The sequence below is a fragment of the Trachypithecus francoisi genome, unplaced genomic scaffold, assembly GCF_009764315.1.
Source record: "Trachypithecus francoisi isolate TF-2019V2 unplaced genomic scaffold, Tfra_2.0 Lachesis_group6, whole genome shotgun sequence".
In the NCBI taxonomy this organism is placed as follows: domain Eukaryota; kingdom Metazoa; phylum Chordata; class Mammalia; order Primates; family Cercopithecidae; genus Trachypithecus; species Trachypithecus francoisi.
The window spans coordinates 33,576,422-33,720,600 of NW_022681471.1; the positions used below are offsets into that span (position 1 = coordinate 33,576,422).

Below are 144,179 nucleotides of genomic sequence, written 5' to 3' on the forward strand. Positions count from 1 at the left end.
AAGATTGCTTGAGGCCAGGAGCTCAAGACCAGCCTGGACACCATCACGAGACCTTGTCTCTACAAAACATTTAAAAAAGAAAATTAGCTGGATGTGGTAGCGTGCACCTGTAGTCCTAGCTACTCTGGAGGCTGAAGTGGGAGGATCGCTTCAACCCAGGAGGTTGAGGCTGCAGTGAGCTAAGGTCGCACCACTACACTGTAGCCTGGGAAACAGAGCAAGACCTTGTTTCTAAAATAGATAGATAGATAGATCACACGTTCCCACTTATTTGTGGGATCTAAAAATCAAAATGAAGTCAGGGACATGGAGAGTAGAAGGATTGTTACCAGATGCTGGGAAGAGTACTGAGGAGCTGGGGGAGAGGAGGGGATGGTTAATGGATACCAACAAAATAGAAAGAATGAATAAGACCTAGTATTCGATAGCACAACAGGGCGACCATAGTCAATAATAACTTAATTGACATTTAAAAATAACAAGAATGTAATTGGATTGTTAGTAACACAAAGGATAAATGCTTGAGGAATGGATACCTCATTCTCCATGATGTGATGGTATTGCCTGCCTGTATCTATATATATATATACAAAATATGTCATGTACCCCATGAATATATACACCTACTATGTACCCCCAAGACTTAAAAATAAAAAATTAAATGTAAAATAACCATTTTAAAGACTTATGAAAAAATGAAAATGCAAAATGTCTCATTAAAAAGTTTTATTTTAATCACAAAAAAGTAAAAAGTAAAAATAAATAAATAAATAAAAGTAAGAGTGGGCCGGGCGTGGTGGCTCACGCCAGTAATCCCAGCACTTTGGGAGGCCGAGACGGGCGGCTCACGAGGTCAGGATATCGAGACCATCCTGGCGAACACGGTGAAACCCCCCGTCTACTAAAAAATACAAAAAATTAGCCGGGCGTGGTGGCAGGCACCTGTAGTCCCAGTTACTCGGGAGGCTGAGGCAGGAGAATGGCGTAAACCCGGGAGGCGGAGCTTGTAGTGAGCTGAGATCTGGCCACTGCACTCCAGCCTGGGCGGCAGAGAGCGAGACTCCGTCTCAAAATAAAATAAAATAAAATAAGTAGGAGTGAAGGAACGCCCAAGACATTTTTCAACTGGGACTCTCCATTCAGAACTCCTTTGCAGTTGTTTTCATTCCCCCGTGCCACACCCTACCGTGACTTTTAAAAATTACTTTTTTCTATGATGACAAAAGTAGAATATATACTCATTGTGGGAAAAAACGATCTGGTTCAGAAGTACATTAATTTAAAAAGGAAAGATCCCGCCCACCCCGAATTCTCATTCCAGAGGTAACCACTGTTGAGAGAAACCATATAGCTCCCTATAGGCCCTATAGGAAGTCATTTAGGAGTGAGTCCTCCTCCTGCGTCTTGCCCAAAAGGTCAGAAAAAAAATATGCAAGAGATTTCAGATTTGGCAGAAGTTCTGCTCCCCCACTCCCTTGGGATATGGTTGCCATTTCATTTCTTTAGTTGCTTTGAAGTCAGATTCAAGTTTCTGAAGAAAGACTGCCTGCTTCCTTCCCATACCCCTTTATCAAAGCACCCATTAGTCTCAGTGCCCTGCAGGGCAGAAGCAAGGCCCAGAGCTTTGGGCGAACTGTCAGTTTTTGAGCCTCAGCAGGCTGTGGGCACATAGCTGCTATGTGTGCTCTTGGGCTCTGTTTTCACCTTGGATATCGGGAGGTTTGACATTCTTTTCAAGAATTTTCAAGGAAATATATCTCCCATCTGGATGGAGACTGGCTGAAAAGAACTCAGCTGTGCCTCATTGGTGAATGGTTAAGCACACTGTGATACATCCATACCATGGACATTCAATGACAAAATAAGAATGAAGTATTGATACATAGAATGATGTGGATTAATCTCCAGAGAATTATGTTAAGCGAAAAAAAGCCAATCCAAAAAGTTTACATATTACATGACTCCATTATAAAACATGTCAAATGAAAATGAAAAACATTACAGAAATGAAGATTAGTCACTTCCAGGGGTTAAGGAAAAGGAAGGAGGGAAACAGGTGTGGCTATAAAAGGGCGGCATGAGGGATCCCTGTAGTGATGGAACGTTCTGCATCTTGACTGCACTGATGTTAATATTCTGGTTTTAATATTATACCAAGTTTCATATTAATGATATGTTACCATTGGGAGAAACTGGGTAAAGGGTATGTGGGATCTCTCTTACAACTTGTGATAACTTACAACTTACATGTGAACTAACTGCTTGTGAACCTACCTCAAAATAGAAAGTTTAATTTGAAAAGAAAAGCCCTTTCTGTTCCTCTGTTTATCCCCTTTTCTTCGGTCCCTTGTGTAGGTGAACATTGAAGTACAAATGCTAAGTCATCTTGAGGATGGCAGTAATTCAGCAGGGCAGTTCAGTTCTGTAGTTGAGTAGGTGGCATATTAGGAGGTGGCCTGAAAATCTACACCTTCCTTTCCCCCACCCCACTTCAACTCAAATAGCCTCTGCACTGTACTCAGCATGATACTCGAACCTCCTGCCATTAACACCTCTTTTGGGGACCCTCTCCGCAGGCCTACGCTCTTTGTGTTTGGAAACAAGTAATGCATTGATTACTATTACCAGCTGTTGTCACCAGGCACACAGCAAGGCTCTGAGATGCTAAGGAAAAAGGACAGAGACTTTGGGACTGAGTATAAGAGAGAAGTCAGTGTATCTGTTCTCAAATTTTCCTTCCCAAGGATCATTCAAGAGCCTGCAGTTATCAAAGTATGAAGAACACCTTGGCCTGTGAGGAAGAGATTGCTAAGATAGCAAAGAAATATATATATAAATAAATATATATATATAGTGATAACATATATATACACACACACAGTTAACATATATATACATTTACATGCACACACATGTATATGTATGTACATACATACATATATACATATGTGTGTGTGTATATATGTACATATAGGTATACACACACACATGGCTCTTTTGTTTCCTTGAAGGAAACCAGAGGTAGATAGGGACATGGTGGTGGTGAAGGTAAAGATGGGCTTTCATGTTTCATCATTTTATACCTTGTCTACATTAGAATTTTCCAGCCATTTTTTTCTTTGTCTTTTGGGGAAGTTTTTGGAGGCCAGCTACCCTGGCTACATGCCTCTGCTTGTCCCACTGACCAGTCACTCAGCTCAGGATGTCAGCAGCCCAGGAGGAAGCACTGAAAACTCCTTCTCCAGGATATTAAGGAGGAAGGAAAGAAAATGACAGCAGGAGGCTGTTTGGGTAGGCCTGTGTGAATCACTGATTCCAGACCCAGGGGGTTGCTTTCCTCTTAGCTGCCTGGCCAAGGAAGCCACAACAATTCTCTGCCCGGCCAGGTGGTAAAAATGCCATTTACTATGCCAAACGAGTGTCCCTCCTCCAGTGGGGGTGACATCCCTGGCTGGGCCCTTGCTCCCCGGGCTGATGGTTGTGGAGAGGGGACGCATGCAGGTTTTGGATAAGGCTGCCTGTGGGGGCAGTGCCTCACCCCTCCAAGCTCTGGGCTAAGTGAAGTGTGAGTGATAAATGTGTGTGTTTTCTCCCTGCTGGGGATTTTCAGGTTGGAGACTATGACTTTGGCTATGGCTGGAGGTGAGGAAAAAATTGGATTCTTCCTCCTTCCTGAGCACTGTTCCAATCTCAGGCTCCTGAGGACCAGAGAGCTGGAGGGAGTGGAGGGAATTATTTTAGAATTTCGTGCAGCCAGGAGAAAGGAGATGAAGGCATCCAGCAAGAAACTGGCAAGGGCCTTCCACATCCTTGCACCTTTACTCATAGCATCATTGACCCCATCTGAGTTCCAGTTTCCACTCCTGAATGGGACAATCTGAAATACAGGCAAACAAGCAGCCAGGTGGATGGACAGGTGTGTGTTTAGAGACATTGCGCAATGTCTAGTTACAAACTCCACTCATCTCTGCTCAGTCAGGCAGATCCCCTAGGACCACACCTAGAGCCAAGTTTGTGTTATGTTATTGGATATATAGCCCGAAAGTAATAAAACTGCACTGTAGACATTCTATACTATACAGACTTCCTCTAAATCTCCTCCACTACAAGAACGAGCCAGGAGTGTGGTGAATGATGGCAACTTTTCCTCCCCCGCTACTCCAACCCCAGCCAAGAGATTTCCAATGATTCTGAATACTGCCTGATGGGAGAGGAGGAGGAATGGGAAGAGGGGGAGGAAGAAGTAGTCAGGACTGATAACTGCCATTAGCAAATGTCTATATAAGCATCATTATGTAAGCATTCCTCCCTAGGAGGCATCCTTTCCTCCCCCTAACCCACCATAGTATCTTGCTGGCTCTCCCCCACCCCATTCCAACTTTTTGCCCATAATGTGAATTTATATCAGATTTGGTCTGTTTACAAATGTTGGAGGAGGGTTGGGGAAGGTCCCTGCCCTACCAAGTGTACTTTCTTCCAGTCTAGCTCCCTTAAGGACAACTCTGGATCTGGTGGTCCCACTTGCCCTCAGCCTCCCTAGAGCGTTGTGAGGGCAGATATTCTCAAGGCACTCTGAGAAGCCTGGTGAAATAGCTCCATAGAAGCCATAACTCAGATCTCTAGCTCATCCTCCTGGACTTCGTGAGATGTCACTCCATTTGAGATGTTCTAATCAGCAGGGTCACATGGATGTAGACACTAAACCGCTTTGTTGCTCTCATTTCTCACCCTTAAACCCACCCACATCTTTGCCAGCCTTTAGTAGGAGCTCATTCAGTGAGCCTCAGGAGGTGGGCTGAGGGGATTGGGAAAGAGAAAGCAGGGAGACATGAGCCAAAGGAAGGGGAGGAGAGACAGAGAGTGAGAGGGACCTTCTGGAATGGTTTGCACCTGTTCAGAAGTAAGGACGTTTCACTATTCTCCATTTCTGGATCTACTGATTATAGAGATTTTTCTTTTCTTTTCCTTTTTTTCCAGACAGAGTCTTGCTCTGTCACCCAGGCTAGAGTGCAGGGGTGCAATCTCTGCTCACTGCAACCTCTGCCTCCCAGGTTCAAGCGATTCTCGTGCCTCAGCCTCCCAAGTACCTGGGACTACAGGTGCCAGCCACCATGCCTGGCTAATTTTTTGTACTTTTAGTAGAGACGGTGTTTCACCATGTTGGCCAGTCTGGTCTCGAACTCCTGACCTCATGTGATCCACCCGCCTCAGCCTCCCAAAGTGCTGGGGTTACAGGCATGAGTTGCTGCACCCGGCCGATTATAGAGATTTTGCTAGAACCGCATGTTTAAAAAGCCTGGTCAGTCCTGAAGGTTTGAGTCAGTCCTGAAGGTTTCAGTTAAATTTGTCCTGCATGTTTTAGACTCACTGGAATCATTGGTTAGAGCCAGGAAGACCAGATTCCCCCCAAAGCAATGGAGGCATTTATCTAGGAACTGGGATTTGAGGGGAGTCACCATGGTGTTTGTACTTTATCTTTTGCTGGAAGCAAGTGACTGAGCTATGTGGCACCTGGAAATCTACGTTATTGGCCCGGCGTCTTAAGAATGTGCCCACTTTCTTAGTAGAGGTTATTCCCATCCGGAATGCCAAGTAATGGAATGTATGCTCTCTTGGGATTTACAAAGGATGAACACTTTCCAAAATCCAGAGCTAAAAAAAAAAAATCTATTCCCCAAATAGTTGTTTTTGTAGTCCTATCTTCTTATCCAGCCTTATCCAGCTCCTACCATGTTATTCTAACATTTTCTACTGGTCTGTTCTAATGATTGGCTTTTGGGCATGTGGTCATTTTCAAGTCAATGCTATGATCACAGATCCCACAGAATAGTAACCACAAAGTCCCTCAACAAGGTGTTTTATTCACTACCTATGATTCACTCAGCACTGTACCATGGCAAATATAAGAAAAAAATGTGCAGTTTGGGAGGCCGAGGCAGGTGCATCACTTGAGGCCAGGAGTTCAAGACCAGCATGGTCAACATGGTGAAACTCCATCCCTACAAAAAATACAAAAATTAGCCAGGTGTGGTGGTGTACACTGTAATCCCAGTTACTCGGGAGGCTGAGGCACAAGAATCACTTGAACCCTGGAGGCAGAGGTTGCAGTGAGTGGAGATCACACCACTGCACTCCAGTCTGGGTGACAGAGCGAAATTCCATCTCAAAAAAAAAAAAAAAAAAAAAAAAAAAGAAAGGAAGAAAGAAAAGAAAAAAAGAAAATGTAAGAATTTTTTTTTTTCCTCTGGAGACTTTTAATCTAAGTTAAGGAGAAAAGTTATATGCATTTGAAACACCAGGAGGACAACAAAAGACCGTATATAATAAAATGTGGAATGGAAATGGTATGGTAATAGCAATTCCTATCAGTTATTGAGGTCTTCCTAAGGGCCAGGCACCATGCTAAAGGCATCACGCTTATTATCTCATTTTAATCCTCATAACAAAACAACCCTTTGAGATGGGTTCTGTTAATATCTCCACTTTTGAGCCAAGGGAACTCAGGTTTACAAAAAGTAAATAATTTGCTGTAAGGCAGTTGGTAAAGGCAGGCAGAGCAAACATCTCATTCCTAACTTTTTATTTTGAAAACACTTCAAAATTACAGATAAGTTGAAGAATACTGTAATGAAGACCCATATATGCCTCACCTACATTCAGCAACTATTAACATTTTACCACACTTGCTTTATCATTCTCTCTCTCTTTCACCATACACACACACACACACACACACACACACAATCCTATGCATTTTTTCTGACCTAATTGAGCATAAATTGTAGATATCATTACACTTCCTTTCTAAATACTTCAGCATGTATTTCCTAAGGACAAAGACATTTTCCTACACAATCACAATGCAGTTACCACACCTCAGAAACTTAACCAGTGTCAGAATTTGAACACAACTCTGAAACCAGAGACTTGACCACAGGTGCTATCAGATTTCAGTAGAAGGAGCTATCAATGCAGTTTGGGGATTATAAGATGGATTTTCTGTGGACTCTCTACTTCTGATTATTTGAAGTAATGGAAGGAAGGAGTTACACAGACAATCACAAAGCATGCATTATCCAGACGCTAAAGCTCATCGTTTTCAGAGTGTGTTCTATTTGGGTGGGAAGGGAATGATACAGATTTGCCTTTCTAATTAGCTTCTTTTCTGGCCAATATTAAAATTGGTCTTTCTTAACTGCCTGCTGACATTACAACTGGGGTAGGTATTCCAGAAGTTATTCTTTGATTAAAAACACAATTATAGGAAATGTACTAAGTGGGTAAGCAACAGCCACATATGAATAATGGGGAACTAACCACAAATTTGAGTTAGAAAGGAATTCTAGCTAGAAATTCTAGCCACAGGTCAGAATTTAGCATCTACAACATAAATCTAGTACTTGTTCAGTTATGTGTCTTTTCCCTAAAGTTAACAAGAGAGGGTCGCATGTACCGCCCTGTCCAGAGACCCCAGCCTACCCACCCAGTGAAATTCCAGAAGCAGGGTGTTGCCTATTTCAGGCTGAAAGGAAGAACAGGCCTCTGCTACCAGATGTGCCAAGACCCCCTGAAGGGACCCCAGCCTAAATTTCTTCTTTCTTCTTATTCTTATTTGGGCAAACCCAATTTGGAAAGCCTGTCAGATTAGGCCCAGCTGGGCAGTGTTTAATGCCCCTCATGAATACATGTACAGGAGAAATCATGACCTTTTGAAACTCTTGATTCCTCTAAGTCATTTTAAAAAGCCAAAAACCTGCATCTGCATTTGTTTCGCGTGTCGCACTCCCACTAGGCACTTTTAAAAAATCAAAATATTGCAGATCTGTGCATCTCAGAGGCCAAGGTAGGGACACACGCCTCTTTATGGGACTGAGACTGGGAAAAGTGCCCTATTGGGTCTTCCAGGCAGTCAACGTTAGGTCACACTTTTGCTCGCTGTCTCTCTCTCTCTCTCCAGTTCTTTTGGTTTTCTGTGGACACAATCTGATCTTCAACATCTCTGAATCCATGTAGTGTAAGCCATGTTATAACTGGGGTTCCCCGTGTACACACAACCTTTGGTAGGGACCTTTATCTCAAGAGCAGAAAATATTTCACAATTTTATGGAAATTCTTGCTTTTTTGGTTCACGGCCCCAGACTGGCTAAGGGAATAAATAGTTTTCCTTAGGACTGAACAAGAACAGCTTAGAACACCTCAAAAACAGTGCTCACATCTAGATGGGAATGCTTGCAGCCTTGCTACTTAATTTTCTTTCTTCCCTGTCTTCTCTCTTCTCCCCTCTGCTCCCTTCTCCCTCCAGCCTGCACCATCTAAAATGCCAGAAAGCAACTTATTTACATCTCCTTCCCAAAGCCCTTGAGTGTCCTTTACTGCTCGGATAAAAACCTCTACTCTTTCCTTAGAGTTTCATCTCCAAATTACTTCTCACACTCAGCCCTGCAGGGATACAGAGAGGCTAAGAAAGAGCATCTGGTATTTTGCACTAAGGATGCAGTAGTGGCGGGAAGATGGAGACAGAGGAAAAAGGGGAGTTAACAGTTCCCAGCCATGTAAGGAACAAGCCCAGCCCTTTTTGGAACGAGATCAGAAGACAGCGAGAGGCCTTGGAGAAGAAATTTTATCTGGCTGGTTATTGCTTCGGCCTGCGGGTCTGGGGCTGCGTGCGTGTGGGCGCTTGAAGTGCCGAGCTGCCCCCACGTGGCAGCCTCTAAGGACATGCCCACAGCGCGGGCTCCCATGCACCCCAGCAGGCAAGGCACGTAACCGGCCAGCGGCTCCCTCAGCAGCACCATGGCTAGCTTTCATGCTTGCCTCAAGATTTCAGAGTAAGTGGCGGGCTCAGCCGACCTACTCCCCCTAGACACCACGGAGTGGAGGGTGGCAGAACGCCAGCCGGCCTTGCAGGGGCTCCTACCCGCCCAAGTGGTGCACTCGCCGCCTTGCAGGGGCTCCTACCCGCCCAAGTGGTGCGCTCGCCGCAAAGACGGGCGGCGAGGAATGACCCGGGGGCGGGCGGCGGGCAGTGAGACATCTCTGGGCTCGAACTTGCAACATCATTCCCCTGTGCAGCCCGCCGGTTGGGGGCGGTGTCCTCCTGGGAGAGCTCGCGCAGGTGTGCGTGTGCGTGGGAAAGCTCAGCAGCGGGAGAGCCCTCCACCCAGCTTCCGGGACTCAGCAGGTCGGGGGACACAGAGACAGGTCAACTCTACGTGGGGAAATGAGGGCCGGCTGGAGGCCTTGAGGCTTCTCTGCGTTTCACGCTTCCTCTCTTTCCTGCCCAGCACCCCTACCTTGCTCACCTGAGCCCCAGGGACCGAGGGGCCAGGACAGGAAGTCGAATGTATTCCCAAGGCTGTTGCAGTTGTGGTTGGTTGACTTGCAAAGGCAAGAAGGAGGGAAGCACCAAAGGGGAACTTGGCCCAGCTGCAGTGACTGACCTGGAAATACCTAGTTATTTCCGGGGTTTCCTGTCCTGCACACCGCAATTCCCTACTTCTTGGTGCAGGGGTACTTTGTGGCACTCCTACAGCCTTGGCTTTCCCAGAGTTTGTAAGAAATGGCTCAAGTATGAGAAGGGAGAGATGCACAAGGGTGATATTTATATAACAGACAGACCAGGGAGAGAGACTGGACAAAGCTATAGATTCTCTATGTGTCAAGAAACCTAGCCCACATCATCTCAAAGTAAAGCACCCCACAAACCTGGATTTTACAAGGCTCATTTCATTGATTAGTAACACCATTCAAGTAACTGACGGCAATAATTCTGTCAAATAATGTGGCTCAATTACATCGGAACATGATGTTTTGGCACTAGTAAGCAGCCAGCAAGCAGCTAGCATGACTGACAATAAATGATCTTGTAGGGAGATAAGGGAGATGCGGGACTGGGGCCAAGAATGGAAGAGAGAAGAGAGGAAGGCAAAGAGAGGGGTGGAAAGAGAGAGGGAAACACGGATGAGTAGAGAGGAATCACCTTAAATTTTCTGAGTTGTCTTAATTTTCTAAATTTGTTCCAAGCTGTACAATATGCAGTCTCCCAGTTGCTTGATGGGGTATTATCTCCAAGCAGTATATTCTTATTATGTGTCCACAGTGTTGTTTTTGGATGTTGTGTGTGCATATGTTTACATATTGCAAGCAATTCCAAAAGGAAGAAGATATTAACCAAAATGGATTTAGTCATATGGTTAATTAGTGGGTATGTGATTGTACATGATTATTGCCAATTTTCAATCATGGAGTGAACACTCTTCTTTTCCCTTAACTATTCCAACTTGGAATCACAGCCAGAAACCCATTTCACTCATTGCAAGTCTCCAGTCATTGGGAGTTGCATGGGTTCATCTGGCCCTGCAATTCTCTCCCTACATGGAAACACACTGTATGAACAAGAACTGGCAGCCTCTAGCCTGCAGGCCCAAAGTAGAATTCCATGTGATTTCTAATGGTGCTCCACCTGGAATGCTAAAGTGAAGTGGTTCAGGTATGGACGTGTGGGTAGATTGGCTGCCCATTTCTGCTTCTTCCCCAAGATCAGTACCATAACATGCTCCCATTTTTCTGCTGGTGAGTGGGCCTGGACTCTTGAAATGCTGCTGATCCCCCATAAAAAAGTGTCCTTGACAACTATTGTAAAACCCTGTCTCCAGGGCTATCATCTCACTGTTGTGCCCTCAATCTATGGCCTTGAATGGATGCTGTGGATGTTATAAGGCTTTCTCTGTGTAATTCATGGTAGCACCAGATGACAGAGACATTGTCAGTGAGTGCTTTGGGAGGGCCAAGGGAGATGATAACAGCAAGCACTTTACTCCCAGGTGAGCTTCCAAGCCCTTTCTCCCTGGGGCTCAGTGCTAGCTTATGTTAGATTTTCCTACTTGCAAATGAGCAAGGGGCCTTTCTTGGGGCCCCTTCACCCTAACGTCTACTTTCTGTGGAGGGAATTTGGAGCAACCTGAGGTCTTTAGGTTGGAAGAGGAAACTCAGTGGACAAAATGGCTTGCTCTTATGGCCTCTGGTGAAGAAGTCTCAGTCCGAGCTCATGTTTATTGAATCTGGGCTGAAGGTACAGGAGAAATGATAAGAGGGCATTTGAGATTAAGGAGCCAGGGCCTTTACAAATAAGTGGCATAGAGTGTTTCACAGGACCTAAAAGGGAAAGGAAACTTGGTATACATTTAAAAACAGTGTGTACCTACACTGTAGCTAGCTTCGTGCTGAGCCCTCTGGGAGAAACTTTTCCTTTCCCCTCCCGGAGCCAAGCAAGCACAGTGCCTGGCACAAGTATTTGTTGAAGGAATCTTGTTGACTGAACCAAGATGCACTTAAGGAGCTTGCCTTCTAGGGGGTGACCAGGCCAGTAAACAACAGTTTGCAAGAGGTGGAGGGTGGGGACATAAGCTCAGTAGGAGAGAATGTAAAGGAGAGTAGGAGCACTTGGAAGCCAGCACATGGAGGAACTCTCGGGTCCTCTTCTTTGGGCTTTTTCCGAGGCTCCACGTGTTGTGGGAGAGGAAGACTGGGAGGGAAATGGTGCTGGCTCAAACATTCACTGCTCCCCCTGTAAACCTTGGACACTCTCGCACTCTCCATCCCCCTAACACTCCCACCTCCCTGCAACACAAGGAGGTTTCCTAGGATCACAAATTGGCCAAATCAGCAGGGTTGCACTTTCTCAAGGAAGCCCAATAGGCCTTGAAATTCAAATTTGGGCAGAAACACAGGATTGGTTCACAGTCTCCTCCCCCGCATACAGTCGCAGTCCAGATTTTATATATAAATATATACATTTATCATAGTGGAGAAGTTTGAAATGTCTGGCCGGTGGTGGAATGGATATGTTCAGAGCAGCCATCCATATTCTTATGGGTCTTGACTCCATGCCAAGAGCCTCAGTGGCACTTTGCTCTAATCAAATGAGTCTGTAGTTTAAAAACCCAATTTGGGTTTTTAAATTCCTAACCAGTTACTGTAGATATAGATCTTGCTCAAGATAACTAGTTATTAAGTTCTGTTACTATTTTCATACAGATGGAAGGACAGCAGGTTACAGGAGAATTATCAAGAGTGGTGAATACGCTTATTGGAAGAAGGGAGAAAAGAGCAGCAGACTTGAATTATGTGACACCATATTGCACAAGTATAAAAGGAGATGAAGGCAAAGCAAAATAACTTTTTAAATCTGACAAGACCCTGTAATGGTGGGATGGGTGACAATGTCTTCACTTTAAGGGTAAACAAAGTGGGCCCCAGAGGTTTTAAGGTATTCTCTTTGGGTCATACAGTCAGTGGCAATACCAAGATTAGGCTCCTGAGTACCCTGACTCCCAGCATAGAGCTGTCTAGCTTGGATAGATGAAAGATCATCATCTGAGTAGTAAACCAAAATCATACATTGTGGGATACTGTGGCCTCTCTCTGGGACTGCTGCAGAGGTCAATTCAGCCTAAGGCAAAATGGTGAGCTCAGGCAACTTTTTGTTGTTGTTTTTGAACAGGGTCTCTTACTCTGTCACCCAGGCTGGAGTGCAGTGGAACAATCATAGCTCCCTGCAGCCTTGAACTCCTGGGCTCAAGTAAAACTCCCGCCTCAGCCTCCCAAGTAGATGGGACTACAGGTGTCTACCACCATGTCTGGTTAATTTTTAAAAAATCTTTTTATAGAGACAGGGTCTTGCTATGTTGCCCAGGCTGGTCTCAAACTCCTGGGCTCAAGTGATCCTCTCACCTCGGCCTGGGATTACAGGCATGAACCACTGTGCCTAGCCAAGGCAACCTTGTTTTTAGCAAACCCAGTCTCTCCTGTTACAACCCATTTCCGATTTCCGTACGCCTTCCACTCCACGTGTTCTGGGCCTGAACTTTGCCCTTCTCTTCAAGCCTGTCTTCTCCAGGCCTTTGGCCTTCTAGGCCGTGGATTTCCTCTTGGCCAACACATTGCCATCTTGTGGCCCAGGGGCTAGCTCTTAGCCAACTGACCTGTGATGACAGGTTAGTAGACATTAATGATTAACTCCTGATAATGTGTATTTCAACAGGACCTGGATGCTTTTGTGTCACTCCAGTGATTGCTGGTAATCTTGGGGATCTAGCCAGGATAGTGAGCTCCTCACATCATGCTAGTCAGCTTCTCCTACTCCAAGAACAGGATTCAGGAAAGCGAGGCTGAGAGCTTCTGCAACAGGTACTTGACACCTGACCAGGGAATTACTATTGTAAATTATGTGTCAGCCTGCTCCCCTTGGCTGCAAAACTTCCCTGATGCCCCTGGAAGCAGTGTGGCTTGCAATTTGAGATTAGAAGCCATAAATATTGACTTGTAATGAGGTCCAGTTGCTGGTATTCTGGGGATCCATGCATTCTCTTTTGGCCTTGAGTAGCCCCCTGGAATTCACTTGCTAGAAGACAGCCAATCCTGAAGTGCCCTCTACTGACCTGGGCCCATCTCCCCATAGCATCTGCAACCAGTTCTCTGGAACCCGAGACCTTGTGGCATACCTAGCTGCACAGAGAGAACAATGATGAACATGAAATTTGACTCTATGTGACATTCCAGTTGGGGAAGGCAAATTTAGGCCCTTTGAAAGCACCAAAAATGTGTAGCTGCAGCTTAGCCTGCCAGATCAGACCCAACTTCCACTCCTCACTATAATTAGGAGTGTTTAATGTGGTCATTAGAGATCTCTGTGGCACTTCACTTCCTTCTCTCCCTCCCTTCTTTCCTGTTTTTTTTTTTTTCCCCCTAGTTTTAGAAGAAAGATTGTTAACTCCCCTGGCAAGGGGCTCAGTCTGGGCGTCGCATTTTGCTAGCTTGCATTCACTCAGTTGCATTTTTCATTCATGAGAGCAATAGGAGGACTAATAGGTGCCATTGGAGTGGCAGGTACCAGTGTAGGGGTCGGAGGGAGGAGGTACTGTCCCAGGCCCCTGGCCTCACCCTCTGTAGGGAGTTAGGGGGAACTGGCTCTTGGGTAATTTCTTGAATATATTATTTGCCATATTTACCAGTTTACCTAAAGTTTTTTCTTTCAGTTATTTAGAACATAAAGTATTTAAGTCTTTGCAAAAATTCATTTAGAAGAAAATGATTTTAAAAGCTTTTGGAGATTTCTCTAAATATGTAGTCAATAGGTTTCATTTGGTCTTTAGCAGCATTCTAAGGGCTGTTCCATTTGTTATAGGGAGGTTTGGTTTCCTTGGGAATATATGAAAATGCGGAAACGTATCTTATTTCATCAGGAGCCAAAATTTCAGCATATTATATGGGAATGCTTACATTTGTTTCTTTTAAAAAATTTATGTATTTTCTCGATTGACAATGGAATATTTGTGTATATTTATGGTGTACAACCTGATGTTTTGATATATGTATACATTGTGGAAGGATTAAATCAAGGCAACTAACATATCCATCACCTCATATACTTTTTTTGTGCACTAGCTTCTTTTGAATCCTTTGAAAGTGCATTTTCAGTTGTGTCAACTTTAGCATTTTTAGAATTCTTTCCTCAGTTTCTCATATAGCACAATTTTTTGTTGTGTGTTATTTCTGGAAATTAGTAACCAAAATGTAAAATGCGATGTGATTGCCCCTGTCATTTCCTAATCGATTTTCTATTTTAGCATTCTTTTAGCTTTTTAAACCAATCTGCTTCTTATCCTTCCTTCACAGTTTCATAGTTACGGTCAATGGAGAGCAAATTTGAGCAATGAATCCTACAATGTATTATAGTAATCCTTTCTTGGCATCGTTACTCTCCTTCTACTGCTTTACTCTTTCATGAAATCTTCAATAGCTATTAAAATCTCCCATTCAATTCAAATTGCTATAACCTTTATAATTCGCTAGAAGAAATTAGTTTTAGTGAATTGGATTGCTTTCAGAAGGCCAAGTTAAGTTAGTGAAGGCTTGCCATTTGATTACTTCAAATACATATATAGTACTTACCTTGACCCAGTACCTCAGGGTCAAGGTAGGTACTTGTTCTCCTACCAGCTGGATGAGCTCACCTCACCTGCCACTCACCTCCTGCTGTGTGGCCCGGTTCCTAACAGGCTACACACCAGTAGTGGTCTGTGACTTGGGGGTTGCGGGCCCCTGTTGTATGCTATTACTTCAAATGCATGTATAGTACTTACCCTCAACTGGAGGGTGACAGGGGCATGTGGGGGATAATTTTGCTCCCCAGGGGACATTTGGCAATGTCTGGAGACATTTTTGGGGCCAAGGTATGCTACTGACATCTAGTGGTTAGAGACCCAGGGATGCTGCTAAACATCCAAGGATGAGCAGGAAGAGCCATCCCCTACCTCCCACCGAAGAATTTTGCAGCCCCAAATGTCAATCATCCCTAGATTATGAGATTCTACCTTAAAATAATAACAGTTTCCCAGAGTGGAAGTCTGAGGAGGACCCACCTTAAGAGCATTTAGACCAGCACTGTCCACTCGAAGTTTCTGTGATAATGGAAATGACCTCTATCTCTGCTGTCCAATAAGATAGTCACTGGCCACGTGTGGCTACTGAACCCTTGCAGGGTGGTTAGTATAACTGAGAAACTGAGTATTTAATTTTATTTTATTTCAAGTAATTTAAAATTAAACAACCACATGTGGCTAGTGGCTTTCATATTGGATTCAGTGTTAGAGGCATTATGATCTAGTGGAGCATAGTCCTTGGTTCATGTCCACAGTCTACCACTTTCTAGCTTTATGGTCTTGAGTATGTCATCTAGGCCTTCTGAGCCTCAGTTTTCTCATCTGCAAAACAAGAAGTAACAATGGTACTTACTTTTCAGGATGGTGAGTATCAAATTAAATTATGCATGAGAAATAAAACATGTAGCAGTATCCAGCACAGTAAGAACTTGAGAGATGTTAGTAATTATTGCTAGAGATTTGTGATAAGTATAGTAATTGTCATCATGTAAGTGATGCTTGTGCAGGGCTTAAAAACAAGACCTCCCCTGGAACGTTATTAAAGGTCACTTCAGAGGCAGAGCTCCAACTCTCTGCCCTCACAGGATTCCTCTAGGCATGTTCCCATGCCTCTTTGGCCACATCCGCAAAGTGGGAACATAAAATGCTTCTCCCCTAGCTGTCTATGCTACAGCATTGTTGGGATGTGCTCTGAAGAGTACAAAGCCCTCTGGAAGTATAAGATTTGTGCCATAAGTTTGCACATTACTGCTGTGCTTTCACCCAGATTCAGTACAAAATTCCTGCCTTGGTAAAACTGTCTTAAATTTGGAATGTAAGTGTCTGAATTGGGAAGGTTGTACCGGAGAGCAGCAGGAAACCAGGAGTTCCTCATGATGTTAGGCCCTGCTTTGTTGGTCACCTGACCAGGGTATGGCAGGACATCCCAGACACCTTATGTTGACATTACCTGTATTGGGGCTGGGAAGCCAGAGCACTATATGGGCAAACTTGTCTCCCAGGCTCCTAATGAAGGAGCAAGGCATCTGGTTCAACAGGAAAGAAGAGCAGCGTATAGTGTGCCATCAAAGGCCATACTGCCCAAGGGTTCAGCCACTTAGGCAGAGTGTCTGGACTGACAGATACATGTGTACACATGTGGAAAATATTTTGGTACCATATAGTAGAAAGTGCATGGGGCTTTGGAGTCCAATATGGGTTTGAATCCTCACAATGCTACTTACTAGCCATGTGGCCATAGGTGAATGCCTTAACCTTTCTGAGCCTTAATTTTCTCATCTGTAAAATGAAGATGATTCCTACCTCACGGTGTTGTCACAAAGATTAAATCAGGTAGGGCACACGTAGGTTGCCCTTAGTAAATATGAGTTCCCTTGTCACCTTATGTTGACAAACAAAGAGCGACCATTAACCAATTAGCTAGTCATGATTCCATTTCTGTTCCTTTGGGATAGCCAAAGGAAATGAAAGTTTCTGCTGTTGGTATAGGAAAGCCATTTAGTCCTTTCTGGAGAAGAGGAAAGGGGAAGGATTTTCCTTGCTGTGCCACTGCAGTGTCCAAAAGAGCAGTCTGAACTGTTTAAGAACAGACTCGGGTGAAAGATTAAAAGCACAGGGCCTGGGTGGTCAAAAATACAGTTAATGAGGAGCCTGAGCATCCTCACCTGGGCTTGATACTTGCCCCAAAGAAGTCACTCCATTCTGTGAACCCAGAGAGAGGCTTTCTGGGGACAACCAGTTTCCCAGGAGTCTGGGATTGAAACTCAAGCCATATCTGTGGCCTATTGATCCAATGGGGGCTAATGGGCCAAGGGCACAGATTGGATCCAGTTGGCTTTGCCTTCACACATCCATGGGCCCTAACCCCCAATACAGGTAACCATTGGACAAACCTACTGGTTACTGGGGGGCTGATGGAGAGAGTATGGGTAACTGCAGAAAGTCTCATCCCCTATTTTCGGGAAACTGATGAAGAGCAGGGAACACAGGTCATTAACACCATGGGGAGGAAAGCCTTCTGGTGGAGAAGAGAGAGTAATACCAATAATAGTGAACATGTATTGAGTGCTTACTGTGTGTTATGCCTCATGCCAAGAGCTTTATATGAGTGATATAGTTTAGATACTTGTCCCCTCCAAGTCCCATGTCAAAACCTGATCCCCAATGTTGGAGGTGAAGCCTAGTGGGAGGTGTGTGGGTCATGGGAATGGATCCCGCATGAATGGCTTGGTGCCCTACCAGTGGTAATGAGTGAGTTCTCACTCTATTACTTCACATGAGATCTGATTGTTGAAAAGAGCCTGGAACTTCTTCCCCTCTCTTTTCTCTTTCTTTTCTTTTCTTTTTTTCTTTATTTTTATTTTTATTTTTTTTGAGATGGAGTCTCACTTTGCTGCCCAGGCTGGAGTGCAGTGGCATGATCTCGGCTCACTGCAACCTCCGCCTCCTAGGTTCAAGTGATTCTCCTGCCTCAGCTTCCTGTAGCTGGGATTACAGGCATGCGCCACCATGCCCAGCTATTTTTGTATTTTTAGTAGAGATGGGGTTTCATCATGTTGGCCAGGCTGGTCTTGAACTCCTGACCTCAGGTGATTCACCCACCTCGGCCTCCCAAAGTGCTGGGATTACAGGCGTGAGGCACTGTGCCCACCTCCTTCCTTTCTTTCACCATGTAATCTTCACAAACCAGCTCCACTTCTGCCATGATTAGAAGCTTCCTGAAGCCCTCACCAGAAGCAGATGCTGGCAGTCTTATGTAGGTTGCAGAACGATGAGCCAAATCAAAGTATTTTCTTTATATATTACCCAGCCTCAGGTATTCCTTTAGAGCAATGCAAAATGGACTAATGTAGTGAGTTACTTCACCAAACTGTCTGTGAGAGCAGGGCCCTTCTCTTTATTGAGCACTGCTCTGGGCTCTTCTTAGCACACACTAGGAGCTCAATGAACAATTATTAAATGAATGAATCTTCACAGTTAGCCTATGATGAAAGTACTACATTTAGCCCCACTTATCAGCTAAGGAAATTTAGGTTTTGAGCAGTTCAGTGTCTTGCCCAAGATCACACACCTAGTAATTGACAAGAACTGGGATTCAAACCTAGATTTGTTCAGCTTCATAGCCTAAGCCTTTCACAATTATATTATGCTTCCTCCTCAGAAGGTCAAAGTGCCAGATTTCTCTTTCTGTGACAAAAGCACATCTGCTTAGAAACTACTGGATCAGAGAGTCAAGAGCATTACACAAAGACTTATTATGATGTTCATACTTCTTTCATTCTACCTATTCCCTTCATCTCCTAAATTTTGTCCCCATACCCTTCTATTATCATGTTCATTCTGTAAATCAGGAAACTGAGGCATGAAGGGATTATATGACTTACCTTAGGCCACACAGCTTGTCAAGATCTGCATTAGTCTGAGGTTCTGGTCCTCAAAAATTTCCCAGCCTGATAGGAAGAGGGAGAGTTTCATCTAATGAGGCCAAGGCCCCAGGAGAAAAAATAACAAAGGGCCCTATATTGTTAAATCAACTTGCTTGAACTTTTAAAAGTAGAAAAAAATACTTTACCCATCTAACTTGAACATTTTGAACCATATTTCTTGCTACAAACACAAAAACTTAGAACAATATAATTCAGTTATCTACTATAACATATAAGGGAGATGTTCAAAATGAGAAATAGAAACAAAAGAACAAGAAAAGAAGAGATTTGGACCTGGGAAAGTCCAGATATGAATAAGAAAAGAGCAACAGCACAGGAGGCAGTGTATTTCAGAAAAATATTGCTACAGAAGGTTGATAAAGTCATGTTGCATTTTTACATTAACGAGGTCTTTATTTTATTTCCTGGCCTGTGAACTTCATGAGCTAAGGACTAACTAGCCCATCCTATGAACTAAGGATCGTGATACTTCTTCTTTACTGCATTTAGATCTTCCCTTTCCATAAGCCCAACCGTCCTGGGAAAATGGAGAGGAAAGTAAGTCAAAGGGAGAGCCTTCTGAGCCAATGGGAGAAAGGAAAGGGTCCTGGGAGCACAGGCACATCTGCCTCCTCAGATTTGCAACAGAACCCAGTAGATCAGGCAGGGAAGTTTCCTCTCTAGAGTTTGCCATCAAGCATATGAACAGAGGTTTCTGCATTAGTTCACTGTTCATTTATGATAGTTGGAGGGGTATCCAGAAACCTGTTAAGGGAAAGAGAAGGGGGAAAATCCTCACTAAACCTCCAAAACCTTTTTTTTTAAATGGGGTCTTGCTGTGTTGCCCAAGCTGGCCTCGAACTCCCGGGCTCAAGCAATCCTTTTGCCTTAGCCTCTCCAGTAGCTGGGACTACAGGCATGTGCCACCATGCCCAGCCATGCCCTATTTTTGAAGGACATAATTTTAACTTCACATGTGAAGAATGTTTGTTCCTTTTGTCCTTGTGGCTCCAGAAGCCAAACATCAATGATCCTGAGACTTATTTTATACAGAAATGGCTTATGTTTGCTTCTTCAGAGTTAGAGGAAGGAGGAAACTCTTTGGGATGAGGTAGTTCTCTTTAGAAGTGGAGGAAATAATGAGTGGGGAATTTTTAGTTAAATCTGCAACCTGTGCTTTTTTTTTTTTTTTTTTTTGGAAAGAGTCTTACTCTGTCGCCCAGGCTGGAGTGCAGTGGCACAATCTCAGCTCACTGCAATCTCTGCCTCCCAGGTTCAAACAAGTCTCCTGCCTCAGCCTCCTGAATAGCTGGGATTACTGGCGCATGCCACCAAGCCCGGCTAATTTTTGTATTTTTAGTAGAGATGGGGTTTTACCATGTTGGCCAGGCTGATCTCAAACTCCTGACCTCAGTTAATCCACCCGCCTCGGCCTCCCAAGGTGCTGGGATTACAGGTGTGAGCCACCACACCCAGCCTGTGCATTTTTTAATGAGAAATATAGCTTAGGTTTCTAAACAATCTGAAAGTAAGACAGTGTTCTGCAATATTGAAAGTCTTCTAAAAGGCTTGCTGTGAAGGCTGGGCCTCCATTGGCCAACTCAGGGAGGGCTTATAGTGAGCCTTTGCAAAATCTGGCTACTCTAGGATGAACTGGGAACTTTGAAAGATCATCTCAGGAAATAATGGAATCCAAGAATGCCTGGGCTAAAAAGAACCCTAGACTTCAAGTCTAGTTCAACCCCTTAGTCCTTAGGGGAGTAAACGGAGGCTCCAAGAAAGGACTCCATGTGCCCCAGGCCTCACAGCTAGTTAATCGCAGAGCTGGGGTTTGAACTGTCCAAAAATTGCTGGAGGCCTCATTGGAGGCTCACATCTTAGAAGTGTTTATTAGAAGAAAAATACCTCCATCTGTGGTCACGATTCTCTCTAGATATCATTCAAATTGCTTTTTCTTCACCACGCTTGCCCTACCATCCATTTCTTTTTATTATTTATTATTCTAGATGTAGATGTAGGAGGTACAAGTGCAGTTGCATTACACAGACATATTGCGGGTAACTGCAGAACGTCTCATCCCCTACTTTAGGGAAACTGATGAAGAGCAGGGAACACAGGTCATTAACACCATGGGGAGGACAGCCTCCTTGTGCAGAAGGGAGAGTAATATCAATAACAGTGAACATGTATCGAGTGCTTACTGTGTGTTATGCTTCTTGTCAAGAGCTTTATATGAGTGATACAGTGTGGATACTTGGTGAAGTTTAGGTTTCTAGTGCACCCAACACTCTAGTAGTATACATTGTACCCAACAGGTAATTTCTCACCATCCACTCCCCTCCCACCTTCCCACTTTCCTGAGGCTCCAATGTCTATGAATCCACACTCTAGCTGCCATCCATTTCTTTTTTTTGTTTTGTTTTGTTTTTGTTTGTTTGTTTGTTTGTTTGTTTGTTTTGAGACGGAGTCTCGCTCTGTCGCCCGGGCTGGAGTGCAGTGGCCGCATCTCAGCTCACTGCAAGCTCCGCCTCCCGGTTTTACGCCATTCTCTCGCCTCAGCCTCCCGAGTAGCTGGGACTACAGGCGCCCGCCACCTCGCCCGGCTAGTTTTTTGTATTTTTTTTTTTTTTAGTAGAGATGGGGTTTCACCATGTTAGCCAGGATGGTGTCGATCTCCTGACCTCGTGATCCGCCCGTCTCGGCCTCCCAAAGTGCTGGGATTACAGGCTTGAGCCACCGCACCCGGCCCATCCATTTCTTATGGCTTCCCAATTCAGGTTTTCTGTTTCAGCCATGACCTGTACCCAAGGTGATTTACAGCAGAGTTTCCTTAAAGCGAGGTATTTGGAGCCCTCACCTCCCAGGAATCACTTGGAAGGTTCTGGGCTGGCAGATTCCTGGGCCCCACTCCAACTGAAGAAGCAGCATCCCTGCAAGTGAGTGCCAAGGAATCAGTGATTGTTACACATGCTCTTGACTTACAGCCTTCCTCCTCGAACCTTATACTCACAGTTTGCCTTTATCTGTCATGGGAGTTTTGAAAATCCCACTATTTATTGAGCACTTTCTTTGTGCCAAGCACTGTGCTACTTTCTATGCATCTCATTTATTCCTCACATGCTGGTGTATGCTTTTCTCTCATGCTCAAGTGGACAACAGGGCAGTGTCCAGCTGGGTCAGGGGCCAGCCACCTGCCACCCCCATTTAGGAGCTTCTCCCGGTCACTGTGAGGACAGATACTACTCCCAGTTCGGCTTTTTCTTTTTCCTAGGTCATTCTGACTAGGGATTCTTGTGCCTGAAGTTTAGAGAAGCCCAACAGATTTCTGCTCTCCTGGGGTTCACTGCCACTTTTCTTTTCCTTCCAGGTAGCATACTGTAGGAGGAAGAGCTTGGGCACATTATTCACTCCTTCCTGGTCACTAGGGTTTGTGGATGTCACCTGCTCTCTCTGTCCTCATCCGTAACTCATCTGTGCTGACTCTCAGTGCCTCAGTGCTCAAGCTGTCAGCAAACCTTTCTGCCTAGCACCTGGAGCATCTTAAGTTCTGCCTTCTTGGCCGGGTGCGGTGGCTCATGGCTGTAATCCCAGCACTTTTGGAGGCCAAGGCGGGCAGATCACCTGAGGTCAGGAGTTTGAGACCAGCCTGGCCAACATGGTGAAACCCCGTCTCTACTAAAAATACAAAAATTAGCCAGGTGTGGTGGCACATGTCTGTAATCTCAGCTACTCAGGAAGCTGAGGCATGAGAATTGCTTGAACCCGGGAGGCAGAGGTTGCAGTGAGCCAAGATTGCACCATTGCACTCCGGCCTGGGTGACAGAGCGAGACACCGTCTCAAAACAACAACAACAACAACAACAACAAAAACTTCTGCCTTCTCTATTGAGCCTTTCATGGTGACTTCAGCCTGCATTGAGAGGTCCCTTTTAGTCCTTTCTGCTGTAGATGGAGCCACCCGTACAAGCACCTTCTGGTCGCTTCTGTAGCTTGACGCTTGACGGCCTCCTATGTTGTTCCCCTTCAGTCTCACCTTCTCTTGTTCTTTGACCTCATTTACATCTAAATCTCAGCATACTAGCCTTGCTTTGCTGTTCCTTGCCATTCTCAGCTTTTCCATGTGTTATGGACACCCTTTTCTGGCTTGATCTTACCCCTCTGCCTCATTTCTGGCATCTAGCCCCCTATACCACACATGTAAGTAAAGTACACTCCAGCTTTTTGTTCCACAACTCTTGGGGCCTACAGACTCCTCCTATATGTAGCCAGTGCCCTAGAGCAGGAGCGGCCAATATTTTGGCTTCCCTGGGCCATATTGGAAGAATAATTGTCTTGGGCCACACATAAAATACACTAATTATAGCTGATGAGCTAAAAAAAAAAAAAATCGCAAAAAAAAAAAATATCATGATGTTTTAGGGAAGTTGGTGAATTTGCGTTGGGCCGCATTCAAAGCCATCCTGGGCCTCATGCAGCACAGGAGCCGTGGGTTGGACAAGCTTGCCCTAGAGTTTAACCCTGAGAATCCTTGTCCTAACACATGATAATTTTGCCTCATCTTATTTTACAAATGTGAGAGTTGAGGTCCAAAGAGTGCCTCTGACTCGGGCAAGGCTGCAAAGACAACTTTTTGGAACAGCAGATTTCGGGACACAGGCTTTCTGATTCCCAATGTAGTTCTATTCTCAATTGTTTCATGTCTATTCTTTCTCTTTGTCATCAGCGAATCGGTCATTTTCTGTAGCACTTATTGGCTCTGGAGTCAAATTGCCTAGATTCAAATCCTACCTTCAGAATTCGAAGTTGTCATGTGCCCTAGGCAGTTACTTAGCCTTACTGTTTCCTCATCTACAAAATGGGGGAGAAGTGAAGATAACTAGTACCTACCTCATAGGATTTCTCTGGGGTTTAAATGAGATGATGCATCCAAAGCACTTCGAACAGCATTTGCACATATTCATTGTCAAGTAAATGTTAACGATTTTATTTTGTCATTGCCAACATAGCGCCTGAAACAGGTCTGAGCACATAGTAGCTGTGCATAAAGACCTTGGGGTTACTAATGAGACAGGCTCTGGGAAATAACGTTCTGACTTTGTTGTCTGATTCAAGGGGAATGATTCTGATGGTGGATATTTTAGGCCAGGTAGAAAGAGAGGGTGGTGCCATGGCTGGGGTAAAAGGAAATATTTGGGGCTGGAGAACCTTCGGATAACTCTTCCCACAACTCTAGGTAGGGAGCTGCCTTTGCCAAGCTGCAGGGCTGTCCGTGGGATTAGAGTTAAAGAAATCTAAGGTCCTAAAGGCTCAGATGTCACCTTGACTGAGAATGTCCAGTGATCTCAGATTCTTGGAGGCATTTTTACTTCTTTTCTAAAGTCTTAGAAATTTTATTTGTAAAAATGGGGTCTTGCTATGTTGCCCAGGCTACTCTTGAACTCCTGGGCTCAAGTGATCCTCTGGCCTCGGCCTCCCAAAGTGCTGGGATTGCAGGCATGAGGCACTGCACCTGGCTGTGGCATTTTTATTTCTGTGGGTATGCGCCCTCTGGGTACAAGACATCAGCATCACCCCTCCTTATGCCCATTCCCTTCCTGCTAAGATGAAATTCACTCAGAGACTTCTATATCCCTCCAGAATTGGGAGACCAAAGGCTATTTCTCATAACCATGGGGTGATGCTGAGATTGCTTTCCCCAACCTCCACCCCATGGGCCAAAAGGCTGCAAGATGAAACCAGAAAGTTACAATGTGCCTGCACAAAGAACACAGATAGCTCATCTTGGGTTGGGGACACATTCCAGAGGACTGGTTGTTCTTTCTCCCTTATCTCCCCTTCCTCCCCTGGCCAGAGAATGACTCCTGGTGTCTCCACTCCTTGATGGCTTTTGAATTCTAAGGGCAGGAAATATCTATATCAAATCCCACATAATCCAATGAGCTATGTAAAATTCACATCCTCCACTAGCAACCCCCTTTTCTTCTACTTTTTTTTTTTTTTTTTTGAGATGGAATCTCGCTCTGTTGCCAGGCTGGAGTGCAGTGGCATGATCTCGGCTCACTGCAACCTCTGTCTCCCAGGTTCAAGCGATTCTCCTGTCTCAGCCTCCCGAGTAGCTGGGACTACAGGCATCCGCCCCCACACCCAGTTAATTTTTGTATTTTTAGTAGAGATGGGGTTTCACCATGTTGTCCAGGATGGTTTCAATCTGTTGACCTCAGGTGATCCGCCCACCTTGGCCTCCCAAAGTGCTGGGATTACAAACGTGAGCCACTGCACCTGGCCTTCTTCTACTTTTACTTTTTTTCCTCTCCCTCAACTGGTGTATTATTGACGATTAGAAGCAGTAATAACAGCTACTGCAGTAACTCAACAATAAGATCAAAAGCCTTAGACACATTCTGCTGGGATGGGCTTGAGAACTGGCAGAGCATTTGGGGGCAGAGCTCTTGGCACCCAGCACATGCTCAAAGCTGTGAAGTCCATCCTTAGGGCCCCTCAATTCTGACTTTTCTCTTGAGTCTCCTAGTGTTCTCATGCTTTCCTGTCCCCCCTCCCCAGTGCTGGAACAGCACTTCAGCCTGACCACCCAAGGGTCCCCATGCCGCAGACCTATCTCCTTTAAGATCCCTCATCACAATATACCTATCTAGTGGGTCATTTTTGGCAGGACTCTGTGCACTGTTAAAACGTCAACAAATATCTGCAAAGGTGTTAGGGGCTGCTAATGGCCTGGTGAGTTATTCTATTTTCGGGTCATATAATAGACCAGTAAGGAAGATTCTTTAGGGCAGCAGTGAGTGGGCATTTCAAATTGGCCAGATTTTGCCAAGTGAGGAAGGAGAAGAGTATAGTGGTCGAATCATGGGCTTTAAAATCCAGAACTGGGTTTGAGTCCTAACTCTATTACTCACAACATGTATGACCTTGCACAGACTGCCTAATTTCAGCAAGACTCAGTTTCCTCATCTGGGAAATGGGGGTGAAAAGAATAAAAGCAAAATAACCATGCCTACTACATAGGACTCTTGTGAGGACTCAATTAGATAATGCACATAAAATAATTTTTTACAGTGCCTGCCTGGCACAGACTGAGGACTCAGAAATTTCATTAGTTGGATTAGTTGTATAATATTAATTGCCCCTCACTGCACAAGAACAGAGCCTTTGATCATAGCATTTGTGGATTGAAAGACGGAAGAGGACTCCCTGTCTGCTAGGCTTTGAGGCCGCTAGAGAGATCTCAGAAGGGACCTTTTAGCCAAGTTCTTTGCATGTTTGCTGGATGACAATCAGGGTGCTCAGACGTATTTCTGAAATGGGCTTCCTCGTGATGACGAGGTGGAGACGGTAGATTCCATTATTCTCTGGCCTCCTAGTGTGTAAGAAAGGCCTCAGTGACAATTGCTCTGCAGCAAGTATCTGAGGCAGGCATCCCCTAGAGCCTATTTGGGCATCTGTTTGATGATCCAGATGTTCAAATACCCACAGTTGAGGGTGTGGGATGTAGAGGGGTGACCTTCTCTCCCTGGTATGTCTTGCTACTGACATCCATGGACATTTGGAGGGTTGACTTTGCAGAATTTGCTGAAGATGTCATTTTAAGCAGTGTGCCATCGCAGTAGTGAAGATATGGAATCAATCTAACTGTCCATCAATACATGAATGGATAAAGGAAATGCAGTATATATATACAATGGAGTACTACTTGGCTATGTAAAAGAATTAAATCCTGTCATTCACAGCAACGTGAATAAGCCTGGAGGACATTATGTTAAGCGAAATAAGACAGACACAGAAAGGCAAATAACGCATGTTCTCATTCATATGTGGAAGGTGAAAAAGTTGATCTCATGGCAGTAGAGAGTAGAATGATAGTTACCAGAGACTGGGAAGGGTGTATGGGTGGCAGGGATGAATGAAGAGAGGTTGGTTAATACAAACATACAGTTAGATAGAAGGAATCAGTTCTAATGTTCCATAGCAGAGTAGAATGACTATAATTAATAATATATTGTATATTTCAAAAGCCAGAAAAGAGGTCTTGAAATGTTCCCAACACAAATGATAAATATTTGAGGTGATGAATATCTACTAAATACCCTGACTCAATGATTATACATTCTATGCATGTAACAAAATATGACATGTACCCCATAAATATGTACAAATATAATGCATCGATAACAAAATTTCCAAATTAAAAAATATAATAATGTGCCACCAAAGCCATGCATCAGTTTCTGCTTTGGGTATATATCTACCCAGAGCTCTCAGAGCCAGCATAAATGGCCATCAAGATTGTTCTCTGCCACTACACTCCAGCCTGGCGACTGAGACACAATCTAAAAAAAAAAAAAAAAAAAAAAAAAAAGATTGTTCTCCTCTTCTACCCAGGTTCCCATGAGGGTGCTCACACCTGCTCCTAGAAGCACAAACAAACAGAAGTTCAAGGCTAGCTAGCTGGCCCTGGGCTTGCTGAGAACTGCTGCTGCTCTTGGCCCCTGCTGGGCAAATGCCAATCATTTCGTCTACATCCCACAGCCCTGATTTGTGCATGGATGTAGTTGTATCCTGGGTGGAACTTGGTATCAAACCCCTACCCCACCAAATGAACTCTGCCAATCAGTGGGGTGACTTTCCACAGTGGAACCACGACTACCGGTGGACTCGTGGAGTAGGACTTCTGGGGCTCATTGTGTAATCAGAAGGGCAGCCATCTTCATTATGGAGTGTCCAAGGGCTGCATTTCAGGAGCTGGCTGGACCTCTGGTGCTCTCCTGCCAACCTCCTGCAAGAAAAGAGGAAGCTGTGGGATGATTATAGCCTCCTTTCCCCTGGAGGATACTTTATTTTTCAATTAAGGGTATAAGGGCCCTTTCTGATACTTTCATTTAAGGTGGTTCCTGGTTCCTCGATGAGTTGGCATCCTGGCATCAGACACTCCCTCTAGAAAAGTCCAATCACCACCATTCTCTCCTCTTACCACGCCTCAGAATGTTCAACTCCAGGGCTCTTTAGCCACTGCTTGGTGGATGCACACATTCTTGATTGAGGGCACAAAGTATAGCAATAGTTTGAAAGGGTGGGTGCAGTGGCTCATGCCTGTAATCCCAGCACTTTGGGAGGCAGAGGCAAGAGGACTGCTTGAGCCCAGTAGTTTGAGACCAGCCTGGCCAACATAGCAAGACCCCCCTCCACGACAAGAAAAGTTTTTTTAAAAATTAGCTGGGTATAGTGGCACATGCCTGTAAGTCCTAGCTATTCAAGAGGCTCAGGCAGGAGGCTTGCTTGAGCTCAGTTCAAGGTTACAGTGAACTACGATTATGCCATTCCACTCTAGCCTGGGCAACAGAGTGAAACCCTGTCTCAAATAAAATATTTTGAAAGGGGTTAAAGACATTGTCCTGGGGGTAGGGAAAGCCATCTCAAACAAGCTGAGTCTTTAAAGGGATTTTGCATGTTCTAACATTTTGGCAGGGTCTAATCGGTCCAGCTGACAATTCGCTGAGAGAGTAGCAACTTAAGTTCTTTGTAAAGAAGTGTTTGCAGTGGGGTGTACTGGGGGAAGGGAGCATATAATCCCCTTGGGTGCTTCTATACCAGGTCTGTGTTGCAGTTTACGTGGCTCCAAACCTACCCTGGTTTTGGTTTCAACTGCAATTAGAGCTAGAGCCTCTAGGACTCTATTAGTCTTCTATTGTTGTGTTACAAATGACAAAAAAATACTGTCTTACGACAACACAAATTTACTATCTCTCGGTTTCTATGAGTCAAGACTCCAGACTGGGCTTAGCTGAGTCCTCTGCTCAGGGTCTCCCAAGGCTCAATCACTGTTAGGGCTGAGGTCTCCTCTGAGGTACAGGGTTATCTTTTAAACTGAATGGTTGTTGGCAGAATTCAGTTTTTTGAGGCTATAGGGCTGAGGTTCCTGGTTTCCTTTTGTTCCCCCTCTGAGACAGGGTCTCACTCTGTCACCCAGGCTGGAGTGGAGCAATCACAGCTCACTGCAGCCTCGACCTCGTGGGATCAATCAATCCTCCCACCTCAGCCTTAACTGGGACTACAGGCATGCGCCACCATGCCTGGCTACGTTTTGTATCTTTAGTAGAGACGGGTCTTCCTGTGTTGCCCAGGCTGGTGTCAAACTCCTGAGCTCAAGTGATCCTTTGCCTCGGCCTCCCAAAGTGCTGGGATTATAGGCGTGAGCCACTGTGCCCTGCCTGAGGTCCCTGGTTTCTTGATGACTGTTAGCTAAGGGGTTCTCTCAGCTACTAGAAGCCACATGTCATGCCCTGCCATGTGGCCTTTGACAACATGGCAGTCGGTTACTTCAAGGCCAACAGGACAGCATCTGCTGCAGCTTTGACTGTCTCTGGCTTCTATTATCTGATCGCTAAACCCTCCTTTTTTTTTTTTTTACTTATGTTCAAGTTTGTGTTTTGTTTATTTTTTCAACTTTTACTTTAGGTTCGGGGGTACTTGGGCAGGTTTGTTACATGGGGAATTGCATGTTACTGAGGTTTGGGGTATGGTTGATCCTATCACCCAGGAAATGAGCATAGTACCCTATAGGTAGTTTTTCAACTCTGCTCCCTCCCACCCTCTCCCCTCTAGTAGTCCCCAGTGCCCAGTATCTGTCGTTCGCATCTTTATGTCCATGCACACGCAATGTTTAGCTCCCATGTATAAGTGAGAGCATGTGGTGTTTGTAAACCCTCTGTTTTAGAGGCCCACCTGATTAGGTTAGGTCCACCCACGCTGAAGGAGAGGGGATTTACAGGACATGCATACCAGGGGGTGGGAATCTTGTAGGTCATCTTAGAATTCTGTTTACCACAGACTCCATGAAATACATTCCATCCTATTACATTGTTTAAAGAAAACCAACAACATGAGGCCAGCTGCTTCCCATTAGCATTATCCATTCTGGGAGGGCAACAGAGCTGTCAGGAAAAGTCTTCTGAATCCCTGAAGCTGAATCAGGCTGTGGTTTAAAAATTCAACAACCTTGGAAGAAGGGCCTTTTTCCCTTTTTTTCCCCCTCTTTTTCCCCCAGAGCCCTTGTTCAATCCTCCAATGAGTCAGTTTGAGAAGGAAAAGGCAGCTCTGGGGCCTAAGCATCTGGGGTCGGCCTAGAGAAGCAAACAAAGCACTTTAATAATGACTTGATAATGAGACTCCATACCTCTGCTCTGCCAGGTTTCCTGATAACCATTATTACATGACTATGTTTGGTCCTTGGAAGTGGTTCTGAAAGCCTGTCATAATTTACTGGATAAAAACATATAGTTCCTCTTCCCTTATTCAGTTTGCCAGCTTTTTCAAGGGACTTCATGCAGAAGGGTCTTTTACTGAGAGTGTGTCTCAGTGTGTCCCCATATGTTTAAAAAAGACCAGTTTTTCCACTGACTTCTGTTTGCCACTGCAAGACCCTCTCCACCCCCTGCATTATCCATCCATAAACATATACAGTGAGCACCTCCTGCGTACCTGGTATTGCGTTAGGTGCTGGTAATACTCAGATAATCAAAACAAGGTCCCTGTTCTCAAGGTGATATCAGCTATGACAAGAGGTATGTGCAAAAGGCTGAGAGCATGGGGCATGGGTGGCCAGTACGTTTGAGTTGGGTCTTGAAGCATATGTGTAATTTCAAGGATGTAGGAATTACAGGGATGATGTTCCAAGCCAAGTGCACAACCTGTGCGGAACACAGAGAAAACAAAAGAACATGGTGATTCTGGGAGGTCAGAGCATGGGGGTGTGAGTCGGGGTGGGCTGCTGGGAGATTGGACCCCCTCCAGCGGGCAGAGAACACCAGATTGCAGAGGGCCTTGAGTGTTAAGAACTTGGCTTTTATCTTGCAGGCAGCAGGAAGCTGGTGGACAAGTTTAAGCAGGGGAGGCTCATGGTTATATTTCAGAGAGAACACTATGCCTTTTTTGAGATTGTGAGGTGATTGTAGCTTTTTCTAAATATCATAAATAAAAGTATAGCTCAGAGAAGGCAGCCCCAAGGTCACTACCAATGAATCATGGTATGATTAAGGAACAAATTTATTTTAAATTGATATTAGCCATAATGAGGCACATGAAAGAAATACACAGTGATGCCTCTAAAAGGAGATACTTGGGAAGGAAAGCTTTGTTTAATAAGATCAGCTTGTGGGGGCAAAAGGACAGAAAAGGTGGTGGCTGGAAAGCAGGAAGAGGCAGCGTTTCTTTTACTGAAATCTCTTTCTCCGTGAGGGTCCAGACCCAGCCCAGCTGAATGGGGCTCCACATTCAGGGTTCACCTGGCTAGGATATCTAGGAATGGGCTCTATATATCAAGGGAAAGAGGGGTCCAAGAGTGCTTGGTTCTGTACAGGTGAATAATCCAGGGCTGGGAGGGAAGACAGGTCTTGCTAAACTGGAAAACAAGGGGGTTCTTCTTCTAAGACAAGTCTTCCTCTGCCCCCATAGCATGCCTCTGTGTCTGAAGAAATTTCTGACCACAAAGGTGGTTCTTTTATAGGAACCACTTTTATTTTAATAATATATTTTACTTAACCCAATATAGTCACCATATTATGATTACTTCAACATATAATCACTATAAAAATAATATCAATGGTATATTTTACGTTCTTTTTGTTCACAGTAAGCTGCCATATCAGCTGCATCAGCCTCCTGCTCCAAAGCCCTGAGTGACTTGCCATCAAGCTCAGAGTAAAATCCACAAAAGTGGATTTTATTGAATTTTTCAATAAAAAATTGAAGAATTTTTCTCTTTTATTGAATTTATGCATTAATTCAACAAACGTTTATTGAGTGCCTGCTGTTCCCCTGACACACCACATCTGATTCAACAGTGAATCCTTTGCCTCTTTCATTCTAGGTACCATTCTGGGTCCTGGGAGATTCAATGATGACCAAAATAGACAAGGACCCTTACCTTATGGAATTTACATTCAAGTTGAGAAGACAGACAAGAAACTAGTAATTAACATAGAATATAATTTTAGGCAGCAGTGAGGGCTATGAAGATGTTAATAAAGAATAATTGGCCTGGCGCAGTGGCTCACGCTGGTAACCTAGCACTTTGGGAGGCCAAGGTGGGCGGATCACCTGAGGTCGGGAGTTTGAGACCAGCCTGACCAACATGAAGAAGCCCCATCTCTACTAAAAATACACAATTAGCCGAGCATGGTGGCTGATGCCTGTAATCCCAGTTACTCAGGAGGCTGCAGGAGAGTCACTTGAACCCGGGAGGCGGAGGTTTCAGTGAGCCAAGATCGCGCCATTGTACTCCAGCCTGGGCACAAAGAGGGGAACTCTGTCTCAAAAAGTAAATAAAAAATAAATTAAAAAAAGAATAATGAGATGGAGAGAGAGTGGGAACATTTTAACTAGGATGATCATGGACGTGCTCTCTGGGGGAAGTAACATTGGATGCTTGAATGCTGCAAGAAAGCCAGTCATGCAACTATCTGGGGAAAGAGTCCTCCAAGCAGAGAAAGCAGCAAATGCAAAGATCCTGAGATTGAAAGGGGGCATTACCAGGAGGGCCAGTGAGGCTAGGTGAAGGGATGAAGTAGGGGGGTAGCGGGTTTGGTGATCAGTGGAGCATGGGGGTGGGCTTGCATCACATAAGGCCCATGGTAAGGGGCTGGGATTTTACTCTGCGCTTAATGGCAAGCCACTAAGGGGTTTGGAGCAGGAGGCTGATGCAGCTGATGTGGCAGCTTACTGTGAACAAAAATAATGTAAAATATACCATTAATATTATTTTTATAGTGACTATATGTTGAAATAATCATAATATGGTGGTTATATTGGGTTACATAAAATATATTATTAAAAGCAGTCTCACCTGTTTCTTTTTTCTTGTTGAAAATGTAGCTACTAGAAAATTGAAAATACGTGGCTTGCAATTCTGCTCACGTTAACATTTCTATTTAATGGTGAGGGTCTAGGAAGTGACTGTAGACAAAGAAGAGAGCCAAGGACAGAGCCCTGCAGTGCTACATTTCAAAATCAGGGAGAGGAGAGAGATCCAGCAAGGGCGACCCAGAGGGAACAGCCAATAAGGTAGGAGGAAAATTAAGGGAGTGTGGTGTTCCAGAAGACAAGTGATAAAATTATTCAAAAAGAAGGGTGTGGCCAATCACATCACATGCTGCTGAAAGTTAAAGGAACTGGTGGATTCAGCAAGCGCAGTGTTGGTGGACTGGCTTGGAAGCAGTTGTTTGGAAGCCTGATTACAGAGCTCATGAGAATAGAAAGTGAGCACATAAAGGCAGTAAGTATAGATAACTCTTTAAAGAGTTTTACTTTAAAGAGATGCAGAGGAATGGGATGGTAACAGCAAGAGAATTTGAACTCAAGGGGAGATTTGTGTTTTGCTGTAGTTGCTGGGTTGTTTAGGAGGGGAGACAGTTTCATATGTCCAGTTGGATTGGTTGATGGTGGCGTTGTCAACAGAGTGCCTGCTAAAAGCCTCAGGGCTTTTAAGATTTGGTTGGGGGAAATAAGGCAAGTATGCTACAAAGAATTTCAGACAGGACAGTCTAAGCTCAAGGTTAAATGCAATGATTCTATTAGTGCTCTAAAAGTTCAGATGCAGCCAAGATGCCCTCTTTCTTTGTTCTCCCTCAACTTTCATATTTTTCTCTTTAGTGTTTTTTTTTTTTCCCTTTCTATCTTCTACACTTGACAGTGGTAGGTCAATGACAATGTTAGCCTACCATGGCCTCACATTTTGGTTAACGGGCTTTTTTTTCCCACAGGCTTCTCTAAGATAGTTTATTTCCCCAATGTCTAAAAAGGCTTCTATAGCGGCAGGGGTGGGGGTACTGCTGTGTTTATTAAGATGGCCAGGAACTTACCAGTGACACAAATTCCTCCTGTTCTCCCTCTGAATTTCCTAAGAGCTTTTGAATTATTATTATTTTTTTTTTTTCGAGACAGGTTTCACCCTGTCACCCTGGCTGGAGTGCAGTGGCGTGATCATGGCTCACTGTAGCCTCGACCTCCCAGGCTCAAGTGATCCTCCCACCTCAGCTTCCTGAGTAGCTGGGACTACAGGCATGCACCCCCACGTTCGGCTAATTTGTTTTGTATTTTTTCTAGAGATGGGGTTTTGCCATGTTTCCCGGGCTGATCTCAAAGCCCTGGGCTCAAGCAATCCACCCACCTTGGCCTTCCAAAGTGTTGGGATTGCAGGTGTGAGCCACTGTGTCCAGTCAGATGTTGAATTTTCCTTCCTCTTTGCTCCTGCCAGATCTCCAGATCTTGGAAAACTAGCAGAGACAGTAATGCCAAGGGTAAAGTTATTCTTTCTAGGACAATGCGTTGGTGTGTAAATCCATTGATGTGGGCTCTCTTGAAGGTCTGCATATGATAAGAAAGGCGCTGTGGTTATGGAGTAGAGGGGGTGTGTGTGTGCATGTGTCCCCATGTGTGTTGAGGGGGGTAATTATTGATCACTGTGAGGGCCTGGGACTCAGTCATCTTTAGGCAGAATTGTAATATTAACTCATAAAAGTTGAGTGACTTAAAGTATCAATACCTTTCAGCCAGGAATGTACCTGTCATTGAACAAATTGGATTTATTACTTGTGGCAGTGAGGGGGAATTGTGGGGAACCACAGGGCATCTCGGTAAGTGGGTCTGAAGCAATCTTGACACCACAGCCCTGTCAGTTCTCATGGTGACTTGGAACCTTTTGTTCTCTAAGGCTTCAGTCACTCTGGCTATGTGAACTCTCAAGTTCTCCTTAGCCTTACAGCCTGTGGCCACCACTCCCGCCCTCCCACCCCCCAACTCTGGAGATGCATCCGGGATTTACAGCTAGAAAGCAGGACAGGGTGGGCCTGAAGCCCACCCATGAAACAGCAATGGCAGCATAGCTGTCTGGGAACAGAGCAGATCTGGAGTGGCAAGGGGATTCTAGAATCTACTTAACTCCACTTTAGAATAGTTCATTCAGTTACAGCAATACCTCAAGGAGAGTTATCATAGGGCAAAGTCTCTGCTTGCCTTTCTACGGCCTTCTGGCGCGGATGAATATAGCACCCTTTCTCTGTGTTATGGTGCTTGTCAGATCCCCCACCCCTCACACACACGTACAAACTTTCTTTCTTTCTTTTTTTTTTTTAGTTTTACAATTTTTTTTATTATACTTTATGTTCTAGGGTACATGTGCACAACGTGGTTTGTTACATATGTATACATGTGCCATGTTGGTGTGCTGCATCCATTAACTCGTCATTTACATTAGGTATATCTCCTAATGCTATCACTCGCTCTTGTCCCCACCCCACAACAGGCCCCGGTGTGTAATGTTCCCCTTCCTGTGTCCAAGTGATCTCATTGTTCAATTCCCACCTATGAGTGAGAACATGCGGTGTTTGGTTTTCTGTTCTTGCAATAGTTTGCTGAGAATGATGGTTTCCAGCTGCATCCATGTCCCTACAAAGGACAGGAACTCATCCTTTTTTTTTGGCTGCATAGTATTCCATGGTGTATATGTGCCACATTTTCTTAATCCAGTCTGTCATTGGTGGACATTTGAGATGGTTCCAAGTCTTTGCTATTGTGAATAGTGCCGCAATAAACATATGTGTGCATGTGTCTTTATAGCAGCATGATTTATAATCCTTTGGGTATATACCCAGTAATGGGATGGCTGGGTCAAATGGTATTTCTAGTTCTAGATCCTTGAGGAATCGCCACACTGTCTTCCACAATGGTTGACCTAGTTTACAGTCCCACCAACAGTGTAAAAGTGTTTCTACTTCTCCACATCTTCTCCAGCACCTGTTGTTTCCTGACTTTTTAATGATTGCCATTCTAACTGGTGTGAGATGGTATCTGGTATCTCATTGTGGTTTTGATTTGCATTTCTCTGATGGCTAGTGATGCTGAGCATTTTTTCATATGTCTGTTGGCTGCATAAAAGTCTTCTTTTGAGAAGTGTCTGTTCATATCCTTTGCCCACTTTTATGACAGGCACAGTGGCTCATGCTTGTAATCCCAGCACTCTGGGAGGCCAAGGCAGGGGAATCACTTGAGTTCAAGACTAGGCTGGGCACATAGTGAAACCCCGTTTCTCCATAAAATAAAATAAAATAAAATAAGCTGGGCATGGAGGAGCATGCCTGTAGTCCCAGCTGCTATGAAGGCTGAGGTGGGAGGACCTCTTCAGCTGAGGAGGTTGAGGATGCAGTGAGCTATGATTGCACCACTGCACTCCATCCTGGGCAACAGAGCAAGGCCCTGTCTCTAAATATAATGTCAACATTGATTTCTAAAAGTTTGATTATCAACTAGCATGCTTCCTTAGAAGCATGACGTAGAGTCATGGGAGAATTATCCTTTTCATGATCTCTTTGGTTGTTTCCCGTTTTTAACTATTTGAAACAATGCTGTGACACACATTTTTGTTTGTATATTGTTGTGTGCAAGTGTGACTATTTATCTATAAGGTAATGTTCGAGAAGTGATGTTTCTGGATCAAAAGGTATGTGCATTTTAAATTTTGATAGATATTGCCAAATTGCCCTTTAGAGAGTTAGAACTATTTACTACAGAGTGTATGAGAGTCCCTATTTTTTCCCACCTTCGTCAGCAATACAATATCATCCAAATTAAGGATTTTGACAATCTGATAGATGACAATACTCATTTGATGTGTTGATTTCTATCTCTTTCGTTATTAGTAGGACGGAGCCTCTTCATATGTGATTATTTGTATTTCTTTTTCTGCTAACTGCTTTGTATTCTTTGTCCCTTTTAGACCAAGTTGTTTGTCTTTTATTGATTTATATGAGTTCTTTATAAATTAAGAAATTTGGCCCCTGTATCTGTCATATTGTTGCTAGTATTGTTTTCCAGTTTGTCATTCTTTTATTGACTTATTTTTTTCCATAAGTTTTACTTTTTTTTTTTTTTTGAGGCAGGGTCTTGCTCTGTCACTCAGGCTGGAGTGCAGTGGCATGATCATGGCTGACTACAGCCTCAATCTCCTGGGTTTAAGTCATCCTCCCACCTCAGCTTCCGTAGTAGCTGGAACTACAGGTAAATGCCACAATGGCCAGCTATTTTAAAAAAAATTTTGTACAGATGAGGTCTTGCTATGTTGCCCAGCCTCAACTCAAACTCCTGGGCTCAAATGATCCTCCTGCCTTTGCCTCCCAAAGTGCTGGGATTACAGGAAAGAGTCACTGTACCCGGCCTGAAATTTTCATGTAGCCGGATGTTTCAGTCTTTTCTTTGTGGCTCTGCTATTTATCAAAACAATTTTGTCTCCCTGGGCACACCATGAATAGTAATAGGCATCCAAAGTTAATGGGCCCCAACTCACAAAACAATAGATCAGGTTTTTGTATTTGTCTTTTTTTGGTAACAGCTTTATTGAGCTATAATTCACATACCATACAAGTCACCTATTTAAATTATACAATTCAAGGCTTCTTAATACAGTCACAGATTTTTGCAACCATCACCACAATCAATTTTAGAACATTTTCATCATCTCCAAAAGAAACCCTATCCGGGCACAGTGGCTCATGCCTGTAATCCCAGGACTTTGGGATGCCAAGGCAGGAGAATTGCTTGAGCTCAGGAGTTCTAGTTCAACATAGCAAGACCCTGTCCATACTAAAAATTCAAAAATTAGTTGGGTGTGGTGGCATGTGCCTGTAGTCCCAACTACTTGGGGGACTGAGGTGGCAGTTTTGCCTGAGCCTGGGAGGTCAAGGCTACAGTAAGCTGTGATCGCACCACTGCACTACAGCCTGAGTAACAGAGCAAGATACTGTCAAAAAAAAAAAAGGGAAAGAAAAGAAAAAGAAAAAAAAAGAAATCTTGTACTCTTTACCAACCGCCCCAGGCCCCCCAACCAAAAAAAAAAAAAAAACCCTCCCAGCCCTAAGCAAGACATTCTCTGTGTCTATGTATTTGCTTATTCTGGACATTTTATGTAAATGGAATCATTCGGAATCATTGTTTTTTTTAAAGGAAGGATAATTCTCTGTAATGGCAATTCCATTTGTATATGTTTTCTAGGCTATTTTAAGAATATAACTGAAGGATAAGGGGTAGGGTGAAAGGATTGCATTACGCCCTGAATATCAAAGGATGATCTTTTGCTTTTTATTTTGTTTTAGTCATCCTACAATGGCTGAATCACTAAGTGAAATTTGTGACAGTCTGGAAGTTCTGGAGGCCAGTGATGAGGGTAAGTAACCCAATAAAACTTTGATAACCAGAATTAGATTTGTTTACTGTGTTTATTTAGCTCCTAGGACAAAGAAGCAAGGCACAAGAAAATAAGCTCAGATCATTAGACTAAGTCACGACGTTTACTTTTCAGTTTTCTAATTTCTTCTTTGTCACCTCCAACTCTGATGGTCAAAGATTTGCCTGAGGTCCTGCAATCTTCTTTGAAAATGGTTACTAGATTTTACTTACTAAGGCTTTTTCTGCTTCATCAGAAAAAAAGCAATCAGAACAGACCATGATCTGACAAATTCAACTGAGGTTTTACTGTAGATAGTAATTCAGATCTAAGCAAGAGATTAATTTCTTGAGGAGTAAAAGGAGGTAGAAACAAAAGATGCCTCCACAGGCTTCTGTTAAATAGGATTCAATTGACAAAAATTCTCTTTGGCAAAACTTACTTGTGTATCCCTTGCCTAAATTGTGGCGCAATCTGTGAGTGATAGGTGATCATGCATGGAACAATTAGAAAGGGAGGCAAATGTCATTAAACAATGATAAGCTTTACACACACACACACAAAAAAAATAAAAAAGAAATCATAAGATGTAATGTGAGACATTGAGTGTAAAGACAGAATTGAATTTAACAATTTATTGGGTTGTTCTTCCATTCTTTTGCCGAGTTTTCTTTAGTGGTGTATGGTACAGAAAACTTTGTCTGGAAGAACAGAGGGGAATCTCCTTGTGGTTTCCTGGGGACCTGGCTTCACACGTGATGTGGGGCAGGGGATGCTGAGAGCCTGATCACGGATTCTTAATGGCAGTGCTTGAGTCTTCTTCATCTCTCTGTTATCACTGTTTAGTATTGTGTCAGAGAGAGACAGAGAGAGAGAGAGAGAGAGAGAGCGAGAGCAAGAGAGAGAGAGAGAAATTAGGTGCTCCAAAATATTAAATAAATGAATGAATGAATAAATGAGAGAAAGGCCTTCTCACCAAAGCAGACCCAACTACCAAACCAACTGACCTATCTTTTTGTATATGAACTAAACAGATGCCTACAAAAGAAGATGGCAGCACAGTACATCTTGATGAAGAGTGGTAGTAAGGAAATGCCTTTTCTCTGTTCTCAAGCTTTTTTTTTTTGTAAGACCAAATATTTGAGTACGATTTTAGAAGTTTTAGAACTAGTCAGGGCTAACCAGAGAATAAGGTGGCTGTTGGGAGATAAAGGGAGGAAGCTTAGTTAGAAATGTTTTCTTTCCAGCTAGGCACGGTGGCTCACGCCTGTAGTATCAGCACTTTGGGAGGCCGAGGTGGGTGGATCACTTGAGGTCAGGAGTTCAAGACCAGCCTGGCCAACATGGAGAAACCCTGTCTCTACTAAAAATATTTTTAAAAATTAGCTGGGTGTGGTTGCAGGACTCTGTAGTTCCAGCTACTTGGGAGGCTGGTTCCAGCTACTTGGGAGGCTGAGGCAAAAGAATCACTTGAACCTGGGAGGTGGAGGTGGCAGCAAGCCAAGATCATGCCACTGTACTCCAGCCTGGGCGAAAGAGCAAGACTCCATCTCAAAAAAAAAAAAAAAAAAAAAAAAAAATTGCTGGGCGTGGTGGCTCACGCCTGTAATCCCAGCACTTGGGGAGCATGAGGCGGGCAGATCACGAGGTCAGGAGATCGAGACCATCCTGTCTAACACGGTGAAACCCCATCTCTACTAAAAATACAAAAAATTAGCCGGGCATGGTGGCAGGCACCTGTAGTCCCAGCTTCTTGGGAGGCTGAGACAGGAGAATGGCGTGAACCTGGGAGGCAGAGGTTGCAGTGAGCCGAGATTGCGCCACTGCACTCCAGCCTGGATGACAGTGCGAGACTCCTTCTCAAAAAAAAAAAAAAAAGTTTTATTTCCAAGCAGCAATGCAAGAGAACAAGGTCATCATTATGCGATGCATTTTAAAAGCTCATTGAGTTCAATTCACATGGGTTGTATGCATGATGGATAAGCAAATATACAATTTAGAGGCAACCATTTCTCATTCGATTTAGCTGTGTTTTCTTCCCTGAAGAGAAAACAGTCTTCAATGAGCTGTTTTCTGGCATGTGACACACTGCAGACCCTGACTGGATGAGTATATTGAAAGCTACTTGCTGTTTGGGAATGCACAGTCTTTGGGCTTGGACAGGGAAATCAATGGCTTTGTTATAGAAGTCCAGACAGCTGTCACCTCTCAGCTGTCAGCTCACTGACTGCAACTGCTGTACCCTGTGATGACATAAGTTACCCAGTGTATAGGTGATCTATATAAACGTTGCTGGTTACAAATGTGAGTTTTTACCCATACCTGCTGTCTAGATTTCTCTACCCTTTGTGCTTTTCGTAGATTTTGAAAAACAGCCTGTGGAGGGCTCAGCTGCTGGTGATTTAAAGGTGCTCCCACCACACTTTAAAAAATAAAGCTTCAAAGACCAAATTTATAGACTTGAATATATGGCAACAATCTCAGATTCCATTAGAGTTTCAAAAGCAGCATAGCACGTAGACAGTATCCAGCTTTGTATCTCACTCCCAGGACTGAGACCAGGGCTTGTCTCCATACATGGGATAGCGGGGGTGGGGGGTGTTGGATACAGTTAGGGGTAGGGCGGTTTCCTAATGGAAAGTAGGCTAAAGACATAGACCCTTGCTGCTGACATTGTATGTCTGGCAGTGGGTTGTCACAAAGGCCATATCCAGCTTTCAAGTCACTGACCTAGAGCAACAGCAGCCAACTTACCATGTATGGCAGTTACCATCTCTCTGTGTCTCCCCAGCTCCCTGCTAACAAAGCTATACCACCACTACACTCAGAGCCACACTACAGGATGGAATGGAAACATTCTTTTCCCTCTGGGGTCCATAGTTAAAAGAGACACCCATTGCTTTAGCTGTTGTTGAATCTTTGCGGGAAAATAAGTTATTGTTTCTGCCCAGAAAAGAATGGAAAATTGGGGGGAAATTGGACTATATGCATGTCCGGAGCCATGAGGCCCGGAATTAGCCGACCTCTGTTGCTTGATCTCCGCAAAGCGGAGACAAGACGGCACATTTCCGGGTTCTTTATTGCGGACCCTTCCCGCGCGCGCCCAAAGCTTTTCCCGCGCGCGCCTAAGTTTTTCCCGCGCGCGCCTAAACTGTTCCCGCGCGCGCCAACCTTTCCCGCGCGCAAGCAAACATTTTCCCGCCCAGGAAGATATGCAGCCTAGGGCGCAGGCGCGATCCCGCGCCCGGGAACAGTACAAACCCACGGCGCATGCGCGATTGTAATTTGAGCCGACCCGGCCCCCCGTCACCGCCCTGGCCCAACCTCTTCCCCTGCCAGCCTATATAAGGCATGACCCTGCATTCAATAAACGAGACTTGATCAGGCTATTTGTCTTGTCTCCATTTCTCGTGTTTTCTTGTCTCCTCCATTCCCACTTCCCCTTCCAGGGTATGTTCGACTGTCCTGCAGGTCGGGACATATGCATACTTAACTTTTAGCACTTGTCACAGTTCCAAAGTCACTAGTCATTTTGTTAATTTAGGAACATAAAAATGTGTTAATGTATAATTTTGTCCGCTCATACAATGATTATGTTTGTTGAATTCATTATTACAGCCTAAATAGTTTATTAGACATGTTTTTATCCAGTTATTCAGTGTTTATAGATTGTGTCACAAATGGAGCTACTAGCTGCTGACTCTCTTCTCCTGTCTTTGCTGGATTATTAGAAGCAGGTTTGCAACTCAATTCCCTAGCTTTGCTTTCCTCTCTTCCACTATGGGATTTTGAAGCAAGAGGGGCAACAATTGCTGTGTTTCTAAATCTTCTGAGCATAAAGTTGTTCCCCTTTCAGAAGGCCAGAATGAGATCCACCTGTCAAGAATCAGTAAATCGTCTGGGCACAGTAGCTCATACCTGTAATCCAGGCACCGTGGGAGGCAGAGGCAGAAGGATCTCACTTTGTTGCCCAGGAGAGAGTACAGTGGCATTGTCATAGCTCACTGCAGCTTCAACCTCCTGGGCTTGAGCAATCCCCCTGTTTCAGCCTCCTGAGTAGCTGGGCGTACAGGCACTAACCACCACCCCCAGATCATCTTTTTAATTTTCAATAGAGATGAGGTGTGGCTATGTTGATCAGACTGGTCTTGAGCTCCTGAGCTCAAGCAATCCTCCTGCCTTGGCTTCCCAAAGTGTGGGATTACAGGCGTGAGCCACCGTGCCCAGTCTTAAATATATTATTATTGTAGAAATTAACTTTTTTCTGAAAACATTTTTAAAAGGGATCTTGGAGAAAATATACATTTCCTATTTCATTTTCATTTTTTATTCTTTCTCTCTTTAGGTAGAATTGCGAAGTTTTCCCAACCATGCCCCTATATAGGCACATTCTAGTAGATAAGAAATTGCGGAAGTCATCCAAAACAGAAATTACTTAAGCAGCAATTATCAAGCAAACAGTCCTATAATCTTTCGTTGCTCTATTCCATGCTGGCTTCTGCCTCCAATTTTGCATATTGTACAGTTCACTATTCAGTTATAGATATGGGTTTGCTTCTAATGAACACAGAATTGAATCCAGCCCTGATAAACAAGTAATTACTGAGTCCCTAACACTAGCTCACATTTATTGAGCACTTACTACATGCCAGATCATGTGCTAAGCTCTTTACCTATGTCATTTATAATTTGCATCAACTCCTATAAGTGCCAGTGTTTAAATTATAGTATGCTGAAAGATGACTCTGTTCAGTGGTCTCAAGTCAAGGGAAGTGATAAACTGTGTTGGTATTCTGCGCCCCCACGTGGACACAGCTGTTACTGCATGCCTTGCACTGTGCTGGATGCTAAGGAGGGCTTGCCCACAGCCTTGATGTGGGGGTAGTAGCTAAGACATAGGGAACTATAACTATTTCTTTCTCACGGATACCCAGAACATGATAAGTACTTGACCTTAATAAATATTTGTTGAATAGATGAATGAACGAATGAATGAATGAGTAGGCTAAGAACATTCAGATGCAAAACTTGTGATGCTAACAGCCAAGTTTTAGGTGTTCAGAGGACAGAGAGAAGCATGAGTTTCACTGATTGGTGGGAAACTGGACTTAAGGCAGGCCTTGAAGTTTAGGAACCTTTACCCTGGCAGGCTCAGGAGCAATCGGTGCACAAATAGGTCATAGCGTTTCAGAGCTAAAGGAACTTTAGTTCAGCATTTCTCAAAGTGTGTTTTGCCAGACATTCTGCTTACACACATTGGGAGATAGTATTGTTGCCTGATTTCTTGGAACTTCACCATATACATAACCGTTTTGAAGTTTCAGAAAAGTTTTATTGAAAAGAAGACTACTGGACTTTGTCTAATCCAGAATTTTCCAGATTGACTGGACTACGGATCCCTTTCTCAGGCAACAAACCTTATGAGCATCCCTCTGAACACACTTTGGGAGATGCTGATCAGGTGCAATCCTTTAATTTTCCTTCTGAGTCCCAGAGAGGTTGAGTGACCTACTCAAGGTCACAAAGCTAATTGATAGTGAATTCAAGCCTAGGATTCCAGAATTTTCTGACACTTTGATGGTGCTTTCCATTACACCATTAAGCCTTTCATGATGGCTGCTGCATTGGCAACTCCCTTGTCTGGACTCTTCGTTGCCAGCACAGAATTGCTGTGCTGATGAGACCTTCTGGAGACCAGACAGTTGGGACTTGGAATGAGACAATTTAGTTGGCACTTTTTGCATGTGAAATCAATAAGAGCTAATTCCTTCCCTCTGAAGAATGCAGCATGAGCCCTCTCCCCCTTCTCCCCTTTAGTTTCTTAATAAACACAATAAAAACAAATGCTTATTAAGAAACCAAAGAGGCCCAGCGTGGTGGCTCATGCCTGTAATCGTAGCACTTTGGGAGGCCAAGGCGGGTGGATCACTTGAATCCAAGAGTTCAAGTTTGAGACTAGCCTGGGCAACATGGTGAAGTGTCATCTGTACAAAAAATACAATACAGGTGTGATGGTTTGTGCCTATAGCCCCAGCTACTGGGGATGCTGAGGTGCAAGGATCGCTTGAGTCCAGGAGGTGGAAGTTGCAGTGGGCCGTGATCACGCCATCACGCTCCAGCCTGGGTGATAGAGTAAGGCTCTGTCTCAAAAATAAATAAATAAATAAATAAATAAAGCCCAACAGACAGAACCTTAAGAGCATTTAAAGCTCACATTCCTCACTGCTGCCCTGGTAATTATTATAGACAGAGCAAACTCTCATTTATCTGCATGTGCAAAGGGCAGCAGCCCTGTAGATAATCCAAACCAATTGGCAAGAGTTGAAGAACACACACAATGATCATCACACACACACACACACACACACACTCCTTGAAAAACTCTTTGGTATCTGATTTTGACATGCCTTTTACACAGGCAGCTTCTTCGCCTGGGCAGCTCTTTCTTCTTTCTGATTCCCAGCCATCTCCCTTGCTCATAAATTCCTTCCTCAAGGAAGTGTTCCTGGACTGCACTAACCAACCGCACTCACTCTTTGGGTCTGCATCCTTTGAGCACGCAGGCTGGGAAGTATCAACTCCCACTTAGACTTGGATTTCTAAGGGTTCTGAAGTGTTTTTCACATGTGGGAGCTTGGCTCTCCTATTGGATTGCAATGACTCCAGCCATTGGGGTAGAGTCAGGGGAGTACCAAGTGCTTTCATTGGCTCAATCATTGCTTCACATGAATGAACTTCTTAGGACAAAGAAAGAGGTGTGTATGTTAATAGCTGAAATTGAGAGGCAAGTGAATTCCTAGTGAGTTTGGCCTGAATAGAGGCTGCCCAGAGATCACAAGCTGTGGCCTGGGCTTCTCCTTTCACCAGTAACTCAGACACTTTGTTACTGAGTTATTAATGAATGTTGAAGGGTGCTGTCAGCATTGGGGTTGAGTACAAGCTCTGCAGGCCACCTGGGTGGGATCACGGTCCTCGTTCCTGTCATGAAGGCCCTATTTCCTCTCCTTTCTTCCCTTCTACCATCACACTCTGTCTCATTTTCATTTTTCACTTCCAGGAAAGAAGAAATGCAAATTAAAGCCCTTAAGAGCTTTTTTGGTAAGAAGAAGAAAAAAGAAGCTGAAGATACCCAGGAAGAAGAAATGCTAGAACTGAGCTCATCCAGCAGCAACATTAACATCTCTTCTCTGGAGCCTGTTCGGGAAAATCAACCAACTAAGGCCAGGTAAGCTCAGATGGGGTGGAGAGTGATGGGGACAGGAGAAGAGGCAGACAGTTGGATCTAGGTCACCGTTCGGCAGCCAAATCACCAGGGACACCAAGAGTCCCCACCTGTGGGGGCCAGGCTTGCAGCCATTGCCAATGCAGTCATGTCTGGGGTAGGAAGTGGTGCTTTTCTCTCTGTGCATATGCATGTTTGTTGTCTGAGCTGCACAGCTCAGTGGGTTGGAGCATTGCAAATGCATACCCCACTTCCCAAGAGCACTGAGTAAGAGGGTGCAGATATTCGGGGAAGCCCTGCCTGTCACAACAAAAATAACTTGAGATGTGGGGCCTGCAGCCAATGAGGACCTGAAGGCCTGTTTGATTTGGTAAGGAGGGCCTGCATCATTCAGGAGGCTTGGTCTGGTTTGTTTGCCTGGCTCTCAGACTACAGATCTGGTGAAGATCTCATAACGAGTGATGAAAGCCTCATATAGTAAAGCTATCTAGCTGTGAGTGGGGTGGGTCATGAGCATGAAATCACTGTGTTGCTGTAAAAACACACACGCAAGCAAACAACCCAGATCCCTTTCTCCTTCCATCCCAGGAGACTAGGGGAAATGCTATAGTCACAGAGGGCATGAGGAAGACTGTTTCCAGCTACCACTGCCACCGCTATTCAGATATTCATTTGCAGCGCCCAAATTTCCACATCCTGTTGTGCGATCTGGACACCTAGGATCCCCAGCTGTCTCCCGATCAATCAAATCTCCCTCTATGAAGTTCTACTTAGGACTGTTCTCCTGGACTTAAATACCAGACTTACCTGGACTCCCCACAGAGCTCACCGGTCCTGCTGCCCATTCCAACCAGGCAAAGCCTTCAGGGAATGAGGCAGTTAGCTGACATGTTATACTGCCCCCAATACCTCCCCCAATACATTCCATAACATAATGGCCTCATAGTTATCATATACGGTTCCTTAAGAACAACCTTCATAAGTGCCTCCAGTGTGAGGAATTTCAGATAGTCTTGCTGGAAGTAGGGGAGACGGTTTTGAAAGAGGGGCTTATGTAGTACCTCACAAGTAACACTATTATAGTCCATCGCCTTGCAGTGTTCAGTAAGACTAAGACTAGCCCTGCTAAAACCTGGAGGTCGGTCAGGGAGGGGCATTCAGGTTTACTATCTCTGCTAAAGTGCTACATTTCTCCCTCTTACTTGTTCCTTCTTTTCCAGAAGTGTGTGTACACGTGAACAAGAGGGAGAGAGAGAGAGAGAGACAGAGAGAGAGAGAGACAGAGACAGAGAGAACGTGGGGATTTAACTTAGGGGGTCTGAAGATCACCCCTGATCTCAGTCTTTTGCTTAATGTGCTAGGGGAAGAAACCCTGGAAAATGTCACTCTGGAGAAGGGATATCAGCTTTCTTCATTCACTGAAGCAATCAATCATAACAAAACTTATGACCAGCCTTCCCCTGGCCTGTACCATAGGGCCAGCATCTATTTCCAAGACTGTATTAAGCTGTATCTGATGGAATGGACAAATCCCGTTCCTTCAATTGATTTCTTAATGAGTGATGTTATAATAATATACTTCACTGCCCTTAAAGGCTGAGATTTTATTTGCGATTTTTATTGATTTTTTCTTTTCGCCTCCAGGGAACAGATCAATGAACACTAGATATGTTAAGTGGACAAGAGTTTTCATTTCTGACAAACTTGGCCACAATTGGTGCTAATTTAATCTTTTGATCAGGGAGGGCTTGGCACGATAGAGCTAATTCAACAGCTTCACTCTGGTTAATGCACAGCATGGAAATGAGAGACATTTCTAAGCCCACTCACAGCCCAAGATTTCCTCTCAGTTTTTCTGCACAAAGCAGAGGAGGCAAGGTAGTCACAGATGCTACACTGGTTCTGAACCTGATCTGAGCCAGTAGATCATAGAGCAGCGGTGAATGAAAGCGTGTCATGTGTGCATACTGAGGATATGCGTGTATATAGAGATGTCTGGAAACATTACTCTCTCAATGCTGAGTCAATCATATATATGCCCATTAAGTGTTTATCTAGAGAGTCACAGTAATTTTCTGCTGGACTGCTGTTTTATAAAGCAGACTACGTTGCTTCCAACACCAGGGCCACCCGAATAGCAGAGTTTTATAGGGAAAAGGTAAATAGGAGTTTAGTAAAAAGTAGCAGACATCTCTCTCCTCTCCTCTCTTGTTGGCGCACAAGCCATCTTAGAGTGGGTTCTGTTTTGATCCCCATAACATGAGATTGTCCTTATAGTGTGTCATTATCAAATATATCCATATGAAGGCCCCACTGGCTCATAAAGACAGGGCAGGTGCTAGCTCCACAATGCCCAAGCTGCTACTCTAGTTACCTTTTAAATATTTTTTTTAAGTGCCAACATATATGTATTGTTTTGTAATAAAGACAATAAGTACAAAAAGGGCATTTAACATTTTAAAGTTTATTTTATCTGTTTTTTAACATTGCTATCCCCCCTAAAAGAAACCCTGTACCAATGAACAGTTTTCCCCCTAAATAACCACTAGTCTAATTTCTGTCTCTATAAATTTGTTTATTCTGGATATTTTATGTAAGTAGAATCGTACAAAGATTGTTTCACTTAGCATGTTTTAACTTAGCATATTTTCAAGAGTCATTCCTGTTGTAGCATGTATCAGCTTACTTGCTTTTTTTCTTCTTTTCTTCTTTTATTTTTTCGTGTCTAATCTCATCTTTTATATACATATACACATTTTTTCCTACCTAACAGGAATAACTTTATTATTTAAAATTTTTATGTTTCTATATAACAGCTTTCTTGAAATGTCATTCACATACTACAAAGTTCTACATTTTAGCGTGTGCAGCTATCACTATTACCCAATTTTAGGACATTTCATCACCCTAAAAAGAAACTCTGCACCCAGTAGCAGTCATTTTCCATTCCCCTCTCCTCTTTCAAACCACTGATCTGCTTTCTGACTCTATGGATTTGCCTATTGTGAACATTTCACATGAATGGAATTATACAATATGTGGCTATTTTTGACTGGCTTCTCTTCACTTAGTATGTTTTCAAAGGTCATTCATTTAAAATCATGCATCAAGAACTTGATTTCTTTTTTGGTAGCAGTTTTATTGAGATATAATTCAGATATTATACAATTAAACCACTTAAATGGTAAAATTCAACATTTTTTTGTAAATCCGCAGAGTTGTACAATCATCATCATAATAAATTTTAGAACTTTTCCATCACCTCAAAAATAAACTCCTGTACCCATTGACCAGTCCTCCCTATTCAACCTTCCCCCAACACCCGCCAGGCCCTAGAAATCATTAATCTGCTTTCTGTCTCTGTGGAGTTACCTATTCTGGACATTTCACATGAATGGAATGTGGTCTTTTCTTACTGACTTCTTGTACTCAGTGTAATGTTTTCAAGGTTCATTCATGTTGTAGCATGTATCAGAATTTCATCCTTTTTGCTACTGAATAGTAGTCAGTTGCATGACTATACCACATTTTATCCATTCATCAGTTAATGGATATTTGGGTTGTTCTACCTTTTGGCTATTGTGAATAATACTGCTATGAACATTTGTGTACAAGTTTTGGGGCAGATATGTGTTTTTATTTCTCTGGGGTATATGCCTAGGAGTGGAATTGTTGAGTCAAATGGTCATAATATATTTAACCTTTTGAGGCACTGCTAGACTGTTTTCCAAAGTGGCTGGGCCATTTTAACGCCAGCAATGTATGGGGGCACCACCAGCACTGTATGGGTGTTCCAATTTCTCCACAGCCTTGCCAATGCTTGTTATTATCTGAACTGAATTTTCGATTCTAGCCATTCTACTGGGTGTGAAATGGCATCTCATTATGGTGTTGATTTGTTTTTCCCTGCCAGCTGGTGATGTTGAAGATCTTTTCATGTACTTGTTGGCCATTTGTATATCTTTGGAAAAGATATTTGTGTATCTTTCTTGTTTGGAGAAATGTCTATTCACATCATTTTTTTCATTTTCTAATTGGGTTATTTAAATTTTTATTATTGAATTCCTTAAGAATTCAATAAAAAGAATTCCTATTAGTAAGAAAGAGTTCTTTATATGTTTCAGATCCAAGACTCTTATCAGATACATAATTTGCAAATATATTCTTCCATTATGTGGGTCATCTTTTCATTTTCTTGCTAGTAACCTTTGATACACGAACATTTTTAATTTTGATGAAATCCATTTGTATTAGTCCATTCTCACTGCTATAAAGAACTACTTGAGACTGGGTAATTTATAAAGAAAAGAGGTTTAATTGACTCACAGTTCAATCATGGCAGAGGGTAAAGGGGAAGCAAGGCACATCTTACATGGTGGCAGTAGAGACAGAGTGCAAGCAGGGAACTGCTACACACTTTTAAGCCATCAGCTCTCATGATAACTCACTCACTATCACGAGAACAGCATGGGGGGAAACTGCCCCCATGATACAATCACCTTCCACCAAGTCCCTCCCTCGGCATGTGGGGATTACAATTTGACATGAAATTTGGGTGGGGACGCAGAGCCAAACCATGTCACTATTTATCTATTTTTTTTTCTTTTGCTACTTGAGCTTTTGGTGTCATGTCTAAAAATCCATTGCCAAATCCAAGATCACAAAGATTTAATCCTATGTTTTTTCTAAGAATGTTATAGTTTTAGCTCTCATATTTAGGCCTTTAATCCATTTTGAGTTAATTTTTAAAATTACACTTTAAGTTCTGGGATACATGTGCAGAACGTGCAGGTTTGTTACATAGGTATACATGTGCCATGGTAGTTTGCTGTATACATCAACCCATCATCTACATTAGGTATTTCTCCTAATGCTATCCCTCCCATAGCCCCCCAACCCCCAACAGGCCCCAGTGTATGATGTACCCCTCCCTGTGTCCATGTGTTCTCATTGTTCAGCTCCCACTCATGAGTGATAACATGCGGTGTTTAGTTTTCTATTCCTGTGTTAGTCTGCTGAGAATGATGGTTTCCAGCTTCATCCATGTCCCTGCAAAGGACATGAGCTCATCCTTTTTTATGACTGCATAGTATTCCATGGTGTATATGTGCCACATTTTCTCTATCCAGTCTATCATTGATAAGCACTTGGGTTGGTTCCAAGTCTTTGCTATTGTGAATAGTGCTGCAATAAACATACATGTGCATGTGTCTTTATCGTATTTTTATATATGGTGTGAGATAAAGGTCCAACTTAATTCTTTTGCATATGGATACCCAGTTGCTCCAGCACCATATGTTGAAGAGACTATTATTTTTTCATTGAATAGTCTTGGTACCCTTGCTGAAAATCAACCATAAATGTATAGGTTCATTTCTGAACTCTCAACTCTATTCCACTGATCTATATGTCTATCTTTATGCTAGTGCTACACTGTCTTGATTACTGTAGTTTTACAGTAAGCTTTGAAATTGAAGTAGAAGTTATCCAACTTTGTTCCTCTTGTTCAAGATTATTTTGGCTATTTGTGGTCCCTTGCATTTCACTATGAATTTGAAGATCAATTTTCCGGAAAAAAAAAGCCAGCAGGAATTTCAATAGGAATTGCACTGAATCTGTAGATCACTTTGTGAAGTACTGCCATCTTAACAAGTTTAAGTCTTCCAATGAATGAACTTGGGATTTCCTTTAATTTATTCAGGCCTTTGGCATTTTTCTCATCAGTGACAGTTTTCAGATTATGAGTTTTGCACATCTTTTGTTAAATTTACTTTCATGTTTTTATTCTTTTTTTTCTTTTTTTTAATTAATTTATTTTTTATTATACTTTAAGTTCTAGGGTACATGTGCATAACGTGCAGGTTTGTTACATATGTATACTTGTGCCATGTTGGTGTGCTGCACCCATCAACTCGTCAGCACCCATCAATTCATCATTTATATCATGTATAACTCCCAATGCAATCCCTCCCCCCACCCCCCTCCCCATGATAGGTCCCAGTGTGTGATGTTCCCCTTCCCGAGTCGAAGTGATCTCATTGTTCAGTTCCCACCTATGAGTGAGAACATGCGGTGTTTGGTTTTCTCTTCTTGTGATAGTTTGCTGAGAAAGATGGTTTCCAGCTGCATCCATGTGCCTACAAAGGACACAAACTCATCCTTTTTTATGGCTGCATAGTATTCCATGGTGTATATGTGCCACATTTTCTTAATCCAGTCTGTCACAGATGGACATTTGGGTTGATTCCAAGTCTTTGCTATTGTGAATAGTGCTGCAATAAACATACGTGTGCATGTGTCTTTATAGCAGCATGATTTATAACCCTTTGGGTATATATCCAGTAGTGGGATGGCTGGGTCATATGGTACATCTAGTTCCAGATCCTTGAGGAATCACCATAGGAATCGCCATACTGTTTTCCATAATGGTTGAACTAGTTTACAATCCCACCAACAGTGTAAAAGTGTTCCTATTTCTCCACATCCTCTCCAACACCTGTTGTTTCCTGACTTCTTAATGATTGCCATTCTAACTGGTGTGAGATGGTATCTCATTGTGGTTTTGATTTGCATTTCTCTGATGGCGAGTGATGATGAGCATTTTTTCATGTGTCTGTTGGCTGTATGAATGTCTTCTTTTGAGAAATGTCTGTTCATATCCTTTGCCCACTTTTTGATGGGGTTGTTTGTTTTTTTCTTGTATATTTGTTTGAGTTCTTTGTAGATTCTGGATATTAGCCCTTTCTCAGATGAGTAGATTGCAAAAATTTTCTCCCATTCTGTAGGTTGCCTGTTCACTCTGATGGTAGTTTCTTTTGCTGTGCAGAAGCTCTTTAGTTTAATTAGATCCCATTTGTCAATTTTGGCTTTTGCTGCCGTTGCTTTTGGTGTTTTAGACATGAAGTCCTTGCCCATGCCTATGTCCTGAATGGTACTACCTAGGTTTTCTTCTAGGGTTTTTATGGTATTAGGTCTAACATTTAAGTCTCTAATCCATCTTGAATTAATCTTCGTATAAGGAGTAAGGAAAGGATCCAGTTTCAGCTTTCTACTTATGGCTAGCCAATTTTCCCAGCACCATTTATTAAATAGGGAATCCTTTCCCCATTTCTTGTTTCTCTCAGGTTTGTCAAAGATCAGATGGCTGTAGATGTGTGGTATTATTTCTGAGGACTCTGTTCTGTTCCATTGGTCTATATCTCTGTTTTGGTACCAGTACCATGCTGTTTTGGTTACTGTAGCCTTGTAGTATAGTTTGAAGTCAGGTAGCGTGACGCCTCCAGCTTTGTCCTTTTGACTTAGGATTGTCTTGGCAATGCGGGCTCTTTTTTGGTTCCATATGAACTTTAAAGCCGTTTTTTCCAATTCTGTGAAGAAAGTCATTGGTAGCTTGATGGGGATGGCATTGAATCTATAAATAACCTTGGGCAGTATGGCCATTTTCACGATATTGATTCTTCCTATCCATGAGCATGGTATGTTCTTCCATTTGTTTGTGTCCTCTTTGATTTCACTGAGCAGTGGTTTGTAGTTCTCCTTGAAGAGGTCCTTTACATCCCTTGTAAGTTGGATTCCTAGGTATTTTATTCTCTTTGAAGCAATTGTGAATGGAAGTTCATTCATGATTTGGCTCTCTGTTTGTCTGTTACTGGTGTATAAGAATGCTTGTGATTTTTGCACATTGATTTTGTATCCTGAGACTTTGCTGAAGTTGCTTATCAGCTTAAGGAGATTTTGGGCTGAGACAATGGGGTTTTCTAAATATACAATCATGTCATCTGCAAACAGGGACAATTTGACTTCTTCTTTTCCTAACTGAATACCCTTGATTTCTTTCTCTTGCCTGATTGCCCTAGCCAGAACTTCCAACACTATGTTGAATAGGAGTGGTGAGAGAGGGCATCCCTGTCTTGTGCCAGTTTTCAAAGGGAATTTTTCCAGTTTTTGCCCATTCAGTATGATATTAGCTGTGGGTTTGTCATAAATAGCTCTTATTATTTTGAGGTACGTTCCATCAATACCGAATTTATTGAGTGTTTTTAGCATGAAGGGCTGTTGAATTTTGTCAAAAGCCTTTTCTGCATCTATTGAGATAATCATGTGGTTCTTGTCTTTGGTTCTGTTTATATGCTGGATTACGTTTATTGATTTGCGAATGTTGAACCAGCCTTGCATCCCAGGGATGAAGCCCACTTGATCATGGTGGATAAGCTTTTTGATGTGCTGCTGGATTCGGTTTGCCAGTATTTTATTGAGGATTTTTGCATTGATGTTCATCAGGGATATTGGTCTAAAATTCTCTTTTTTTGTTGTGTCTCTGCCAGGCTTTGGTATCAGGATGATGTTGGCCTCATAAAATGAGTTAGGGAGGATTCCCTCTTTTTCTATTGATTGGAATAGTTTCAGAAGGAATGGTACCAGCTCCTCCTTGTACCTCTGGTAGAATTCAGCTGTGAATCTGTCTGGTCCTGGACTTTTTTTGGTTGGTAGGCTATTAATTATTGCCTCAATTTCAGAGCCTGCTATTGGTCTATTCAGGGATTCAACTTCTTCCTGGTTTAGTCTTGGAGAGTGTAAGTGTCCAGGAAATTATCCATTTCTTCTAGATTTTCTAGTTTATTTGTGTAGAGGTGTTTATAGTATTCTCTGATGGTAGTTTGTATTTCTGTGGGGTCGGTGGTGATATCCCCTTTATCATTTTTTATTGTGTCTATTTGATTCTCTCTCTTTTCTTCTTTATTAGTCTTGCTAGCGGTCTGTCAATTTTGTTGATCTTTTCAAAAAACCAACTCCTGGATTCATTGATTTTTTGGAGGGTTTTTTGTGTCTCTATCTCCTTCAGTTCTGCTCTGATCTTAGTTATTTCTTGCCTTCTGCTAGCTTTTGAATGTGTTTGCTCTTGCCTCTCTAGTTCTTTTAATTGTGATGTTAGAGTGTCAATTTTAGATCTTTCCTGCTTTCTCTTGTGGGCATTTAGTGCTATAAATTTCCCTCTACACACTGCTTTAAATGTGTCCCAGAGATTCTGGTATGTTGTATCTTTGTTCTCATTGGTTTCAAAGAACATCTTTATTTCTGCCTTCATTTCGTTATGTACCCAGTAGTCATTCAGGAGCAGGTTGTTCAGTTTCCATGTAGTTGAGCGGTTTTGATTGAGTTTCTTAGTCCTGAGTTCTAGTTTGATTGCACTGTGGTCTGAGAGACAGTTTGTTATAATTTCTGTTCTTTTACATTTGCTGAGGAGTGCTTTACTTCCAATTATGTGGTCAATTTTGAAATAAGTGCGATGTGGTGCTGAGAAGAATGTATATTCCTTTGATTTGGGGTGGAGAGTTCTGTAGATGTCTATTAGGTCCACTTGGTGCAGAGATGAGTTCAATTCCTGGATATCCTTGTTAACTTTCTGTCTCGTTGATCTGTCTAATGTTGACAGTGGAGTGTTGAAGTCTCCCATTATTATCGTATGGGAGTCTAAGTCTCTTTGTAAGTCTCTAAGGACTTGCTTTATGAATCTGGGTGCTCCTGTATTGGGTGCATATATATTTAGGATAGTTAGCTCTTCCTGTTGAATTGATCCCTTTACCATTATGTAATGGCCTTCTTTGTCTCTTTTGATCTTTGATGGTTTAAAGTCTGTTTTATCAGAGACTAGGATTGCAACCCCTGCTTTTTTTTGTTCTCCATTTGCTTGGTAGATCTTCCTCCATCCCTTTATTTTGAGCCTATGTATGTCTCTGCATGTGAGATGGGTCTCCTGAATACAGCAGACTGATGGGTCTTGACTCTTTATCCAGTTTGCCAGTCTGTGTCTTTTAATTGGAGCATTTAGTCCATTTACATTTAAGGTTAATATTGTTATGTGTGAACTTGATCCTGCCATTATGATATTAACTGGTTATTTTGCTCGTTAGTTGATGCAGTTTCTTCCTAGCCTCGATGGTCTTTACATTTTGGCATGTTTTTGCAATGGCTGGTACCGGTTGTTCCTTTCCATGTTTAGGGCTTCCTTCAGGGTCTCTTGTAAGGCAGGCCTGGTGGTGACAAAATCTCTAAGCATTTGCTTATCTGTAAAGGATTTTATTTCTCCTTCACTTATGAAACTTAGTTTGGCTGGATATGAAATTCTGGGTTGAAAATTCTTTTCTTTAAGAACGTTGAATATTGGCCCCCACTCTCTTCTGGCTTGTAGAGTTTCTGCCGAGAGATCTGCTGTTAGTCTGATGGGCTTCCCTTTGTGGGTAACCCGACCTTTCTCTCTGGCTGCCCTTAAGATTTTTTCCTTCATTTCAACTTTGGTGAATCTGGCAATTATGTGTCTTGGAGTTGCTCTTCTGGAGGAGTATCTTTGTGGCGTTCTCTGTCTGTATTTCCTGAATTTGAATGTTGGCCTGCCCTACTAGGTTGGGGAAGTTCTCCTGGATGATATCCTGAAGAATGTTTTCCAACTTGGTTCCATTTTCCCCCTCACTTTCAGGCACCCCAATCAGACGTAGATTTGGTCTTTTTACATAATCCCATACTTCTTGCAGGCTTTGTTCATTTCTTTTTCTTCTTTTTTCTTTTGGTTTCTCTTCTCGCTTCATTTCATTCATTTGATCCTCAATCGCTGATACTCTTTCTTCCAGTTGATCGAGTCGGTTACTGAAGCTTGTGCATTTGTCACGTATTTCTCGTGTCATGGTTTTCATCTCTGTCATTTCGTTTATGACCTTCTCTGCATTAATTAGTCTAGCTGTCAATTCTTCCACTCTTTTTTCAAGATTTTTAGTTTCTTTGCGCTGGGTACGTAATTCCTCCTTTAGCTCTGAGAAGTTGATGGACTGAAGCCTTCTTCTCTCATCTCGTCAAAGTCATTCTCTGACCAGCTTTGATCCGTTGCTGGCGATGAGCTGCGCTCCTTTGCAGGGGGAGATGCGCTCTTATTTTTTGAATTTCCAGCTTTTCTGCCCTGCTTTTTCCCCATCTTTGTGGTTTTATCTGTCTCTGGTCTTTGATGATGGTGACGTACTGATGGGGTTTTGGTATAGGTGTCCTTCCTGTTTGATAGTTTTCCTTCTGACAGTCAGGACCCTCAGCTGTAGGTCTGTTGGAGATTGCTTGAGGTCCACTCCAGACCCTGTTTGCCTGGGTATCAGCAGCAGAGGTTGCAGAAGATAGAATATTGCTGAACAGCGAGTGTACCTGTCTGATTCTTCCTTTGGAAGCTTCCTCTCAGGGGTGTACTCCACCCTGTGAGGTGTGGGGTGTCAGACTGCCCCTAGTGGGGGATGTCTCCCAGTTAGGCTACTCAGGGGTCAGGGACCCACTTGAGCAGGCAGTCTGTCCTTCTCAGATCTCAACCTCCGTGTTGGGAGATCCACTGCTCTCTTCAAAGCTGTCAGACAGAGTCGTTTGCGTCTGCAGAGGTTCTGCTGCTTTTTTGTTGTTGTTGTTTAGCTGTGCCCTGTCCCCAGAGGTGGAGTCTACAGAGACAGGCAGGTTCCTTGAGCTGCTGTGAGCTCCACCCAGTTCGAGCTTCCCAGCGGCTTTGTTTACCCACTTAAGCCTCAGCAAAGGCAGGCGCCCCTCCCCCAGCCTTGCTGCTGCCTTGCGGTTAGATCGCAGACTGCTGTGTTAGCAATGAGGGAGGCTCTGTGGGCGTGGGACCCTCCCGGCCAGGTGTGGGATATATTCTCCTGGTGTGCCTGTTTGCTTAAAGCGCAGTATTGGGGTGGGAGTTACCCGATTTTCCAGGTGTTGTGTGTCTCAGTTCCCCTGGCTAGGAAAAGGGATTCCCTTCCCCCTTGCACTTCCCAGGGAGGCGATGCCTCGCCCTGCTTCAGCTCTCGCTGGTCGGGCTGAAGCAGCTGACCAGCACCGATTGTGCGGCACTCCCTAGTGAGATGACCCCAGTACCTCAGTTGAAAATGCAGAAATCACCGGTCTTCTGTGTCGCTCGCACTGGGAGTTGGAGACTGGAGCTGTTCCTATTCGGCCATCTTGCTCTGCCCCTGTTTTTATTCTTTGTTGCTATTGTAAATGGAAGTGTTTTCTTAATTTCATTTTGAAGTTTTTCATTGCAAGTGTATAGAAATACAATTTTTGTATATCATTCTTGTATCCTTCAACTTAGATGAATTCGTTTATTAGTTCTAGTCATTTTTAGTGTGTTCATTAAGAGTTTTATATACACAATTACGTCATCTGTGAATAGAGATAATTTCACTTCTTCCTTTTCATTCTGGATGGCATTAATTTCACTTTCTTACCTAATTTCCCTGTCTGTAATCTCCCATACACTGTTGAATAGAAATGATAAAAGCAGTCATCCTTGTCTTGTTCCTGATCTTAGGGGGAATACATCCAGCCTTTCACCATGATATTAGCCGTGATTTGTCACAGATATCTTCTATCAAGATTGAGTGCATTTATCATGGAAGGGTGCTGAATTTTACAAATGTTTTTTTCTGCATCTATTGAAATGGTCATATAGTTTTTGTTTCTATTCTATTGATATAGTGTTTGGCATTCACTGATTTTCACACATTAAGCCGATCATTCCTTGTAAATCCTACTTTGTCGTGGTATATAATTCTTTTTATATGCTGTTGGATTCAGTTCGTGAGTGTTTTATTGAGGATTTTTGCATCTATGTTCATAAGAGATATTGGTCTGTAGTTTGCTCTTCCTGTGATGTCTTTGGTTGAAAATTTTAAAAGGTAAAATACATTACCACACTCCAAAAAGGAGTCTTTCATGTCTCTAGCCTTTCATTTGTTTTTATCTTTCTTCTGATCTTTCTTAACATGTAATTATCATCAACCTGGCACCATTCCCAATCAGAAGGTATTTTCATCTGGATTTAGCAAGCTTGGGGAAGGGAGGGGCAGGTGGTACATAGGATGACTTTGAAAATAGGATAGATATATTGTAGAGCTCTTGTGTGAAAGAGGAAAGGATCTGATGAATGAGAGCCTCCTGTATCTGAGAAGGTCTTTGATATTTTTTAAAATCAAAACAAAAACACTAGAGAGAAATTTGGGCATAAAAGATCTTTTATAATTCTCACTGTAATAATAGCAAAACTCATGGCCTTTCCTCCCATTCCCCAGAATTGCCACTATTGAATTATATACTTTAAATGGTCAAAATGTATGGTATATAACCATATCTCAGTAAGACTGTTATGTAAAAAGGATATATGCTCATAATGTAAAAAGTAAAATTATACAGAAGGACGTGAAGTGGAAAATGAACATTTCCTTCCTGTCCCTAATGCATCATTCCTCAGAGGGAACCACCTCTAACAATTTGTGGATATCCTTCTAGATTTTTTTCTTTGAATTATATATGTGTGTATATATTAAATGGGACCATACCATTATTTTTTTTCACTTACTATCTCATGAGCCGCTTTCTATGTCAGCACATATGCATCCCTGCTCTCCTTCTGAGGTATCTATGGTAGGGCCATATTATGAACATACATTTGTCTTCAGTTCCCATGGCCCTTGGGTTGCTTTTACAAGACCTTTCCTTTCTGTCCAGGGTCAAGAGCAGCATGGGGAGCAAAGCCCTATCCCATGATAGCATCTTCACGTTGGGTCCTGAGCCTGAAAGATCAGCAAGTAAAATGTGTCCTTCTATGGATCCCCAGAGAGGCAGACCTCGGCAGGTAATAGTGGACTCGAGCATCAGTGTCTAATTGAACTACTTCTCTTCTGTTCCCTACTCTAACCCTGCCAAAATTAAAAGGAGTGGGAACTTGGTTCTGCTTCTCAGCTGATCCTATCCCCACAGGGCTGTTGTAAGCCTTGAGTGACAGAATGTATAAATATATAATGTGCCTATTACCTGGCACACAGTGTTGATTAGTGTTGCCATATTCACTTCTTTTTTATTTTATTTTATTTTATTTTTGAGACAGATCTCACCCTGTCACCTAGGCTGGAGTGCAGTGGCATGATCATGGTTCACTGCAGCCTCAACTTCCCAGGCTCAGGTGATCCTCACACCTCAGTTTCCCGAGTACTTGGGACTACAGGCCTGTAACTCCTGGATGGTTTTTTGGTACTTTTTGTGGAGACAGGGTTTCACCATGTTGCCCAGGCTAGTCTCAAACTCTTGGGCCCAAGCAACCCTCCCACCTTGGCCTCCCAAAGTGCTGGGATTACACGCGTGAGCTACCGTGCCTGGCCTATATTCACTTCTCTTAACATACCATAAGAATAATTATTTTGACAGCAACATTCCACTGTTTATATGCTGGCATACCAATCCTCAAGTTTTTCTCTCTCTCTTACACAGAGATCCCGTATTTCCAGAACTCTACCTAAACCTAGGAGTAATGTGCCTGGAGTTGTGTCTGGAGCCATGTTTGGAGCTGTGCTTCAAAATGTGCCTACAAGTGCATTCTGGGTTACTGGCCCCAAGATCACTGAGGTAACAAAGTGGAATTGTTCCAAGCATGGGCAGCTGAGTCAGAAATCAGAAATGGACAGATCTATGCTTGAATTCTTACTCTGCTACTTACTGGCTGTGTGACCCCTGGGCTAGTTGATTAACTTCTCTGAGCCTTCTTTTCCTCAGCTACAGTGGTTATAATATTAACATCTACCTCAAAGGGTTGCTTGTGAGGATTGAATGAAGACTCAGAGAAGTTAAAGATAGTGCTGAAGTTCACCCTGGTAGTAAGTTGTAGACTTGGAAATCTGACCCAGGTGTATTAAACTCAAACCCCATGATCTTTCCATTACCCCAAGATACTCAACTTCTTTATACCTGCCTGAAGAGAAAGAAGGGTACACCTTAGTGCCTACGTAATGTAGCATCTTGCCTCCAGCTAATCCTAAACTTATGGTAGGGATCCATTACTCAGTCAGACTATATCTGTGATCCAGAAATGCTTCAGGGGGAGCTGGAGATATTGTCAAGGAGACAACCCTTAACAGTTGTCTTCCCCGTCTCAGCCTGTGGGTGGAATTATGCCCAAAGGTCCCTGTGTAAGTGGGAAAGTCACACAAGGAGACCCTTCTCCACTGGAGATATGATTATTTTCCATTTGGCAAAAGGTAAGTGGGGCTTATTTCTGACATGCCTGCTAAGACCCCTCATCTCTCACTCTGGTTTCCTTTCTTCTGGATCCATTAGCTATAGAGGAGAAAACACTGAGGTAGACACTAATAGTGTTGACCCTAAAGTTGTTAAGCAGCCCCTAGGGTCAGAAGACTGTTGCCCTCTTGTACTACAGCAGGAAAAGTCACTTCCATGAACTATTCAATCTTCAGTTTTAAACATCAACACAAGCTTTCACTCACCGCCATAGTTACACTCCCTGCAGCCTCATGACCATGACCAAGTGGCACAGGGTTCTCACATTCAGAAAGAGGAAACTGGTTTCTTGGACTCCTCCATCTTTCCCCTCCTCTCTTAGTCCCAGCAACAGAGAGACTCATATAGCAGAGATATTCTATTTTTTTTTAAAAATTATTTTTGTGTGAAAGTTAAAGGAAAATATTCTACGGGCATTACTTCTCACAAGGAAGTGGTTGGGGAAGGCCACAATAGCCTAAAGGCAAGCTTTCTTAAATGTTTGGTTTGGGCCTACACCTCACACTTTTGGCCTGATCCCTTAGTTGATACCCTGGAAAACAAGGTTGAAGACAGCATAGGGTATTAATAGGACCTAAGTAATCAACAACCAACCTGACCTTTGCATGGGAAACTTCCCTTAAGTACCAAAATGACAACTCCAAATGGAAGGATGGTTGATAGCATTAAGTCAAGGGTCCTGACACCCAGTGCTACATAAAAGCTGGGGCAAGCATGGAATTGGCCAGTGGGATCAATTCTCTTGAAGGGGCAGGATTCTAATGGATTAAGTGACATTCAGAACAACTAGGAGATTGTGAAAAAAGAAATCCAGGTATACAGTTATGTCAGAAATACTGACACTGAACCGATTTTATTTCCTGCCAGATTTTTACCTGATGTCCCATCTGAAGTGTTAGGAATGTGGATGCCTACATTACTCTCCAAGACATTTTCTGTTCCCTTTATTTGAGCACAAATAGTTAAAAAGATACAATGGCAGATTATTAGCATCTTGCTGTTGTTGAATCAAATTGAATTTAGTCATTTAAGAAACTGAGACTTCAAAACAGTTTTTCTTACTGCTCACGGTCTTGACTGTCCCTCAGCCCTTCTTAAGGAAGCAGGCACACCATCTATTCCGGTTGTTGCCTTTAAACGTCTTGAACTTGGCCTTCAGTATGGGCTCTCCCTTTTCTGGCCCTTATAATTAGGAGACACCAGTTCACAGTGATCAAGAACAAGGGCTATCGGCCGGGCGCGGTGGCTCAAGCCTGTAATCCCAGCACTTTGGGAGGCCGAGGCGGGTGGATCACAAGGTCAGGAGATCGAGACCATCCTGGCTAACACGGTGAAACCCCGTCTCTACTAAAAAATACAAAAAAAACTAGCCGGGCGAGGTGGCAGGCGCCTGTAGTCCCAGCTACTCGGGAGGCTGAGGCAGGAGAATGGCATGAACCCGGGAGGCGGAGCTTGCAGTGAGCTGAGATCTGGCCAGTGCACTCCAGCTTGGGTGACAGAGCGAGACTCCGTCTCAAAAAAAAAAAAAAAAAAAAAAAAAAAAAAAAAAAAAAAAGGGCTATCAAGCTGGACAGACCTTTCAAATGCTTGCTCTGCCACTGGGAGAATTAGAGGAAGTTACATCATCTCTCAAACTTCATTTTCCCCATCCATAAAATGGAGCCCACAATAGCAAATGCTTTAAAGAATTGTTGTGAGGCTTCAGTGAGATGTATCTATGGAGAGCATTCCCTGCTTAGCACACTGTAAGCCCTTAGTAAAAGTTAGTTGTCATTATTGTAGTTATTATTATTAAAGCTGGGCTTGGAGTTGGTTGATATGGCCTCTCCCCAAGAGCTCCCAATGGGGCCTGGTAGTAATAAGGAGGCACTGGAGAACCTGGCCAGAAGCACCCCAGGAGCATAACCTCGGTAAGCTTCACTGTGGCCCCTTCTTTGGCTACAGTGTCTGAAGGCTATCTGCCCTGAGCTGAGCAGAGTCTACAACAGAAGCAAGCATGTCAGCTTCATGACAGCAAGAATTTGTTTTGTTATTGTTGTAGGCCCATTTCCTGGAATGGGATGTAATGCATTGTAGATGCTTAGCCAGTGTTTGTTAAACATAAAAAGCAAGGATTCTGACCCACATCAAGAGGACCATGGCAGGGACCACTGCCTCAAAGTCAAGTGTACCATTTTCTTCAAAATGGAATCAACGAAACTGTCTGCTGAATCCCAAGGAAAACCCAAATGATCAATTTTTGTCCCTTTAGGAAACCATTCCATAGATTTTCTTTAAAATCTATAGATTCTAAAATTCTGTAGATTTTCTTTAAAATCCCAGAAAGTCATTCTTGACAGGATTAAGATAAGCAACTAACACAGTCAAGATTCAATCCAATAATTCATGGAATAATAGGAACAAAGAGTGTAGTTTGGATGCCAATTCCAGGTCATAACTCAAAGATTCACCTCTACGAGAACTGGACTTCCAAAGTCAAATTCAGACATTAAAAGAAAGATCAGAACTAAATAAGATTTGTATTTAACACCAGTAAGGAGATAACATCAGGATTCTGATTTTTCACGAACAAGCAATTTGAAGTTTCTGTCTTTGGGGATTGGCAAAAGTGTGCAGCACCCCAGAGGGGAAATCAAGGCTAGTAGTCTTTGGTTTGAGTAGGTATTAGAAATAAAGACGGGGAGGTAGGAAATTCTTCCCTGAGCTTATTTTTTTCACTTTGGATTCTTAGTTCTTCAACCAACTTTGGATTCCTTTCTCTTATTAAAGAATAAGATAAAACCACTAATTTGGGGGAGAGCACACAGGTTTTAACTTGTTCCTTCTATTCTCCCTCTTGACAGAACCCACCACCACGCCAGCGCCGACTCAGCATCATCCCACCTGTTATCCAACCTGACATAATTTCTAAGAACTTGGTAGAAATCTCTCTCGATGATGAGTCACCTAAGAATCCACAAAAGAAGGCTTTACCACATGAGAGTTTGACAGCCACTCAGGTGAGTATATATTAAGGGGCAGGTTGAGGGGGCTCACAGATCAGAGGCATAATTTCTTCTTGTGTCATCTATTCTCCCGCTGGAGCTCAACACTAGGGGGATGATTGGGGAAGGAGCTGACATTCTTGGCTTTTGATTTGCATGGTGGTTTTCCATCCAATTTACGAACCAAATAATCACCTTTTTAATGTATAAGCAAGAGAAGATAGTATTTTGGAAAAAATAAATTTGCAGATGTTTTGAGTTATTTCATGAAGATAAAAATAGAGATTTTTACTGAAACATAGTCACTACACTTTGAAATCCAGAAAATATCAGAGGTTAGGGCATATAATATTATTTGATGGACACATATCCATGTGAAAAATCAGTTGACACATGAGAGGGTGATGTGTCTATTTCATACATCTAGGTTTGTCAACCAGATAATATCAATCAGCGTATAGTAGTGCGTGCCCATATCAACACTTCCATTCTCAGACTAATGTGTGTTTAATTGAATGGTTGTTGGTGAACTTGAAAGGGCTCTGAGAGTGAAGTAGAGTTTAGAATGATTAACCTTTGGAAATAAAAAGTAAACAGAAACCTAATTTTTAAGGAAGAGAATTGACCAGTCAGAACAAAACTCTATTTTGATGTTAAAAGATCCTATGAAGTGAAGCAGCCCTCAGTTAGATATGTCAACAAAGAAACAAATTGGGTTAAAACCAAAGTTAAAGCACAGACTGGTAGTAGGTGGATGGATGCTTATTGTTTTATGGATCTGGGTTATGACTACAAGTATTTTCTGCAGGATACCACTAAATCAGATTAATTGGGATGCATAATCTGAATTAGTGGAAGAATTGAATTAGATAACATTTTTTATTGTGGTAAAATATAGATCACATAAAATGTATCATTTTAACCATTTTAAAGTATACAATTCAGTGACAGTACATACATTCACAATGTGATGCAATCATCACCACTATCAAGATCCAGAACCTGTTTGGTTCTCCCAAATGGAAGCCCAGTTCCTATTGAGCAGTTATTCACCATTCGTATCTCCCACCAGCCCCTGACAACAACTATTCTGCTTTCTATCGCTGTACTTGCCTACTCTGGATATTTCATGTAAATGGAATCGTACAATATGTGGCTTTTGTGTTGACTTCTTCCACTTAGCATAATGTGTTTGAGGTTCATCCATGTCGTGACATTTATCAGTACTTCATTTCTATTTATGATTAAATAATATTTCAATTTATGGATGTACCACGTTTTGTTTAGCCATTCATCCATTGATAGACACTTGTGTCCTATCTACCTTTTGGTTATTGTGTATAGTGCTATTATGAACATTCGTGTACGAATTTTTGTTTGAACACCTGTTTTCAATTCTTTTGGGTATATACCTGGAGTGGAATTGCTGGGTCATATGGTAATTCTATGTTTAATCAAACTGTTTTCCCCAACAGCAGTACTGCTTTACATCACACTTGTTAGGTTCCTGTTTTAAAAAAATTATAGTCATGCTAGTGGGTGTGAAATAGTATCTCATTGTGGTTTTGATTTGCATTTCTCTAGTAAATAATGATGTTAAGTATCTTTTCATGTGCTTGTTAGCCATTTGTGTATCTTCTTTGGAGAAATATCGATTTCTCCTTTGCCCATTATTAATTGGGTTATTTATCTTTTTGTTGTTGGGTTTGTAAACCAGCAAAGTACCTAAGACAAATTGTCAGAAACAATTAGAAAATTTTATTTTGCCGTGGTTAAGGATGAGCACCTAGGAGGCAGGTCTGTACCTTTCTCCAAAGATTATTTTGAGGACTTCAATGTTTAAAGGGGAAAAAGTGGATATTGGGGAAAGATGAACACAATTTTAAAAGGTGTGGGAAGATAAGAGACAAATAGTTGCGTTGTTTTGAGTCTTTGATCAGTCTTTCACTGAATACACAATTTACATATGAGAGGGGATAGAGGAATAGTCACTTATGCCTTCATCTTCCTCAGTGAATCTACATTTTTACATCAGAAGAAGCAATCAAATATGCATTTGTCTCAGGTGAGCAGAGGGATGAGTTTGAGTTTTGTCCTTTGTTCCACACCTGTGAAGATAAGCTGTCAATATACCTTGTCAGGGTAAGATTCTTACAGCTTAAAGTTTGGGCTGATTAAATTCCCTGGCCTCAGTCACATTGCAGGGTAAATGCTGGTAGTTAATATTTGAGGGTTAAGTTATTCCACTGAATTGGCTAATAAGGAGTTAATTTAGAGTGCTACAAGTTTGCCTCTTTTTGTAATGTCTCATGCTTTACCTGGATGACTTACACCATAATTCCACAGCATTGTATACAAATAAGTCTCCGAAGCACAGAGCCATCTTTTTTTTTAAGCAATCCTCTGCTGCGTATGTCTGTGGTTTCAGACACTCAGGAGACTGAGGCAGGAAGATCACTTGAGGTTAGGAACTCGAGGCTGTAGTGCACTATGATCATGCCTGTGTGTAGCCACCGTACTTCCACCTGGGCAATGTAGTGAGACTCTGTCTCTAAAATAAAATAAAATTTTAGTTTTAAAACCCTCTAATACATCAAAGGAGAACATAATGCTCCTTCCCCCATGATTGCACAAAAATTTACAACTTTCAAAGTGATTTTCCATATATAGTTACATTTGATTCTCTCAGTAACTCTGTAAAGCAGATAGGAAAGACTCTCATTGTAAATGAAAAAAAATTGAGGTTCAGAGAGGTGAAGTGACTTGGCCAAGGCCACAGAGCCAATCAAAGATAGAGCTGGGGCTTGATCCCAGGACTCCTGACCAAATCCATAGCACTTTTCACTGAACTATGTGGCCTCTAGCAGTCATCTAACTTTGTATAACCAATGCCCAGCAATAGCAACAACAGCTAACATTTATCAAGACTTTCTTATGTAACAGGCACTGTGTTAAGCACTTTCCTTGTATAATTTTATTTAATCTTTACAACAACAAACCAAAGTATGTATTATGATTATTCCCATTTTACAGACATGAAAACTGAGGCTCAAAAGGGCTAGGGAACCTGCTCAGGGTCAGACAGCCAATAAATTGTATAGCTAGGATGTCATATTCAGGCCTATTTGGTTTCAAAGTCCATGTTCTTATTCTCTATACTAGTTAAGAAATTGAAGAGATTGTGACAGAAGGGGGAGGGGGCTGCAGGGAATATCAGAAATTCCACCTTCAAGAACTTTCAAGTTGGCAAAAATATTGACCACAACAGCTTTAAGTAACACAGATTTTGAATGAAGCAGCAGCTGTGCAGGAACTCTCAGGAATGGGCACTTTGCTACATCCAGGGAGTTAAAATCCCTACAGCCATTACTGGGTCTCACACTCTGTGCCAGTACCTCTTGGTGCAGAAGTTTCCCACCAAGAACCACTTTTCCCACCAAGAATTGTTTCTTCTTGTGGAGACAGACACATGCTTTTAGTTTTGACTCACATAGAACCCAGCTCTCCAACATCCCAGTGTCAGTTTCAGAATGTATTTTTTCCCAGAGTGACAGCTTATGGGCCAAATGCTTGATGAAATCTGGGCCTAAATAGCCACCTGGTAATCCCCTTATTTAAGACATTACAATCAGAGCTTTCCTTTGTTCCAAGAAGACAGTCAACCTTCTCTCTGTCCCTGCTCAAAAGGGGAAAACCCTAGCATCATACAACAGAAAAATAAATCATTAAAAAGGACTACCAAAATGTGCGTTATTGACTAAACTCCTTTGCACTGGGTCTAGAAACTTGACAGAAGGGAAAATGTGTTATTATTTTCCAAAGAGAAGCCCTTATCCCAGCTAACAGCAAAGGAATGTTCAGCTCTCTAACAACCAGTGCTGAAGAATCCTTTCCCCTGGCCCGAGGTCCAACCCAGGTTTCTTATCTAAGAAGATTCTGGATTAGTAGGTACCAGGCCGGGCACGTCTCCCAGATGTTGAGGCACGAGGAGCCCATTTAATTCCAGATATTAATCTGAAGATGTCTGTGCTAAACACTCTCTAAAACACAGGAGAAGAAATGAAAACATCTCAGCCATACTTAATAATACGCATAATGGACCAAATGTTCTCCCTTATAAGTGGGAGCTAAATAATGTGTACACAGTGGACATAGAGTGTGGAAAATAAACATTGGAGATTTGGAAGGGTGGGAGCGAGGGAGGAGGGTGAGGGATGACAAATTGCTTAACGGGCACAATGTATATTATTTGGGTGATGGTTACAGTAAAAGTAAAAGCTCAGACTTTACCTCTATGCGACATATCCATGTAACAAACTACGCTTCTACCCCTTACATTTATACAAAAGAAAAAATAATATGCAGATTGGGTTCGGACAGGGTATGTCGGCTGTCAGAGTGCATGGAAGGAGAAGTAGGTGTTTGGAGGGAGTGAGGATGGAAAAGTAGAGAAAGGTGTCCCACTTTCTCCACTTGTTTTTCTTTCAGAATTCTGCCAGGAAGGGATTCTATTTGCTTTTCTTGGGTAACTCATAAAATCCTGTGGTTGGCTCCTGTGGTAACTTTTTTTTTTTTTTAAAGACAGTCTCGCTCTGTCGCCCAGGCTGGAATGCAGTGGCGCAATCTCAGCTCACTGCAACCTCCGCCTCCCGGGTTCAAGCAATTCTCCTGCTTTGGCCCCCCCGAGTAGCTGGGACTACAGGTGTGCACCACCATGCCTGGCTATTTGTGTGTGTGTGTGTGTATTTTTAGTAGAGACAGGGTTTCACTGTGTTAGCCAGGATGGTGTCAATCTCCTGACCTCGTGATCTGCCCTCCTAGGCCTCCCAATGTGCTAGGATTACAGGCATGAGCCACCGTGTGGTAACTTTTCTAGGTTGCTGCTAACCAATAGGACTGAGGGAAAGAGGACCTAAGAAGGCCTAAGAAGAAGCCACACTTCCCAAAAGGAGTCCATATATTTCTGACTCCTGTTCTAAGGCAACTGACAGGATTATTCCTGAACTTGCTGTACTCATATTTGAAAATGGGAGCCTTTCTCGTCATGCTAGAGGACTAGGCAGTGGTTCTCCACTTTGGCTCCTGGAAGACTCATTTGGAAACCCTGTTAAAACTATTCTAAAGCCTTTCCCCGATATTCTTACTCATTAGGCCTTGATATGTCCCCAAAACGTGCTTTTGCAACATTCATTCCAGGTGATTTTGGTGCTGGGGGATTCCAGACCATACATTGAGAAATACTGCATAGAGTTCAGAGAGTGTATAGTTTATTTAACTCACTGGTGAGTTAAGGGAAGTCATAACATATACATATAATCTATACTCACATAACATACTCTAAACCTAACAACAGACATCCTCTTAAGACTGTTTATTTATTTATTTTTTATTATTATACTTTGAGTTCTAGGGTACATGTGCACAACGTTCAGGTTGTCTACATATGTATACATGTGCCATGTTGGGCCGGGCGCGGTGGCTCAAGCCTGTAATCCCAGCACTTTGGGAGGCCGAGACGGTGGGATCACGAGGTCAGGAGATCGAGACATCCTGCCTAACACGGTGAAACCCGTCTCTACTAAAAATACAAAAAACTAGCCGGGCGAGGTGGTGGGCTCCTTTAGTCCCGCTACTCGGGAGGCTGAGGCAGGAGAATGATGGGAACCTGGGAGGCGGAGCTTGCAGTGAGCTGAGATCCGCCACTGCACTCCAGCCCCGGCGACAGAGCGAGACTCCGTCTCAAAAAAAAAAAAAAAACCACAAACATGTGCCATGTTGGTGTGCTGCACCCATTAACTCGTCATTACATTAGGTAAATCTCCTAATGCTATCCCTCCCCCTCCCCTCTCCCCACGATAGGCCCCATGTGTGATGTTCCCCTTCCTGTTCCAAGTGATCTCATTGTTCAATTCCCACCTATGAGTGAGAACATGTGGTGTTTGGTTTTCTGTTCTTGCGATAGTTTGCTGAAAAGATGGTTTCCAGCTGCATCCATGGCCTACAAAGGACACAAACTCATCCTTTTTTATGGCTGCATAGTATTCCATGGTGTATATGTGCCACATTTTCTTCTATCTAGTCTGTCACTGATGGACATTTGGGTTGATTCCAAGTCTTTGCTATTGTGAATAGTGCTGCAATAAACATACGTGTGCATGTGTCTTTACAGCAGCATGATTTATAATCCCTTGGGTATATACCCAGTAATGGGATGGCTGGTCAAATGGTATTTCTAGTTCTAGATCCTTGAGGAATCGCCACACACCATTTTCCACAATGGTTGAACTAGTTTACAATCCCACCAACAGTGTAAAAGTGTTTCTATTTCTCCACATCCTCTCAACACCTGTTGTTTCCTGAATTTTAATGATTGCCATTCTAACCGTGTGAGATGGTATCTCATTGTGGTTTTGATTTGCATTTCTCTGATGACCAGTGATGATGAGCATTTTTCATGTGTCTGTTGGCTGTATGAATGTCTTCTTTTGAGAAGTGTCTGTTCATATCCTTTGCCCACTTTTTGATGGGGTTGTTTTTTTTTTTCTTGTAAATTTATTTGAGTTCTTTGTAGGTCTGGATATTAGCCCTTTGTCAGATGAGTAGATTGCAAAAATTTTCTCCCATTCTGTAGGTTGCCTGTTCACTCTGATGGTAGTTTCTTTTGCTGTGCAGAAGCTCTTTAGTTTAATTAGATCCATTTGTCAATTTTGGCTTTTGCTTGCCTTGCTTTTGGTGTTTTAGACATGAAGTCCTTGCCCATGCCTATGTCCTGAATGGTACTACCTAGGTTTTCTTCTAGGGTTTTTATGGTATTAGGTCTAACATTTAAGTCTCTAATCCATCTTGAATTAATCTTCGTATAAGGAGTAAGGAAAGGATCCAGTTTCAGCTTTCTACTTATGGCTAGCCAATTTCCCAGCACCATTTATTAAATAGGGAATCCTTTCCCCATTTCTTGTTTCCTCAGGTTTCAAAGATCAGATGGCTGTAGATGTGTGGTATTATTTCTGAGGATCTGTTCTGTTCCATTGGTCTATCTCTGTTTTTGGTACCAGTACCATGCTGTTTTGGTTACTGTAGCCTTGTAGTATAGTTTGAAGTCAGGTAGCGTGATGCCTCCAGCTTTGTCCTTTTGACTTAGGATTGTCTTGGCAATGCGGGCTCTTTTTTGGTTCCATATGAACTTTAAAGCTTTTTTCCAATTCTGTGAAGAAGTCATTGGTAGCTTGATGGGGATGGCATTGAATCTATAAATAACCTTGGGCAGTATGGCCATTTTCACGATATTGATTCTTCCTATCCATGAGCATGGTATGTTCTTCCATTTGTTTGTGTCCTCTTTGATTTCACTGAGCAGTGGTTTGTAGTTCCCTTGAAGAGGTCCTTTACATCCCTGTAATTGGATAAGTTGGATTCCTAGGTATTTTATTCTCTTTGAAGCTATTGTGAATGGAGTTCATTCATGATTTGGCTCTCTGTTTGTCTGTTACTGGTGTATAAGAATGCTTGTGATTTTTGCACATAATTTTGTATCCTGAGACTTTGCTGAAGTTGCTTATCAGCTTAAGGAGATTTTGGGCTGAGACCATGGGATTTTCTAAATATACAATCATGTCATCTGCAAACAGGGACAATTTGACTTCTTCTTTTCCTAACTGGATACCCTTGATTTCTTTCTCTTTCCTGATTGCCCTAGCCAGAACTTCCAACACTATGTTGAATAGGAGTGATAAGAGAGGGCATCCCTGTCTTGTGCCAGTTTTCAAAGGGAATGCTTCCAGTTTTTGCCCATTCAGTGTGATATTGCCTGTGGGTTTGTCATAAATAGCTCTTATTATTTTGAGATACATTCCATCAATACCGAATTTATTGAGAGTTTTTAGCACGAAGTCTGTTAAATTTTGTCAAAGGCCTTTTTTGCATCTGTTGAGATAATCATGTGGTTTTTGTCTTTGGTTCTGTTTATATGCTGGATTATGTTATTGATTTGCATATGTTGAACCAGCCTTGCATCCCAGGGATGAAGCCCACTTGATCATGGTGGATAAGCTTTTTGATGTGCTGCTGGATTCGGTTTGCCAGTATTTTATTGAGGATTTTGCATCGATGTTCATCAGGGATATGGTCTAAAATTCTCTTTTTTGTTGTGTCTCTGCCAGCCTTTGGTATCAGGATGATGTTGGCCTCATAAAATGAGTTAGGGAGGATTCCCTCTTTTTCTATTGATTGGTTTTCAGAAGGACTGGTACCAGCTCCTCCTTGTAACTCTGGTAGAATTCAGCTGTGAATCTGTCTGGTCCTGGACTTTTTTTGGTTGGTAGGCTATGAATTATTGCCTCAATTCAGAGCCTACTATTGGTCTATTCAGGGATTCAACTTCTTCCTGGTTTAGTCTTGGGAGAGTGTAAGTGTCCAGGAAATTATCCATTTCTTCTAGATTTTCTAGTTGATTTGCGTAGAGGATTTTAGTATTCTCTGATGGTAGTTTGTATTTCTGTGGGATTGTGGTGATATCCCCTTTATCATTTTTCATTGTCTATTTGATTCTTCTCTCTTTTCTTCTTTATTAGTCTTGCTAGCAGTCTATCATTTTGTTGATCTTTTCAAAAAACCAGCTCCTGGATTCATTGATTTTTTGGAGGTTTTTTATGTCTCTATCTCCTTCAGTTCTGCTCTGATCAAGTTATTTCTTGCCTTCTGCAACTTTTGAATGTGTTTGCTCTTGCTTCTCTAGTTCTTTTAGTTGTGATGTTAGAGTGTCAATTTTAGATCTTCCAGCTTTCTCTTGTGGGCATTTAGTGGTATAAATTTCCCTCTACACACACTTTAAGTGTGTCCCAGATATTCTGGTATTTTGTATCTTTGTTCTCATTGGTTTCAAAGAACCTTTATTTCTGCCTTCATTTCGTTCTGTACCCAGTAGTCACTCAGGAGCAGGTTGTTCAGTTTCCATACAGTTGAGTGGTTTTGAGTGAGTTTCTTCATCCTGAGTTCTAGTTGATTACACTGTGGTCTGAGACAGTTTGTTATAATTTCTGTTCTTTTACATTTGCTGAGGAGTGCTTTACTTCCAACTATGTGGTCAATTTTGGAATAAGTGTGATGTGGTGCTGAGAAGATGTATATTCTGTTGATTTGGGGTGGAGAGTTCTATAGATGTCTATTAGGTCCGCTTGGTGCAGAACTGAGTTCAATTCCTGGATATTCTTGTTTACTTTATGTCTTGTTGATCTGTCTAATATTACAGTGTGAGTTTAAAGTCTCCCATTTTTATTGTATGGGAATCTAAGTCTCTTTGTAAGTCCTCTAAGGACTTGCTTTATGAATCCGGCACTCCTGCATTGGGTGCATGTATATTTAGGATAGTTAGCTCTTCCTGATGAATTGATCCCTTTACCATTATGTAATGGCCTTCTTTGTCTACTTTGATCTTTGATGGTTTAAAGTCTGTTTTATCAGAGACTAGGATTGCAACCTTTGCTTTTTTTTGTTTTCCATTTGCTTGGTAGATCTTCCTCCATCCCTTTATTTTGAGCCTATGTATGTCTCTGCATGTGAGATGGGTCTCCTGAATACAGCAAACTGATGGGTCTTGACTCTTTATCCAATTTGCCAGTCTGTGTCTTTAATTGATGATTTAGTCCATTTATTTGAAGGCTAATATTTTATGTGTGAACTTGATCCTGTCATTATGATATTAGCTGGTTATTTTGCTCGTTAGTTGATGCAGTTTCTTCCTAGCATCGATGGACTTTACATTTTGGCATGTTTTTTGCAATGGCTGGTACCAGTTGTTCCTTTCCATGGTTAGTGCTTCCTTCAGGATTTCTTGTAGGGCAGGCCTGGTGGTGACAAAATCTCTAAGCATTTGCTTTGTCTGTAAAGGATTTTATTTCTCTTTCACATATGAAACTTAGTTTGGCTGGATATGAAATTCTGGGTTCAAAATTCTTTCTTTAAGAATGTTGAATATTGGCCCCCACTCTCTTCTGGCTTGGAGAGTTTCTGCCAAGAGATCTGCTGTTAGTCTGATGGCTTCCCTTAGTGGGTAACCCGACCTTTCTCTCTGGCTGCCCTTAACATTTTTTTCCTTCATTTCAACTTTGGTGAATCTGACAATTATGTGTCTTGGAGTTGCTCTTCTCAAGGAGTACTTTGTGTGTTCTCTGTATTTCCTGAATTTGAATGTTGGCCTGCCTTACTATGTTGGGGAAGTTCTCCTGGATGATATCCTGCAGAGTTGTTCCAACTTGGTTCCATTTTCCCTTTCACTTTCAGGCACACCATCAGACGTAGATTTGGTCTTTTCACATAATCCCATATTTATTGGGGCTTTGTTCATTTCTTTTTACTCTTTTTTCTCTACACTTCTCGTCTTGCTTCATTTCATTCATTTGATCTTCAATCACTGATACTCTTTCTTCCAGTTGATTGAGTTGGTTACTGAAGCTTGTGCATTTGTCACGTAGTTCTCGTGTCATGGTTTTCATCTCTATCAGTTCTTTTAAGGTCTTCTCTGCATTGATTATTCTAGTCATCCATTCATCCATTCTTTTTTCAAGGTTTTTAGTTTCTTTGCGTTGGGTACATAGTTCCTCCTTTAGCTCTGAGAAGTTTGATCGACTGAAGACTTCTTCTCTCAACTCGTCAAAGTCATTCTCCGTCTAGCTTTGTTCCGTTGCTGGCGATGAGTTGCGTTCCTTTGGAGGGGGAGATGCACTCTGATTTTTTGAATTTCCAGCTTTTCTGCACTACTTTTTCCCCATCTTTGTGGTTTTATCTGCCTTTGGTCTTTGGTGATGGTGACATACTGATGGGGTTTTGGTGTGGGTGTCCTTTCTGTTTGTTAGTTTTCCTTCTGACAGTCAGGACCCTCAGCTGCAGGTCTGTTGGAGTTTCCTTGAGGTCCACTCCAGACCTGTTTGCCTGGGTATCAGCAGCGGGGGCTGCAGAAGATAGAATATTGCTGAACAGCGAGTGTTGCTGTCTGATTCTTGCTCTGGAAGCTTCGTCTCAGAGGGTGTACCCAGCCAGTGAGGTGTGAGGTGTCGGTCTGCACCTAGTGGGGGATGTCTCCCAGTTAGGCTACTCAGGGGTCAGGGACCCACTTGAGCAGGCAGTCTGTCTGTTCTCAGATCTCAACCTCCATGCTGGGAGAACCACTCCTCTCTTCAAAGCTGTCAGACAGGGACATTTACATCTGCAGAGGTTTCTGCTGCTTTTTGTTTAGCTATGCTCTGTCCCCAGAGGTGGAGTCTACAGAGGGAGGCAGGCCTTATTGAGCTGCGGTGGGCTCCACCCAATTCGAGCTTCCCAGCGGCTTTGTTTAGCTACTTAAGCCTCAGCAATGGCAGGCGCCCCTCTGGCAGCCTCGCTGCCACCTTGCAGTTAGATCTCAGACTGCTGTGCTAGCAATGAGGAGGCTCCGTGGGCGTGGGACCCTGCAGGCCAGGTGTGGGATATAATCTTCTGTTGTGCCGTTTGCTAAGACCCTTGTTAAGTGCAGTATTAGGGTGGGAGTTACCCGATTTCCAGGTGCTATGTCTCCTCAGTTTCCCTCAGCTAGGAAAAGGGATTCCCTTCCCCCTTGCGCTTCCCAGGTGAGGCAGTGCCTCACCCTGCTTCAGCTCTTGCTGGTCGAGCTGCACCCGCTGACCAGCACCGACTGTCCAATATGCCCCAGTGAGATGAACTCGGTACCTCAGTTGAAAATGCAGAAATCACCCGTCTTCTGTGTTGCTCACGCTGGGAGCTGGAGGCTGGAGCTGTTCCTATTCGGCCATCTTGGGCACCCCCCTCCAGACTGTTTTAAATCACATGTCTGAGCTTGAGCTCCATAGTCAGATGAGGAGAATGCTTGATGGTTTTGCTCTTTAATTTTTAGCCCTGGTTTGAGAATGGATGTGGGTCTGTGTTTAAACTGATGTCTATAGATTCCTTAGTGAGAGTCGAGCTCACACAGGGAGATCAGTGGCTGTTATTAAGTTTGATGGACTCTTGGCTTAGGCTGTGATTGAAACAGATAAACTCTGTCCTGCACATACCCAATCTAGAAATTGCCAGATTTTTGCTGAGCGTGATTTTTCTGTTACGCTATAGAATGAGTTTCACTAAAGTAACTAAGTATCTTTAGTGTTTATACCACAAGGTTTGGGATGCCAACTGAATTGAAAGGTCTTTATATTTATTAAATATGTGTTTACTTGCCATGTGGGCATCATAAGTTGGCTTTTGTGCAAAGCAAGTTGTACGGTGTTCTTTTAGGGTTTCCAGATTCAGAGACCTCCTTGTTTTTCTCCTTCTACCTTTGGCTGGAGCTAGTGAGGCCTCAGAAAGAATAACTAAAATAATACAGGGAACAGAGGAGCTTGCTCTGATGACATCTCAGAAAAGCAACTTCTGGTGGAAGCCTTTAACGTAATCAAGTCACCAGTTCTAAAAACATGTTTTGAGCAACTACTATGTAGTGCTTGTGCAACTACTACAAGCACAGTTGGAGGTACTGTATCCCCAATACAGTAGTACATAGAACAGATAAAAACCCTTCTTCATGGAGTTTATATTGTAATGGGGGACATGGACAATAAGCAAGCTAAATAAGGAAAACGTATAGTATGTCAGACAGCGAGAAAAGTGACAGGGAGAAAAACAATGCAGGGAAGGGATACGAAGTGGCTCAACACGTTTTAAATAGATTGGCTAGGAAGACATCACTGAAAGGTGCCTTTTTTTTTTAGACAGAGTCTCTCATTTTGTTGGTCAGGCTGGAGTGCAGTGGGGTGATCTCAGCTCACTGAAAGCCCCGCCTCCCAGGTTGAAGTGATTCTCCTGTCTCAGCCTCCCGAGTAGCTGGGATTACAGGCGCCTGCCACCACACTGGCTAAGTTTTGTATTTTTTGTAGAGACAGAGTTTCACCATGTTGGCCAAGCCGATCTCAAACTCCTGACCTCAGGTGATCTGCATACCTCAGCCTCCCGAAAGTGCTGAGATTACAGACGTGAGCCCACCACATCCGGCCATGAAAAGGTGGCTTTTGAATCAAAACCTGAAGGAAGTAGGGGAGCTAGCCACATGGACATGGGGGAAGAGCATGCCCAGCAGAGGTAACAGCAGGCACAATGGCCCTAAGGGGAGAGCATGCCTGAAGTGCTTGAAGAACAGCAGACCAGCAGTGTGTCTGCAGCAGGAAATGGCTGGTAATGTGGTCAGGGATAAAAGGAAGACAGATCATGTGAGGTTAGTGGGAGCATAGATGTTATCCGCCACCCCCAAAAGACCAGAACTATGACACCACTCTGAAGTATGAAAGATGTTCAGAACAATAAAAGAAGAGCTTTTACTCTATACACTGATACCAAATTTATATTTCCAGTAGATAACATAATCTAACTAGACGATATCAGGAAGAGGCGTATATACATTCATAGATGAAAGTTGCACACAAGAAGTAAAGGAAATCTTGGTATCAATCCTACTTTTGTGTGATTGATCCCACAAAAGGCAACTGTCTTCTCCCTGAATCCAAAGCAGAATGGTCTGCAGGATTTGTCATCAGCCTGACCAATTAGCACTGTGTTAAGTCCCCATGCACTGGAATGACAGTGTCGTCTTCATAACCAAGGTAGTAGCTAAGGTTATCGTTGCATCAACATACAATGGTGGTGGGAACCATGAAGGCATGTGAAAGCTGCAAGTACCAAGGGGATCCCTGGCACTGTGCAAAACTAGCCTGAAGAGAATTTGGTGGGTAAACACAAGTGGAAATTCTGTCTACTTGCTAAATTATAATATATCGTTCGCTACTAGTATCTAGCAGAGACAGTTTACCAGCTGATCTTCAAAGGGCCTTCTGCTAACAGAAATCGAAATCTTCTTAGGAATGGAAAGAGCTCTGGGGAGGCTCTTTGCGATATTGAAAATGCTATGTCCAGAAGCCGAGGAGACTATTTTGAAGGTCCTACAGAGGAATTCACTAGGTGTCCCAGAACCAAGTTGTATGGAGATATGGAGGCCAACCATAATGAGGACGGGGTTACAGGCTCCATCACTATCCACTGGAAGTTGGAGCATTCAGTTCCCGAGGGTCCTCCATCAGTCTGCACGCCTGAATTGTCAATATAAATAAAAGGTAGTGTGCTGTCTATGAAATGCACCTTGCAGACAGGCCCTCTTCCAACCTAATTTCCTCCCTCCACCCAACCCTCCAATATAGAAATCCCAGAGCTCTGCTGGGTTTCACTGATAACTGATTGTGCCTCTCACCCCAGCCAGATGTCCTGTTGATAAGAAGGGATCTAGGACAAGAGAACAGGCCATCTCTCTGACTTTGCAAACTCAATTAAGTGGTTGTATTCCCATCCCGAGGACAATGGGGTGCCCCTGAAAGCTTTCTAAGCAGAGGAGTAACCCAACTTCTTCCTGTTTCTTGTTTTCATCTGCAAGGAAACCAGCAAAATTATGGAGCTTACCTCTAATGAATAAGCCTATTGACAGGAAATGTAAGAAAAGGGGACAGTAGTTCATGAAGGATTTCTTCTTTAGGAATTCTTCAGCCAGAAGAATATCCAACTTTTGAGACCAGTAACAGCATACGGATTGACTCGTCTATTTTCTCTCACCTTCTCCAGAGCTTCTCTGAGTTATCATCCGGACCTGATTGCTCACAGTCCTTGACTGCATTTGCCACGCTTGCCTCTACCAGCAGCACCCAGCTGCCCATTGGTTTCAGCACCCCAGCCACCACTGAGGGCTGTTTGGATTCTTCAGCTGCTCGCCACAAGATGACTTTAAATCCCCACAAGCAAAAGAAGAACCTTCAAGTGATTGTAAGTCCTTCAAGAGACAGGGCACTAAACTCTTGTATAAGAAAAGATGAGTTCCAACCTTTGCAAACTACTACTAGGGAAATAGTATGGTGTAGGAGACTCATGCCCTAAGTAAGCTTGGCAAAGTCAAGGATGCTGTCCTGAGCTTGACACCCCCAGAAGGGTGAGCAAGCTTGCATCTATTGGGTGTGGTTTCCTATCCATGTGGAACTTATATTAGAAGGGACTAAAAGGAAGCAGAAACAGTGAATGATTAAACCCCCATAAACAGCTTCTTGGGTTAACATCTGGGAGTTCACTCAGCCCTATTTGTAGAGAATATTCAACCCTAGCCCAGATCAGGATTCTTTCAGTTATTAATCAGATGAGATTCATGAGTTACAAATTGCAGCACTATTCCACTTATTTGGAGGTCAAGCTTTCAGCAACCCTAAACATCCAGAACTTAGTTGTTAACCCATTCAAAGATCTCCAAATAGATGCCACATGACTTTCTAGGAAGCAGATCTACTGTGCTAAAACATGGCCACAGATCAGACTCAGACCTGACAGCAAAGAGAAGTGACAGCTGATAGCAGAGAGAACAACAGAAATAATCTGGGGCCCTTTAATATAGGCGCTCAAGAACCTTGCCCACCTCAATATGTCCTTCAGGGTCACACTGTATCATAGTCCAATGTAATAGATCATTTCATTATTTGTCCAAGTCATCTAGAAAAAGTAGATAATTTTCTGTGATCCCCGTTTAAAAAGATAGAGAAATAATGCTTTTGGAAAGGCTTTTAGTAAAAGTTAAGGATTAGGTGCAGGTGTAATGGCTCATGCTTGTAATCCCAGCACTTTGGGAGGCCGAGGTGGGCGGATCACCTGAGGTTGGGAGTGCGAGACCAGCCTGACCAACATGGAGAAACCCCATCTCTACTAAAAATACAAAATTAGCCAGGTGTGGTGGCGCATGCCTATAATCCCAGCTACTCAGGAGGCTGAGGCAGGAGAATCGCTTCAACCCGGGAGGCGGAGGTTGTGGTGAGCCAAGACCACGCCATTGCACTATAGCCTGAACAACAAGAGCGAAACTCCGTTTTTGTTTTTGTTTTTAAAGTTAAGGATTAAAAAATGTCAGTGTTTAGTGTTTAAAAGGATGTGTCAGTTGGCTACAAAACTCACTTTGATAGAAAACTGAATTTGCCAGTAATTCTGGGCTGAAGGGAAGAGACTGTAAATCAGAGGTGAAGAGACTAAAAGATTGTATAGTATAAACATTTTACAGGGAAGGGCGTTAAAGCACAAATAATTCAGATACTTACCCAAGTCAAACACCCAGGTGGTGGCAGAGCTAGGGCCAGAATCCAGTCTTCTGACTTCCAGCTCAGCACTTTTTTCATCCTACCATCTTGCCTCTAGCTTAGGCATCTCAATTTCACTTTAGGTTGTAGACAAAATACAAGTTGAAAGAACAGGTGGAGGAGCAGAGGGGCAGAGGGAAGCCCTCTGGTGGCCTTGAGAGTACCTTCTTAGTTTGGTGTCAAAGAAGGGGTGACCAATTATGAGGTGCCAAACCCTATACATGCATTATGCCCTGAATACCTCATGACAAACCTGGGAGATGGGGAAGGTTGGCTGAGGGAAGCAGTATGACCCTTCTAACTTTCTTCTTTCTGTATAGCCTAGTTGAGAAAAAGCCTGGGCATTACCCTCTGATAAGGCCAGAACATCTACTTCTTCCCTATGACTCTCTCCCTGTCATGTGGATAAATATAAAAAAGATCCAGGATCATTTATGACACAGGGACTACTACCACTTTCTCCCTGCTCTGTAATTTCTTAGATCTGCAAGTCCCACAGGAGGTTTCTCCTGGTCTCTTATTTTTCGATGTAGACACAGTGATTCAGAGAATAACTTGCCCAAGGTCACGCAGCAAGTAAATGATGAAGAGATTTTGAATCTAGCCCAATCTGGCCACATTTTCTCAAAAATAAATTATTATGAGCTGTGTCTGTTTGCACAGGTACTTTGAGTGGGAGTGTAAAGAGTTGTATGTTTGTCTTTACATGTATGACATAAAGGCTTACACTAAGCAAATTCCGGACACTGTTCAGTGCAGTGCTACACTGACATTTCCAGAGCTGTATTGTAATCATCAGAAAACTTTGTTTATACTAAACCAAATTCAGCCCATCCAGTGTAAGGGCTGAACCTTTCAGCTTTTTCTCCTTTCCCTCCCAACAAAACCCCAATTCTTTTTCTTCTTTTGATCTGGAAAGAGATAATTCATGCTTTCATTAAATTCCCTGAAAAGAAGCCAAAAAGGATTTGAATTTAGCTCACAGGTCTGGTGAAGCAAATCTGAGAATCCCAATATGGCCGAGGGCATGATTGTTGTCAGGCCCAACGACCCCATTTTCAGATTCGTGACTTTCCAGTGTGGTTCAGTCATTTCCAGGGTATTTTAGAGAGATCCCTGCAGTATGTCACTCAGACATTAGAAACTCCAAACCTGGATGAACCACTTCCAATAGGTAAAATGATCCCCAAGGATCTCTTGGTGGAAACAATTCCATTAAGAAATCCCTGGGCCGGGCGCGGTGGCTCAAGCCTGTAATCCCAGCACTTTGGGAGGCCGAGACGGGCGGATCACGAGGTCAGGAGATCGACACCATCCTGGCTAACATGGTGAACCCCGTCTCTACTAAAAAAAATACAAAAACTAGCCGGCGAGGTGGCGGGCGCCTGTAGTCCCAGCTACTCGGGAGGCTGAGGCAGGAGAATGGCCTAAACCCGGGAGGCGGAGCTTGCAGTGAGCTGAGATCCGGCCACTGCACTCCAGCCTGGGCAACAGAGCGAGACTCCGTCTCAAAAAAAAAAAAAAAAAAAAAAGAAATCCCTGGAAATATCTCCATTGAAATAACGTCCATCTTTAACGGTATTGTTACATGCCCAGCATCAAGAACTATTTTTCCTGATGCTTTTTCTTTGGCAACCATGCAGGAGTGGTTGGAAAGCATTCAGTAGGATTCAAGCTCTTTCTTTTCCTATTTCAGGTGGAACCAAAGCAGGAGGAGCCAAACCTTCCATTGGTTTCTGAAGAAGAAAAGAGTACAACCAAACCAAAAGAAACCAACCAAAAGAAGCTGGGAATGGACAGTGCAGGTTAGCATATCTTCACCCTCACTCAGAAACATGTATGACAGACTTCATTGCACAGTGCTACGTTGATAGGAGCTGTACCCAAGAATTACCAAGACTGCTGCCCTTGGTCTTCAGAGAGCTTTCAATTTTATATGCAGAAAATGTGGTCCAGGCTTCTCCATCTAAACTGCCAAAGTAATACAATTGCCACTTGTGTGTGGTTCAGGTAAAGGATCATACCTGGATTCTTATTTTATCTAAATGAATTTCCAACAAGAGAGGTATTTTGTTTGTGAATTTGTTTCATCCTCTCTGAGGCTAACGTACATGCTGAGTTCCTCAGTGAGCCCAGATACGGGAGGACAGTCACTGATTTCCCTTCAGCATTCTTCCTCAGCAAAAGAACCAGAAAGGAATAACATAATTGGCCAAAAAATCATTTTTTAAAAGTTGCCTTTCTCTTCCTGTAGAGAGAAAATGACTTTCTTAATAATGATACTATTGCCCACATCCATGGACAAAGAGGGGTTATGCAGCTGCAGACAGATGTCCTTGGCAGCCAACACCTATCAAATCCCCAAACAACAAATATCACCAGAGTGAAAATCTCTCTGTGTGTTTATGCGTGTGGATATGTTGATGTTAGCTCCAGCTGATGGCAAGCTGATTTCAAGTAATATTTGATAAAAAATCCAGTTCCTCAAATTAAGTTGAACAGTTATGTTACATTTTTGCCACAAAGGATTTCACATGTGGGTTCAAAGACAGGATATTCCTAAACACATTTTCCCATGAAAACTAAGAAAACCACAAAACTCTCCAGAAAAAAAAAAAAAAAGAAAAAGGAAGATTAAATGAGTACTTTTAAAAAAAATCTTTTTGAGCTTTATTTTTATTTATGTATTTACTTATTTTTTTGAGACGGAGTCTCACTCTGTCACCCAAGCTGGAGTGCAGTGGCGCGATCTCAGCTCACTGCAACCTCCGCCTCCCTGGTTCAAGCAATTCTCCTGACTCAGCCTCCCTAGTAGCTGGGACTACAGGCACCCATCACCACACCTGGCTAATTTTTTTGTATGTTTAGTAGAGACGGGGTTTCACCGTGTTAGCCAGGATGATCTCGATCTCCTGACCTCGTGATCCACCCGCCTCGGCCTCCCAAAGTGTTGTGATTACAGGCGTGAGCCACTGCACCCAGCCTTTGAGCTTTATTTTTTAATGGTTGTCTCTTCTACACACAGAGGATAGAACTGAGTCAGTATCCATGGGGGCAGATACTTTAGTTGATTTTCCATATCATGGAAGTTGTTTGGAGCACAGTCAGCTATTCTCAGCGCTATATGCTGGATATGAAACTACTAGATGGAGCTAGGGATGCAGCAGATAGTGAGGGAAGAAAGGCAGCGAGGGGCCCTTCCATCTGGGGATCAAAGAGAGTTCCTTAGAACTAGAAGAAAGCAGAGGAGTAATCTGTACGACTACTACCTTGTGCTTGACCTGAAGCCTGTGGACCAATGCAATTGTTAAGGCATTCCAAGAATTTCTTTGCATGTATATTACATATGATTGGTTTAAAAAATGTTTTTATTTCAATAGCTTTGGGGGTACAAGTGGTTTTTGGTTACATGGATAAATTGTATAGTGGTGAAGTCTAGGATTTTAGTGCACCTGTCACTCGAGTAATGTACATTGCATACATTATGTAGTTTTTCATCCCTCACCCCCTCCTACCCTTCCCACTTTCTGAGTCTCCAGTGTCCATTATACCATTCTGTATGCCTTTGCATACCCATAGCTTAGCTCCCACTTATAAGGGAGAACGTGTGGTATTTGGTTTTCAATTCCGGGGTTACTTCACTTAGAATATTGGCCTCCAGTTTCATCCAAGTTGCTACAAAAGACATTATTTCATTCTTTGTTATGCCTGAGTAGTATCACATTTTCTTTAGTTGATTTTCCATATCATGGAAGTGGTTTGGAGTGCAGTCAGCTATCTCAGCGCCGTATGCTGGGTATGAAACCACTAGATGGAGCTAGGGATGCAGCAGATAGTGAGGAAAGAAAGGCAGCGAGGGGCCCTTCCATCTGGGAATCAAAGTGAGTTCCTTAGAAAAGTGCCGGGCGCGGTGGCTCAAGCCTGTAATCCCAGCACTTTGGGAGGCCGAGACGGGCGGATCACGAGGTCAGGATGATCGAAACCATCCTGGCTAACATGGTGAAACCCCGTCTCTACTAAAAAAAAAAAAAAATATGAAAAACTAGCCGGGCGAGGTGGCAGGCGCCTGTAGTCCCAGCTACTTGGGAGGTTGAGGCAGGAGAATGGCGTGAACCCGGGAGGCGGAGCTTGCAGTGAGCTGAGATCGCGCCACTGCACTCCAGCCTGGGCGACAGAGCAAGACTCTGTCTCAAAAAAAAAAAAAAAAAAAGTACCAGAAGAAAGGAGAGGAGTAATCTGTACAACTACTACCTTGTGCTTGACATTTTCTTTATCTACTCATAGGATGATGGGCACTTAGGTTGATTCCATATCCTTGCAATTGTGAATTGTGCTTCAATAAACATATGTGTGCAGGTGTCTTTTTGATATAATGACTTCTTTTCCTTTGGGTGGATACTCAGTAGTGGGATTACTGGATTGAATCATAGATCTATTTTTAGTTATTTGGGAAATTTCCATACTGTTTTCCATAGAGTTTGCACTAATTGACATTCCCACCAGCAGTGTGTAAGTATTCTCTTTTTATCACATTCATCCCACCATCTATTGTTTTTTGACTTTTTCATAATGGCCATTCTGGCTGAGGTAAGATGATATCGCATTGTGTTTCAATTGCATTTCCCTCGTGATTAGTGATATTGAGCATTTTTCATATGTTTGTTGTCCATTTGTATATCTTCTTTTGAGAACTGTTTATTCATGTCCTTTGCCCACTTTTTATTGGATTATTATAGTTTATTGTCACCTGGCTTCACTCTTTCTGTTAAGTTCCTGTGCTGCTTCTTGGAAAAAGCTCACAGCATGAATATCTACATACTATTTTGTCTTTCCAAGTGGGAGAGACATCCTAACAATGTCTCCAATCTGCATCTTGGGAATAAAAACAAGTAGGATTGTTTTAATATGAGGGTAGAAAAAAAGAAGAAAAGGGGGCCATAATCTTGCCTCTCAGATAACTCCTATTGACCCCTTCTTAAAAGCAAAGCAATATGGCCGAGCACGGTGGCTCATGCCTGTAATCCCAGCACATTGGGAGGCTGAGGCAGGCGGGTCACAATGTCAGGGGTTTGAGACCAGCCTGATCAACATAGTGAAGCCCCATCTCTACTAAAAACACAAAAGTTATCCAGACGTGGTGTCATGTGTCTGTAATCCCAGCTACTCAGGAGCCTGAGGCAGGAGAATTGCTTGAACCTGAGAGTCAGAGGTTGCAGTGAGCCGAGATCGTGCCATTGCAGCCTGGTATGAGGTATGAATTCAAAGTGTGAAATTTGTCTTTTGGGTAGAGTGTGAAATAGAACCATAATTAATTTTTCAATTTCACTCCAGCCTGGGTGACAGAACGAGATTCCATCTAAAAAAAAAAAAAAAAAAAAAGCAATACATGCACATGATATGAATTTCAAGTAGTTCAGATAAATATTATGTAGAAAATAGAAATGCTAATTAGAAAGTAAAAAATTCCATTCCTCCTTCCCTAGTCAGTTTCCCCAAAGGTAGTCATTGTTACAGGTTCAAAATTTGCCTTCTGATGTGTCTCACACTGAATGGTGGACCAGACTATTGGTAAAAAGGTGATAAGCCAACCCTGGAATCAGTTTCTAGAACTAGGATTTCTCTTTGGCTTAAAAATGTCCAACTGCAGAAACCTAATAGTGACCAAATTGCCCTCTGTCTTCCGAATAGCTACTTCCTCATACTAGGAAATTCAGTAGCAAATAGGTACCACTGGGCCAGGGCACAGTATTCTTATTTTAGGAAGTCAAAGTCACATGCATTTCTCCTTTCCTTATTCTGTTTGGTGCAGATTCCTCAAGCCAGGAACAGAACAACAAAACTGAGATGTATGATAAGAAGGCAACAGACCAGGCTCCAAACACTGATGCTTCTGGGAGTCAGAGCTATCCAATGTCAGCAGCATATGGAAGAAGACAGAGAAGAAAAGGAGCAAGTATTTCAGGATTGAGTGAGTGTGAATTCAAAGGAAGAAGCCTTAAACAATCCAGTGAAGGGTATGGCCTGGGCGATAGAGCTGGGTCTTCGCCTACCAATAAGACTGCCAGGAATGTCCCTTTCTCGCACTTGTCCTTGGAGAAGGACAACATGGAGCAGCCTACAACTCCACAACCAGAAACCACTACCCCTCAGGGGTTGCTTTCAGATAAAGATGACATGGGAAGGAGAAATGATGGCATAGATTTCGGATCCAGAAAAGAATCAGCAGCACAGCCCATACCTGAAAACATGGACAATTCCATGGTCAGTGATCCACAACCATACCATGAAGATGTGGCTTCTGGAGCTGAGAAGACAGAAGCCAGAGCTTCTCTTTCACTGATGGTGGAAAGTCTTTCTACAACCCAAGAGGAAGCCATTCTCTCAGTAGCAGCAGAGGCTCAGGTGTCTATGACTCCTTCTCATATCCAGTTAGAAGATAAAGAAGCTTTCAGCTTTGTTTCATCAAAGGCCCAATCCAAAATGGAGTCAGCCCAGGATGTTCAAACTATCTGCAAAGAAAAGCCTTCTGGAAATGTTCACCAGGCCTTTACAGCACGTGTTTTGGGTATGACAAGTACTACAGCCAAAGGAGATGTTTATGCCAAGACTCTGCCTCCCAGAAACCTTTTTCAGTCCTCAAGGAAGCCTGATGCTGAAGAAGTCTCCTCAGATTCAGAGAATATTCTTGAGGAGGGGGATGGTTCTGAAGAACTGGCTCATGGTCACTCTTCCCAGTCCCTGGGGAAGTTTGAAGATAAACAAGAAGTCTTCTCAGAATCAAAAAGTTTTGTTGAGGACTTGAGCAGCTCTGAGGAGGAGCTGGACCCCAGATGCCCCTCCCAGGCTTTAGAAGAGCCTGAAGATAAAGAAGTCTTCACAGAATCAAGCAGTTATGTTGAAAAGTACAACAGTTCTGAGGATTGCAGCAGCTCAGAGGAAGACCTGCCTCTCAGACACCTTGCTCAGGCCTTGGGAAAGCCCAAAGATCAACAAGAAGTCTCCTCTGCTTCAAATAATACTCCTGAAGAGCAGAATGCTTCTACACAGCAGCAGCCTTCCAGATGCCCTTCTCAGCCCATTATGAGTCCTACTGTTCAGCAACAAGTCCCCACCAGTTCAGTGGGCACTTCTGTAAAACAGAGTGGTTCTATGGAGCCAATCCCTCCAAGACACCCTTTCCAGCCATGGGTGAACCCTAAAGTGGAGCAAGAAGTTTCCTCATCTCCAAAGAGCATGGCTGTTGAAGACAGCATTTCTATGAAGCTGCTGCCTCCTAAACTTCTTTGCCAGCCCTTGATGAATCCTAAAGTTCAACAAGACATGTTCTCAGGTTCAGAGGACGTTGCTGTTGAGAGAGTCATTTCTGTGGAGCCACTGCTCCCCAGATATTCTCCTCAGTCCTTGACAGATCCTCAAATCCAGCAAATCTCAGAAAGCACAGCTGTTGAGGAAGGCACTTATGTGGAGTCGCTGCCTCCCAGATGCCTTTCCCAGCCCTCAGAGAGGCCTAAGTTCCTAGACTCAATGACTACTTCTGCAGAATGCAGCAGTCCTGTGGCACCAACACCTTCCAAATACACTTCCCAGCCATGGGTGACCCCTAAATTTGAGGAACTGTATCAACTCTCTGCACAGCCAGAAAGCACTACTATTGAAGAGGACATTTCTAAGGAGCAGCTGCTTCCCAGATATCTTTCCTGGTTTACCGTGGGAAATAAAGTCCAGCAACTGTCCTCAAATTTCGAGAGGGCTGCTGTTGAGGCAGGCATTTCTGGGAGCCCATTGCCTCCCCAATATGCTACCCAGTTCTTAAAGAGGTCTAAAGTTCAGGAAATGACCTCACGTCTAGAGAAAATGGCTGTTGAAGGCATTTCTAAGAAATCACGAATTCCCAGGCGTCCAACCCAGTCATTTGTGAAATTTATGGCCCAGCAAATCTTTTCAGAGAGCTCTGCTCTTAAGAGGGGCAGTGAAGTGGCACCTCTGCCTCCCAATCTTCCTTCCAAATTTTTGTCGAAGTCTAAAATCAAGCACCAAGTTTTCTCAGATTCAGGGAGTGCTAATCCTAAGGGAGGCATTTCTTCAAAGATGCTACCTATGAAGCACCCTTTACAGCCCTTGGGGAGGCCTGAAGACCCACAGAAAGTTTTCTCATATGCAGAGAGAGCTCCTGGGAAGTGCAGCAGTTTTAAAGAGCAGCTGTCTCCCAGACAGCTTTCCCAGGGCTTGAGGAAACCTGAGTATGAGCAAAAAGTCTCCTTTGTTTCTGCCAGCTCTCCTAAAGAGTGGAGGAATTCTAAAAAGCAGCTGCCTCCCAAACATTCTTCCCAAGCCTTAGATAGGTCTAAATTCCAGCCACAGATGTCATCAAAGGGCCCAGCGAATGTACCTGTAAAGCAGAGCAGCGGTGAGAAGCACCTGCCTCCAAGTAGCCCTTTCCAGCAACAGGTTCATTCAAGTTCTGTGAATGCTGCTGCTAGGCGATCTATTTTTGAGAGCAATTCTGACAACTGGTTCCTACGAAGAGATCAAGCTTTTGCAAAGAAAACCAATAAATTCAGCCAAGGTTCCAAACACCCCATAAAGAGCATCACGGCCCCTGTTACCAAACCTGGGAAGCTCACCACTGCCTCTGCCGGGCAAACATCCACTTCTGGGGGCATTTGCTCTAACAAAGAAGATCTTGAGAGTGGTGATGATAATAATAACGAGCATGCAAACCTATCCAACCAGGATGATGTTGAAAAGCTTTTTGGAGTTCGACTGAAAAGAGCCCCTTCCTCACAGAAGTATAAGAGTGAGAAACAAGATAACTTCAACCAGCTTGCTTCAGTGCTCTCGGGCCCAATTTCATCCTCTGTAGGCAGGGGGCATAAAATCACAACAAGCACTTCCCAGGGGCTCCTGGATGCTGCAGGAAACCTCACCAAAATATCTAACGTTGCAGAGAAGCAACAGAGCAGGCCCAAATCTGAAAGCATGGCCAAGAAGCAACCTGCTTGCAAGATCCCAGGTAAGGCTTTTATCTCTCCAGATGGCAAGTAGCTATCAAGTGGAAAGAAAAACTGGAAAGCAAAGCCTTGAATGGGCATTAAAGTCTATTCTAGCCTTGCTTACCGAATTGTGGCTTTGACAGGGCTGGCTTATGGGTTTGGGAGCAAAATAGTGCCCCATTCTAGATTTAATAGATTTGGAGGTAGTTAATTTTGAGTCTTCCCTTTCCCAATAGGGTCCCCCTCTGGACATCCATCTACATTCCACAGTAGACACATGACCATCTCCCTATTCCCTCTTCTTCACCCTCTGCACACCTTACATTTGGATGGAATTTTATGCTTTTCTCAAAATACGTTTACATGCATTAAGCCCCTCCCTAACACCATGTGGATTTTTAAAGCCAACTCATTAGTAGAACATTATATTCAGTCTCTCAGCCTGAAATCTTAATTTGCCATAAATGTCCCTTCGCTCACCTGAAATATCTAAGAATTTAGAGCTAGGCGATCTTTTGTGTACTAATGTTTCCCAAAACCTTTGGATCTTCACACTCCATCCTTGGGAAAGTCTTTTATATTCCTGTAACCACACTTATGTAACCACACACTTGTACGAGGGACTATGAAGTAACAGATACTCTTAAGATTTTTCTAGGAGTTAGAGGAATGGCATCAATGGCCTGAGCCTCTGGCATCCTTGGATTTTCCCAGCCCACCCCTGGCAAGCGTTATCCTTACCCTGATTTGCAGATGGGACGAGGGATGGACAAAGGAAGGGTCCAGTAAAGGGACAGGATGCCCACTTTTAAGTACAGCTCCTTTACTACCCAAGGAATTCCTGCCTTGCCAAGTTGTAGGGAGGGCCCAAAAAGGGGGGGCTTCTCTGGTTGATATCTGTTTATTTTCCTTTGGCAATTAACAAGGATCCCATTTGGGATATTATTGTGGGTAAAGCCCCAGCCAGGCTCAAGACCCTGCGTGCCTTGCTTCAGTTCTAACTCCTTTCATTTCTTTCTCAGGAAAGCCTGATGGTCAACAGTCAGATTATGCTGTCTCAGAGCCAGTTTGGATAACTATGGCAAAGCAGAAGCAGAGGAGTTTCAAGGCCCATATTCCTATGAAAGAGCTGAAAACTAAGAGCAGAGCTGGAGCCAATGCTGAGCCTAAGGAGCCTAAATATGGGGTAGGACCTGGGGTAGCCAAGAAAACACTCCAAAAGGTTGCTGGAATCACTGATTAGGCTTCTATTGGGAACTTTGCGGACATGCAGCACCCCCTCTCTTTGGGAGCATTAATCAAGGCAGAAGGAGTCTTTAGGGAAAGACTTGCTTTGCATTTATACAAATGTGCCCTGCTTTTATGCTCTTAAAGGGTTTGTGCAGGCCAGGTGCGGTGGCTCATGCTTATAATCCCAGCACTCTGGGAGGCCAAGGTAGGTGGATTCCTTGAGCTCAGGAGTTCAAGACCAGCTTGAGCAACATGCTGAAACTCCATCTTTACTAAAAATACAAAAACATAGCTGGGTGTGGTGGCATGCACTGACATTCCCAGCTACTGAGGTGGGAGGCTGAGGTGGGAGGATCGCTTGAGTCCAGGCATGGAGGCTGTAGTGAGTCAAGATCACGCCACTACACTCTAGCCTGGGTGACAGAGTGAGACCCTTTCTCAAAAGTGCATGTGCGTGTGGGGGGGTGTTGTGTAAAGTCATGAATATAGAGAGAATCTACAAAATAAATTCTGCCCTCAATATTCTAAAGCAAGGTTCCACAAAATTGGTTGAGAAATAAGGAGTAAGTCATTTTATTTAATTTTTTATTTTTTATTTCCATAAAAAAAGAAATGTTTTATTTCCCTAAAAAAAAAAGGTTTGGGGGGAACAGGTGGTATTTGTTTACATGAGTAAGTTATTTGATGGTGATTTGTGAGATTTTGGTGCACTGTAACCCAATTCATAGTATTTTATCCCTCACCGCCTTCTCACCCTTTCCTTCAGAGTCCCCAAAGTCCATTGTAACATTCTTATGCCTTTGCATCCTCATAGCTTAAAAAAATACCTAAAGGTAATAACTGGGGTAAGAGTTGAGTGATTACCTTTACAGATATTTTATGCCTATCTATCTATCTATCTATCTACATGTTTATAAATGGAATCAAACTATAAATACTGTTTTTTTTTTCATTTAACATTTTATTTCTGGGCATTTTTCCGTATCAGTACAAAACAAGTTCCCTTTCTGTGTTTGATGTTTGGATTTCTACATATTGATTTGGTTTGGTGTGGCACCTACCTGTAAGTTATAAAATGTGATGTGGTAAACTAGGCTAACTACCACATGTGGATAAGAGCTGATGGGATGATGCCTTTCTCCTCTTATCAAACCTGCAGAAAACTGACTCAAGGAAACATACCAGATTCACATATCAAGAGATATGTCTAAGCTGCTATACTTTTAAGTGCTTACTAAATTTGTTGAAGGACCATGCGAGGACCTGTGTAACTCTTTGCTTTAAAGGTCTTTTCTTTTTCATCGTTAGTATTTACACGGGGGCAGGATCACACAGGGGTAAAGTCCACCTTTATTTTTTTTTTTTTTTGAGACGGAGTCTCGCTCTGTCACCCAGGCTGGAGTGCAGTGGCCGGATCTCGGCTCACTGCAAGCTCCGCCTCCCGGGTTTACGCCATTCTCCTGCCTCAGCCTCCCGAGTAGCTGGGACTACAGGCGCCCGCCATCTCGCCCGGCTAATTTTTTGTATTTTTTTAGTAGAGACGGGGTTTCACCGTGTTAGCCAGGATGGTCTCGATCTCCTGACCTCGTGATCCACCCGTCTCGGCCTCCCAAAGTGCTGGGATTACAGGCTTGAGCCACCGCGCCCGGCCAAGTCCACCTTTATTAAAGCCTCTTTTTTTTTTTTTTTTTTTTGAGACAGGTTCTCATTCTGTCGTCCTGGCTGGAGTGCAGTGGCGCAATCACAGCTTACTGCAGTGTCAACCTCCCAGGCTCAATTATCCTTCCCCTTCATCCCCGCCATAGTAGCTGCGACTATAGGCACTATAGTTGTGTGCCACCATGCCCAGCTAATTTTTAATTTTTTTGTAAAGATGGGTCTCACTATGTTGCCCAGGCTGGTCTTGAACTCCTGGGCTCAAGTGATCCTCCTGCCTGAGCCTCACAAAGTGTTGGGATTATAGGCCACTGCTCTCAGCCTGATTAAAGCTTTTGTCAGGAGGGATACATTAGTGTATATAAACTCACTAATTTAGAACAATTATGAAGAGGTTAATTTGAAAAGAATAAACTGCAGAATTTTGGAAAGACCTACAGGTATATTACTTTCTAATGTGAGAAATGCTTCAAGTCATATGTCAGCTAGTTTTGAAAAGTAGAAATCTTATGGAACTCACTTGAATGAATTGATCAGATTTGTTTGCAACTACCATGTTCTGTTAGCTTGCTGTTAAGTGTTGGTAAAGTGCTAAGGAAAAGGTTGTTCTCAAGTTAAATAATTCTCTTGTTAACCTGCTTTCACTATTTGTAAAATTAGACAGCTCTTTCTTTCTGGTCTGAACAGTGGTAAACTTGAGCCAGCTTAGGTTTTGTGAACCTAAATTTTAAGCCAAAAGTCTCAATGCTATTTCTCTCCTTATCTATCTATATATCTCTAATCTTTCCTTTTGGATACTGTTAAACTCATAGTACCCAGGACAGGGCTTCCACTCTATGGTTCTCTGAATAAGCAATCTGCCATTTTAATGTCAGAATTTACAAGCTTTCTGTTTTCATTTTTGTATTAAAGGGAGCTGGCCCTGAAAATGAAAACCAACCTAAAAAGATTTTCACTTCCAGTGTCCATAAACAGGAGAAGAGAGCACAGATGAAGCCACCTAAGCCTACAAAATCAGGTAAAAGCATACATCCTGACCTCTTGGAAAACAGCCCTGGCAAAATGTAGTGAAACTTTTGCAATTTCAAGCTCAGGTAATACTTGTCTCTTACCTCCCAAGTCAGCTTAATGATTTCTCGTGTGGCTCTTTAATTAGATACAGCTTATTTTAGAAAAATCTAATTATTTTGACTAATATAAGTCCAGTATATAACTTTCAGAGGGTCTTCCAGTCTTTTGCCTCATCAAAGAAGCTGTCTAGGCACAAAACTGTGGTCATTCACTGAAACATCCTTCTGGTTGGGTATGCAAGAGGAAAGTACCAAGTCACTTTCCAGTTCATAGCAAAGAGGTGTTTTCTCACTTTCTACATCTCCAATGAAACTGTTGAAAATAATTCACTCTAAAGGCCCAATGATATTCAATTGTTTTTAATTATTTAGAAGGCTTGTTTAAGCCTCTCTGTATTCTGAGCAGGGATGTGTAAGTGGTGAGGAAATGTTGACAGCTGAGAGGAATACTCTACTGGGATATAACAAAATGTGATCTCACCAGAAAGAGTTGTGTGCTAGAGAGAATTTTTTCAGCAGGAGCAGGGGAGTGGAGGATGGATTTATGTTGAACCATCTTTGTCCTCTCCCTTAATCCCACTCATGAAGAAATTAGACCAGGAATTCAGGAACCCATTTTCTGGCCATGAAATAGCAGCAGTTGACTTGCTCACAGCTTTTAATGGCCTCATGGGCACTATACTCCTATCAAGTGAATCACAACTGTCACTGTGCATCAGAATCACCTGGTGAGTTTTTAAAAAAATTACAGATGGTCCTGGCTCCATCCTTAGAGATTCTAATTCATTTGCTTCAGGAAACAGCACGGGCATTGGCGTTTTTAAAAGAGCCCTAGGTGATTCTAATGTGTAGCCAGGATTGAGAACCACTGGTTGAGTCTAAGTCACTAAGTCAATTGACGATAAGCAGGATGAGGGAGGGAGTGGAATTAGGAGTAGGGAGGTAGTCCGCTTGGCTGGGGTAGTTGGGTTGGTGCAATATTATTTACCATCAACTTTTACTGGGTGCATCTATTGAGTCATCAATCAATTCATTTCACATGAAATCATGGATTGGCAAACACAAATAACATTACCTTATTTGAAATTTTAGAAACTAAGCAGATACAATATGTTTCCCTCTGGTCTCAGTTCAAAGATGTAAGACAATCCAGTAATAACCACCCAAAGATTGGCAGTTATAGGCATAGGTATTACCTCCCAGGCCTTCCCATGCCCAGGGCCCTGTGGCCATAGCCATGTTGATTTTACACCTTTGACATATCACACATGGCATCACACAGGCCCTAACTTTTAGAAGTCTGGCACCAAAGGGAGAAGGGTTTAGAAAGCACTAGAGCAGGGGGATCAGAGGAAGCCTGAAAAGAGGAAACATTTTGGCATTCCATAAACAACATACCCCAATATCTCTGGGATTCCTTATTGCTTGTGTGTTATTTGCTGTGGTTCCAGTTGGATTTGAAGCTCAGAAGATACTGCAAGTGCCTGCCATGGGAAAAGAAACCAAACGATCTTCAATTCTCCCAGCCAAGTTCCAGAAGCCAGTTGAGCCAGTTGAGCCTGTCTGGTTTTCCCTGGCCAGGAAGAAAGCCAAAGCATGGAGCTACATGGCAGAGATGATGCAATAAAGAGCTCTTGTGTGAAGCATCAGCATTTTTTAAAAAATTTTTTATTTTTTTGAGATGGAGTCTCGCTGTGTTACCCAGACTGGAATGCAGTGGCGCGATCTCCGCTCACTGCAAGCTCCGCCTCCTGGGTTCACGCCATTCTCCCGCCTCAGCCTCCCCAGTAGCTGGGACTACAGGCATTCGCCATCATGCCCGGCTAATTTTGTTTTCGCATTTTTAGTAGAGACGGGGTTTCACCATGTTGGCCAGGATGGTCTCGATCTCCTGACCTCATAATCCTCCCGCCTCGGCCTCCCAAAGTGCTGGGATTACAGGCGTGAGCCACCACGCCTGGCCAAGCATCAGCATTTTAAATGATAATTGCTAATAGCTGTATTAATTCTATGTAGTGATCTTTTTACTGTGACCACTTTTATTAAGCAAAATAAGTATTAAGCAAAATAAGAATTTATTAAGCAAAATAAGAATTTATTAAGCAAAGTAGCCTTAGAAATGTGAATTAAAACATAATTATTTGAATGAAATAAATGCCATGAATGCTTAACCTTCCATATAGCCACTGCCAGCACCCAGAAACCCAGCATTTCCTCTATTAAAACTATGGAAAACATTTGCACTGCTGTAGAATTGCAAAATCTTTAACTTTGGAATGGAAACATTCAGATGATTTGACCCAAAGATTGGCCTTTAGGTTTAATGAGCCTAGATAGATGCCGCAATTATTTGGTTGTTGTTCCAAACTTTGCAAAGACTCCTAAAAGAGGTGGTGGAAGTGAAAATTCTGGGTCTCCAAGAAAATTTCTGCACAGCCTATCACCCCTTGACACATCTTCCCTGTGTCCCTGGGGGCCCCTGATGCTTTCTCCTTGGGTGATAGTAACACGCAGAGCACTTACACAAAACTCCCTCTTTGGACATGCCTCACGTCGACCTGTCACAGGCCTGGCTGCAGCGAGCACCTCCCTATGACGCAGAATGCTTCTTGGGAATTATCTTACTCCTCTGGATAGTTAGTCCATCAGCGTTTTGCTTCTTGTCCCAATACTACCGTGACCCTCTCTGATCGCACAGAAATCACTATCACATATATCCTGTTAAGCACTGAAGACCCTATTGAAATTAGAGTTCTACAGATGCCAAAAGCTGTACTTCCCATCAGGCTTATGGCAAGCTTACTGCCTCAATGCACATCTGGGGCCACTGGAACCCCTTCCTCTCTGGTTCCAGCCTTAAGGTGGAGAACTCCATGTAGCTGCTTGTCCTTTTCCCTCAGCTATCTTTGCTTCACAAGGTTTTAGTCCAAAGCAAGAGTGCAAATCCCAAAGCCACTGAGAAATGAACTTTCTGCTACCTGGAAGCGTTAAGTGGGTAAATCAGCTTTTCCCCACCCTCATTCCTAGGGGCACACACCTCAAAAGTTACTGGGCTGGAGAGACACTACCTTCCAGTGACCCACTCATCTCCCAGCCACGGAGAAGAGGGAAGACCCAAAAGGGAGAGTGAGAAAGAGAATGAGAGGGATGGTCAGCTATGAGGGGTGGGGGCAAGTAGCCCAGCAAATGTTGATGCCTCCCTTCCCATCTTGCCACACAGTCTTTTTCTTTTGTAGCACAGCCTCCGTTAAGAACTCCTCGGCTAAGGATGAAGATGTAGGCACCTTTACCCCCAGAGCCAGTTCCTTAATTGGCTGGCTTTCTGAGATGCAGACCACCCTAGAATCTCATTTAGGTTCACTAGAAGTTAGTTAAATCTTCCTTTCTATGTCTTTCCCTTCATTCCATCCCCCAAACCCACCAACACTAAGGGATAGCTCCCTTTGGATGTCTGGGCGGTAAACCTAGCTCATTTTTCTAGGAGACCCAGAAGTGACTTCTCAGTATAGTTGTCACTGTGCCTGCCTCTGTTACACTGTGCTGCTTTGCTTAAACAGAAATGAAGACCTGGACATCTGACTGTGCCTTTATATTCTGAGTGGGGTGCTGCCCCATGCAAAAAAATCCAGAGAGGTAGTGAGGTGTCGGAGCTAAACACTTGGTGCTGGGTTTTGCTGATGCTGGTATAATGTGACACAGTACAATTACATGCTAAATGTTGCATTTTCTCTATATAACATCTATTTTTCCTGATACCGTGCCTTTGCCATTTTGATAATGCTATTTTGATTGAGTGAATTTTATTTCCTTTGTATTCCCGTAGTGAACAATATATTAAGGTAGATGCCTTTTATCTGGGTACTCCTGGTAGATTAGCTGTTATACCTCCCTTCCCTTTTTCACAGTCAACCTGTATTCAGTTATTCTCACTCTGAGAACTCTCCAATTACAATTTCTTTTCCACAATTAACAACACAGCTGTTACACCTCCCTTCCTTTTTTTCACAGTGAACCTGTATTCAGTTATTCTCACTCTGAGAACTCTCCAATAACAATTTCTTTTCCACAATTAACAACACAGCTGTTACACCTCCCTTCCTTTTTTTCACAGTGAACCTGTATTCAGTTATTCTCACTCTGAGAACTCTCCAATAACAATTTCTTTTCCACAATTAACAACACAGCTGTTACACCTCCCTTCCTTTTTTTCACAGTGAACCTGTATTCAGTATTCTCACTCTGAGAACTCTCCAATAACAATTTCTTTTCCACAATTAACAACACAGCTGTTACACCTCTCTTCCTTTTTTTCACAGTGAACCTGTATTCATTTATTCTCACTCTGAGAACTCTCCAATAACAATTTCTTTTCCACAATTAACAACACAGCTGTTACACCTCTCTTCCTTTTTTTCACAGTGAACTGTATTCAGTTATTCTCACTCTGAGAACTCTCCAATAACAATTTCTTTTCCACAGTTAACAACAAAGCTGTTTTTAAATGAAGAGATTAAGTTCTTTTTAAATGCCTAAAGGCACATTCTGACAAGTTTTCTACTTCTTTGGCTTTTTTGATTTATGATATATGCAAAGCAAATAAATTTAATAAAGCCTATTCTGTAGTCCATCTCTGTCTGTGACATGGGACGGGAAATCAAATAGGATATTGACAACTCAGAGCTGAAGGTTGTCAGAGAAGTAAAATGTTCTTAAGAGGTGGTGCTAAGAGTAAAGGGAGTCCACGCAGGTGTGCCTGACCAAGCTGATGGCTTTCAGGTGCGCACTGATAGTTGGTATGGGGGAGAAGGGCCATTGAAGAGGTTTGGGTTTGAACACCTGGAGAATAAAGAGGGGGTGTGGTGGGGGGGGGAGCAGAAGAGACAAGGTGATTGGTGGTTGCACTCTAGCCTGCGTCAGGGACAGAGTCCAAGTCCTATAGCAAGATGGGCTACTGGAACAAGCACTTTTCAGAAGCAAGGGACCCTACTGTGTTCAGGTAACAAAGTGGCATGGAGGGAGAACGGGAAAGGACTTATAGGCCAGATATTGAGCCTTCATCTGTAACATGTTCAGGGTTTAGAACAAGAGTTCAACTTGGGATCCATATCCCATATGTCTAAATATTTGAAATATTTAAATAAACAAATACAGCATGTTTTATTTAATGGTTTATCTCCTTCCATGACAAATGTACGTTCATAATGACCTCAAAGGCCAGGTTGGGTTCTAGAATTCTCAGCCTCCTGTAAGTTCTGCCCCAGTGATGTGGGAAGAACTACTCCCCTTCCCCTTCCCGCTTTAGAAATATTTCAGACCTACACAAAATTGTAGAAAACATTACTATAAACATCCATGCATCTACTATTCAGCTTAAGAAATGTAACATTACAAATATAGTTGATGCCTGCTGTGGAGCCTTCTCTACTAGAATGCCCCTCCCTTTCTTTCCCTGAGAGGTAACTACCATCTCAAATGTGCTTGTCTTTCTGTATGCTACACTTGTATGCATCTCTTACATGCACACCTTTTAGTCTCTCTGTATGTACCCACAATCAATATATGGTGATCATTTGCATGTTTTCTTAGAAGTCATATACATGGTATCATGTTTGTATCCTTTTGGACCCGATTTTTTCCTTTATGCATTTTTCCCCCTAGGCCTCAGCCCCTGTGAATTCTAGTCTCCTCCCTAGCCCATCCCTTGCTGTCCCTTTCAGTTTACCTGAAACAGCCCCGAGCCAGTGAATTAACCTGGCTCTACAGGAAGTGCTGAACTTCTTCCTCTGTTGCCTGAAACCAGTGGTTCTCAAACCTTAGTGTTCATCAGAAGCCCCTGGGGGGCTTGTTAAAACACAGATTGCTGACTCCACCCTAGATTTTCAGATTCCGTAGGTCTTGGGTGGAGTCTGAGAATTCCCAGGTAATGCTGATGACACTGCTTGGGGGCCAAACTTTGAGAACCACTGCTCCAAATCAAAGTCTGGGCCCAAGCTCAGCAATACCATGTGGCTTCTAGGCAACCTGGGCCATCCACGAAGTTTTCTCCAAAACCGTGCTCTAGAGCAGTATTGTCCAATAGACATATAATGTGATCTACATGGGTAATTCTAAATGTTCTAGTAGCCACATTAGAAAATAAAAAGAAACCAACAAAAACTTTAATATTTCATTTTAATTCAAGTATTATCATCTCAACATGTAATCAGCATGAAGTCATTAGTAAGATTTGCAATATTATTTTCACACTTACAGACATATTAATCAGACTAGCCATATTACAAGCGCTCAGCGGCCACAACGTTACTAGAGACTAAGGTAGTAGACAGCACAGATCTAAAGATGAGCCCCATCTCTCTCTTTTCAAAAATTGTTTTAAACTTGACATTTTACTTGATTTTTGGCTGTAGTAAAAGAATTTCAAACAATCTTACCAAATGGTGGAAAGTAATACCTTTCAATGAAGGAATCATGGGCCAAAACAAACAGGTAAAGGAGAGATTTGAGTTAGCACTATTTATTGAGAAATCTTCCCACGTTTCAGCTTATTCATTTAAAACAAACTTTTATTTTTTACTTGAACAAACACTGTCAAATACATGCATGAAAGTTAGATGTCACTGGATATCACTTTGATGTAACCAACTTTGCAACGATGTGTGTTAAAATTCCCACAGGCATCTGAAAAAAAAAAAATAAAAACAATGAACAACAGAGTCTTCTTTCTATTCTTCCCAACTGCAGGATGAAATAAGAGAAAGTAAACAATAGCACGACATTAACCAGCACCAGTGACTTTCTAAATAGAAGAAAATGGCCAGCTCTGTGTATATCTGCAAGATTTGTGTGCTATATGTTAAACAAGTAGAGAAAACCACCTTTTCCTTTTGTAACTCACAAGCTTGGATATCAGGGTGCTTGTGGAACTGAAGGTTTCAGTCAAATGATCACACCAACCTTGTCTGCCTAGCACTACAAAAGCTTGTTGCTTTTCTTTCTACATGAGGGTCCATTCTGAGATTTAAATAAATCTCTCAGGCTTCAACAGCCTGTGCTGGTTCCACAAATGATAGTCCCTTACCCTCCCAGACCCTTGGTTTCCATATCTACCTTGCGGGAAAGAAGCTATTATGAAATACACGGCTGTGAAAATGCAAATAAATAAATAAATAAGAAAGAAAAATGTTAACCATTTAAATATACTCAAAGACAGATATACCTTAAGACTTAATTACCAATTCAGTGATAAACACACATTCTTTTCATCTGACTGTGACATAAAATACAAAAATATATAGCTAAGTAAATATTTAGGTATTAGTCATTAAATGTGGTCCTACTTGAAATTCTTAGCTTTTTGCTATTTGTAAGTAGTCACTTTGTAAAAGGCATTGAGTTGTCTCCTAGTTACTATGGGAGCCTGCATTTCTGTGGTCAAGTAATGACGGCCCAACTAATGCGTGTGGCCCAGCCAAGTTAGTGGCTGTGTCTGGCAACTGTTTTCTACACAAATATTGGTCTTGGTAGTAGGTCTGATACACTTACCACTTGTTAGTAGTCTTGCAGCTAGACGACAAAACACCTCAAACATGAACAAATGAGTAGCCATGAAGTATATTTCAGAACACACTGCAGTTCGTATTACTAGATACATGAATATTCTAGTAATATTTTAGGTGAGCTAAACTGAATTTTTAAGCTAATTTTAAACTTTTTCTTAATTAATTTACTGGGACTCTTTTTTGTTGTTAAATAAAACTATCAGCAACAGGTAAATGCCAGGAATAGTCGAGTGATTCTCAAAGCTATACACAGATACCTGGATTTTCTCGGCTTCCCCTCTGCTGCATCTAGGTCCCCTTGGAGTTTTTCGCCTTGTTTTCCGCATCCTTCTCTTTTTCTTGTTCTTTCTCTTCCTCGCCTGCAGCATCTTGGGCCTCTTCATCCCACTTTTCAGGCTGAGATTTAGTGACTCCTTTAGTGAAGAATAATACACACATTGGGACCAGACATTCACAGAAAATACAGCCCAATTTACAACTAGCAGCGGCATCCCGTACCCCACCCTCAGGAGAAGCAGGATAGGGTTAGCTAAGGAAGGAATAGCTGGGCACCTTCCTACTGGTTTTCACAACAGTTCCATGGCCCTGGCGTTGCTCCTGCTTGATCATTTCCACAGGGACACTATCTCCCTTTTTTCCAGTAAATCTCCCACCCAAAGCTGCTGATTATTTCTCGTTTTTGGAGAAGAGATCTGAATCATCGGGTCTGGTCTCATTCTACGGTGTTTTGGTCAGAAGTTTGTTGGGAAAATATTTGTTTGCCTCAAAAGACAAATTCTATGGTGAAGCTCGTTGGTTCCTCACCCCCCTGAATGTGTCAGTTTTACCAAGGGCTCCTGTATCACTTCATCATTTGAAGGATCATCTTTCTACGAATCTTTACACTTTGAAAAGCCATGAATCCAAAAGGATGCCTGCCATTTGCCTGTTCTCTTCGTGCGGGTATCCCTTCTGTTTCCTGCAGAGCTCCCTCCTGAACCCCTATCTACCCGGCCATTCATCTGCGGGCTCGCAAATGGCATCGATGATCTCAGATATCCTATCAAATACAGGTTGGTAGAGGGCAGCAAGTTTTCTCAAAACCATAGAGGTCGTTAGAGAATTGGGTTTCGACTCACTGGGACACATTCGGCCTTAAGTTTCAGGAGTGCCCCGACCCCTGCTTCACCACCCGAGGCCCCGACTCCCCCTTCACCACCCGCTTCCCCAGCTGTGTCCGCACCGCGGCCCTGCCCAGAGCCCTTGGACACACGGGTCCCCACCTCCCCACTGCTGCCGCTAGCCCGTTCCTCACCCTCAGGGGCCGTGGCCTCCTCTGCGGCCGGTTTCTCTGTGGCCTCCTCTGCAGCCTCCTCCTCTGTGGCCTCCTCCATCGGCTCCTCTGCGGCCTCCTCTGCAGGCTTCTCCTCTGTGGCCTCCTCTGTGGGCTCCTCTGAGGCCTCCTCTGCGAGCTCTTCTGCAGGCTCCCTGATTATCTCAGCCCAGTCTGCTGGCACCTCAGGCTCTGGGACCGACGCGGCCTCCTGGATCAGGCCCAGGCCCTCGCCCTCAGGGCCCGTGGCCCCCACGCCCAGCCTCTCACGCACCAGCAACAGTGGGGGCTCATTTGAGCCACTGGGCGCCGCAGTGCGGGACCTCTGCATCAGGCGGCCGCCACGCATCCCGATCAGGATGTGGTCGTTGTGATAGAGGCGGTGGAGAAGGGAGTGGACCATATCCAGAAACTCCACGCGAAAGCCTATTATGGGGTAGCGATGGGTGGCCACGACCAAGTCAAAGTTGCCTGCCTCGTTCCTCTCTTCCTCCTCCTCCTCCTCTTCCTCTCCTCCTCCTCCTCCTCCTCCTCCTCCTCCACCATCTCCACTACTATCCTGATCTGCGAGTCTTCCTCGGGGTTCCTGACCCCAGGGCCTGTGGCCAGGCCTGCCGCCTGCTCACCCTCCTCCTCCCCGAGGCCTTCCATGGGCCCTGCGACTCCGACCACCTCGGCCGCAGGCACCATGTCTCCACTGTCGGGGCCAGAGTCACCAGCCTCCCAGTCACCTCCCGCCTTGGCCTGTGCTCTCTCCTGGCTCACTGGGCCCTCCTGGTCCTCTTGGATCGGGTCTTGATCCCCTGTGGCAGACATGACACCAGTCAGTACCTCAACTGGGGTGGCGAGCAGGCTGAGGTGACCGTGGTGAAGACGGTGGCCACTGAGGTGGCTACGGCTGAGGGGAGGCGAGGGTTTGGCCGCTGAGGGAGTAAGAGTCTGTCTCCTTATTGAGGGAATAAGAGTCTGTCTCAGAGGACACCCTAAGGCGGGAAGGGCAAGGAGCGAATCCCAGGAGCCCCCCACCAAGGCTGGCCTGAGAGGACTTAGACAAGGCGGGAAAGATTCCGGTTGGCAGGCGACAGGGGGCGGGACCGGAAGCGTCAATGAGGGGCTCTCAGCGACCTCTAAGCCCATTTGCTGAAAACTTCAGATTGACGTGTTCTGTGTCCAATGAATGATCAAGGCCCTTTAGCTCTAGGACAACTCAGAATCCAGAACTCCACCTTTTCTTTGAGGCCTTAGTGTCCAGGGCTACCCTTTTGGTCCACACAAGTCTTGCGCTTTTAATTTTAGGATTAGCAACACTATAGTAAGTCCAATGTGGAGGCACCTGGATTGGGGAAACTTCTGTAAAGGGCAGAGAGGAAACATTTTAGGTTCTGCAAGGCCCAGAAGCAATATGGAGACTATTATGTAATTACTATACTAAGTAGGTTTCCTGCCTTCCATAGGACGCATACTCCTCTTTGTACCACGATTTTTTTTTTTTTTTTTTTTTTTGAGACGGAGTCTTGCTTTGTCGCTCAGGCTGGAGTGCAGTGGCATGATCTCGGCTCACTGCAAGCTCCATCTCCCAGGTTCACGCCATTCTCCTGCCTCAGTCTCCCGAGTAGCTGGGACTACAGGTGCCCGCCACCATGCCCGGCTAATTTTTTTGTATTTTTAGTAGAGACTGGGTTTCACTGTGTTAGCCAGGATGGTCTCAATCTCCTGACCTTGTGATCTGCCAGCCTCAGCCTTCCAAAGTGCTGGGATTACAGGCATGAGCCACCGTGCCTGGCCTGTACCACCATTCTTTTCTGTATTTGCCTGGTCAGTGCCCTCCGATCTTCTTCACCTCCTACCTAAAGTGATCAACCTTATTCACTAAACCATTTATTTATTCATTTACCAAATTTATTGAGTGTCTTCCATTCACCAATGCTATGCCTTCTTACAACTGTCATTTGTACCTCTTGCTTGTTTGACTGATGAAATCCAAAGATGACAGACTGCTCACGGTTTACATCCTAGTGCCTCTTCCCCCATCATTCCTATGCCCCTCTTTGGGGTGGAGGTTAGCTCAGACCTCTGGAAGCTGAGCCCTCCCAGCTGCATAGTGTCAACGTTCCAATATATTTGCCGAGACTCCAGTTTATACTAAATCATTCCTCTTCAGTTGCCTTGTCCACTTATCAATGAGTGTGAAACACAATGTGATGACTGCTGTCAATTTTGAGGTCTCTAGGGCAAAAAGTGCACAGCAGTAGCTGCTTCTTTCTGCAAGAAAATAGGACTGGGCACTGGGCTTGTTATGGAGCAAGTTGTTGTCAAGGAGTGAGGCAGATCCTGGAGGAGATGGTTCTGTTGCAGTGGCAGTAAACTATCTTACCAGTTGTTTCCAAGTCCCAGGGAGGGGAAACTAGTTAGCACCAGCAAACAGAAGAGAAAGGAAAAAGCTGAGCAGGTGTGCTTTCAAGAAGTGAGGTGAAACTACCTGAAGTGAAACTGAGGGAGAGTGTCCTCCCAGCTCCCGCACTGGGGCTCTCTTCATGGCAAGTACGTGAGCCAGAGGTCCATGGAACAATCTCCATAGCCTTGGTTATCTGCCTGAGCCTGTTGCCTGCAGATGCAGACCCATCCAGGATGTCACATTCCCTTATCTCTGGTATGTAGTTGCTACTTTTCCTTTATCTCCAGCTATCCCACCAATGACATCTGATCTGTGCCAAGCCAGGTAGTTGGCACAACCCAGGATTTCAGATTTTCTTAGGGAAAGGTGCTCTCTTTCCCCACCCCACCGCCGTCTCTCAGTCAACAGAAGTGGCCAAGTCCTTTCCATTTGCAGACCCACCATCAGGGTCAAAGTGGGCCAGAGGGAGAGACCTAAAGCCACAACAACCCTCAGAGATTTCCACTTAATGTTGGGATGGCAGAGAACACCCCTGGAAGACCAGCCCAAAGATCTCCTTTACAGCCTGGCTCAAAACTCATTGCCTCCAGGCAGCCCACTTTTCTATATCTGTCCCCCACCACCCTAACCAGACACTATCCTGAATGACAGTGATATGTGTGGACATGGTTTATCTCCTCTAAGAAAGCACAGGCCCTTTAGGGTGAACACCCAGGCCTGCCTCAAGTTTGTAGCACCCACAGTGCCTGCCACAGGGCTCTGCACCAGGTCAGTGTTTGATAAATGTTTGCTAAATGAAGCAAAGGGCTTTGGAATCACTATCACCATGAATGGTGTTTCTCTTCTCCCTGCCTAGGGCTTGACTGTCTACAAAGGGCCTTGCTATCCCCTCTTCCTTTCTCTTTTGGGATCGTCTCCCTGGCCTCGTATGAGATTTCTGCTTTTGCAACCTAGTGTGATTCTGCTGTGGGGCTGGGGACAATGAGGGATCTCACTCCCCAGGGGAGACCCTGCCCCCGCCCCCCACATACAGGGAGTGACTTGGTCCCTTGCTTGCCTCCTAGTCTACTGTGTCACAGCCAGAGTAGGCTGTGGGTGCCTACTCTGTGCCTAATCTGGCACAAGAGTGCCATCTCCCTCCAGGCGGGGGAGAGCCCACAGTCTTCAAGTCCAGCACTTCCTGCTGCTCGTGGAAGCCATGAGAGGGGTGGGGGACAGTCTGGAATGCTGATCTCTCTTGGGATTTGACCTTGACCCCTACATCCTAAGGGGGTCATTGCACAGACTCTGTGACTTTGAGCTCAGTCCCTGGGAGTGGAGTTGCATGTCAGGGCTCCATTCTTCCAATTCTGGGCAAGTCTGCACCACCACAGGCTCCTTTTCACTTCCAGGCTCATCTAGCTTGTGGGGTTTATGCCTTTCCTTGCATCCTCAGTCTTCTTCCCTACACTGAAGTTTGTTCATCATTCTTGGTGACTTTAACACCCACAGGGATGACTCATCCCACGCCCTGGAATTCCACTTCCATGACCTCCTCGTCTGATCTTTTCTACAACCTTACATCAGATACTTACCCCCATGGTCCTACACTAGCCTTTTCCACTTTCCATTACCAGAAATGGCACCATTTAGAAAATTTCTTCTCTACTGCTACAATGTTTCAATTCCATCAGATTATTTCCCCAATCTGCTGACCTAACCACTTTTTCACTCTACCTTCCTACCATCTTCTTCATTTGCCTACTTACATAAATTCCATCCATTATGTGTTGTTATTATCACAGGCAGAATGCTGGCCTCCCCAAAGATGCCCGTGTCCTAATCCCCAGAACCCTGTGGGTCTGTTAGGTTACCTGGCAGAGGGGAATTAAGGTTGCAGATAGAGTTAATGTTGCTAATCAGTTGACTTTAGGATAGGGAGATTATTCTGGATTAGCCAGATAGGCCCAATGCAATCACAAGCGTCCTTAAAAGTGGGAGAGGAAATTAGAAGAGAGAACCAGAGATGGCAGCATGAGAAAGACTTGGCCTGATGTTGCTGGCTTTAAAGATGGAGGAAGGGAACTATAAGCCAGTGAATGTGGGCAGGCTGTAGAAGCTGGAAAAGTCAAAGAAACAGATTCTCTTCTAGAGTCTCCAGAAGGAATACAGCTCTGCCTACACCTTGATTTCAGCTCAATGACACTTCCGACCTCTGCAACTCTAATATTATAAGTTTGTATTTTAAGCCACAAAGTTTGTGGTGATTTGTTACAGCAGCAATAGGAAACCATACCTACTCATGCTAAAGTCACTCCATTCCCTTTCTCCTCTCAGCTGTCTATCATATCTACTAGGCAAAACCCCAACTCTAGTTGAATTGCATTCTATTACTTTTTCCTTGCCACTAAATGAAGCAGATAAAAATATTGAAAATTGGCCGGGCGCGGTGGCTCAAGCCTGTAATCCCAGCACTTTGGGAGGCCGAGACGGGTGGATCGCGAGGTCAGGAGATCAAGACCATCCTGGCTAACACGGTGAAACCCCGTCTCTACTAAAAAATAGAAAAAACTAGCCGGGCGAGTTGGCAGGCGCCTGTAGTCCCAGCTACTCGGGAGGCTGAGGCAGGAGAATGGCGTAAACCCGGGAGGCGGAGCTTGCAGTGAGCTGAGATCCGGCCACTGCACTCCAGCCTGGGCGACTGCGAGACTCCGTCTCAAAAAAAAAAAAAAAAAAAATTGAAAATTGGTTGACTAAGCTGACTAAAATTTGTGGTCATGAGTACGTTCAAGACTGCTTGGCAACCACAGTTTCACTACACTTTCTCTCCACCCCAAGTTTTTGACAATTTTGCCATTGAACACACAAACATTTCTGTTTCTTAGCTTCTACATTTCCAATGATTTGCCGTCTACCCTACCTCATCCACTTACTCTCAGGACCATGCCAAGGATCCTATACCTTTCTTAATGAAAATACACATCACTCCCAAAATCTCAAGATTAAAAAATCTTAAGAATTCCACACTCTGACCACCACTTCTTATTTTGGGTGCCCTTGCTCCGATTATGGTCCGCAATGACTACCATGTGGTCAAAGCCATCAGTCTCTTTCTCTTCTCGGTTTCCTTGATCTTTCAGCAGCAGCTACCCACATTACTCTTCCTTAAACAGCCTCTTTCAGGATTTCTGTGGCATTAAAGTTTTCTGAGTTTTCTCCTCTTTGGCCACTCTTTACCTCATTCCCCCAAAACTAGAGTTTCTCTGGGCTCTGTTCTGGGACTTTGCCTCTCTATACTCCCTTCCCTCAGTGATCTAATCTTTGTTTCAAGGCCTTGAAGATAACCCAGTGATTATAATTTCCAAATTGATATCTGTGTCTCAAACCCCTCTTCCAAGTTTATAACAAATTTGACTTGGCATCTCCACTTGAGTATCTCACAGATCTCTCCAACTTGAAGTAGCTAAAATGTCATTCTTGATTTGCTCCTCCTCTCTGCTTGTTCTTCCTTCTTAAGAAATGGCACTTCTACCCACCAAGATGCTTTAATCGGAAACTTGGTTGCCCTCTTTAATTCCTTTCTACATCCATTCCATCTGTCAGTTTACCTCCTAAACGTCTCTCAAATCTGTCCATTTTTCACCTCTTCAACTATTAATACTCTCATTCTAATGCAAACCATTAGAATTTCTGATTCGACTACTCAGTAGCCTCCTAATTGGTTTTTCCCCTTCCAGTGGATTCTCTGCACAACTAGGGAGCTTTTTAAAGAATATAATTCATATCCTTTCAGTCGTCCTGTTTGAAAACCTTCGGCCGGGCGCGGTGGCTCAAGCCTGTAATCCCAGCACTTTGGGAGGCCGAGACGGGCGGATCATGAGGTCAGGAGATCGAGACCATCCTGGCTAACACTGTGAAACCCCGTCTCTACTAAAAAAATACAAAAAACTAGCCGGGCGAGGTGGCGGGCGCCTGTAGTCCCAGCTACCCGGGAGGCTGAGGCAGGAGAATGGCGTGAACCCGGGAGGCGGAGCTTGCAGTGAGCTGAGATCCGGCCACTGCACTCCAGCCCGGGCGACAGAGTGAGACTCCGTCTCAAAAAAAAATAAAAAATAAAAAATAAAAAATAAAAACCTTCACTGACTTCTTGTGAATTAAATAAGATACAAACTCCTTATCTTACCCCATAAGACCCTGTGTGATCTAGTCTTTGCCTGGCACTGTTCTCGTAATTTCTAGAATACATGTTCTTTCCTACCCATGAAATTCCATCTGCTGGAACAATCCCCTTACCCCTTACTCCCACGTAAGATTGTGCAGATTGTTCTCTACACAAAGGTATCCAGCTGAGGTGTAGGGTGGGCCGAAATCTAGCCTGCAGTCTGCTTGCCAAGCTTGCTCCTTGGTGTGCAAGACTTTGCTTCTACTCTTCCCATGGCTGGCTTCTTCTCAACCTTCAAGTCTCAGCTTCAATGTCAACTCCTCAAAGAGGCCTTCTCTAACCTCGGTTATTTTCTGTCTCAGTGCTATATCTGTCTACTACCTTCATAGAACCTATCACCATCTGTAAGTATAGATTTGCTGTCTTTCTCCCTGTAAGCCCCACGAGAACAGACATGTTGTTTGTCTTGTGCCATGCTATATCACCACAGTACCTAATACATAATCACGCACTGAGAAGTGATAGTTGATGAGAAAGAAGGAAACTCCTGAGAAGAGAATGCAAAGAGCAAAGAGAGGGTCTAGGTTCTGCTTTACCCAGGTGCCTCCTGCCACACTAATTGGCATCAGAAAAAGCCTTCATGTCATAGAGAAACTACACGAGTTTGGCCAGAAATTCTCAAATGTGGCAGCACATCAGAATCTCGTGGGGATTAAATTAAAAAGGTCTCATGTCATAGAGAAAGCACAAGTTTGGCCTGAAATTCTCAAATGTTGCATCACATCAAAACCTCGTGGGGATTAAATAAAATAACATAACCGCCTCTCCTTTGTCTTTCAGGGTTCTGATTCATTGGGTCTGGGTGGCTGCTGCAGACTCTCTCGGTGCACTACCTAGAGACTGCCACTGAGTGGAGCTGTATGACTCTGTTTCAGAGTAGAGGTCGTGCTTCGATCCAAGAGAAGGCAAAAGTTGTAGAAGGATTTTTTTTTTTTTTTTTTTTCCAGCTACCCTGACCTCAGATCTTCATTCAGGAGGGTGGCCCAGGCAGTGTCTCCAGAAATGTTTAAGTTTTGGTTTCTTTTTGCCCAAAACTTCCTGTACTTTTTCTCTCTTATCTTTTACGTCTCTATCTTGTCTTCCTCTTTTCTGGCAATCACTTTTCCTCAGTTTTCTTATTTGTAACAGGAGGATAAGGGTGGCATTGTGAGGATCTAAGGAGATACCACATACCAAATTGCATTGATCTAACTTGGCATGTAGATGTAGTATCTTCATAGATTTTTTTACACCAATGACATTCTAATCCACACAGTGATGGTAGCTTCTCTATTCAAGCAAACACAATTTTATTAATGCCTAATAAATTCCAGAAGACTCTGGAGGTCAGTGGGCTGGTGAGGCAACCTGTTGCCAAACAGTGCCAAATGGTCATTTGGTTTCAAGAACACTATTATACAAAGTGAAATACGTTTCAAGAACACGTATTATACACAGTTTCAAGAACATATATTATACAAAGTGAAATACATCCGAAGAGTATTTAGAGAGAAGATTCATATGTGCTACTACCCTGCTTTTTGCGATTGGTCATGAACCAACCTCTGAGTCAACTGGAGGGAAGGCACGGAAGAGGATACATCCTTCTTACTAGTGTTCATGTAAAAAAATTCCAAGAAACAAAGAAATGTCTGAAATAAGTGCAGTCCCACCTCATACAACATAGTATGGTAAGTAAAATGACACAGGCAATCACAGAGCACTGTAGGAATAGAAGAGGGACTTTTTTCAGCAACTTTTCCTTAACAACCATTGCCAGGCACTGGGGATACAACAGGGAACAAGATAGACAGATAAAAGAAAGAAAAAGGCTGGGAGCAGTGATTCATGCCTCTAATCCCAGCACTTTGGGAGGCCGAAGCAGGTGGATCACCCTAGGTCAGGAGTTCGAGACCAGCCTGGCCAACATGGTGAAACCCTGTCTCTACTAAAAAATACAAAATTAGCCAGGTGTGGTGATGCACGCCTGTAATACCAGCTACTCAGGAGGCTGGGGCAGGAGAATTGCTTGAACCCGGGAGGTGGAGTTTGCAGTGAGTGGAGATTGCGCCATTGCACTCCAGCCTGGGCAACAGGGCAAGATTCCATCTAAAAAAAAAAAAGAAAGATAGATAGATAGATGATAGACAGATAAAAGATAGATTGGACAGATAGGGAGAGAGAGAGAAGTCCCTGCTCAACGAACGAAGGAAGAGTACTTGCAAATGTTTAAAAACCAGAAATAGCAAGTATGTTCATTAACAGGGAACCATCATCAGAGGCAGTGTAACCTAGTGGCTGAGAGCACAGCTTGTGGATCCAGCCTGCCTTGGTTTCTATCTCAGCACTATCACTCAGCAGCTGCCAGTAGGGCACAATCTCACAATCTACTGTGGATAGTAATTTCCTTTTTTACTGATCACCCCCCAGTTAGGGAGGTAGCTCAGCTCCTGTCTGCTGCTATTCCTACACCAATACTTGAACAAGGTCTTTCCACTTCCAAACAAGACATTCACCCAAGGCTGCTTTTTCTCTGTGGTCTCTGGCTGAGGGCCCAAGGAAAATAAGTCCAGACTTCAGGCTGGTTAAATACAGAGCCCAACATAATGTACGCATGGTTTTAGCATCCAGGAGAAAATTGCAATAGGTGTTCATGCAAGGAGCTCTCTTGAAGCTATTTTTAAGTGCTTTACAGGGACCCAGACTTCATGTCATCCCCATCCCCTTTCTCGGTTGCATGTTTTTGAACAGATGTTTGGTTCTAAACTATGCCAACCCAGTGAGGGGGCTTGGGGAGGCAGTATGACTAAGGTATCTGACACCAACCTTATTCTCAAGGAGTAGACAACCTGATTGGGGAGAGAGCCAATTGCTGACAAACAGAGCAAGGACATAGACCCAGAAGATTGTGCTAAATTACATGGCCCTCTGAAAGGCCACCTGAACTTGTATTATAAATACAGGAGGAATTCTCACAGGAAGAGCTCACTGTGGGCCAAGTGAGTCTACGAAGGCTTTGTGGAGGAAGAACCAGGGATAAAATACAATTTAGATAGAAGGATTTTCAGGGGGATATTTCCTGCCTTAAATTATCTTTGGTATAAAATGAATTGGGAAAATTAATTTTGAGAAAATTGTGCAAAAATGTTCCTTTGAAACCATTGAAGCCAATCTAGGGTGTTCCAAAAACAGTGCCAGAAATGGTCCCTTTTTACTGCAATCCCGGCTCTCCTGGGAAATGTTGCCAAGCAGCTGGCTGCACATTTAGTCAAATATAATTTTCCCACATATGGAAAAATCATAGAATTGCAAGTGTATAAAGGCCTGCTACCTCTGATTTGAAGAGTCTCCAGGGAAGTTCCTGAACTACCACCATTAGCAAACCCCCACCTTTCACAGGTGCCAGGTATTCATCCTCACCAACATGCATTGTGATCATTATTTCTTATTTTAGCCATTCTGATAGGTGCATAGTTATATACTCATTTATCCCCCAGCTTTATTAAGGTATAATTGACAAATAAAATAATCGTATATATTTACAGTATACAACATGATGTTGTTATATATATAATATATGTATATACACATACATAATGTGAAATGATTAAATCAAGCTAACTAACGTACTCATCAACTCACTCACTATTTTTTTGTGGTAAGAATACTAAAGATTCAGTCTCTTAGCATCTTCAAGTATACAACACCATAACTGTAGTCACCATGCTGTACAGTAGATTTCCAGAATTTATTCATCCTACATAACTGAAACTTTGTTCCATTTTACCAACATATTTCCATTGCCCCCACTCCCAGGCCCTGGCCACCATCATTCTACTTTTTCTGCCTCTATGAGTTCAACCTTTTTGGATTTCACATGTAAGTGAGACTATGTAGTATTGGTCTTTTCTGTACCTGCCTGGCTTCTTTCATTTAGCATAATGTCCTCCAGGTTCATCCACATTATCACAAATGACAGGATCTATTCTTTCTTAAGGCTGAATAGTATTCCATTGTGTATATATACCACATTTGCTTTATCCATTCATTCATCAATGGACACTTAGCGGACTTAGGTTAATTTCACATCTTAGCTATTGTGAATAATGCTGCGACAAACATGGGATTGTAGATATCTCTTTGACATACTGATTTCATTTCTTTTGAATATATACCCAAAGGTGAGATTGCTAGATCATATGGTAGTTCTATTTTTAATTTTTTTAGGAACGTCTACACTGTTTTCCACAATGGCTGTACCAATTTACATTCCCACAAACAATATACAAGGGTTCCTTTCTCTTCAGATCCTTGCCAGCACTTTTCTTTCGTATTTCTGATAACAGCCATTCTGACAAGTGTGAAGTGATCTCATTGTGGTGTTAATTTGTAATTTCCTGATGATTAAGCATGATGAGCATTTTTGTATATACCCGTTGGCCATATTGATGTCTTCTTTTCAGAAATGTCTATTAGGTCCCTTGCTCATCTTTTACTGGGTTATTTGTTTTCTCGCCATTGAGTGTTTGAGTTCCTTGTATATTTTGGATATTAACCCCTTATCAGATGCATGGCTTGCAAATATTTTTTTCCATTCTGTAGGTTGTCTTTTCACTCTGTTGATTGTTTCCTTGGCTGTGCAGAAGCTTTTCAGTTTGATGCATTCCCAATCATCTATTTTTGCTTTTGTTGCCTATGATTTGGAAGTCATATTCCAAAAATCATTGCCCTGACTGATGTCAAGAAGTTGTTTCCCCCATGTTTTCTTCTAGTAGTTTTAAATTTCAGGTTTTATATTTAAGTCTTTAATCTCTTTTATTTTTGTATATGGTGTGAGTAAAGGGTCTAATTTCATTCTTTTTCAAAGGAGACATGTGAATATCCAGTTTTCCAGTGCACTTTATTGAAGAAACTGTCCTTTCCTCATTGTGTGTTCTTGGCACTTTTTCAAAGATCAATTGACTATAAATGTGTTGACTTATTTGGGGCTATGTATTCTGTTCCGTTTGTCTGAATGTCTATTTTTTTTTTTTTTTTGAGACAGAGTCTCGCTCTGTCACCCAGGCTGGAGCGCTGTGGCCGATCTCAGCTCACTGCAAGCTCCGCCTCCCGGGTTCACGCCATTCTCCTGTCTCAGCCTCCCGGGTAGCTGGGACTACAGGCGCCGCCACGTCGCCCGCTAGTTTTTTGTAGTTTTTTTTTTTAGTAGAGACGGGGTTTCACCGTGTTAGCCAGGATGGTCTCGATCTCCTGACCTCGTGATCCGCCCGTCTCGGCCTCCCAAAGTGCTGGGATTACAGGCTTGAGCCACCGCGCCCGGCCCGAATGTCTATTTTTATGCCAGTACCATGCTGTTTTGATTACTGTAGTTTTAGTATATTTTTGATATCAGGTAGTATGTTGCTTCCAGCTTTGTTACTTTTGGTCAAGATTGTTTTGGCCATTTGGGGTCTTTTGAGGTCCCATACACATTTTAGGAATTTTTTTTTCCATTTTTGTGAAAAACCCTTGTCATTTGAATTTTGACAAGGATTGCATTAAAACTGTTGATTTCTTTGGGTAGTCTGTACATTTTAATAATATTAATTCGGCCGGGCGCGGTGGCTCAAGCCTGTAATCCCAGCACTTTGGGAGGCCGAGACCGGCGGATCACGAGGTCAGGAGATCGAGACCATCCTGGCTAACACGGTGAAACCCCGTCTCTACTAAAAATACAAAAAACTAGCCGGGCGCGGTGGTGGGCTCCTGTAGTCCCAGCTACTCGGAGGCTGAGGCGGGAGAATGGCGTGAACCTGGGAGGCGGAGCTTGCAGTGAGCCGAGATCTTGCCACTGCACTCCAGCCTGGGCGACACAGTGAGACTCCGTCTCAAAAAAAAAAAAAATAATAATAATATTAATTCTTCCAACCTATGAACACAGGATATCATTTTATTTATGTCTTCTTCAATTTCATCAATATTTTATAGTTCTCAGTGTGTCATATTCTTATTTTTATGTAAAATGTCTCATTTGCTTTTTTTCCTGTGCATTTTTTCATGGTTTCATTTCTCAATTTATCATGTGCAGAATTCAATACAGTATAATGTTTCACGCTGTATTTCCAATTGGAGTATAATTTTCTTTAGTTATGCTAATGACATATCTTTAGTGAAACAAAAATGAAATATTTAGTTTCCAGCATGGTGGTTGGGATCATTCTTGATTCATGTTTTTATTTTTAGTTTATTGGCTTAGATCCTGATGAGAAAGAGAGAAAAGAAATGTGTTTGTCACTTTAATTATATATGTCCAGGTTTTTTTCAGAATATTTCAACTGTTGTGCATGTCCACCAATTGTGAAAATAAAGTTTTATTTGACCAGTTAACAAAATGTATTCGGTTTTTTAATTTATTGCTGAAAGGCACATTAATTTCTGGTGTTAACGTTTTGCTATTCCTGTAGGTGTAGGATGGTTAAATGACATCTGCAGCATGATTGTTATTTTATTTTTTAAATGGTTATAAATATATATGCACAGAAAAAACTAAAAGAGAAAAGTCAATAGTGGTTTCTGGGTGGTAAGATTGTGGGTTATGTTAAGTTTCTTTATACCTTCGTAAATTTAATTTTCTACAATAAGCATATATTGCCTTTTTTAATAAAGTTTATTTTTTAGAGAAGTTTTAGGTTCACCAAAAAATTGAGTAGAAAGTACAGAGAGTTCCCGTATATACCTTGCCTCCATGCATGCACATATATTGCTTTTTCTAAAGACAGGATCTTGCTCTGCTGCCCAGGCTGGAGTGCAGTGGCACCATCTCAGATCACTGCAATCTCCACCTCCTGGGCTCAAGTGATACTCCCACTTCAGCCTCGTGAGTAGCTAGGACTACAGAGGCATGCCACTACACTTAACTGATTTTTAAATTTCTTGTGGAGATGGGGGTCTCTCTCTGTTTCCCAGGCTGGTCTTGAACTCCTGGCCTCAGGCAATCCTCCTGCCTCAGTCTCCCAAAGTGCTGGAATTATGGGCACGAGCCACTGTGCCCAGTCTACTTTTAAAAATCAGTAAAAATGTTATCAAGGAAACCCAATATAATGTATGTGGAAAAGCATACCATATAGGAAGTATAAATAAGTGTTTACTGAACCTAAAAGATAAAGCTTTTGCATATTTTATAAATTTCATTTCTTTTGTTATAAAAATAGTGTTAATTTATTTCTCTTTTCATGCATGTAGATCCTAAGTTTGGCTATTCAATTTATTTTATTTCATCTGATTTGTTTTCAATACAATACCAGTAGTGTTTTCGTTTGGTTTTCAGTTTCTATTATTGTCCCATTTGTTTTTTCTTCATGTTTATCACAGTCACATCTCATCAGTGTTACTAGCACCAAAATAATAAATGCTGCAGAAAATAAAAAGTGGATATGAAATGACTGTTGACAAGGTGTTCCCGCATAGAAATATTTTAGTTTTATTTTTTATAACTACTCTACATTGAAGGATAATGCTTACATACTAAATATCCAAGTCTTTTTCTTAAATGTACCTATTAAAATATCCCTTGTAGACCGGGCACAGTAGCTCATGCCTGTAATCCCAACAATTTGGGAGGCTGAGGCTGGAGGATCACTTGAGGCCAGAAGTTTGAGAGCAGCCTGGGCAACACAGTGAGACCCTGTCTCTACAAATACATATATATTTTCAATTAACCAGGCATTGTGGCACATGCCTGTGTTCCCAGCAATTCAAGAGACTGAGATAGGAGGGTTATCTGAGCCTGGGAGGTTAAAGCTGCAGTGAGCTGTGATCATGCCACTGTACTCAAGCCTGGGTGACAGAGTGAGATCCTGTCTCAAAACCAATATGTATATATACATATATATCCCTTATAAAACAAAAGCTAAACTCTTACCCACTCTTTTAAAAATAGTAATTTTAAATATCTGAACCACAGTTTCAGAAATAATTAAACTGTAAAACTGAGGCTGGGTGTGGTGGCTCAAACTTATAATCCCCACATTTAGGGAGGAAGGAGAAAGGATAGCTTGAGGCCAGGAGTTCAAGACCAGCCTGGGTAATATCTCTGCAAAAAAAAAAAAAAGTTAGCTGGGCAGGGTGGTGCATGGTTGTAGTCCCAGCTACTCGGGAGGCTGAGGCAGGAGGATCACTTGAGCCCAGGAGTTCAAGGTTGCAGTGAGCTATGATTGGGCTACTGTACTCCAGCCTGGGCAACAGAGTGAAACCCTGATTCAAATAAAATAAATGATTAAATAAGCAAAGAGTAAAACTAAAAGAACAGTTCTGTGTGTGAACTAGCATTTCTGTGTTTAATAACCAAAAATACTCAGTTTCAGCTGTATGACATTTTAAAATTTTAAAGCAAGTTGACTCTGATTACAACTATTAAACATATTTTGCTTTTTATTTATTTATTTTTTTTTTTGAGACGGAGTCTTGCTCTGTCACCCAGGTTGGAGTGCAGTGGCATGATCTCAACTCACTGCAAACTCCGCCTCCCAGTTTCAAGGATTCTCCTGCCTCAGCCTCCCGAGTAGCTGGGATTACAGGCGACTGCCACCACGCCCAGCTAGTTTTTGTATTTTTAGTAGAGATGAGGGCTCATCATGCTGGCCAGGCTGGTCTCGAACTCCTGACCTCAGGTGATCCACCCTCCTCATCCTCCCAAGTGTTGGGATTACAGGCGTGAGCCATGGCACCTGGCCATTTTTTTTTTAGAAAATGTTTTTAGCTTTTTGATACATTATCTTTTCAATGAAAAACATGCTGGCAACATTTTTCTAAAATTTAATAAAGTATTTCTTTTTTTCTTTTTTAAATCCATATTTTACAGATGATCATATTTCCTTAATTATGAATGAATCACAGACCCACAATAACAACTCAAATTCATACTCCTGAGCCAATTATCTCAGAACTTTAAATTTAAATTTCTACTTGCACAGGAGCAACCCACTCACTAACATAGAGAATATCATATGGAGACTGTCTGTGTGCCACGATTTTAGACGCTTTTGAAATACTTACAATGTTCTTAGTAAAATGTTCAGTCCCATTATCTTTGTCTCATCGAATGAGTTAATAATGGAAACCAGTACTGAAGGACTCCAGTCTCTGGCTACGGAATCTTTTCAATTACTTAACATTGTTTCCCATGTTTTTCTTTTCTCCCATAGTCTTGTCCCTTGATGAGTTGCTCTGGGTGACACAATCTAGATGGGAAACTATAACTTGGCAACGTGTATCTTTCCTACTCCATCAAATCCATACTTTCTTTCCAAGTGAAGCCCTGAGCAGTAGAGACCTAATAGCCTTAGAAGTACTGAAAAACAGCCGGGTGCGGTGGCTCAAGCCTGTAATCCCAGCACTTTGGGAGGCCGAGACGGGCGGATCACGAGGTCAGGAGATCGAGACCATCCTGGCTAACACGGTGAAACCCCGTCTCTACTAAAAAATACGAAAAACTAGCCAGGCGAGGTGGCGGGCGCCTGTAGTCCCAGCTACTGGGGAGGCTGAGGCAGGAGAATGGCGTAAACCCGGGAGGCGGAGCTTGCAGTGAGCTGAGATCCTGCCACTGCACTCCAGCCTGGGCGATAGAGCGAGACTCCGTCTCAAAAAATAAAAAAGTACTGAAAAATCTGTTAGGATCATTAACACGGAAAGGTTACACAGCACGTGTTTCTAGATTTGGTGGGCTAAGTTTGAGATGATAACAAAGACAATGTTATGTTAAAACTACTTGAAGTTTATGAACCTATAGGTGTTGCAGTTTCATTTGAAGAATTCTCAAGCCATTTGAAAATAGAGGCCCTCCAGAATCTCTTCTTCATAGCGGACATAATGAATTTTTTCCCACCAAGAAAGTTTTAAAACAAGAAGTATGGCTGAGGGGTAAATTACTACACTTTATCTCTTTTTTGGCCACAGCTCAGTTTTGTGACTATATATATATGTGTGTATATATATATATATATATATTTTTTTTTTTTTTTTTTTTTTTTCAGAAACAGAAGCAAGCTTGTCATACAACTTGACAAATCCAGTTGGCATTTTGCCTAGTCATTAGAGTATTTTAATCTTTACAATAAACTACTCATGTCATGGAATACAGAGCCACAGGATTTCCATTTGCCTGCCTCTAACAAAGCTTATTTGAGCAATGGATTTGGAATTTCTCTCCATTGTTCTCCCTGTTTGGCTCCTGTGTCTCATGCTTACCCTTAGAAGCCACTTCTATATGTGAGAGATAAAGCTGCAGCAAATCCCTTATTCATGCCAGGCAAGAGAGTCTTCTGTCACTTTACTTCCATTCCTAACCCCCCATAAAGTCCCTTTGTTAGAGTAGGCAGATAGCCAGGAACCAGTAGGCAAAGGAGGCTCTGGGAAAAGAAGTCGCGGAGATGTTGCCCACTGACAGCAAAAAAGACGGGCTACACTGGCTACTTCTGACCTTGTGGTTGGGCTCCTCCAGCCCTGAAGGAGACTTATCAGGCCCTAGCCGGAGATAACCATGGTAGGGACTTCCCGGGCAGATGTGAATACACACTCCCCCAATAGCTTGCCCTAGAGTACCCTTTTGCTCATTATAATAGTAAAAAACAGACCCTTGAGTGGGGATTTTAAATGTTAATGAGACATGTGTCATGCATATTAACATGCAATCATCCAGCACGTGTGCCCAAGGGGACCACCTAAAACATGATTGCAAGTGACACCTCGTTATGCCCCTTCATGAATAATCATGTAAGATTCTTTTAGAGTCCCCTAGCACCAGCTGCTGCTAGCCCATTCTTTTGAGCAGCCTGCTCTGACTCGGGCTTCCAAGTGTACTGTCTGTTTAAATAAACCTTGCTGCTACTGCTGCTGCTTTCCAGCCAGACCAGCCCAGAGCTGTTTTGCAGCCAAGTTAACTGGCTCTCTCTTGGTTGTACTCTTATCTCTTTAACAAACCTTTGACTTGCATATTAATTGTCCCTTGGCCAATTCTTTCTCCCAAATTAGACAAGAACCAAGGATTCCTGTACTTCCCAGTAACACCTTCACTTTTTCCATCTTCTCACTTCCACCCTCTTGAACGGGGCTAGAATGGGGATGTCATAGAAGAGCAAAATGGAATCATACAGAGCTTGGGTCCTTGTGGGCCTACTTCATTGTTTTCTCAGACCGGGCCCTAACTCTTCTGAGATGTGGCACTTGCTTTTCCTGGCTTGCTCACCAGTTTTTCTCATCTTTATAATCCAGAGTCACCTTTAACCAGTGAGCAGGCCATGCTCCTTCTTCCATGAACAGAAAGTAGATGACCTTAGAATAAGAGTTATGCCTGAACAGAGGGATCTTGTACCATTCTCCTGTCACGCTCATCTTTTTCTTAGTATGTTAACACAATGAAGATTTATTGATTGTTCATTTTTAATGACGTAGAGCATAAATTAGACAAGATAATATTTTATGGACAAGAATGCTCATAGTAAGAGAGATTTTCTTTAATCACATAATCATCCATGTTCAATGTAGAAAATTTAAACTACACATGATTCAGTAACACAAAGAAAATTAGTGTATGGCTGGCCACAGTGGCTCATGTCTGTAATCCCAGCATTTTGAGAGGCCGAGGTGGGCAGATCACTTCAGCCCAGGAGTTCAAGACCAGCCTGGACAACATGGAGAGACCCTATCTCTTAAAAAATACAAAAATTAGCTGGATGTGGTGGCACGTGCCTGTAATCCCAGCTACTTGGGAGGCTGAGGTGGGAGGAACACTTGTGCCTGGGAGGTTGAGACTGCGGTGAGCTGACTCACGCCACTGCACTCCAACCTGGATGACAGAGTGAGACCCTGTCTCAAAAAAAAAAAAAAAAAAAATTAAAAAAAAAAAAGAAAAACAGCTTATGATCCCATCATCCAGAAATTGTTGTTGTTAACCTTTTTGTGTGTTTTTGTAGATTTATTTTTATATGTATATAAACATATGAACACATGCAACACTTAATCTATTTATTTGAGAAAGGTATTCATGCTCAGAAATTTCTCACATATATCTGAAAAGTGCATTTAAAGCTTCCACTCCCATTCGCATGGATGTTTTTCCAGTGTCATGCTAAATTTGAGCTAACCACAGAAACAACAATGTGCACTGTTAGGCCTTTCTTATTTGAAAGTCCATCACAGGCTGAGTATGTATATAGAAAAGAGCACCAAGTTCTAAAATCTGTCTCTGTGAAGCTATTAACTGCCTGTGGGGCACTATTTGAGGAGCCAGATCTTTGGCGTTGACATCCTGAGGGTAAGAGCCTAAGGGGCTTCTAAAACGACATTGAAAACTATCACTTGAGTTTTAAAAATCATCTTACTTTTAAAATATTAATATATGCACAGAAAGACAATCAGTGAAAAGCAAGATTTCCTCCTGCCTTTCCCTTAAACCATCCTCCTGAGACAAACAAGGTTACTGATTTCCTTGCATACATTAAGAGATGTTCCACACTTACACAATCTGTAACATGTTTTTCTTAGAAATGTTGCATACTAGACACTGTTGTGTGCTTTGTTTTTCCCTTAACATTACATCTTGGAGATCCTTCAGTATCAAACTATGGAGAGCTGCCTCATTTTTTAAAGACTGCATAGTATTCTATTGTATGTATATATCATATTTTGTAGAATCAATCTAAATTGAAGGACATAGTTTTCAATTTTTGCTATTATGAATAATGATGCAATGAGTGAATATTGATGGATGTGTGTGTGTGAGAAGGGTAAGTGCATTTTTGGTTTTAATAGACATTACCAAATCACTCTCCAGCTTGATAGTATTGTCAGTTAACACTCTTGCCAGCAATGCATGAGGGTACTTATTTTCCCACACCTTGAATCACACAAGGTGTAAACTTTTTGTCTTTGCCACATAACAGGTAAAAATGGTATCTGAGTGTGGTTTTATTTTGCATTTCTTTTGTTACTACTATTGATGGGCATCTTTCATGAACTGATGCAGCTCTTATTTTCCTGTGAATTTTTATTTATTCCTTTGCAAACTTGAGTTGAATTAATGGCTTTTGTTGTTGTTGTATCAATTTGTAGGAGTTCTTTATGTATAATAAGAAAATTATCCTTTTGTCTATGATACATGTAATAAGTATTATTCCCAGTCTGTCATTTTTATTTTTTACTTTTTTCTTGGTTTATAGTGTATTTTGAAACGCAGAAGTTGTTTTACTTATATGAGGTCAAATTTATCATGTTTCCTTTTATGGCTTCTGGATTTCTGTCATACTTAAAAGGCTTTCTCAACTGCAAAATTATATATAAAACTTATCCTGTGTTTTCTTCCATTTCTTCATGATTTTGGTTGTAAATCCTTGACCCATTTGGAATTCATTTTGGTGTAGGGACACTCAGGTTTCTTAAAATAAGTGATATTTCCTGGATTGACACAAGCTACCAAGTCTTAAATTAGGTCTTAAATTCTTCTTAAAATGTCATCTAATTTTCTCTTGCTATTTCAGCAAGCTGAATATCCAACAAATATAAACATAAAATAATATAGTATATAAGTATCAGTATTTATAGTCCAAAAAGATTTTATGGTTCATAATGTACGGACTAGTCACGCAAGAAACCTGCTGAGGCCATCTTGCAATGAGTAAGAACTTCAAAATTTTTTACAGTTAATGTAAAGAAAACAGGAGCACAATGTATAACCAAGACCAACAATTTCAAAATCCACTCACTCTACAAAAATTAATTGGTGTTTCATTAATTGTATAGTTGTGCTGGAACAACTGGGCATCCATATACAAAAAAAAGAGAATCTCAACACACACTTCACACCTTATACAAAATTAACCCAAAATGAATCATAGAGCTAAATGGAAAATGCAAAACTACAAAAGGTCTATAAGAAAACGTAGGAGAAAACTTTATGATTTGGAGTTTGGCAATGTATTTTTAGATATAACACCAAAAGGCTAATCTGTGAAAGAAAAAATTGATATGTTTGACTTTATTACTATTAAAACTGCTCTTCAAAAGATCCTATTAAGTGAATGAAAAGGTAAGCCACAGGCTGGGAGAATATGAAGAGGCTGATGGGATGTTTTGAAAGCAAATCTAGGACTATTTGGACTCAGGAGACAGTATATCCAATCTCAGCAGCCATTTTCAGATGCGGTTGAAGACAGCCCATGTTCAGAATGATGATCCTGAGGACCTCCTCTTCTCAGAGCATTAGTGTTAGGACTCAGGCATGAAAGTGGATTCACCCATTTTGGATAAAAATTTTAAGGGCCAAAAACGTGATAAACTATATGTTCTATCAAATCCTCCATTAATCAGAAGACTGATCCCTTTGGCATTTTAGTGGTTGGCTTTCCACCAGGCACAAGGATGGGATGTATGTCTTTTGACTGAGGTTCTTCACTTGGGTTCCTTTCCCAGACACTTGCGTTGACACCAAGTAAACAAAAACAAAACAAAAAACCAAAAGAAGAAGAGGAAGAAGAAGAAGAAGAGAAGAAGACGAAGAAGAAGAAGGAGGAGGAGGAGGAGGAAAGAGGAGGAGAAGGAGAATTATTGCAGGAATATAAGGAAAGTTGTGGTTACTTCAAACTATTTTATTATTTTTAAAAATTTTTATTGTAGCTTTAAGAAAGTAATTAATGTGACTATTAAAAGTGTTGGATAGCTCTTGAGTTAGGAAATCAGTGTTTTGGTTCACTTTACTCCTAAGAGCATCTGTGGCCCATATTCACCCATTGGTGAAAGCATCCTTAAAACTGATTAGATGAAGCCAGTGATAATAAAATGGATATTGTCTACTTCTTTGAGTTATTGATGGAATGTGGATAACTTGATTAAATGGCTAGATATATTTTACATTAAGAAATTACAGGCTTCAACATATTAGTTTTCAAATTTTAGAAAAGGGACAACAAAAATTCTAAAATAGGTCAATAAACAAATCTGTTAAGGACAAGTTAATACATAATAAGAAAAAAATAAATAAGACACTTGAAAAGCAATATGGTTGAAAATTAAGCAAGCCAATCTGTAAATTAAGACATGGCCTCAAATGACACTCTGGCAGTTAAAAAGACTTAGGTACTTTGCAGAGTTGGGGGCAGGTAGGTTGAAGAGAATAGCACTGGCACTCAGCAGTCTCTCACTGCAAGATTTCCTCTGTGCACTTCCAGATCTAGAAGTTTCATTATGTCTGTATATGCCCACCTTCATTTCCACCTGCAAAGACTATAAACTCTTAACTATGACTTTTATGTCTTGATATCTTCCTAGTATCTGGCATATAATATATTCTCTTTCTCTCAATATGTATGTGTTTATATTTATCTTTATATATTTATGTATATATGTACCATATGTGCATGTACACATATATTTCATGTCATACATACATTGAATTAAAGAGTAGTGAAGGATCAGAAGTCTCAGCATTCATGACCATATGGCTAACAAAGGCTAAAAACTCAGCAGGAATTCAGAGATGGCTATAAAAACTGTTGAGTCTAAATAACTAAAAATCATAGTATTTCAAAGTTTTAAAAGAGCAAAAGGAAAATCTTACTGTGGAGCACTCTTAGTTCAAGGTGAATTCATTTCAGTTCCTAATTGTTGCTGAGCTACGTTCTGCAGGAATGTAGCAAAACAGACATGAATTGTGACCTCAAGGGATTCCAGCCTAATTATGGGCATAAAACAACCAATAACTACAATACAAGTTAGAATATGTGGTCAGTGACAAATGAATGGAAATGAGTCTTGGAGGATAGATGAGATTTCCACAGGAAGAAATGAGAGGGAATTAGTTGAGGTCAAAGAAATGCACAGAGGCAGAAAAGTGTGGATGCTAATTGGGGAATGGAGTTTACCAAGATTTGGCTGAAGGCCACAATATAGGTAGAACAGTGGTGAGAGACAAGGCAAGCAGGAAGAGGCATGGACAAAATATAAAATAACTTTTTTTAATTTTTTGACATCTTTATTGACATATAATTCACATATCATAGAATTCACCTATTTTAAGTGGACAAGTCAATGTTTTATAGTATAGTCACAGAGTTGTACATTCTTCACCACAATCTAATTTTATACTGAAAACTACAAAACATTATTGAGAGAAATTAGAGACCTCAATAAATTGTTTAAGAAGTGTAAAATCTAATTTTTCTGTTTCTTTTTATTTATTTATTTATTTTTTGAAAGGGAGTCTCGCTCTGTCGCCCAGGCTGGAGTACAGTGGCGTGATCTCAGCTCACTGCAACCTCTGCCTCCCAGGTTGAAGTGATTCTCCTGCCTCAGCCTCCTGAGTAACTGGGATTACAGGTGCATGCCACCATGACAAGCTAATTTTTATATTTTAGTAGAGACAGGGTTTCACCATGTTGGCCAGGCTGGTCTCGAACTCCTGACCTCAAGTGATTCGCCCACCTCGGCCTCCCAAAGTGCTGGGATTACAGGCATGAGCCACTGCGCCCAGCCTAATTTTTCATTTTTGTTCCCCTTAAAGAAACCTATAGGCATTAGCCATCAATACCCATTATCCTTTACCCACCCTACCACCATCTCCCCCTACCCCCAGCCCTAGGAAACTACTTATCTACTTTCTTTCTTTTTTAAAATTTGCCATTCCTTTTATTTCATCTGTCAAGTTTCATATATGTGTGGTTATTTCTTGGATTCTCTATTGTTTCTTTGGACTATTTGTCTATCTTTGCTCTGTTACCACATTGTTTTTTTTTTCAGCTTTTATTTTAGGTTCAGGGGTGCATGTGCTGGTTTGTTACATGAGCAAATGTCCTGAAGTTTTCTTCTTTCATTATGTCTCTGCCAGGTTTTGGTATCAGTTTTGTTCAGGCAAAAATCCTCTCTAGGGAGGTTGGGAAATTTTTCTTGGACAACATCCTCAAATATGTTTCCCAAGTTGCTTACTCTCTCTCCCTCTCTTTCAGGGATGCCAATGAGCCAGAGGTTTGGTGTCTTTACATAATCCCACATTTCTCAAAAGTTTTATTCATTCTTTTTTATTCTTTTTTATTTTTGTCTGACTAGTTGATTTGAAGAACCTGTATTCAAGCTCTGAGATTCTTTCCTCAGCTTAGTCTATTCTGCTGTTAATACTTCTGATTGTATTACGAAATTCTTATAGTGAGTTTTTCAACTCTGTCAGATCAGTTTAATTCTTTCTTAAAGTGGTGATTTCACCTTTCACTCTTGTATCGTTTTACTGAATTCCGTAGTTTCCTTGGACTGGGTTTCAACTTTCTCCTGAATCTTAATGATCTTCAACGCCATACACATTCTGAATTTTATTTCTGTCATTCCAGCCATTTCAGTCTGGTTAACAACCATTGCTGGAAAGCTGTTGCATTGTTTGAAGTTAAGAAGACACTCCGGCTTTTTGAGTTGCCAGATTTCTTGCACTGGTTCTTTCTTATCTGTGTGGGATAATGTTCCTTTAATTTTTGAAGTTGCTATCTTTTTTTTTTTTTTTTTGAGATGGAGTCTCGCTCTGTCACCCAAGCTGGAGTGCACTGGCCAGATCTCAGCTCACTGCAAGCTCCGCCTCCCGGGTTCACGCCATTCTCCTGCCTCAGCCTCCCGAGTAGCTGGGACTACAGGCGCCCGCCACCTCGCCCGGCTAGTTTTTTGTATTTTTAGTAGAGACGGGGTTTCACCGTGTTAGCCAGGATGGTCTCGATCTCCTGACCTTGTGATCCGCCCGCCTCGGCCTCCAAAGTGCTGGGATTACAGGCTTGAGCCACCGTGCCCGGCCAGTTGCTATCTTTTGGATGAGGCTTTTTGCTTTTATATTATTTGATGTCTTTGAAGGTTTAACTGTGATATAAGTTGAATGTAGTTGACTGGCTTTGTTTCTGGATGATTTCAGGAGGCCAAGGCTCAGCTCAGCACTCCTGGACTGCATGGTCATACATTGGGGGTTGGGATTAGGCGCACAGCTTTGTTCTCTGGCCCCTCAAGGGAACTTGCTGTGCTGGAGGGGCTGAAGGGTCTCTGGTCCGCTGGCAACAACACTCCAATGGGGGATGCCAGCAAAAGTACCTCACTGGGGCAGTGGCAGCAGGGTCTGCTCTCACACACACATGCTAGCAGCAGCAGGGCAGCAGTACGGTGGGTCTATGTGCACGCCAGTGGCAGCAGGGCAGCAGCGTTAAGGTCCACACACACACACATACATGTCAATGCTAATCTACTTTCCTGGTTTTTTGTTTGTTTGTTTGTTTGTTTTTTGAGACAAAGTCTCGCACTGCCCCCTGGGGCTGTAGTGTAGTGGCGCGAATTTGGATCACTGCAACCTCCGCCTTCCAGGTTCAAGTGATTCTCCTGCCTCAGCCTCCCAAGTAGCTGGGATTACAGGCACCCGCCACCACGCCCAGCTATTTTTTTGTATTTTTAGTAGAGATGGAGTTTCATGAAGTTTGGCCAGGCTGGTCTCAAACTCCTGACCTCGTGATCCACCCACCTCGGCCTCCCAAAGTGCTGGAATTACAAGTGTGAGTCACCACACCCGGCCAATCTACTTTCTATTTCTAAGGATTTACCTATTCTGGACATTTCATATAAGTGGAATCATATAAAATGTGGCATTTTGTGACTGGCTTCTTTCTTTAGCAGAATATTTCAAGGTTCATCGTGTTGTAATGTACTTCTTTTTTTTTTTTTTGGATATACTGTATGGATATGCTGCACTTTATCCATTCATCAGTTCATGGACATTTGATTTTATGAATACCCAAATGTGTTTGGCCATTATGAATAATGCTACTATGAATATTTATGTACAAGATTTTGTGTGGAAATGTGTTCTCAGTTTATTTAGGATATATACTTAGGAGTGGAATTGCTGGGTCATACAGTAATTCTAAGTTTAATTTTTTTTTTTTTTGAGACAGGGTCTCACTCTGTTGCCCAGGCTAGAGTGCAGTGGTGCAATCATGGTTCACTGCAGCCTCAATCTCCTGGGTTTAAGTGATCCTCCCACCTGATTCAGCCTCCCAAAGTGCTGGGATTATGGGTGTGATACACCGTGCCCAGCCTTTGTTTAACCTTTTGAAGAACTGCCGAACTGTTTTCCAAAGCAGCTGTACCATTTTCCCTTTCTACCACCAATGTATGAGGGTTCCAATTTTTCCACATCCTTGTCAACACTTACGATTGTCTTTTTTATTATAGCCATCTAGTGAGTGTGAAGTGATATTTCATGGTAGTTTTATTTTCATTTCCCTGATGGCTAACCATGTTGAGCATTTTTTGTGTACTTATTGCTCATTTACATACCTTTTTTGAAAAAATGTCAACTCATATCCTTTGCTAATTTTTAATTGGGTTACTTCTCTTTTTATTGCTGAGTTGTGATTGTGCTTCATATGTTCTGGACACAAGTACCTTAACAGGTATATGATTTTAAAATATTTTCTCCTATTCTGTGGATTGTCTTTTCACTTTCTTGATGGTGTTCTTTAAAGCACAAAATATTTTAATTGTGATAATGTACAATTTATCTAATTTTTCTTTGGTTGTTTGTGTATTTGGTCATATCTAAGAAACCATTGCCTAGCTAAGATCACAAAAATTTAAGCCTATATTTTATTTTAAGATGGTTAGACTTTTAGCTCTAATGTTTAGGTCTTGGGTTCATTTTGAGTTTATTTTTATATATGGTGTGAGGCAGGTAAAAGCCCAACTTAATTCTTTTGCATGTGGATATGGTTGTCCCAGCATCATTTCTTGAAGAGAATATTCTTTTCCCATTGAATCATCTCGACACCCTTGTTGAAAATCAATGGACTATAGATGCATGGGCCTATATCAGGACCCTAGATTGTTCTGTTGGCCTATATGTCTATCTTTATGCCCAGTACCACACTGTCAAGATTATGGTAGCTTTGTAGCAAGCTTTAAAATCAGGCAGTTTGAGTCTTCCAACTATGTTCTTTTAAACATTTATCTTGGCTATTCAGGATTCCTTGTCTTTCCCTACGAATTTTAGGATCAAATTGTCTGTTTCTTCGAAAATTCCAGCTGGCATTTTGATAGGGATCATGGTGAATCTGTAGATAAACTTAAGGAATATGCCATCAAACAACATTAAGTCTTCCAATCTGTAAATATGATATGTCTGTCCATTTAGTTAGGTCTTCTTTAATTTCTTTCAGCAATGTTTTGTAATTTTCAGTGTGTAAGTCACGAACCTCCTTGGCTAAATTTACCCCTAAGTATTTTATTATTTGTTATGCTATTATAAGTAGAATTGTTTTCTTAATTTCATTTTTGGAATATTCATTGCTAGTAGAGATAAATACAACTGCTTTTTGTGTATTAATCTTATTTCTGCCATGGAAAGCTTTTCACTAGGGGCATGACTTGCTTAATATTTAATTCAGGAATCATTATATTAGAGCTTAGTCTGGGTAATCTCTAACTTTTTTTCCAAGTTCTGTGCTTTTACAGGTGATGAGGTCCTGAAATAGGAACAAGTGAAATGTAGAGGAAGAAGTATTTATGAGAGAAGAGAACTTTGGTTTTACTTTTTAGAGATTTTCTGTGTGTATCTCCTCCTCTCCACCATCACTATCACTGCCTCAGTCCAGGCCCTTGTGATCTTTCTCTTGTAGTTGCATTAACAATGATCATTTAACTGTTATCACCTTGTTACCATTCTTGCCACCACCTCCCACCCACCCAAACCCTTTCTGCATGCTGTTATTAGAGTGATCTTTTGAACATAGATCTGATATGATGCAAAATCTAGTGTCCATTTTTCTATGTGTTTCCTTCACTTTTTAGCAACATTCAAGATGCTTTACCACACTCTCCTTCATGAAACACTTTCCTCTCTAGACTTCTGGGGAACCACTCGATGGATTTTTCTTCCTATTTCACCAATCTCTTCTAAGTTTCCTTTGCTGCATCCTACCCATCTGCTTAATCTTTAAGTCTTAGAATGACCAAGGCTCTGCCCTGGGACTCTTGCTCTCCATCCCCTCTCTCTCTAGCAATCCTATCCAGTCCCATGGCTTTAAATATTGTCAATCATGTTGATACCCTTTTTTCATCTCCAGGCTTGACTTTTTCCAAGAACTCCAGACATATATCCAGCTCTCCACTTGTATGGAATCTTAAATTTAATATATCCCAAATGGTACTCTTGATTTTTTCCCACCTCCAATTACAGTGTTTCCCACCTCAGTTCTTAGTTGCTCAAGCCAAAAACCTAAAGTTCATGTTTAATTGTTTTTATTTTTTTTTACCACTCACCTGCAATATCTTAAGAAGTAGTATTTGCTGTAGCTCCAAAACTTATCCCAAATCTATCCATCTCAATCACCACCACCTTAGGCCAAGCCTAAGGTTATTCTATTATTAGAATGTATTCTATTATTTCTTTGCCAGATGACTACAAACACATACATACACACACACTTTATTCTCTATACAGTGACCAGAGTGAACTTTTAAAACTTAATTTATTTATTTATTGAGACAAAGTCTCACTTTCTTGCCCAGGCTGGAGTGCAGTGGTGTGATCTCTGCTCACCGCAACCTTCACTTCCTGGGTTCAATTGATTCTACTGCCTCAGCCTCCCAAATAGCTGGAATTACAGGTGTGTACCACCACGCCCAGTTAATTTTTGTATTTTTAGTAGAGATGGGGTTTCAACATGTTGGCTAGGCTGGTCTTGAACTTCTAACCTCAAGTCATCTGCTCGCCTTGGCCTCCCAAAGTGCTGGGATCACAGGCCTGAGCCACTGTGCCTGGCCTGCCTTCTTCTTCTTCTTCTCCTTCTCCTTCTCCTTCTCCTTCTCCTTCTCCTTCTCCTCCTTCTCCTTCTCCTCCTCCTCCTCCTTCTCCTTCTTCCTCTTCTTCTTCTTCCTTTCTTCTTCTTCTTTTTTTTTTTTGACAGAGTCTCACTCTGTCACCCAGGCTGGAGTGCAGTGGCGCAATCTTGGCTCACTGCAACCTCCGCCTCCTGGGTTCAAGCAATTCTGTCTCAGCCTCCCAAGTATCTGGGACTACAGGCACATGCCACGATGCCTGGCTAATTTTTTTTGCATTTTTAGTAGAGATGGGGTTTCACCATATTGGTCAGGCTGATCTCAAACTCCTGACCTCAGGTGACCTGCCCACTTCAGCCTCCCAAAGTGCTGGGATTACAGGCGTGGGCCACCACACCCACGCTTTTTTCTTTTCTTTTCTTTTTAAGAGACAAGGTCTTGCTGTGCTGTCCAGGCCAGTCTTAAACTCAAGTGATCCTCCCACCTCAGCCTCCTGAGTAGCTGGGACCACAGGTGAGCAACACCACACTCAGCTCAAGTAATCTTTTAAAGACATAAATCAGATCGTGGTACTCTTTTACCTAAAATTTATCAATGGCTTTTTCTGGCACATAAATCTATCATGCCCTACATGCTTTATATGATATAATTTCTGCTTATGTCTGTGACCTCATGTTATACTAATTTCTTATTTACTATGCTCTAGCCTCTCTATCTCTGTTTCTATTTCTTGAACACACCAAGTTCAACACAACCATAGAGTCTTGCTGCAACTCTTTTCTCTTCCCCCCCATATCTTCCCATTGTTGGCTCTTTTCTGTCATTCAGTTCTTCCTTTAGAAGTCATTACCTCAGGAAGGCCTGATCACTTAATCTAAATTAGCCTGTTTACTCAATTCAATCACTATCACATATCTCTGTTTGATTTTTGTCAAGTAATTTATCATTGCTGGATATTTTCTTCTGTATTTACTGTTTTGTTTATTTTCTCTTTCTTCTTCATTAGAATGTAAGCTCTATGAGAACAGAGACCTTGTTTATCTTATTTAGCACCTCATCTACAGCACCTAAACAAGCATTCAATAAATATTTATTGCATAAATAAACTCTTAAGTTTGGAGCAAAAGTGAGAGGTTAGAGCTAAAGAGTAAGAAAAGAGAGAGGCTGGGCGCAGTGGCTCACTCCTGTAATCCCAGCACTTTGGGAGGCCGAGGTGGGCGGATCACGAGGTCAGTAGATCGAGACCATCCTGGCTAACATGGTGAAAACCCGTCTCCACTAAAAATACAAAAAATTAGCTGGGCGTGGTGGTGGGCGCCTGTAGTCCCAGCTACTTGGGAGGCTGAGACAGGAGAATGGCATGAACCTGGGAGGCGGAGCTTGCAATGAGCGGAGATAGTGCCACTGCACTCCAGCCTGGGCGACATAGTGAGACTCCGTCTAAAAAAAAAAAAGAAAAGAAAAGAGAGAGAGAGAGAAATTATAAGAAATTGGCCCACATAATTATGGAGACAGAAACATCCCAAGATCTGCAGGATGAGTTGGCAAGGTGAAGACCCAGAGGAGTGATGGTGTAGGTCCAGTCTGAGTCAGAACGACTGAAACCCAGAAGAACCAACAGTGTAGTTCCAGTCCAAAGGCTGGCAGGCTTGTAACTCAAACAAGAGCCAGTTTGAAGAGTGTCAGATAGGAGGAGTTCCCAGTTACTAGAAGGAGGGTCAGCCTTTTTTGTTCTGTTCAGGCCTTCAACTAATTCATGAGGCCCACCCCCATCCACGTTAGAGAGAACAATCTGCTTTACTCAGTATATTGATTATAATGGAGTTTTGTTTTATTTTGTTTTGTTTTCTTTTTTGAGACAAGTTCTCACGCTGTCACCCAGGCTGGAGTGCAGTGGCACAATCGTGGCTCACTACAGCCTCTGCTCCTGGGCTCAAGTGATCCTCTTATTTCAGATTACAGGCATGTACCACCATGCCTAGCTATTTTATTATTATCATTATTATTTGTAGAGATAGGGTCTCACTATTTTGCCCAGGTTGGGCTTGAACTTTTGAGCTCAAGCAGTCCTCCCACCTCAGCCTCCCAGAGTACTGGGATTACAGGTGTGAGCTGCTACACAGCCCCTAAATGTTAATCTCATCCAGAAACAGCCTCACAGACACACCCAGAATAATGCTTGACCAAATATCTAGGCCTAGTCTGGTTGACACACAATATTAGCCATCACAAATGATAATTTGCATTTGTATAACTTGTAACTTTTCAAAGAACATTCACATATTTTCTTATGTTGTCTTTATAATCACTGTGTATGTTGAAAAAGTGGGTATTAAACCTTGGGGAAATTGAGTTTCTGAGAGGATGGCTGACACTATAATCCAATTCTCCAAATTACGAACTCTATTAGTTCAAACTCTACTTCCAATGAAGAGTGGAATGTTTGGACAATGCTATGGTTTGAATGTATCCCCCTAAAGTTCATGCGTTGGAAACTTAATTCCTCTGCCTTCATGAATGGATTAATGTCAGCTCTGGCCTCATGAATGAATTAATGTTGTTATCATGAAAGTGGGTTCATTATCTCAGGAGTGGCTTTGTTATAAAAGCAAAGTCTCTCTGACTCTTTTGACCTATCTATGTGATACCCTCCACCATGTTATGATGTAGCAAGAATGCTCTCACCAGATGCCTGCAAGGCTTGGCATCTTAGACTTCCCAGCCTTCAGAACGGTGAGCTAAATAAATTTCTTTATAAATTACCCAGTCTATGGCATTCTGTTATTGCAACAGAAAACAGACTAAGACATAGTCTTGTGGAAATCATAGAGACCCAAGTGATTTGAATGGAAACTGAAGAAGACATTTGCTAAATAACCCCACAGGTTCTCATAACCTGTACATTCTAGCATAGTTACTCTTGTGTTTTTCTGCCCATTTGTGGGAATAAATGAGTGGCTTCAAAGTGTTGTTTTATGGTTACCTGAGTGATATGAAGGACACCTGGTGCTCAACTGCAGAGGAGCAGAGTGGGAAATGCATATGAAGAAAGCTTGTGGGGGAAAAAAAGAGAATAAAACAGAAGATAGCTTTATTATCTCAAGTAGTTTTTATTTAAGTGGCTTTATTCTACCAAAAATCAACAGAAGATTTATGAAGAGTTGGAAATGATAAATGGAATAAATAAATGTATCTTTTCTGAGCAGCTCAGAATACTCTATCTGTTTGATCAATATTTTAATTCTCAGCCGGATTTGGTGGCTCACACCTGTAATCCCAGCACCCTGGGAGGCCAAGGTGGGAGGATTGCTTGAGGCTAGGAGTTCAAGACCAGCCTGGCCAACATGGTGAAACCCCATCTCTATGAAAAATACAAAAAAAAAAAAATTATTCAGATGTGGTGGCACGCGTCTGTAATCCCAGTTACTCAGTCACTTGAACCTGGAAAGTGGAGGTTGCAGTGAGTCAAGATCATGCCACTGCACTCCAGCCTGGGTGACAGAGTAAGACTGTCTTAAAAAATATGTATATTTTAATTCTCAAATCTCTACCTGCCCACTCTTAATTCCAACTTGTGCACATTTGTAAAGGCTCATCCTGTTCCCAATCCTAAACATAGTGGTGAGTGTCAATGAGAGCATTCACAAGGGGGAAGAATCTCCCAGAAATAGACTTGTAAGTGTTAACACAGGAAGTTATCTTTTCAGGATAAAAATTTTTTAAATGTACACAGAATTCTGACATTCTGCCTTGTAGATTCTGGTCAATGTAAGTATCTTGTCTAGTCTGAGTAGTCTTCTTGGATTGGATTGGTTAGCTTAGTAAGTTAAACATTAAAAGAGTTGTGCAGTGTGATGTGCAATTTTGGTTCAGTTACTTGGCCTGTCTAAACCTTCATCTCTTCATCTATAAAGTGGAGAAAATAAAAGTTCCTACCTCCTAGCATTTGTTTTGTGCTTAGCGCAATTCTGGCAAATAGGGAGTAATCAATAAGTATTAGCTGTTATTATTTAAGGTATAACATATGATATTACAGTGGAAAGTTGCATGCTGTCCTGGAAAGGGCACTGAATTGGGTATCAGGGTTCCTGGATTCTAGTCCTGATTCTGCCACTAAATAAACATAATGGCCTTGGGTAAATGACAAAACCTCTCTAGAACTTAGTTTATTCACTTGTTAAAAATGTGGACATACGAGCCCTTCCAAAGTTAAATATCATTCCACGACAATTCCATAACTCCCTTATTACTGAAAAGTCCACTCTATCTGACTTCTACTACTCCAAACGTCAGGAAACAGAAATGTTTTCCCATAAATTATTAGATTAAATGTCCATGAGGTTATCAGAGGAAAATACAGGCTCCTCACCAGTACTGTAGCACATTTCTCCCCATAGCAGTAGTCTGTTGTGAGGGGTAAAGTACAACAGGAGCCCTGGAATAACCTGTTGGAGAAGGTTGACACAGCCTGTATGTCATTAGTATGCCCAGTGAGGCTGTCAAGGCCACACCTTATTGTCAACATTTCAGTGCCTCTACTCTTTGTATTTGGAACACATGGGAGTGCTTCAGGGATGCCCACATGATAGTTCTTTGATGACTGTGTCTAGAACAATTAAAATATCTGCACAGATCTTACCTTTGGTTTTGTGTGTGTGTACCATTACTGAAGCTTTGTTTCTGGGGGGGAAAAAGTTGCCTCTGGAGGCTGGAAGCCTATTTCCTATGACTACAATCTGAGATTGAAAAGCTATGTGGTGAATTGGTCTTCACTGATTTTGCGGTGGGGGGGTATTAAAAGCACTCCCTGCTCTGAAATTAGATCTCTGAATCTGTCATGGAAAAGACTTAGTAACACTTCACAGAAGCTCACTTCCAGAGTTTCCTTTCTCTTAAGGGAAAAAAAAAAAAAAAAAACAAATTAAACATAAAGAAATTTGTTAGAAAACATCTTGATTAGGCCAGGCGCAGTGGCTTATGCCTGTAATTCCAGCACTTTGGGACGCCGAGGCGGGTGGATCATGAGGTCAGGAGTTCAAGACTAGCCTGACTAATATGGTGAAACCCCGTCTCTATTAAAAATACAAAAATTAGCCAGGTGTGGTGGTGTGCGCCAGTAGTCCCAGCTACTCCAGAGGCTGAGGCAGGAGAATCGCTTCAACCCGGGAGGCAGAGGTTGGAGTGAGCCAAGATTGTGCCACTGCACTCCACCCTTGGCGATAGAGCGAGACTCTGTCTCAAAAATATATATATGTATTGATTAATGTGCTGTTTCCAGAGAATGAAACTCACTAAATAGCCTTCAATTTGAGAGCTGGTCAGTTCCATTGAGAGCTGAGTATGATGTTAGGGCATCTAAGGGATGCCTAAAAGGTCAAGTGTGCAGAAGAATCCAGGGAGCACCCAAGTGGTCAAAGGCCAAGTTATATTGACAGTGATGAACAATGACATCATCTTCTATATGGGCTGGACAAATCATTCCATTAGTATGAACACAGAGAACTCTGGGATAGACCCTAGCAGAAGTCTAACAAGGTAGTTAACAGAAGATAGTCACTACATTCATGGTAGAAGGTAGTTAATGCATTCATACACTCCTTACCAAGCACCAGGGAAGCTTAGAGAGAAGCCCATGTGTTGTTTCATGCCTAGCTTTTTGGGATATGTGGCCTTCAATTGGGTCAACATGTGCTGAGGGTCGATCCTCAGCTTTTAGGATGCAGAAATTAGATTGGATCACTGCCTCCTCTTCCAGGATGATGAGGTTCTGGGGAGATAATTCTCACTAATCAAACTCAAAATAAATGGATTTTAAACACACACGGCCAATTTAGTGATTTACACTGGAGATAAACTTCTATTGACCTCTATACAGCAGTGACTCCAAGATGAGATTTCATCAACTAATTTAACTTCCAAAATGATTTGGGGGAGTAATTTAATAATGATTCACACTCTTCGAGCACTCACTGTGTGACAGGGACTTTGAGACATTTTTCACATGATTTATCTTATTTAAACTTCATGATAATCCTGTGACATATTATAAAGCACCATTTTATCTCCTCATTGTAGATGAGGAAAATAAGTCTCAGACAGAGGAAGTAATCTACAGGTGGTAAATGACAAATCTGTATGACTCTGAAGTCATAAAATGTCATAATAATAATAGAAGACACAGCTCCTTCCTCAATTAACTGGGAAGAGTATGGGAGGGAATGAGGAAGGAGGCCTATAAGCGGACAACATAGCTTGTCTCCCACTGCCTATGACTCAGCTGCAGCTGTGACTCATAGAGGACTGAAGGTCACTCAGCAAGCTGGAAATGACCCTGGACTTTAGTATTAGAGCCAACGCATGAGTGCTGTAGCTCTGGTTGTTATCCCCAACTGACCTCTCTCACTACCACTCCCCCAGAGTTATACATTCTTCAGTCCTGCACTCCTACCTTCTCTCAGACAAACGGGATCAAAGGTAACGAATAAGCCACCTGGATGTGCTGTTTGGGGAATGGGGAGGTCAGAGGTGGGTTCTGAGACAGCGAGGATGTTGACAAGAAAGCAATTTTCAGGGCTAAGGAGTTGAGCAGCATCCCAGACTGGTCTTTTGGCATTTGCATGATTGGTGAGAATGGGGACCCTGACCCCTGTGATAGGACTGATGTGGATCAGGCAACAGGCTTTCCTCCCACAGGATGCTGAGAAAAGAGAATCCATCTCTCTCTCCTTCAATGTGTGACCCAGGCTGGAAACAATTTTTTTCTAAGTCAACCCTCGTTCTCTTCAGCAGATGCAAAAGAAAACAGTTGCCTTGTATAATGCTCTGCAATTCCCACATTAAATGAAACTGGGTTGATTAATCTATTTGCATCCGGTTTGCAGAGGGGTTGCTGCGATAAAAGAGCCTAACGGTGGGTATTCATTTCCAGCAGTCCCTGTATTAAGCACCAGTTTTTTTATCTGCAACTTGTAGGCATAATGGGAACTTACAGTGGTTGGAATAGGTTGTGGGATAGGGAAGAATGAGGACTGAAAGGAATGTGTCTCTCGGATAGCTTAGCCTTCCTAATGTTGGAAAACCTTCAGGTTCCCAAGCCTAGGATTTTTTGTAACTGCCAGCAAGCCCATCCTGGTCATCCTGTTTTCTTCTCCTCATATCGCTTTACTCCCAAGTCCAGCTGGCTATAGGGGGATAACAGTAGGCCTCCCCGCTGACCCTTCTCCCCCATCAAAAAGAGGTCTGCCCACTCTTACCAGATTAACAGGAACAGCAGGGATCATCTAGACTGGGTAGTGCCAGACTTCTAACTCAAACCTTAAGCGTTCTGTTTTCTCAGTTTATTTTTTTTTCCTTCTTTAATGCATTCCCCTACCACCTCCCATCTTGAAAACATAGGAACAACATGTTTCTGTTAAGCTGTCTGTTTTCTTAGGTTTTGTTTTTTTCATTCTTTAATGCACTTCCCCACCACTTCCCATCCTGAAAACATAGGCACACACTTTGTCTCTCACCCCAGGTGAAGGCCCTCCTGATAATAGGGAAGAATGATGCAACCTGGGGCCTTTATAAGACCTACTTGCTTCCTCCTGGGTGAGTGGGCTGTGACCTTCACTTATTCCAATTATATAATCATTGGTCAGCCGATTCCCATAAAGCTCTTCTCTGACCTAGTTGCACCTCTCAACTTAATGATTTCATAGGTTCCAAGAGGTGCGGCTGCCAGGTTGCTATGGAAACCTTTGCTCTACTGACCTTTTCTTCCCCCAATAAAAAGTTAAATTAAAAAAAAGTTAAATCAACTATTCAGTGAATAATTGGGTATATTTTAAGTATAATATTCTCTTTCACAGTGGGGAATACTTCAAAGCCTTCTACCTTAGACAAATATAATTTGTCTCCTGGGGTATTTTTGTTTTGTTTCTTATTTTCACATTTCCAATCAAATAATCCTGGCCAGGCATGGTGGCTCACATCTGTAATCCCAGCACTTTGGGAGGCCAAAGCAGGTGGATCGCCTGAGGTCAGGAGTTCGAGACCAGCCTGGCCAACATGGTGAAACCCTGTCTCTACTAAAAATACAAAAATTAGCTGGGCGTGGTGGTGGTCACCTGTAATCCCAGCTACTCGGGAGGCTGAGGCAGGAGAATCGCTTGAACCTGGGAGGCAGAGGTTGCAGTGAGCCAAGATCGTGCTGTTGCACTCCCGCTGGGCGACAAGAGTAACACTCTGTCTCAAATAATAATAATCCTATTGAGTTCTCAAAAAGGATAGACAATAACCTGGGAGTTGTACATGCTCTTGCGAAAGGACCAAATTCATTGTCATGCCCGGGCTGTACAGGCTTGAAAGGAGTGGGGAAGGGCTGATGCACATGAGAGCTCTGATGAGAGAGTTCAGGCAAGGACAGAGTACAGGTGGCATTGATCTTACCCAGAGGACATTTTCTCAGGTCACTTTAATTCCTTTATGAGATGACAAAGGACACCTGCCAATCTGAACTGTGGAAATCTGAACTAAAAGATCAGCCTCCCCTCAAAGACTGATAGTTGTGTTTATAATAATGGCAAAGAAGAGTTGGAAGTACCAGAAGCCGGGCAAGCCTGAGGTTGCATTTTTCAAAGGTCAGCTAAGGATTATGCTCCACACCCAAAAGATGGAGCCACGAAAGCCATGAATCCTGTGCTTGGGGGACTATTGAGTGAAGAGTTAGGTGCCTTGGCAACCAGACGTCAGGCCCCTCCCATCATCTTATCTAATACCAGCTACTTTTTCTTCTCTATCAATCAGTTCTTTGTTAATATCCTAGCAGGCCTTGTAACTGCACTCACCTAAATTAAAACATCTGGAGTTCTTAAACCTCTTGATCTGATATCCTTCTAGATGACCTATTGGACTTCAAATTGCTCCACCTAATGGCAGCTAGTTCCTGTATAAGTATCAATTCAAGACCCAAAGCCCAGATGGGTGGAGATACCTACGGACATTTGACTATCATGTCCCTCAAGATAATCTATGGAGAAAATGATTCAGATGTGGTCCTGCTGCCCTTGAAAGGATCACAGTATACATGCACCACTGTTAATTTTAAAAGGTTAGGTACAGTTGTCATGTTTCATTATCAGAAATGCACTATTTTGTTTTTTCAATATACTTCTAGGTCACTGAGGAGCATTACCCCAAGAGTTTCTCTATCTAGCTCTCACTGAAAAATTTTCCATCATCCTGTTTCGTAAATTGATAGTCATTAATTTTCCCCCAATAGATGGCTGTTCGTAGAAGTGACCTAGCTAAAATTCTGTTGTAAAAGAGTGAAACGAGGTTGTTTTGTTTATGAGCCCCTACGTGTACATCTCTGGGCTCAATCTGATGACCTTTTTTTCTTTAGCCAAATAGAATGTTCTATCCTTTAGCCCCACAGCTAAGAGAGGTGGGGATAGGTGTAATGCCACTGCTGGCAAGCGAGGGGTTTTTAATAGTAAAAGCCAATGGAGAATAGAAAAATAGTCAGAACTAGATTTAAAAAAATATATCAATGTGGTTTCCTGAGTTGTGGGGTTTTGTCCGCTAGTTTTTTGCAAAGCAGAAATGTATGAGAATCATAATCAAAATGCAGTTGTATCTTGTGAAGCCATATGAAACTCTTCAGGAGAACAAGAAAAAGCCCATCAGTGGGAGATGCTAGGACCATCAGCTGAGCCAGGCAGAGGATGACTAGGCATGTAATGTTCAGAGGCTACTTGGGGGGAAAGGGAGAAAAAAACAGTGTAATGTAAGGCTTCAAAGAATTAAAAAGAAAACTACATTAAATCCAGCAATCCTACTTGGAAACTACCCATAGGAAAAGAAATAATCAAAAAGACACCTATACTCACGTTTATCACAGCACTATTCATAACAGTAAAGCTACAGAATCAAACTAAGTGTCCATCAATGAATGATTGCATAAAGGAAATGTGATATATGTACACAATGGAATATTATTCAGCCATAAAAAGAATGGAATTATGAATTTTGCAGCAAAATGAATGGACCTGGAGACCATTAAGTGAAACAACTCAGAAACAGAAAGTCAAATACTGCATGTTCTCACTTACAAGTGGGAGCTAAATAATGCATTCACATGGACATAGAATGTGGAATAATCACTGGAGACGCAGAAGGGTGGGAGGGTGGAAGGGGGTGAGGGATAAGACATTACTTAATGGGTAGAATGTACACTATTTGGGTGATGGATACACTAAAAGCCTAAACATCACCACTATGCAACGTAGCCACATAACGAAACTGCATTTGTCCTCCTTAAATTTATACAAATATAATTGTAAAAAAAAAAAAAAGAAAGAAAGAAAAGAAAAGAAAAAGAAGAGCTAAAGGAGCCAGAAAAAAAAGTGGCTAGAAATATAACTATGAATCCAAGATAGGACAGCCCAAGTATGGGGAAGCCAGGACAGAAACTACCAGATGAATGTGAAAAAAAGAAAAGAAAAGAAAACACCAGGAAGTGAATATCCAATTGGCTTTAGTCTAGACTCTAGGGTCAGAGAAAAACTATTCCCAAGAAGGGCCCAGATCAGAAGCCAGAAAGCAAATAGATGAGGATGGTCCGTGGGTGTATGTCGGGGGCCTAAGAGCCACCAAATATATCTGCCCATGGATGTGCCCTATAGTGTTTTCTCAAAGGCAGAAAAACTTAATATATTTCTGTTTCCATGGAATGGCCCCAGAAAGATTCAATGAGTATTTACATTTGCTTGTTTGCTGAGTCAATTCTAGGCTATAGCCAGATAGCCAGCATGTCTGGGAGACTAAGTCAGATGGGGTGGAGAGGGCAGTCCCCAGACTTGTCAGAATGAGAAGATGGGAGTTTGCAATAAGTCCAAATTTAGCATGTTGTCCTAATATACTTAACCACCAACAAATATTGAAATATTATGGGGCTTTCATGTTAATGCAACCTTGGTAGTCTCAAACAATTATGGCTTAGAACTTCCTATTAAGGACTGTGGACTTTAGTGTGTAGAAAGTCTTTTTTTTTTTTTTTTTTTTTTTTGAGACGGAGTCTCGCTCTGTCGCCCGGGCTGGAGTGCAGTGGCCGGATCTCAGCTCACTGCAAGCTCCGCCTCCCGGGTTTACGTCATTCTCCTGCCTCAGCCTCCCAAGTAGCTGGGACTACAGGCGCCAGCCACCTCGCCCGGCTAACTTTTTTTGTATTTTTTTAGTAGAGACAGGGTTTCACCGTGTTAGCCAGGATGGTCTCGAACTCCTGACCTCGTGATCCGCCTGTCTCGGCCTTTTAGTGTGTAGAAAGTCTTATACAGAGAGTACACATTGATTCAGAGGAGGTCTGTAGACTGCATGCAAAAATTGTGTGTGTGTGTGTGTGTGTGTGCGTGCATGCCTTTTTCTGGAGAGCAGATAGTGTTCCACGTGTGTGGTGATAATCACTGAGATACAGCAATACTTTCATGCTTGTGCTGCCTGTCTACAAGCTACAGTGAGAGCTGGAGCTACGAGGCCAAGTGGAGCAGACAGTACTCGTCGCAGGCCTTTTGCTGTAACAAGTTCTGTGTTGGGTGAAATGTGTGGAGGGCAGCTGGAAAAGCCATTTGATCAAGGCCTTACATTCTTTTTTTTTTTTTTTTGAGAAGGAGTCTGCCTCTGTCGCCTAGGCTGGAGTGCAGTGGCACAATCTCGGCTCACTGCGACCTCCGCCTCCCGGGTTCAAGCCATTCTCCTACTTCAGCCTCCTGAGTAGCTGGGACTACAGGCATGCACCACCATGCCTGGCTAATTTTTGTATTTTTAGTAGAGACAGGGTTTCACCATGTTGGTCAGGCTGGTCTTGAATTCCTGATCTCATGATCTGCCCTATTCAGCCTCCCAAAATTCTGGGATTACAGGCGTGAGCCACCACACCCAGCCGGCCTTACATTCTTGAAGGGCCTGTATGTTTGAGGTTATCTCACAAAAAAAGGCCATTTTCCATACATTCAGAGATTTACGGACAGGACTGAACAGAGACAACATTCATCATACAAATTTAACCTTGTGGCCAGGCATGGTGGCTCACGCCCATAATTCCAGCACTTTGGGGGGCTGAGGTGGGTGTATCACTTGAGTTCAGGAGTTTGAGACCAGGCTAGGCAACATGGTGAGACCCTATCTCTACGAAAAATACAAAAATTAGCTGGCTGTGGTGGCACACACCTGTAGTCTCAGCTACTTGGGAGGCTGAAGCAGGAGGATTGCTTGAGCCCACATAGAGGAGGTTGCAGTGAGCCAAGATGACACCACTGCACTCCAGCCCAGGTGACAGAGTGAGATCCTGTCTAAAAAAAACAAACAAACAAAAAAACCAAAACAAACAAATTTAAGCTTGTGTTTCCTTTCTAGACCACACTGCATATAATGCAGGACAAATTAATTTTTATATAAATCCTGGATTTATCTTGCAAAGAGCAAAGTTATACTGTATTAAACTGCTCTGTGATTAAATGTGCAAATGTGTTACCACAATATTTGCAGCCTTACCTTGGCATTTCCTCATTTTTTTATACTCACAAAAAGATTTTTTTAAAATTATGGTAAAAACCATGTAACATTAAATTTGCCATCATAGCCATCTTTAAATGTACAGTTCAATTGCATTAACTATATTCACATTGTTGTGCAACAGATCTCTAGAACATTTTTATCTTGCAAAACCAAAACTATCCCTATTGAACAACTCTCCATTTATCTTATAAATAGAAAATTTATATTACATTAAGCTGCTGTGTATTAATGTGTGAATATATTTCCACAAACTTTCTTTTGTTATCATTATTATTCATTTTTGAGGCAAGATCTCACTCTCTCATGCAGGCTGGAGTGCCGTAGTGCGATCTCAGCTCATAGCAACCTCCACCTCCCGGGCTCAAGCTATCCTCCCACCTCAGCCTCCTGAGTAGCTGGGACCCAGGCTGGTCTTGGAACTCCTGAGCTCAAGTGATCCACCCACCTCAGCCTCTCAAAGTACTGGGAGTACAGGCATGATATTTCCACACATTTTCCAATTTTTTCTTTGACATTTCCTCATTTTTTGTTTGTTCATTTGTCTGCTTTAATACATTAGAATGATCGAAAAATGAAAATGGCCTGGGACTTTCTCAGCTTCTGTAATTTTCTCATTTGTAACAGTCAAGTTCAGCAGCCGATCAAAGTTTCCAGGTGTGCTGGCCCAGAGAGAGCAGCAATGAGTCTGGGCTGAGCTATAGGAATGTTGGGGTGATCAGACCCAACACCAGATCGTGGGGGCAACAAAATCCGGCAGAGTCAAAGGAATGAGAAAAAGACAGTTTGAGAGAGAAAGTGGGACCAGGCAGCCATCACGAGTGTGGAGGCTGCCAAGGCCCCAAGCTCTGGGAGCCCACCCTATTTATTGGTGATCAAACAAAGAAACAGTTGGTGAGGATGTGGGGGTTGAAAGGAAACAGTGTATCAAGTGAAAGAGAAACATATGGCTACTTGATATAATGGGAGTGCTAGAAGCAAGGAGCCAGCAAGTCTAGCAGGCATGCAAGCCCTGCCTCAGCTTCTCTCCCAACACTCAGCTATTCTCCCAACATGGGAAGAGCCATGAGGATAACTTTAATGGGAAAAAGTTCTCTAACATGAAGAAGGAGAGCTCTGGAAGCAGACTGCCTGCATTCAGATCTCCCTCCACTGCTCAATTGCTGTGTGCCTTTAAACAAGTTCCTTCACCTCTCTGAGCCTTGGTTTCCTCTTCTATAAAATGGGGATGATAGTAGTACTTGCCCTATTGGACCGTTGTGTTAAAAAGCACTTTGCCTGTTACATAGGAAGCCATAAATATATATTAGCTGCTGCTGCTGCTGCTGCTGCTGCTGTTATTTACCCCTGTGTCGTGGTGGTACACAGAAACTTCTCTAGCTGGGAGTTCCTGGGCTGGGGACCTCTCAGTCCATCTTGTCATGACCTTAGTGGGATGAATGATGAGGGATTCAACTGCTTTATTCCACTGAAATCCTAGGCAGGGGAAATAATTTCCATCTTGTGGTTTGAAGGGGGTGAGCTGGAAGGATGGCCGTAAGCAAAAACGTAGGAGATTGTTGTTTATTATGCACATTTCAATAGCATATCTCTCAATCACACCATTATGAATGGTGTCTCTGGCGGATCTCTGTTAAAGTGCAAATAAATTACCTAAGAACCAAGACCAGAAATCTGGACTCTTAGCACTTTACATTTCCATGTGAATTAGTTGTGGGGGTTTCTTTTTCCTGAAAACAGCCCTATTGGTATTGGAGGTAAGCATAAAGACAGAGAAAGGAAGCAGGCCCAGAGCCAGTGGTGTGCTGGAAAAATGTAACAACCAGTTCTCTGTGAGGCTGTCTTCATTTCTAGT

At 42.6% G+C, this 144,179-nt stretch overlaps 2 protein-coding genes across 2 annotated transcripts; one reads left to right on the forward strand and one right to left on the reverse strand.

Annotated features, from left to right (window-relative positions):
• Positions 1-9,220: 9,220 nt before the first annotated feature.
• Positions 9,221-94,222, forward strand: KIAA1210 (KIAA1210 ortholog). The gene is given in 15 exon segments (XM_033201645.1): positions 9,221-9,268; positions 9,270-9,510; positions 13,043-13,163; positions 38,023-38,097; positions 45,151-45,318; positions 58,843-58,969; positions 59,602-59,736; positions 63,249-63,404; positions 78,018-78,215; positions 80,624-80,730; positions 81,257-81,366; positions 85,371-88,574; positions 89,577-89,740; positions 92,353-92,458; positions 93,962-94,222. Coding segments are annotated over 15 exon segments (5,136 nt in total). The 3' UTR covers positions 94,138-94,222.
• Positions 94,223-98,667: 4,445 nt separating this feature from the next.
• LOC117078133 (cancer/testis antigen 47B-like) lies at positions 98,668-102,752 on the reverse strand. The gene is made up of 4 exons (XM_033201623.1): positions 101,925-102,752; positions 101,364-101,883; positions 100,327-100,482; positions 98,668-99,188 (listed from the first exon to the last, which is right to left on the reverse strand). Exons 1-3 carry the CDS (start codon positions 102,516-102,518, stop codon positions 100,358-100,360), a joined length of 1,239 nt encoding a protein of 412 aa, XP_033057514.1. The 5' UTR covers positions 102,519-102,752; the 3' UTR covers positions 98,668-99,188; positions 100,327-100,357.
• Between the last annotated feature and the right edge of the window lie 41,427 nt (positions 102,753-144,179).

Bases quoted from the DNA above. Each gene is read 5' to 3' on its own strand.
- LOC117078133 (XM_033201623.1), bottom strand. From the start codon at position 102,518: ATGGGCTTAGAGGTCGCTGAGAGCCCCTCATTGACGCTTCCGGTCCCG. The intron at 101,884-101,924 runs GTGGAGGAGGAG...GGAGAGGAAGAG, and splicing joins TCAGGATAGTAGTGGAGATG to GAGGAGGAGGAGGAAGAGAG. The intron at 100,483-101,363 runs GTGAGGAACGGG...TCTTCACTAAAG, and splicing joins GGAGGCCACGGCCCCTGAGG to GAGTCACTAAATCTCAGCCT.